This window comes from Pithys albifrons, chromosome 7 (assembly GCF_047495875.1).
Source record: "Pithys albifrons albifrons isolate INPA30051 chromosome 7, PitAlb_v1, whole genome shotgun sequence".
Classification (NCBI taxonomy): Eukaryota; Metazoa; Chordata; class Aves; order Passeriformes; family Thamnophilidae; genus Pithys; species Pithys albifrons.
Window position 1 is genome coordinate 35,590,820 of NC_092464.1, and position 135,048 is coordinate 35,725,867.

Genomic DNA, 135,048 nt, shown 5'->3' on the forward strand with positions numbered 1-135,048 from the left:
TAATTTTATCTCATTGAATGACTGAAAATAATAATGTCTCTTTGAGCAAAATGAGACAGTGATAGTATCAGTAACTGTTGCTGAGAATATTGACAGTGAATTTGATGATAGTCCTTCAAGTGCAATCTTTCCCCTTTGACAACTTGATTAAAATTCCTGTCTGCATACAGCACAACAGAGGGCACTCCCTTCTTCACATCCCTGTGAGTCTGAAGTACTATAAGTGCTCTCATAGGCTGTGAGAGATAGTAACTATATTTCAAAGAGAAAAATGCTTTTAAATATCTTTTATAAAGTTGATACCACCACTTGTAAAAAATATGTGTGAGCCTACTTGTTCCTACAGGTATTGCATGAGTATCTTTCATTTGCAGCAAACTGTAAAATTTCAGGTTTTGTTGTTAAGTGCTGAAAAGCTGATCACGCATTTACTAACAGTATATTTAAACCATAGTATCATAGAATGTCTTGGGTTGGAAGGACCTTAAAGATTATCCTGTTCCAACCCACTGTCTTGAGTAGGGGCACCTTTCACTACACCAGATTGCTCTGAGCCCCATCCAACCTGGCCTTGAACACTACCAGGAATGGGGACCCACAAATTCTCTGGGCAACTTGTTCCGGTGCCTCACCATTCTCACAGTAAAGCATTTCTTGGTTTCAAAAAAGAAATCTTAGTTTCGAACAAGGCTATACTTTTCTTCAGACACAAAGGGCCAAATTACTATTTCAAAGAAAATCGGAAGGATTTACAATAATATACCCACATGCTAAAGCTGAAAATTTGCTTATGCAAACAAATCATGAGACCTGCTGCCTGCCTGTCTGCTACTACCCAGCAATATAGACTGGCCCCTCTTTATGAGCAGGATTTTAAGGACTGTGGAGTTGAACAGTATTTCAGGTTTGACTGACAGTGAACTAGACAGAGAAGAGGAGCAGTCTAGAGGCAGAATAAAAAGAATAGGAATAATTTGCTGGGAATAGTCAGTTATGCCTGCATAACCATCAGGAGCAGTAGGGACTACCTGGGCACTTGTACTCAAGGCGGATAGATATGGACTCTCACCTCACTTTAACTATGCTATTACCTTAGCTGCACATGCTCTCTGTTCCACGATGTAGGAGAGTTTCCTTTGCTATTTAACATCATTCTAGGTAAATTCTGAGTTAAATCTTGTACTTGACATCAATGCTTAAAAATAGAAGTGTTCAGAATAATAAGCCCAGGATGTAGAAAAACACTCATGCTGCTTCTTTGCTACAGTATGACAGCTGAAGCAAAAGGAATTTTGGGGTGGGCGTGGAGGAGGGAATGGCTTGCAAAGATTACAAAGTACCTTTCTATTTCAAGAAAGTGGCAAAGGAAACCACCCTCTTTAAACACCCTATTTGTGCCTACTAATTATTATCTTCAAGTACGCTCCCCCTGGTGGGGATGAAAAGCGCACGCTCTGAAAAGCAAGAGCCCAAAATGGAATTCTGATTCTTGCCCTATTTCACTTTTCACCCTAATTGCAGACTAGCACTAGGCATGCTTTCAGCTTATTATTCTCTGCAGAGGCCTGCTAATGGTATTTCATCTACTGCCTAGTTCTACAGCTTTAACATGGAAAAATTTCTTTCCAATTCAATACTGATGGAGAACAAACAGTAAGTCTTGCCTCTCTGCTTTTTGTTTAGCTGTTCAGTAACTGGATAAACATTAACCAGCTGGATAGTGTAATTATAATTTTTTAAGGGAGTGTACATGCTTGCAACAGCATAGTATCTGGCAGCCTTACAAATATTAATGAATGCATTCTTGTTCCACTCACGCTATTAAAAGTGATTAAGTGCTTTCACAGAGGTCATGCAGAAAATGACTGGCAGAACGAAGCACTGAGGAAAATTCAAAGCTTTTTTACTAAGAGATACATCCTACAGCACCAACAGAAGTAAGTAGAAGAAATACAATTAGCAGAGGAATTGACATTGGGCACTAATTATTTACTATGAGCCTCAATGTACTTGTACACCATTTACAATGCACTCAGCAAACAGCTTGCTCAACAAGATCAGGAGTAAGGGTTTAGGATTTGGATTAAAAACACAGAAAAACGTAAATACTAATATCCCCCTCTAAGGAAATAATCTCTACTAATTATTTGTCTACAGCTTTCCTCAGTATTGTAGTCCAAACTGCATTGGTAAATGTGGCTCCATTGCTCTGTAACAAGCAACTCAGGCCCTTTTAGGAATTTCTTGCTAAAATGTATTAGAGTAAATTACAGTTTTGAGTTATTAATTCTCTACAGAATTTGTACTGATAATAAGGGAAAGATCAATATTTGGAGACAAATATATGGCGATATCTCTGTTCCTACACATGAATGTCGCTGTTAATTGTGTTAGCTCTAAAGCTAACAGTCATCAAACACAATGGCTGAGACTATTATTGTAACAGAATTTTCAAATGTTGAAAGCTACTCACAAATGTAATCAAATGGTACCTTGAAAGGAATAAACTTTTTTTAAAGTATTTTCCCTTTATCTTTTAAGTTTTATGAACTTTTATGCAAAAACTATTTTTACATTGTTCACAAATGCCTTGACCTATTGATATTTTTGTTACGTCTTGCAAATGCATGCATAAATAATGACAAATACAAACGAATTTATATTTTCTGATAATGTATTTAACCTTGATCAAAGCTTAAAGTATTTTTTTTCTGTTAAAATTATGTATTTTTGTTTGTGTTCAGTGATGACTAGAAAGCTTTTCATGTGCTTCTTATTCAAAATACAAAGGTACAAATGCTGTAAGATTATTTTCAGGTTTTTCTTATATTGTCTGGATGGCAAAAAAAGTGTAAGTACTTACGATAAGTACAAGCGCTTACTTTGGCAAGTATTTATGTTGACACATGCCAGTGAAGCTTCCTAAATCACTCTATTTAAAATCAGTAACTATGCTAAATAGTTCTGGTACTTCATCTGGTTGGGACACTTTTTATTTCCTCTTAAAAGGTTTAATTTATTTCAGGTATTTTTGTTTTTCTTTTCTGGGATTTTGAGGAGTCTTAGAGATGACAGTGACATAAACACACTTTTAGTGTAGAAAGATATTTTAAATTAAGAAGTAGTCAATGATACAGTTGCTAAGAATAATCATCATCTACTATTGAACAGGGTATGAATGGGACAAAACTCCTATGAAGTTATATGTGGGGTTTTGTTTTAAATTCCCTTTATTTGTAGCAAAAACTGAGAAATCCAAATGGAATTTCTCCTAGTGCACACCAGATACTGTGGCAGGTCACCATAGGCCATTCACATCTCTCCTGTCTTTAATCACCACAGCTTCTTAGTATAGAGAATCTTAGACTGAGATTCTGCTTTCTTCTGGTTTAGGTTAGATTTATCCTGCCATTCATTTGCACTCGTTAGACTACACATTTGTAATGTTTTAGAAATTACAAGCTGATAATAACTTTCTTTTTTCACAGAAGGTCCAGGGCCAGAAATGGAAGATTGCAAAATGTCTCATTATAGCTGTCAAGGCTGAAGATACCTTCAGCTGAGGTTCAGCCATGAAAGATGTGGCAAAGAAAGGAAATGTAGGAGAAAAACGCCAGGTGTAACAGCTGCCTGTTCTGGAATAAAAAGATGTCAGACCAGGTTGTTTTTCAGTACAACCACTCAGAAAGTACTCTCCAGATTGACCTGAGAGACATGTTCCCAACCTGTGACAAAACTCAAAATAAGCCTTACAGTTGCTTGCAGCTCGATAGTAAGGAACTACAGAGAACCAGCAGCCTGATACAGATATTCTCTGTTCTGAAGAAAATTGTATATTGTTTGATCCATGTTAAAATGTATTGATCACAAATAAAAATACAATTGTGGTACACAACAAAATTTACAATAGTTATGCAGATGGGATGTATGGAAAATAAAATTATATTTCTGGCTATGCATTGTGAAACATATAAATGTTAGCTACAAATAGGTTTGAGGTAAGTTGTCTGTATTTAAAACACTTCAAATGATCTTAAATTGGCTTATAATAAAACCCAGGGAAAGCACATTCTTTATAATAATTTAGTGTCAGTTTTGTTCCTGCTGCATTGCCCTTTCTGTGATCTTGGATGAAGCTGGGAAGAGGAGGAGGAGGATTTCATGGGAGGAACCAGAAGAAAAGGGGGCTTCGGTGCACTGGCCTTCACAAAGCCCCTTGCAGTTTGTACAGGAGTCTCTGTCTTCTTCTACCAGCATCTCTAGAAGTACCTTTATTCTGATTCAGCATTGGAAAGGGAGCACTTCTTTCCTCTTTTTCCTTTTCATCTGCATCTCCCAGAAACAAAACAGAAACACGAGACATCATTCTTAGACATGCAATCCAGTGGGCTTCTCGTAATGAAATCTAAATCACAACAGGTTTCTGTAACTAGGCAAGAGGCAAGTAATACCTACTGCAGTGTATTAGATATGTGTGAAATGTGTACCAGAGGTAAAGCTGATTGTTTCCAACTAGATCAGTGTATAAATTTTGAACTGGGTCAGTTCAGCATCATAGGTGGAAATGGTCACTACTAACTGTACAAATTCTGCAGTGATTATGTGGACCTTGTTGGGAAGTGAAAGTAAGTAAAGAAAAAGTCATAAAAACTGGACATAACCAATTATTTCCTGCACTCTTGTTCCTCTGAAGTTTCTTTTCTAGCTAATCCAAAAGGTGGACAAAGATCATTTCAGCATCAGCAATCCAAAATCAAATCTCAGCTGAGACTAATTTGCATGAAGAACAAAAGCTGTTTTCAAGTGTGGTGTTATTTATATTTTTTTTAAGTAAATGCTGACATTTTTATTTTTTCTGGGGCACTACCTATGACCCTCTTGGCTTTGTTTTGTGCTTTAAAGTTCAAACTAATGATCAGCTGGAAATGGGTTTAGAGCTCCCTGACCACTGTGGAAGCAACTGAGGCATTTACATAAGAGTGAGAATTATTTAGTCAGACAAGCAATCAGAAGGATATTTTCAGAATAATAGATCAAACACACCTCCGGACAGGCAGAACAGGGAGATCTAGAGCACTGATTTTTGTGCCCCTGACCTGAAGAGGCCAGACGTTCCACCAACCTCAGGCTGACTGCCATCATTTGGATCCAAGTGACACTGACTTGTCCAGACTGCTTTATAATCCAGCAGGACACTGAAACCCCCAATTTTTACATTTCTACAACAAAAAAAGTTTCCCAGAGAAATCCAGTGAAGATGAGTCTGCTTCTCAGTCAACACCATCCAAAGGCAACCAGGCAGACCAGAACCCACACTACAATTTTTAAGTTATCAGCAGCATCGTCATTGCTGAGGGCTTGTGCGTGACCACGCGGCGGTGCTGTGCTCCTCCAGCTGCCTGGGAGGCTCCACAGCAACTCTCTCACCCTGACAGAAACACGGGAGGCTCGTTAGGGCGAGGCCATAACGTTCCCATCTCCAAACAGCACTGAAATAAATTCAGAAGAAAACAAGATTTATTTTTTTTAAGATGATTGTAGTACACAATCTGGGGCACAAAAAACGAGGGCAACCCGGCTGGCTCCAAGCGCAGGCCCTCATGAGGCTGCTGGGCAGAAGCACTTCGGCAGGTGGATGGGGTTTGTCAGGGACACAGGGTAGTGGCGTCTTTTCCCAGTGCCATGGGGCAGCATTTTGGCATCCACGTGGACTTTTAAAATCCGCCTCGGTTCTGCCAAGGTACAAGCACGTGGAAGGGTGTGCCAGGCTGCAGCTGCAACTTCACCCTCGCGCAGAAGGGGCCGCGTTCCCGAGGGTGGGAACGGAAAGCGGGGCCCGCGGTTGGGCGGTGTGTGTGTTTTAAATTACTACTTCTAAAAGAATACATTTATTTTTACTCCCTCCTGAAGACAGGGGCGGCCTTTTCCCCCTCAAGACCTTAAGATCCCCCCACCGCCGCCCTTTCCTCCCGCCCCCAGCCGGGGGAGGCGGCGGCCGCCGCACCTGGCGCCCTCTGCCCGGGGAGGAGCCGCCCCGGCCCGACGGCCCGACCGCCGAACAGGTGCGCGCGGAGGGGGCGCAGGGGTTGCAGCTGCCGGACTCGGGGGTCCCCGGTGCCCCCGACCCGCCTCACCGCCCGAACGAGCCGGGAGCGCTGGGGCGGGGGCGCGGCGGTCTCCCCTCCCCTCTCCTCCCCTCCTCTCCTCGCCGCTGAGGCTGCGGCTCTCCACGCGCCGCGGGGGCCGAGAGGAGTCGGCGGACAAACTTCGGTGCCGCGCCCGTCCCTGTCCCCGGGCAGCGCCCCGCCGGCGGGGCAGGGAGGGCACGGGGGAGCGGCGACACCCGCGCCCCTGGGATGTGGTCACTTACTGACTGCGGCGGAGGAGGAAGCGCGGCTGCAGGTCAGGCAGAGCCTGTGCGTGGTGCTGCTCTTCTGCTTCGTAAAGCAGAGGAAAACGCGTTGTTTTCAGGCGGCGGTGGATGCGAAGAACTTTTTTTCCTAGTTTTAGCCTTTGCAGTAGATGTGCTGGAATAGGTCACCTGAGAAAGCGGGACTGAGCATTTGTCAAAGCTACCTTGCATTAAATACTTATGTACATATTGGAGGGGGGATGCTGGAGAAGTGTTAGAAAGAAGTTCTTAAAGGTTTCATAGTAAACATGGATAAAATTGAGACTAAAATCTCGTCACTTCTGCATCAGCCTATGTTGCTAATGCAGAGCGGCAAGGAGTGTGTTGCTAAAGGGTAGCAAGAGGGGATTTTGTTATTACTCTTGGGGTATGCTCGGAGTTTGCAAAGGCACAGAAGCGGTGGGTTGTGGGACAGCTTCCATCTCTGGGGTGTGGAGAGAGGGTGGGTTTGTATCGCTCAAGAAGTTCATGAGTTTCAGAACAGGAAGGACACATTAGAATAGCATGCCTTTGTTTTGTTTGTTTCTGAAAGTGGAATATTACTAAGCAAGATCATTGAAAGATACAAAAATAAGTCTGATTTAGGAGATAAGACATTTGTATATGAGATAAAAGTTGATGATTTTAGCACAGAACGGTTTTTGGACACTGAATTTATGAGCTAAAGTGACAGATTGCTGAAATTGTGGTAATTGTGTTACTGTGTATGCTGCACGAATCAAGTCGTTGAACTGCTTCCTGATACAGTCAGTGTTTTCAGTTTCTCTGTCTGTATATCCAGCACAAGTTCCTGCTTATTTAATAACATGTGTTTGTGTAATCATTGTTAACGTCTTCAGTTTTCAGTGCTTTGTACTGAAAGACAAAGCCACCAGGCAGATGATCAGGAAAATGAATATAAGTTTATTCTGTACTGCCAGTCGGAGCTGGGACACTTGTTAGGTATGTGTGCGTGGGGATGGTTCCCGTTCACTGCGTGAACCTGTGACCCAAAACAGTGTCCCAGCTGGAATGCACAGGCGCTGCCGACGCTGCTGCCACCCACGGCTCGTACGGGTTATTGCCCACAGTGCAGTGGAAAGATTGAGTCTGCTTTGCCATCAGATACCGGCTTCCATGTGCAAGATAACATATGAGAAGCTCAGTGTGGGACTCTTAAAGTGGATTGTGTAAGTGTGTTTTGTTAAATTGATAGAATGCTTTAGCTGTTTTGCTGTAGATGATGGTGACAAAACCAGGGTTTGACTCATAACCAGAAAGAATTCTGTAGGAGTTGATGCTTTTCCTGTCAAAAGTACGGGTTAGGGAACTGGGCTTAGCAGCCAGCATGCAACTGCTCTTGATATTATAGTGACATTGTTAGTAAACATTTTTAAGTGTTATTTACAACTTCCTATTAATATGGAGTCTTCAGCTGGCAAAGTAGCATACAAATTACAACAAGGTGCGGGTACCTGTACCAGCTTGCAATATAAGGAAGAAACTTCTTTTACTTTTCTTTTTTAATCAAGGGTATATACTTTCTAAAGACAGGGCTATATAAATAGTTTGATTGGCTTTGGATAAGGACGGGTTGCTTAGGGGCAGATGCAATGCTTTATTCATTAGCTGCAGTGATCAAGTTTTTGCTGATTTGGATCTACTCCTGAACAGGATTGAGACGCACTTGAAATTCACATGCTGTGATTGTACTGCACTGGAAAGAGCAACATATGACTGTATTTATCAAATAACGTAGTATAATACAAAGCAACTTCCTCTTTTTTTCCTCTCACTTCATCAACACCTTCAAGAGAAAATATAATAAAATTACTGTAACATCTCAGTCTCTGTTACTGCAATAACGGATGTACAATAAATGCTTGAACTCTATACATAGTGACTACTAAACCTGATTAAGCAGAAATTATTTAGATAGTTGTTTTTTAGCAGTAAATCAAAACATAACAGTGTCACATCTAACTAACCACAAGGTAAAAGTCAGCAGTGTTTGTTGGATGTCTTAATAGAACATAGCCAGATCCTGATGGAAGCTGTTTATACTTAGTAATTTTGTTGCTTGATGCAGTCAGTATTTGGGAAACTCATTGTCCTCTAAGCTTAAAAGGAAACCCATATCTTAGTCATAACAAATAGAAAAATATTGGCACTTTTAAAGAGGTAGATGTTAAGAGCTTCAATGAATAATACAAATATTTACTATTTTCCATTATATCTAAAATAAATACTAACTGATTTTAAGTATTAAATAATTTAATATTAATATTTAAAATATTTTAGTTCCAAAAATAAGCAAAGCAGTCAAATCTCTTTGTATGTTTGTTAGTCATAACTCATCTGTAAGAATTACTTGATTTTTCAGAAACCTCTGCATTTGTGGAAGCTTTTCTTCTCTATGCTCAGTGACTGGAACGCATTCTGTTCAGTCATCACAAGTAGGTGAGACCAGATGGATCCAGTTAGCTCCCTTACCCTTGATTTCCATAAGTTACTGATATTGGATGTGTGTGAGCATCTTCTGCATTATGTGGATATTCTATGCAGTTCATTTAAGGTCTAATAAATGAGATCACAGATGAAAAGTTGAAGCTCTAGGAAAATGATACAAGGCTCTCCTGTGTCAGAATAAATATTCCAATCTTCTTCAGATTATATGTAAAATTAATATCTAAATAAACATAATAATCAACTATAATATCCAGTGAAGTCTTTTATCTAGAAGTCTTTGGTACTCACACAGAGTTACTAGTGGCTGCTGTGCAGTTTTGAGATGCAGTTTTCTGCAATGCCTTTACTACTGTTCTTGTAGATCTTCATTAATTAGTTTGTGTTATTACACAAAATAGTTACTCTTTCTGAAAGAGTGAAACTTTCTGTAAACTGTCTTATTAGCAGCAAAACCTTACACAGTTTCTTTTTCATCTGTGGTTATTCTGCATCAAGTTTGTCCAGTGGCTTTGTAGTCAGGGTGAACAGAGGCATAAACAGTGCAAACAGAAAAATTGTCCTTGGGGCTTCCAGATCGGGTGAAAAGACTGTATTTTTAGACAAAATAATTTTGGTTTGGTTTTTTTTTTTTTTAATATGCCCACCTTAATCTGATTTCCAAGTATCGTCAAGTGGACTCATTCGGTATTACATAGAGGATAGCTGTAAAACTGCCTTTGGATTGCTTGGAAATTATTTTAAACAGCTAAAGGATTTTCATAAGGTGCAAAAAGCATATTTTCATGCCATAGTGATTGAGACAACAGCTGAAATTGATTTCACTACCAGAAATCTCCCCTTCCCTAATAAGATCACACATGGAGAGCCTGATTCTTTGCATTGCCCCTGTGTCATCTTTCACCTCTGTTACAAATAGGTATATAACCCTCTGTGATGTGAATGGTGTCATTTTGTAGTCAACCCAACAGAGGAGAGCAATGTAACAGCTATACCATAGATACAGTATAAGTGATAAAGTGAAAAATAGGAAAACTGGGCCAAAGGCCCTTACAAGATTAAGTTCACTAAACATAAGAACAGAAAATTCAGCATGAAAGCACTTGCTCAGTCTTGACCCTGCTCTTACAAGTGTCTATAAACAATCTGTGTCTGCTCTGCAGCTTCTGTGTAATGGATATGCTATATCCTTCATTTACACTGTTGGCAACTGCAGTGTCTGCCTTGATAAATGGAAGTGTTGGCTAGAAATTGCAGTGCTCCTGCTTGATTCATAAGAGGGGGGTAAAATGAACAAAGTGAATGAATAGGTTTAGAGATAGTAACCCCTTTGTGTTAGTCTCTTTCACAAGCTATACGCAGGTCTGTAAATGACTGCTGTACCATTTCACTTTTTCTGACTACTAGATCATGTTTTCCTCTCTTCATTATAAGTAACAAAAAAAGGAAAAAAAGCGGAGAGTAGAATATGGTACTGGATCACAAGGGAGGTCTTGAGGTATTTTGTTTCTCTTTCATATCCTCTTGTTTGAAACGTAAGATTTCCTAACTGTCATAGTTTTGTGCAAGGAAAAACACATATGCACCAGCGCTACTGACTGTGCACAAAATAGTCCTGACAGGTTTTGGGCTTTAGTCCAAGTCAGTTACGCTTTTTTTTATATGCTACAGAAGAAGAGAAATAACACTGTATCTGTTTTAAAACTATAGATCTGCTGTGTTAGTTGAGTAGACACTTAAAGAAAGTTATGAGGTGCATAAAAGGCAAGCCAGGCTTGCATATCAAGAAAACAGACTGTTTTTAGCAACTTATTTTCAGAGGGAATGTTTGCTCCTCTTGGGGATGCATGAATGGCTGCAAAAATATTTGTCAAATTCTGCCTGGGATTTGGACACAAAATTGCTTTGATTGGTCAGTTGTGTATGTGTGAACATCTTATCACACATTAGTAATGTTACTTCCGTTGCTGTAGCTTGTATGTCCTTGAGTATTTTCAGAGTTAAACTGTAAAGAACTTCTACAGAAAACGAGGGAAAATTTAGCATAAAAAAAAAGAGATAGATTAGTCCCTAAATTAGTAAACTGGCAGACTCTACAGACTATCTCTGTAGAGTACTATGTGAGTGACGGATGTGGGGCCTAATAGGGTGTTTAATGCAGAATGAAAGCCTTCTTTAGCCTTGAAATTACTAAATAGCAAGGAAATTATGCAAGAGCGGATTGTACAAAATATTCCTGGATCAAGTGGTCATGAGTTTACATTGACTTAGCAGTAGGATAAATGATGCAGTGCCATGTGGGGGTACTTGAACTTGCTCTGAACAAGCTGTAACAGGAGCTATAAAGACCTGGTGTAGCCGCACAATGAGTATACTGTGGTCGCTTTGCTCATTTCCTCTGCTCAGACTGTTTTACCTGATTGTTTTTCTCTAATACTTCAATCTTTTATCCAGTCTAGTTCTGCATTTCATCTCTGTTTTCTCAGTGCTAGAAATCTGTGCTGAACCTCTAATATCATGCAGAGTTACGTACTTTTGCACCATGTGCAGTGTTTCTTTCCCGGGAGCAGATGACTGCCTTTTTAATAAAATGTCTCCTTTTGCCTTGTCTTGCATCAGCAGCACTCAACAGGTGAGGTGAATGGTGAAAAGAGCAAAGACAAGTGGAGAGAAGGAATGGAGAGACTGGTAAACCACTGGAAAAGGGGAGAAACATTCACAGTGAAATAAAGAGGAGGGGCCAGATCCAGACTGATCAAAATGAAAGCTGGAGTTCAAAATCAACATAAAATTTGACATCAAAATTGATGGAAATAAATGAGTCCTCATCTTTACCCTGCTTGGTCTGACGGTAGCAGATACTGGCTGCACTGGAAGTATCATTGGGAGTGCATTCTCATATACATGTTCAGAGAAGGAGAATCGTAGAAAACCACTTTGGTCCCTTGTGTCTGTGATAGACACAAATGCAAAAAGTCCTCTATTGTAATTAATCCCTGAAATTATTTTCCTTCTTCATCAGTCAGCTAAGTTAGTTGAGGATTTTTGTATTTCTGGTGTTTATCGCTTATGCTGTGTGTAAGGGTAAGTATCAATTACGATTTCCTCTCTGAATATGATGACTCTCACAAAGAACTACAACTGAAGTCCTTTAATAAGTCATAGGACTGAATCTTCAATTTAATAAAACTCATATTGGGTTTTTTTCTGAGAACTTCATTTTATTAGCAATTCAGAACTAGGACTACAAATCAAAATATCTTTTGTCGGGGATTTTTTTGTTGTTGCAGTTGCAAATGACTGCAATTTGTTGTTCTTTGTGCAAAGTGAAATCATTGTCCTGAGTAAATAGATGTAACTTGTAACTAGACATTTTGTGCATTGCCTTTAAAAACAGGTAATGATTTTCTGTACAAGAAAGCATATTTACACCTTTATGCACATAGGAAGTTTGATATCAGCTTTGACACTTTAGGGACAATAAGAACACTTTGCATTTTATTTTTTCTGAACAGTGTATTACCAAAATACCAAAAAAAGCAGTATTACGGTAGTGTAGCGAGGTTTGCTTAATAACACAGGGGTTTATGTACCCTTTACTTGTAAGTATTGAAGGCCTACTGTGGTGTAAAGAATATGTAAGATGAAGCTATCAATGCCATGGAAATGGAAGAGTGGTTTCAAGAGGACTGATAGGTAATGGTATGTAAGCAAGAATATATAACCATGTTCAGAAGTTATAGTTTACTTTGTTAGGACATTAGGACTAACATTTTTACAACTGGAAATTGATTTTGAAGAGAAATTAAGTAATCACATCTTCACTGAAAAACAGGATAAAAGTTTCCCATTCTTTCTTTGAAGTGAGGATTTCCCTGGGAACTTATTCTTGCAGATGACCAGATTATTACATTTTACATTGCTTGTGGGAGACAATTCTCCTTATCACATACAGTGAACACAGCCTGTGCTGGTGCTGGGGCCCTGATACTTATAGTTTATTGAAGGGTAGAATGGCTCATGTTGAATTGCAGGATTCATTTTCCTTGCATTGCCAGCATAGACTGTTTCTTAAGGTGCTAGGTATCAGCCTGACACAGTATGCATACAGGTTTCTAATTTTTTTTTCAAGATGAAAAGGTGTGAAAATAGGATCTCTGATAACACATCATGGGGCTAAAAGTGAAAATTTTAGAATTATTTCAGACATGGATTTTTAAAGTCCTGTAGTCTTCTGATACCCATGTTTGCAAATTCTTTTCACTTGACTGACATTTGAAAACAGTTTTTGAGCTGCCTACAGCAAATACAGAAAAGGAAGATGCTGAATATTGCCTTGTTTGCATTTTCCATTTTAATCTAGCTACTTAATTGGAAAGCAGAGTTTTCTTTTGTTAAGGGAATTGGTTAAAAAACATTAAGATTATTTTGGGGAGAAACCATTCTGTGTAAACCTATACTTTTCATATAACTCTATATTAGACAAATTATAGTAATTGAATATATTAATAACTATAAATAAATACATCATTAATAATTATGTGAAAACATATAGGTTACTTAGCAGAGGCTGCTAAACTTGCAAGTGTTAACCTGAAACATCAAATTGCCGCTACTGAGAGAGCTCAAATGCTGTGGACACAAACTCTTGAGGAGTCTGATAATAAACAGTTGCCTTCAGAATATGGCAGTAACCTTGAACTTCCATCAGGCTGCACTTTCTTCACCTTAGGCCAATGATTAACTTTGCTAATGACTATATATCAAATTCACCATTGTTTGTATATCTGACAGTAAAACAGGCCATGCATGTGTTTGTGTGGATGATACAGAATTAATTTCAAGGAAATCCTTTGCACAAATTGTTTCCTTTTCAAAGTTATGTCTTTGTGCAAGTCCAAATTGCTTCCAATCTACCTCATTTGTCTTTGGACTCTTCAGCTTCAGGTTAATACTACAATAGGCACAATATACTTCTTCTTTGTGTGTGTTGTTCTCTTGCTCCTTATTTAGAAGAGTATGACAAATTCCCTTATTCTGCTCCCTTACAGCAATCAGTCTTCTATGACAGATCCCCATGAAGCAGAGGAAGCTACACCCTGAAATAGTCATGTATAGGAATGTGAAGTCATCTGCACAGCTTTGCCTCTCAAGAGAAGTTTATCAAGACATAGCACTTTAATTTCTGGTCTCAGCACCATAGGGAACCCAGCAGAGATCTGCCCACAGCATTCCTGGAAGCAAGGCGTCTCCAAATTCCTGTAATCTGTGCTGGGTCAGTCCTGGACAGCTTGTTGCACTGTTGTCAGGCTCCTGACAGAATAACAGTCATACTGGTTTTTTTTCAGGCAGAAAGGGGCTGCAGCCCTTAATGACATTAAGCCTGGCGGAAATAGTCCCAGATGAGATAGGCTTATGGTCCTTGGCTTAAATTCAAGATACTGTTATGGGCTGTGAGAAAATCCTACAGACCATATGTAGAAAAATGCTGCTTAAGAGTGTTTCATCAGGTGTTTAATGGAGGAGGAGCCCTCAAGGTTTGTACATGTCTGAAAAAGTCAGACTCTGCCTTCAGTTACAGTGATGTAAATGGTGACTGAGAGCAGAAATTTCTCTTAAGTTGTATACAATTCAGGTACTGTCTGTTAGGAAATGGTGAAAGGCTGGAGTTTTGTTAGTCAGCCATAGGAATGTACTTGTGAAAGTCTTAATATATATATAATAAGATGGGTATGTATATGAGTATTTGCCTTTCTTCTATAACAGAAGATTCTAACAGTTTGACTTCTGCAATGCTCTTAAATGTCTCAAATACAGCAGAGACTATCAATTGTTTTGTGAATGGGGTTATCTTTGCAGGGCAAAAAAAGAGACAGGATACTCAAGAATATAGATTCTTACTCATTCTGTTCTCTACATATAAAAAGTCACGTGCACTCTAAAAAGGAAAAAGAGTGTGCCATCCAGTGCTTAAAAATTAAATGGTTTGATACTGTTATAATTACCATCTGAACAGCTCATTCCAAAGAGAAGCTTTTTTCAAGTCACTTCCAGTTGTGTGATATGACAGCAGAAAAATTGATCTGTGTAACACACATCTATTGTTCTGCTTTTTCTCTTCTCTGTATCAGGTGTTGTACTGTTTTTAAAAGATCTGTGGAGTGGTCATAGCAGTGATTTCAACTGTTTTTCAGTGACATTTCATAGGAGCAAACAGGGACACAGGCTAATTATCTATTTTTTAGGTCATGAAAGTTGAGCAGATGCTTATTGATGCTGTTTTTCCACATGTAATTTTGAAATCATTTTAGTTTTCTGTTAAAATACAAGGGCTTAAAAGTTATAACTCAGAACAGTCTAGTTAATGAGGAAATCATATTTGATTATATAAAGGCTGGTTAATGTATAAAACCAGACTTTGCAGTCTTCTTTTTACCTTTAGTTTTTAACCAAGACAATGAGACCAATAGATAAGCTTTCCTGCACACCTTTGAAATATCTACCCTAGCCTTCACTTTGAAGGGAGAAAGTCTGTACATTTCCCCCAAGCTGATTACCTACCTCAGAGTACACAGCTGCAGTGATTGCAAATCCAGTCAATAATGAATCAAATTGATTTATCCAAATTGATTAAAAGGTTCACATTTTCAATTTCAGCTGTGTTGTTTTGTACTAATGACTATACCACCTAAGGACCTAAGGACTTTAGCCATTTAAAAATGCTACTAATTGAGTTAATTTTGCACATAAATGCATATTATGTGCATTTAAGTGACTGTGGGGTTTTTTCCCCTCTGTCCTTTCCCCTTCTAGACATTGTCCTAAATTGAAGGTACAGCTGTTTCATGCCTTCAATTGCCATGATGGGTAAAGGTATTTTAGAATAGTTTTTGCAGGTAGACCTATGATGATTCTGATGAGTGCCAGTGTGGCAGGAGATGTGTGAGCTGCAATCCAAAACCCACTGATTCTTAGTGTGGCTCTGTGCTCCCTGCAGGACTTTGTCTCAGTGGAAGCCCAGCACTGTGGCTGTGGCAGTGTCACTTTGGGAAGTGCTTGGATCAAAGCTTATGTAAATCTGATAGCTGGGCAAAGTGAGACCAAATTGACAGAAAAGCTTAGGCAGAGTTTTCAAGTTTCCCATAGGCAAATCTGACACAAGATTTGAGAGAGCAGTCCATGAAGAAAAAAGTTCTGAACCTTCTCTGTCTTATGTAACCCTACAAAATTAAAGTCTGGGTGAAGACTTTATTTGGACTTGAGTTCTACGTTGAGGACCACACTGTAGTTCTTAAACCCAACTGCTCTTCAAGCAAGAACTGTGTGAACATTTAAGGAACAAACTGTGACACTTGAAATTACCAGTTTCAGAATTATGCTTACCAATGCAACAAAAGAAGACCAATTTTGAGATCAGAGAGTAGAGAGAATGGTCATTGACTGATGAGAAGTTCACTGACTTGTGTGAAGTAAAACAACTCAAAAACTATAACAAGTCCTTGTAAATGTATTTCTGAATTCTAATATTCCACAAAGCTGATGCAGAGGGGTAGGAGAAACTATTTTACTTGGAACAAGGTAAAATCATCTGCAGTGGAAATCTTCAGAGTGCAAATTGGATCAAACTGAGAGAAGGAGAAATTAGGCTGCATGTCAGGCAATCTGAACTAAAACAGTTATTTGACTGTGAAAGAGCTTCCCAAGGGAAATAATACAAGCCACGTTATTTGGGACACCTAAAATTAGACTTCATAAGGCACTAAAAAAAATTGTACAACCTTGCTTTGGTAGGGAGGTGGACTGGAAAAGGTAGGGTTGGGAATTTTCTTCTTTTTTTGTAATAAATTCTGCAATTGTTAGGCCTGATTCTGTTCTGTTGTTTAAGTCAAGCTAAGATTTACATTGCTTGTTCCCTTAGCAAACTGAAGCTAAACACACAGGCTTCAACCTTCTGCCAACTTTTGAAACTGTATTTTTGTTGTTTCTGTCGCTCAGGGACAGTTCAGACCCCTCTCTTCCAGCTATAAATACATATATTTTGAGGAGTGGCGAAAGATTACATGGCCTATTCTGGCTCTTACCAGACACTAGAACTGATCAATATGATACTCCTTTTTTAGTTTTAATGCAGAATTTATTTAGCTTATACTGTGCAAATCCATAACCTAAGCATGTTCTGAAGATATTGTGTGAAATTGCTGACATAATGATAGGAGAGGCAAGTGAAATACAGCCTTTAACCAAGGAACAGAGGCCTCCAAGTTACATGTGTTGATATATTGAAAGTGTTGCAGCCTTCTCTGTAATTTTCTTTCCAATACTAAAACCACTTGAGATAGCTGCAGTAATACAGAAATTGTTCATAGCCAATCCTACATATTATAAAGTGTAGATCATGCAGTTATGACTAAATTCTAAGAGCCAATTGTTTTATATTGTAAGTTAGCTTGAAGATGCCTGCCTTTATGGATATACAGTGCCTGCTTCTGAGAATAGCAGTACTCCTTTCAAAGCTCACTTGAACAAATAGAACCCTTATGTGGAAAATGGTTCTTCATTGTGTAGGCATCACACTGTAATAGTAGTGGTATAAAAAGCATGAATTTGTCTGTGTGCACAAAAGCACCACCAGGTCAGGACACTGAACCTCTAAATTTGCAGTAAGAAACAAAAGAAGGCACATAGCCAGAATTTTCTGAAAGATGATTCATTTATAGAGGATTTGAAACAGCCTGAGAGGAAATCTGTATGGTGTCTCCAGTATTTAATTAAGGGGCTGTGTGTTACAGACCCCTGAAATGCATTTTTCCCTCCTGTCACTGGACAGGAGGATTCATGATATGGGAGTGGGATATATTGTGAACACTTCATCTGCACTGAATTTTGGGTAGTAGATGGTCACATAGTTTTCTAGTCCTGGAATTTAGGCTGTATCGTTTGGAGGAACAGGTGGTAGGGCAAGGACTGGTGGAGAGGCAGCTAGAAAAGTCATTCAATGGCATTTCAGATTGTGACTTCTAAATATCAAGAGCCAGTTCCCATTTCCTTTCTCACACTGCTGCTTGCCTCCAGTGTGCTTTACCTCCTGCTGCCATGCATGTGGTATGCCACAGAAGAGTGGGTTGTATTTTTTTTTCTAATTTGACTAAGATCATATTTCCCATTCTAAATCCTTAATGAAGACAAAAGGTCTGTATTGCAGGGTAGGAAGATATTAACCCGAACCATACAATTAGCTGGGAAGACTCAGTCCCCTTATGTCTGTATTTTTGAATGGCTTAACTGAGGAAAAGAGGTATCTTCTGTTAATGGGTTTTTGAACAGGGCAACAATGAGGGTGGAAGGTGAAGATGCTGTGATGCCAACTTTCTTGGAAAGCTGCATGAAGTGATTATTAAAGTGATATGATCAACTCTGTTACAGATCGGGGTGCTTTGATATGCTAGACCCCGGCACAGCAATCTCTCAAAGGAGAAAGTGAGTGTTTCGGCTCTGCATGTTTAATTTCTGACTGACCTCCCATAAAGTATTTTATATGATACAGCAGAAGGAAAATACGTATTATCTGGGTATTGTTCACATACACTAGGTAGGAAGTGAACAAAGCTGCATGTGTATTTTAACTTCATTGTCTCTTTCAAACTATCCCTCTAATAAACCAGCCACGTATTCTTCTAAGGACTGTAATGTGCCTCGTTTCTATATTGACTTTGCTTTTTAACTTTTCCAGATTTACCTTACACAGGCGATTCTGGAAAAACATGGAGTGTCTACTTTTGAAAATGAAAGGAGAAATGAGGGGAATAGGGTCTGGGAATTGTGGTCCTTTCAACTTAACATCAATTTCTAGTAAAGCATCAAAATGTGAAAAATGTTTTTAAATCCCTGGAGGAAACAGGAAAATTAATTATCATCTACAGAGATACATAAAGAGGAAATATGTCAAATCAATGTAATTTCTTGTTAAAATAAAGCCTTGCAGAAAGGGAAAATATAGCAGATGACATATCTTGCATTATTGTAGGGCTTTTGACATAGTTTCACATGACATTGTGAAGTCTCAGAAGATAGTCGTGACACAAAACTAGATGTAAAACCATGTTCGAAGCATTTATGCAAGAGTCACTAGCAAAAGAGGTTACCAACTATGGCTTTCAGAGGACTCTCTTTGGCACTGTCTAGTACTTTCACCTGCAACTTTAGAGATGAAACACAGAAGCTGCTTGTTAACTTTACAGATGACTGAGAGGGGATGCAGGCATGCCGAGGGCTAGACTAGAGAAGAAAATCAGTGAGTGATGCACTGTTATTCTGCAGGAAATTAAAAAAAAAAAAAAAAAAACAAAAAAAAACAAAAAACAAAGCACATAGCTTTTTCTGAAGATATGTGTCTATTTTATTAGTATTACCAAAGAATTGTAAAAAGTTAACATCTGAAAATGGCAAGAAAAACACAGGTGACTTTAATATTTGGCATGGCTGGTCCTTACATCATTTGGTAAAGGAAGCTTTAATTTGTAGAATTATTTCTTTGTTTGTTATTCAATTATTGGAGGGGGAGGGGGGTGTCCTTCTTTCTTTCTTTCTTTAAACATTGAAAAAGTCCACTGAACCTTACAAAGTTCCTTACTCTGTCCTTAGAGCAGAAAAACTCTGGCTTAAAGTCAACAGTCTTTATCTCAGCAGGAGGGTCTACATGTGGTCGACTGTGATTTATTCTCTCCAGGATTGCATTTCGGGGCCATAGACTAGATTAAGGCTAGACATAATAGTTAAACCTGGACGGGCTGGCATCTATGCATTTGGTACTCATGGCACTTGTCCAGATCTATGAGCTTGCTCTTTAGATGAATGTTGTCATCAGATAACTGTAATGAGGCTGTTCATACTGTAGTTTTGGAAGCAGAGCAGTATAAAAGTCTTCAGTCTGCTGAGAGCTAGGTATTTGGCTGATCTTCAGCTTGCAGTGTATAAACACATTCCTCTTTGTTTTTTTTCTTTTTATTCTTCTCACTTTTCTTTTTCCTCCCTTCCTTCTCAAGGACATAGACTTCGGCTATATTTTTCATAACTGTGTGAAGTTAGACATCTGAAGGGATGCCTGTGCCACCTCCACCACCTCCTCCACCGCCTCCTCCACCACCACCACCTTCTGGAGGGCCTCCTCCTCCACCACCACCACCTTCTGGAGGGCCTCCTCCACCACCACCACCTTCTGGAGGGCCCCCTCCACCACCGCCACTGGTAAGACTGACTTTTAATTTCTGTTAGGAAAAACTTAGTTATAGTAGCCAGCTTGGAGCCCATAAGATTTTGATGTGGACATTCACAGCAAATGTCTGGGGCAGATGCTTGTTTTGCTGGCCTTTGTTCTTCTGTTCATTACAGCAGTGGTGTCCAAAGAGGGGTGTGTGAAATGATCCATTGGTGTGCAGGAAGAAAACATCAGAACTTCAGTCACATATGTGTGGAATTTACAAATAGATGAACATACCTATATTCAGGTGCATGCTCAAATTTTTTTTACTCCTGGTGTGCAGGATCAAAAAGTTTGGAAACGATTGCATTAGAGTGCATATGGTGAGAATTTAGCATTTGTTAATACTTCTCCAGCCACAGGGATCTCATTTTTGTATTGGTAATGTGCAAGTGGTAAGTATTAATTTCATCTTCCTCTTTCTTACATCTCCAATTAAGACTCACAGTGTTCAGCTGTAGGTTTTGCTCTTTCTAGCACACACTGTCTTCCTGGGGACACAGCACAATATGCTCTTGTACATACGCAGGAACAATTACCGCTTGTAACAGATCATTACTGTGTGTGTCATGGAGTAGAACATGTGCCTTGCCAGCATGTTTGCAACAAGAGGAGGATGCTCTGAGTAGTCTTTTGGGGTATTACATTTTCATACCTTCACAATCAATTATTGTCCCTATGGTAGAACATGTTTAAGTAATTTCTTTTTTTCTGCAATCTATTGCTCATAGCCTGTTTCTGCTTTGAAACTCCTAAGACTATTTTTAAATGGTAAAATTTGGCATGGTTGTGTTCAAATCATAAAATCTTTCCCGACTTTTTTTCATGTATTTTTCTGTCACTGCTGTACTTGTGATGTATGTTAGTTTCCTGTAGCAAACAATACATGGTACCTCAAATGTACTTCGAATTTATTTTTTTAAAAAATAACTTAATTTTGCCCTTGCATTCCCTTGCACCTCTGCCTGTTTTGTTCCCAGGAAAGTCTGTTGATTTTGTTTGATAATGTTCATAATGCTCTTATGTTATCCTTTCTTCCAGAAGGAGGTTTCCTTGCATGTTTCTCTCTGCTACTTTATAGGCTGAATCATTTTGTGAAACTCTCCATGAGTTGTGGGGATGAAGAGGAGGAAATAAAGACAGCAAATGAAATAAGCAGTGTTTTATTCTTTTTAGCATTCAGTTTTAACTTTGGCACCATGAGCAGTGTTTTCAATTAGCAATTCTTCTGGGCTGGTAACAACCTATAGTTAGATGCTGAAATAAGTGGGCTGTATATTGTGAGCAGCTCAATGCTCACAACTGCAATTAAAGTCAACAGAAGCTGCAAATGTTCTTATTCTAATAAATTGAGCTTTGTAAAGTATCTAGAGACAGTTTTAGACTTCTCTAACATATGCCAATTGTAAATTACTTGAGAACACTAAGAGGATCCCTAAGGGCCACTATGAACCAGTTCTGGGTTTTTTGTTTCTCACCCCCAACCTTTTTCTGATGACTGAAACCACTACCATGATAGGAGTTTGGTACAAGAAGGCTTACTTTCATATGTTAGTTAGTTCATTCTGTTTGGGATGGGGTGGTCTGTGCATAAGATATATAGAATTTAGAGTTAGCTTTCTGTTGGTGATACAATGCAAACTAAGTGTATTTCCAAATAATGTCTGATATTAAAACCTTCCTTTTAATAAGTGTTGATACAAAAAAGATTACATGAACCAACATAAATAATTAGTAAAACAACATGGCAGAACATTGTTTTTTCTGCAACAGCAGAATTATTTTTCCCTGTCAGATCCCTGAGAGACAGGGTCTGAAGACTGCCTGGCGAGTTCAGCTGATGCCAAGTTACAGAGTAAAATCTTACAGTTGGGGAGTCCATGAAAACTTGCTACAGACCCTATTTTCTTTTCCTAGAATGCTCTTTTCTAGACATTGGCATCTGTCTTTTACAGTTGTTAAACTGCCCAACTGTTGTTACAGCTGCTAAATCTACAGCTGGGGGATGGAAGAAGGAAAAATTTTAACAGGCATGTAGCTTTAAGGAAAACCTTCAAACCAAGTAAGTATTGTTTGGCCAACAGCTGGAAAAGTTCCAGAGTAAACAGCACTGTGATTTTAATTATACTGGTATAATTAAACCAGAGTAACATTTACATGTTAGCAATTAAAAGTTAGGATTTAATTTCACTATTGATATGCGAGTGAGCCACCAGTTTAACTTATTTGATTTATGTTAAAAGAAAACTGTATGTAGGGTGGGGTTTTAGAATACTGTTGTTTTGCATGGTGCCATCGCAGGGGTACTCTAGACTTGTGTTGCTTTTCTAGTTATGGATAATAACCATACTTTCCTCTTGTTTTTATTATTAAGAGATTTTTAGCAGAAATAGTTTCTGCATGGTCTTTTTCTCTGCCTGTTTTCTTTGTGAATATTGTGAGCAATGATCCCAAATAATAATAAAATAATAAAGTCTTTACTTCATGGAAATTCTAAGCACTGATGGCACTTAACTTTTTTGTCCTGTTAACTCCTTCCTAAGGCAGAAAAAAAGTTAGGTTCTTTCCTATTGTTTTCTAAGATTTTTGGACTTGGTGGTATTCTGTAAGTACTTGTACTGAATTCTGCTCACAAAAGTTGTTGCAAGGCAATACTGAAGTGATTTGGAGATGGTATTTAAGACATGCTAGGAGCCACCTGTGCCCAACAGCTGAAAAGCTACAGGCTGTTAGAGCAAATGTAAAAGAAAATAAAGTGGATTTCTCAGGAGGCAATGGTAGGGTATCTGCCATAGCAGATGTAGGTGGCTGAGTCAAAATGTAAATATAGCTAATTGGATTAATTGAGCATGTCTTCAAATGCCTGCCTTCTGGGGGTCATAGATAAAGATGAGAGAGATGAGTAGGCAGAATAGAACTGTGCCCCAATAGGTTTTCTGGCATTGGCTTACAGAATTCATATCTTTTCTTGTTCACTTTTCCCCTCTACTTTAATAAAGGAAACTTGGAAATGAGGCATTAATGTGTTTGCTCAAAAGCTGCTTCAGTTTATGGGCATGCGTGTGTCATGTAAGGTGTTGGTTTTTTTAATAGGGATTTTGTTGTTGTTTTGGGGGAAGAGGGTGATGGGTTTAGAGTTTTTTAAAGCTTGCTGCTCATGAAAAATTTCTTTTTATTCCACCTCTGTTTCTTTTAACACTCTTGTCTTTTAGTTTGGCTTATGAGGCATTCTGGTTAGTTTTGGTTTGTCATACTTTCTGGAATAGGTGCCACCACTGAGACTGATTAAAATTTTCTGTGCTTAATTTCTCAAGAAAAGAATCAAGAGAGAATTTTGCCTTGATAAACCACATTCACTTTTTGTGTGCAGTGAAGGCTGCTCACTGCTGTGTAGCTTGTGTATGTATGAATTCCTGATGCTACGATCAGTCATCACCTATTAAAATGCTAATGCTGAAGGAAGTGTGGAAGTGTAGCAGCCCTGCTGTGCTGCGCCTTATTCAGAGATGTTTGTTTAATGATTCATATGTTTGTGGAGTTCTGCTCTCTTTAGAATTATTATTATTAAAGTCTTGGCACAGAAATTAACCCCAAAAATCACAATGGATCAGGTGATTAAAGCCAATAAAGTATCACCAGGTGTTTATTTGCTGCCTTATGACACTGAAAACTAGGATAGCAGGAGAAGAAAGGAATATGCTTACTTTGATGATAGAAATATGAAACTTGAAATAATGATAAATGTGAGACTGGAATGCAGATGCATCTTAATTATTATCCCATTCTTCTTTAGTTAAAATTTGAAAAAATTTAGAATTACTGTTGCAGATAAACATTTGTCAATGTTTACCAGGTTTGTTATTCTGGTGTTATTTTCTATTCTTGTAATTAAAAAAACTCAGAAAAGCAATTCCTCATTATATAATGCTGTGATAAATGCATAATTTACACAGAGGCAGGATTTCCAAGGCTCAGAAAAACATCACCTGATATTTTCTAGGGTGGGAGGAAGGTGGTTTTTTCCCCTCCCTCATGCAGTTGTTAAAGTGCAAACCTTGCTGAGCTGTTTCCTTCTACCTTCCCAAGAAATTCAGAGAACTACAGTGTTTATCTGAAGCTGTGTGGGTGTTGGTTTTGCTCCTATGACATTTAGCACTACTGTTCTTTGGAAAGAGAACAAACAACATATGTAAAACATCCTGGCTGAAGATAATGATGATTTATGGTATTTTGATTTGGTCTTACCAAATATAGTAAGAGAGAATGTGTGTGCATATGCATGAATGTTTGGGCATACTTGCTAATTATTTATTGTAAAAATTAAAGCAATTTCTCAAGTTTTCATTCAGATCCCTAGACACACAAGTGTAACACTGAGAGAACAGAATCATGCATGGTGCCAATTATGAAGTACATAGGAACGTGTTTATTAAAATTTTACATGAGCTGTGAGTAAGATGATATTTAGTACTTTGTCATGGAGTCCCTAGGCCAGGAGATACTAAATCATGATGTTTATTGCTGATAGGTAAAACATACTGGAGTGAGAGAGAGTGCAGGCTTGGTAATGTTGTTGATGACTGGTTGTTATACAGACCAGGCTAAGGGCTGGACAAAGCACAGCTGAAATTTTTGAGAGTGCTTTGTTCCAGGCAAAATAAAGGAAACTGATTTGTAGTGTTTTAATGGTATATCATATCTCACAGCAGTCTGCTTTCATAAAAAGTGAGAGGCAGTTATATAGAAAAAAAATGCTGTGTCTTTGTGTGGTTTTGCATAGCTATGGGATTGCATAGCTATGGCCTCTCAAAGTGTTGCTGCTGTAGTCTTCTACTCCTGTAGTCAACAGATACAGGAAGGGCAAGTGGGAGCTGTGAAAGGTGGGGACGATATAAATAAAACATAAATATTAGGTTGGCATTGCTCTGTTTCATCTGGACAGTTACAGAGACATGTACTGCATAACTTCATAGGTGCTAATCATCTTGAATGCGTCACTTGAGACGTCTTCGGTCACCACTTTTAATGTATATAGGTGGTGAGTTCTGTTTTGTAGATTTCTTCATAATGTCATGTGTTTTGCGTGTCTGAATGGAATGGAAAGCATTTTAAGAGCAACCTTTAGCTTTGTTTTTAATCTGTGTAATTTTCCACACACAAGTATGGAAATTGCAGTGTGTTGCAGGGTTACCAGCTGAAAGTTATTGAGCCCGGGCACCAGTAGCAGCCTGGCTGCAGAGAGCTAATAGGTTAATTTACCATTCTAATCACAAGGTGCCCTGAAAAATCAGTACCTCATCTGTAGTGTATACAGTGGCTACATATTACATTACATCTGTCAATTACTATTGTAACTTTTTAATTAAAAAATAACTCAAAATTATAGCAATATTGAGTAGGACTTCTCTGCGTGGCTGAAAGATGACAGTGCAAGAAATGCTAGTTTCTCATTATTCTTTCTGGGGCTGACCATAATTTTATCTGGAAGCTAAAAGGCATTTCAGAATGATCAGTAGCTTCTGCACAGTTAACTGGGTAGGAGAAATGGCCTACTGTTCTTAGAACAGAGGGAGATTAAATTATGATTTGTGTAGGTTGTCACAATTTGAATTTTTTGTTGTCACTACTCATGGTATCCCTTGTCATTCTGGGGACCCTTCTACAGTAGACAGAAGATAAACAGAGGTAGTGACTCCAACTCCCATGGTGGTGTTTTCACCCTTGTGCTGTTTAACGTTTTCATTGCAATGCCAGTGCCTCAGGATTTCTTGTTTATGTAGGAGTTTTCACTTCTCTTTTCATTGATGCAGAGACAATCATGGGAATGTTAATCTCAAAAATTTAGAAATCAAAAGGTGAAGTTCAAAATTGTTTTCTGAAGCTGGGAAACATTTTCAGAGCACTTTAAATTTTACGCTGCCTCCATTCTAGTGGCTTCTGTTACTGCCTGTTTTCTTTAATGAAAGAACAGTCAGAATTTACATTTAAAATGTGGGCGTCAGAAATTTAAACACCCACAGAAAAGCTCAATGGCTCATCAGGTATAAGCTGTCATACTGATTCTGTTGCATTTTCATATTCAGGTACAGAAATTTAGCAACCCACATTGGAAAACTTTTAAGTATGCCCTTGTTAATAAGCCCACTGCTCCATTTGAGGCAGGAGCAATAGAACCTTTCAGCATACAAGATTTTATATTGTCTGATAGAGTGGTGCTAACATAAAATGCACAGGGTTTTATTGGGTACAGTGGCATTGATTACTGGTGGTGTTTGAAATGTACTGGGAATGTAGATGTAGAAGAAAGTAACTCCTGCTATGCTATTTTTTATGTGCTGTTCCCTGCCATTGTGTGTGCTGGTAACTTTAAGCAGGTAGATGCTACCGCAGAGCCGGCACTGGGCCCTGCTAACACTGAAACACCTCTTTATTTGGGACTAATGCCAGGACTAGGCGATGGCTGTAATGCTGGAAAGAGATCTGTAACAACTTTTGCACAGTATTTCCCTTGCTAGGAGTTGAGCAACACGGTCTGTGTAGACACAGCCTATCTAAGTACACACATTGTTCGATGACCTTTTCAACCCTGCTGGTTCAGATTGCAGAACTTTGGACGATGGAGACTGAGATCATGGTTAATCAGTATTGAGCTGGGTGTAAATGAAATTGTCAAATGCTAGTTCTGTCATTCTCTTGAAACAGTGATTTCATTAGATGCCAAGAAGCTATTTGGCAGGTCCCCTTGTGTAGATTCCCTTAGAAAAGTTGGCTGGAGAGTGACCCCTCACATGGGAAGCGTTAGAAGCTCAGCTTGCTTAGGAGACGGAGAAACTGCGATGTTTAACCAGGTAGACCAAGTGCCAAGAATTAATTAGTTTCATCCTAGGCTATGCATCAGAAATACCAGAAGCATCTCTGATCTTGAGATTGATTGTGCAGGTGGAGTCTTGCATCATAGCAAGGTTTCCTGTAATTAAAGACCTTTAAAACACAGGTCAGGGGTCTATTGTGAATAGAATCAAAACACACACGTACCAGATGTCACAAGCTTCTTTAGAAACAAACAGTTTAAAGTATTTAAAATAAAAGAAGTCATCTGCTTTGTTGTTGAGTCTTGTTGGATTTTAACTTAAGCTGGAAGGGGGGTGGGAATTGTTTTGATTATTTTGTTTTGTATTTGATAGTGTGTGAATGAAACCACACCTGATACATATCAAAAATAAATGCAAGAAGAATGACAGTGTTTTTTTTCTATGGTATTCCTGTTTGTGATGTGCTGGAAACTGGCTTTATTTTACTATTTTAACAAGCTCCTTGTTTTTATTGCTATTGCTTTTCTTGGCACAGTCCTGGTGGAGACTTTAGCTGCTGCTTTGAGAATTCTTTGTAAAAGCAATACTCCTGCCTGCTGGGCAAACTGCTTCTGCTGCAAATACAAAATCATGAAATTTTGGTGTAATTCTTAACTAGTAATAGTGGATGATCTTGGGAAAATAAATTCCTCCGGGGTTTCAGATTTCATGTTGAGCTACGAATGCATAGATGACTTTTATAATCCTGTGCTATGTCAAGGAAGACATGCTGGTCAGCTTCCACATTTTACTTTATTCCAAAACATCAATTTTTTAATAAAAAGTTATGACATTGTAGTTTGTTAGAATGTTCTGGAACCTTCCTGTCAATATTCTTTTGTTTCTGCCAGTTATGGTTATAGAAGGATGAAGTCTTTTAAGAGCCGAATTCATTTAAATACATTAGTCCTGATGGATACAGGGATTTCCTTATGGAACACTTGTGGTCAGCAGTCTGTGGTTAAGTGGAAGGAAGTTATGGAGTAAGTTGATCAAAAGTAGGTTTCTCCTGTTCTTAGTCCACTCTGCTTCATCATCAGTGTTCCCAGAGGAGTATTTTAGCAGATTGCTACCCCTTGAGGCTCCTTACTCAAGGGCCTGTGCCCTTCAAGACAGTTGTGAGCACCAATCCCATGACTGGCTTTCCTTCAAAGGTGTAGGAACTTTATGGCTGAATGGGACACCAGACACTATCTCTCCCTTCATACTCTTCTACTTGGAGAGTCTTGTGGTGCCATATGGGCAGTGAGAACGCTCATCATCTTTCCTCAGATGATTTACCAACCCCAAACAAGATGTGTTTTCAGTATTCTCATCCATCTCTGTCATGATGTACATAGATTTACACAGTTAGCTTCATCTCTTTGCCCTCTTTCCTGAAGAATCTATATTTGTCTACACCAGAATTCCAGTTATTGTTAATACAGGAATAATATGTGGGGGATTTTGTCATATTTCCAGTGGCTCATGGCCTTCCTTGATGCTTTATAAGTCCCTGATTTAAGGTTGAAGTGTTTTAGTTGTCTCACGATGGATGCAGTTTCTTTGGCCAGACTTGGCACTATCACATTACTGTGTTGCCTATGCAGCTAGTGCTGGTTTTGTCCTATGTGCCGTTTTCAGTTGTTCGTTGCCATGTTTGTAAACTTTTATATTTCTTGGTTTAAGTTGGGTCTCCAAATTATGTCAGATTGGGTGCCAAAGAAGGCCAGAATTGGTCCAGGAACTCTTGCTTTCATGAATATGTGCATCTCTGATCAAATATACCTTATCCCATAGCTTTTTGCTTGTCCTTTATCTTGCTGCACTGTCTTTCCCTTCCTTAAAAGCCAAACATGAGGTATTGCATGATTTATTGGTGAAGATCATTTGCTTCAGCCCATGTCTGTGCAGGGTTGGCTGAGGATGGCAGGGAAAAATAAGAAAGCAATGGTTTGTTAAGGAGTGTCCTCAAACTCTCCTTTTACTAAAATATATGCTGCTTATGCCTTCTAGCACTATCTGTGCTTGATCTCTGTATTGCATCTTTTTTGTTGTTGTTGTCTGGGAGAGAAAAATTGGTAACATAAGAGAGGAAGGGTGATTGCCACCAGATGCATAGAAATAATGAAATTGTCAGCAAAAGAGAGCGCTCTTTCTACTCGTAATAAAATATTGATGTCAAATTGATAGATTTTTAAATTTATCATTGTACATCTCACCAAATAGATAGTTATGGATAAGTTACATGTATTTTGACCTTTTTTTTTTTTTTAGTTTTTCTCATCTAGTTCAGATAAATAAATGAATTTTCTTCATAGATGTTTCCAGTGTTTTCTATAAAATGTGACCAGGTAAGTGAAAGTACTGTGATAATACAATTTGTTACCTGTTAGCAGTATAAATATTTACTACTCTAAGTTCTCTGAATAAAAGAGTGTGTAGTGCCTTCGGATGGAATCATGCTTTATTTTGTCATATTTATGGATGCCCCTATGTTAGAGCTAGAGAACTAGATCCTCCTCTTCCATCAGCTTATGGGTTTATTCTGAAACAAAGACCCATGCTTGCTTGGCTATTGAATTGTCTAGAAGACTATAGACATATTTTTCCTGCAGCTGTTACATTTATGAAGATCTACACTGCCCCAAAGTATTTTACAATTACATTAAAGGGCATATTTAAAAATTGGAGTAAGTGTAACCCATTTATGGGACAATGTATGTGTCCATTGGGAGCTGAACTACCTGTCCGGAGTCCAAAAGATTTCCTCTTTTCTACATGCAGAAGTACTCTTTAACATCTGAAGATACTAATTAGTACTACTATAAACTTTCTCAAATGGCTGGTGCCTCCTGCATTTACATCATTTTAGTATCTGAGCACGTACATCTCTTAAATATTTTAAGTATTGTAGGAGCCCAGAGGGTAGGTCAATGTTCCCATCTGTCTTGCAAGACATTAAGTGACATTCTGGAGGTGATGCAAGTATCACAGCAGAGTGTACCCAAAAATGGAGCTCATTGCCATGGACTTCAGTCAGTTTTCCTTAAAAAGTCTCTCCATTCTTAATTTGTCTGATACAAGCCAATTTAGGGTATTAAGATTGTGATTATTCAGTGCCAAACCTTGAGGGGTCCACATACATATACAGTGTAAAAATACCGAATTGTTCTCATAAACAAAATGATCCACTTTCACAGAACTCCTAACTAGAAGCTGTTACAAACCACTGGCTGTGACACGCCCCTCACCCTCCCACTGCAGGACATTGCATGTCAGCAATACCTGTACAGGGCCCAGCGACTTGTGCTTCACAAAGAGTGCTTCTGCCAGGGAGGATCCAGCCTTGATCTGAAAACCAGGAGACTGATATTCTGCTGCCATCTGCAGCTTGTCTGGTTGCATCTCACACCAATTCACCAAATACCTGTCTCTGCTGCCTGAGTCCTCACTACCATTTCCCTGAACAGGTTGCATTGTGCAGGAAGACCACCCCTCAGATAGACTTAAGGGCTGATGAGGTTGAGCAGCTAAAATCTGAGCTGTTGCCTCCGGTGTTTTGAATACCTCTTTAACTCTTTCTTGTGTATCTCCAGACTTTCACAATGTAATTTTAAAGATCTGGAGACCAGAACTGAAATTGTAATTTTGTTTTTTGCTCACATTGCTTTTTCTGAAAGGATGAGATATACTGGAGAAGCGTGCTATCCCTCCTTGCCACACTTGTTAATGCAGGCTTGCTGCTGGAGTCACCTGCCAGGTTCAGGCTTGTAGCACTCAGGATTCAGGTTTTCATTTCGAAGATGTGAGTAAAACTTGTCATGCAGTCACTTTCAGTTTTGCATTTGACATTTTTATATTGTGTTATTGTGCATCTTCTTTTATAATTCTTTTTCTTCCCCATCCACCCCACCCATCCCAGCAGTGGGGGGCATGTTTTGGTTTGTTGTTCTTTTCAAATGACCTCAAGATGCAGTGATTTGGATCTCTCTGTACAATTGTGCTGTCCTCATTCATAATTCTGCCAGTCTGTTATCAGCTCCAAATTTTGAAATGTTTATTTCCATTATTGAAATTATGGGAAAATATTTGGAATTTATGCTCTGAAACAGCATCCTAAACATTATGATTTGATGGTATTTTCCTCTTTGTGGGTACTTTGGAGACCTGACAGATAGCCCAGACATTTACTGAATGGCATAGCTGAGTGTGTAATTTAGGACATGGAAGACAATAGTTGAGTGGAGTGAGATGAAAAGGAAGTAGTTCAGGCTATGTTCAGGGTATTTACATGAGTGGTTTATTCTGTTCCAAGTACATATTGAACATGATGTTATTTAGGTCTGAAACAGTAGCAGAATAACCTAGTTGTTGCTAAGCTAATGAGAACCCACCGTTCCCTTACCAATTCCTGTAAATAAAGTATGGAATTTAATTTCATTCTGTGTTACCTGAGGCAACTCTGGCATCTGATAAAACAAATGATCTTCACATTCTTCTCCATTTCCCTTCTGATTTTCATTGAAATACTGAGATATTTCTCTTTGTGTAAATAAATGAGGCTGTCCTGCAGATGCTGAAGTAGAAAGTAGCCTAAGAATTACATCTTTTGTCTTGCAGCTGTTTTTCCTCTGTGACTCAAAATGTATTTGTCTTCCTGCTGAAGCACTTCTATTGCATGTGATCAGGACTGAAGATTTGACAGCCATAAGAGCTGTTTTCTGTTTTTCTTTTGATGAAGAACTTACACATTTATTATCTGTTCTTGTGCTGTAGATTGTAAGCACAGCACCAGTGTGAATCCCAGATTATTGTGTTCATCAAAGGAAGGAAGGTTCTTTTCTGGCTGTGTATCAAAGGGGATTATGGTAAAACCAGAAATTTGCAAACACAGGACACCAGTAGGAGAATGGGTGAGATACCTAGTGAAATGATTCTTAACAAGGACGGTCACTGGCCATGGGAGTGCAGGCAGCAAAAAGGAAATCTGAAGGAGCTCTGCAGTGCAATCAGGCAACGCTACACCCCAGGCCATCGTGACTTTGTAATGGAAAAAGAATCCATATCGAGCTACTCAGCAGGTAACCAATCACCCGAGTCCACCGGGCTGGGCACGAAAGATTTTATCTCTTACATACATGGAGAGAAAGAAGAAACAGCTGGGGCATGGGATGGAGTTATCCTTGGAGGAAGGGGATCTATTGTAAGAGAAAAGCAGCTTGTTACACTGCAGTACAGAGCAGCAGAATAGTATTCCTGCTTTTTTATGCTACCACAATGTTTTAACCATGTTAAATAGATACCAAGTCATGGATCACTTGCAATTGTAAGTTGCCACAAGCAGGCTGTTTTAGCCTAGTAACAGTTTGGATATCAAGAGTTTATATTCCAATAGCCTATCTGCTCAAAGAAGCAGATCAGGGAGGTGAAGTGGACAGCTGGCAGAAATAAAAAGACAGCTGCTGGATCTAATTTTAAACATAGGTCTTGATCAGATCCCTTTAGATCCTGCTTGTCCTGCTACAGCAAAGTCATTAGTGGGAGTAGAGAGACGTGAAGTTGAAGATACTGATAAAGAGCTTTTGTGAGGAAGGGAATCACCCTTGTTCCAGTTATGGTATTTCCATTTTTCACAGTAAGTATTGTCAGCTTCCAGAGAATGGGAATGGAAATGGTTTCTGGCTGGTACATGGTCTAATACTGCTGACATGGTCAGCTCTTTTGGGGCATCTTTATGAGCAGTGGGACTCGCTGTCCTGAAAGTACAAAAGCAGGCGGCACTGTTTCACAGGAGAAAACTATGTAACAGAATAGGGGGTTTCCTAATATTTAAAATAACACATGGTAATTACATATTAGTCAGGTCGTAATTCCGAATTTTTACCTCACGGCTCTGGAATGCGGTTGGCGTTAGCGGCGGTCCGGAGCTCCATCTAGTGGGGTGCGGCAAATCCTGCTTGCTTGGGTTTGAGGTTTTTATTGCAAGTACAAAAATAACCACGAATAATATCGTACTGATAGAATACTTCATTTGGGATTACCAAGTTAGACACTGCATTAATTCAGTAGCTGGTTAAGTGTTTTCAAGTTTCTGTTTTCCTTTCAGAATGCCATTACAGAGCTGGGACTTTTTTGTTTGTTTGTTTTAAAGTGTGTTTGTTTTAAAGTATTGTTGTGCTTTATTATGACTATGACACTAAAATTAAGGGCTACGGAAACATTTCTGGCATTCGTTCTCTTTAGGAAGTTAGCTAACCCCTGAGAATCTTGGAAGTAAGCAGCACATTACTTGTCTGAGGTGAAGATTCCCCTGTGCTAGACCACTCTGTCAACTCCAACAGGTTTCAAAATAACAGCTTTGCTGGTTAATATTTGCTTTAAGAAAGTGAAACATTCAAATTTTTTAAATATCTGATTTTTTTTTTAGTAACAAGAAAGTGAAATAAGAATAAAGAATAAATAAATTTGTGGGTTTATTACAAAACTTTAAACTGCAACTGGACTTTACATTTGTGGAGCTTGGTTAGGGCAGAAAAGTTACTACAACTATGTTGTTCTAAAGGCAGTCAGTCTACTTAATCTGGTATGAAACTCCAATACAGAGAGACAGTCTAAATTAATTAATGATCACATGCATTTATAAATGCAGTATGTGTTCATCTATATTTTTTCCTAAAGCAAGGTGGATAAAACATATTTATTCTAATGTAGCATATTAAATTTCTGTTGTAAAGCATTATAAATAGCATAAAAAGAGATGAGAAAGGTAGTCAGGGCCCGAGTTGTGAAACAGAGGCCATGAACGACCAAGTAAGAGGTCACATTTCATTTAAGCATGCCCCCTAATTTTACCAGTATTATGCTTAAACTTTCAGTTTTCCTGCCCCCTGCACAACTGAATTCTGTTCTTGTTGATTCAGCTCAAAGACTTTGAAGTGACAGTTGCCAAGCACAGTTTATTTCAAATCTTCTATCCCATGTTTGCCTATGTATCCTTTCTAAGCATCTAAGAATTTTTGTCTATACCTTCCATCTAATGTTCTTACTGTCAACAGGCAAGTTCAGAAATACCAAAATTGCGAAAGGAAGACCAGAAAGCACGAAATGCACTCCTGGCTGATATCCAACAGGGAACTCGCTTAAGAAAAGTGACTCAGATCAATGACCGCAGTGCACCACAGCTTGAAAGTAAGTATGTGCTCCCCAACAAGGGCTGGGTGAGCTTCGCTGAAGCCCCAGGTGTGGTGCAGGTCAGCTGAACAGTTTCAAACTGAGGGGCAGGTTTGTAGTTCAGCAAAGGCCTACATCTTCTTATGGCTTTAGGACGAAGAGAGTGGACACCTTCTAAGGTTGCATCTGATGCCATGAGAGACCCCAGCAAAGCAGGACTCTGAGCCAAGTTAGTGTGGGAAAAGATAAAAAGTGAAAGTCCTTTAATATCAGGCCTAGGGCCTACAGGAATACATATTGACACGCGCCCTGAACACTGATTTCTAGGGGTTTTATCATATTCTCCACCCAATCCCCAGGTCACACATCTCTCAGTCCAGCCCGATCCTGCCCCTGGTCACACCTCCTCAGGATTTAAGTCAGGGGTCTCTCTTCATCATTTTCTCTTCCTCAGCACACATAGGGTCCTTGGAGCTTTTCCAGTATTCTTAGACTCAAGGTTGGTGGCTCATGTTTATGTCTCATTCTGCAGGCCTTTCTGATATTCTTCAGCTTTCTACCTTGGAAACAAGACTAAACAACTAAAAGAATTTGAGCTACTGATATGTGGCAGAGGTTGGCATGTATAAACATTGAACTTAAGCTGTTAGAAATATTAGCACACTAAATTTGCCTTTTACTACAGTTACAAGTACTTCTAAAATCTATAAAAATGAAAAAAAATCAAAAACTCAAAAACCCCTTAGGCATCACATCCTGCTCTAAGACCAGTAACTGTTAACATTTCGTGATAAGTCTATAACAGGATACCACCTTAACAGGCATTCATTGTCAAAAAAAAAATTAAATTCTTGAGAGTTTCTCAATAAAATAACTAAGGATTGTTGGCCCTACTGAAGGAATTTTTTTACTATATTAAAAGGACAAAAAAATGCCAAAAAGATCTGGAATCAAAAATTTAATGTTAGGCCTAGCATAACTACTTTTTCTTGGTGTCATGATTAATGTGAGATTAAAGAGCACCAAGGGTGCTGTGCTCCAAGGTACAGGTCAGAGAGTCATGGCAGTTACTGTAGTAACAGTAGAGAGAAAAGTCTAGTCTTTGCTGTTTGTTGGTGCCAAGCCTTGGCAGTCTCAGGACAAGGATGAAATGATTTTCTGATATACTCCGTTTTTTGGTTCTTTTTAACAGAACCCAAAGGAGCTAACAGAGATGGAGTTAGTCCAGCCGTTAATAAAGGCAGCTCTCAGCAGCCTCTGGGAGGTTTATTTGCTGGTGGCTTTCCTGTTCTCAGACCAGCAGGCCAGAGGGACATGACAGGTAAGGGCCTCATTTGTATGAAAACATAGCTGAGGTGAGCAGTGATTTTGGGGTTAGCTGTAGTGATTATTTTTATTGGGGTATTTTTGTGAATCTTTAGTTCATCATGTGACCATGGAGGGCTCAATTAGTAAGGTGCTTGAAGCCATCTTTTTTTAGATCTCATGTGCCTTATTTGTTAAAATGTGAACAAAAAGCTATCTCCACACTGGGTAGGAAAGAGAGTGAGTAGATCTCTTTAACTGAGCTTTTTACAATATTTTAATGAAAACTTTCAATTGTGCCTTGAATAGAGTATTGAAAACTGAGCTTATCAGTTTCAGCACAAATGGCAAAGTCATATTTCCTTCCCTCCATCAAAGCATATTTCTATAGTATTACAGTCTTGGGTGTTACTTTAAAGATTCATATTTAAGATTTTTGCCATCTGGATTTTATAAAGTACAGCTTTGATGTAGCAAGGTAATTTATTGACCTGAAAAAGGTTTGTGTTGCTTCACAATAACAGGAGGAAGGCACATGTGGTAGCATCACCATCACCAGAAAAGTGCCAGCATCAACAAGGAGTGACTTTTAGAGTCACAGAAATGACCTCTGGCACTGTTCAGTAGTGGCTTTTGCAGGGAAAGACAGAGCTTGGTTCTTACCTGCAGGGTTTTTATTCCTGGAAGGCAAGCCCAAGATGCACAGCACTGCACGTGGTAGGGCTTCCTCACATAGCTTCAACCACAGCAACTACTTTGAGTTGTTAAAACTGTGGCCATGTACCTATCAGACTATGTGAGTATAGAATGAGATGCCTTTTCTGACATCTTGCTTTGCGATAAATCCTTGACATTTACTCAGGAAAGTACATTTTGTAGAGTCAACAGTCTTTGGGCATTTGCTGCTGAAAAGGAAATATTTGAATCTGTGCCTTCTGGAAAGGCTATGAGGCATTGCTTTTAGGAACTCGGCTTTTATCCATGGGGTTGAGATCTATGTAAAGTTTGTATGAATTCTTTAATTCTAAGCAAGTCCTTAACGTCAAGGATGCAATTTGATGTGTGTCAAACTGCCTTTTCACTGGGACTCTTGATGCTCAACCAGCTGTACTAGGCAGATGAGGCCTGTGTGAAGGACCCCAGATCTCTGCAGAGAAGCACCTTCTCCTTGAACTGTTGCATACTGCAGAAACTGAGAAACAGAAAGGGAAGCAGTGTCTCTCAGCGCTTCGTCATTTGACTAAGCAGAATCCTCAGTGCCCATTGAAGTACATCACCTTCTAAGCCCCATTACACCATGAACAGCCTGTTGGATATGACATGTTTTGGGAGAATTAGTTTATTCCCTCAGGGTATCCACTGAGGACGGGAAGATGAAGAGCTTGCTCTTTGTGCTGCTTTGTCTGATGAGTGGGACGCAGTCCTGGAGTACATAACATGTGACATCTGGTTTTCAGCAGGGAGGCCTGGGCATCCTTCCGGAGTCCGAGCAGCAGCCCCCGCGCCACCGAACAGCAGCGCTGCAAAGCCAAGCAGTAACCCCCCGCACCCAGCCGAAGGTTCAAGGGCAGCTATCCCGCCGGAGCCTCCCAGCACCTCCCGAGCCGGAGCGGCAGCCGGGGCCGGCCCCGGGCGACCCAGCCTGCCCGCCCCTCCGCCACCGCCTCCCGCTTCCAGCAAACCTTCCCTCGTTTTCCCTCCTCCTCCTCCTCTGCCCCCTCCGGCCGATCGCCCTCCCAAGGGGGTAACCCCCGGCGCGGCTCCTCCGCCCCCGCTCCCTCCTCCCCATGCTGACAAACTCGCCAAGTTTCCAGCAGGCGCTTCACACCCGCCCCCACCGCCCCCACCTCCTCCTCCTCCTCCTCCTCCTCCTCCCCTGCCCCTCGTCCCCCCCTGCGGGCTGCCGGCCAGGGCCGCCGATGTCTCTGCAGCTGCTGCCCTTCCAGCTGAAGGAAGGGACTGTCCCCTTCCCACGCCGCCTCCGCCGCCTCCTCCTCCGCCGCCACACGCCCACCCGCTGCCCCCGAGCAGGCTCTCCTTTCCCCCCTCCCCAGCCTTAAGCGGTACTGACCTCCCCCCTCCGTTGCCCCCCAAGTCTCCCCACTTGCTGTCACAGTTCCATAAGCCAAGCAGCATCCAGTCGCTGCCGCTCCCACCCACCCCTGGCCACGCTCAGCCCGCAGCCGTGGCGGAGACCAGGAAGAAGAGACCCGGCCGAGGTGCAGGTGAGAGCAGCACGGCAGAAGGAAGGAGGCTTTTCGTTACCTTTGGCAAAACCGGGAGAAATCGTAGAATCATAGAATGGTTTGGGTTCAAAGGGAACCTTGAAGACAATCTAGTTCTTCAAGGTCCCCTTCTAACCCAAACCATTCTATTGCACTGGTGACTGGAGGGCTCCGAGGGGTGGGAGCGAAGTGCACGTGCATGGGAAGGAATACCTGTAGGTTGCACGGCATGTGATGAACACCCAGAACATCAGGCTTTTTGAGATGTCAGGCTGTTCTTAGCACTGGGCACACATGCCTTATAGTTTAATCTGTGACTCTTGGAAGCAATGTATTGATCAGCAGAAGCAAAGGTTTGGGATTTTAGGATCACTGAGCTGCTTCTTTCTTTTGTGTTGGCATTGATGTGTCTCCAGCAGCGCAAGGAGTGGTATCCTGACAGGTTCAGATAGGGCAGCAGAGAACACACCATGGTGTTCTGCCAGGATGGCAGTTGCTCATGTACCAGCTAACACAGGACATCCCTCTACAGCTGTACCCATGCAGGAGCAATATTGGCAATGGCTGGGAAGTATTGCAGGAGATAATGAAACAAAGATGGGGCAACTACAGCCATAGATGAGCAAAAGCAAATCTGGATGCAGCCTTCTGCTATTCAGCAAAGAGGAGCAGCCAGTGCCTCCCATGACCAAGGTGGAAGGGCCAAGGGTTTCTCTGACTACTTGGGAAGTGGAGTGTTAGCCAGTGTTTCCTTCAGTGGATGGTAGAAGGAACATTTATCATATTTTTCTGATGTAATGAAGATGATAAAAAAGATGAGCCTAGCTCTGTGTGGCTTTGAGAAATGGAGATAGCTACTTAATAAGGAATTCTGTACCCTGTATTGTAGCAGTGCCATGTCAGTGGAAAGATTACTGGTTCCATTGAGAGCCGTGGGAAAGACCGTTTAAGTACAGATCAGGCGCTTCATGATTGTGATTAATGCTGCTCAGAACTGTCTGATGAACTGTTACTTTATCAAGACACCCATTTCTCATGGTGGTTTAATTTTTGCAGTTTCCATAAAATTATCCTGCCTTTCCATTCTCTGTCTAGAAGGAGAAGCAGTTTTGAGAGGCTGTTAATTTGGAGGCCTTGGGGTCCCTCTTAAACACTTCTTGTGGGAGGTCTGCCTTGATGTAGACTTTGATGGCCCTTGTAACTCCTCAGTGAAATGCACAAGCCTAATGGAAATTGCACTGCAGAGCTGCCAAAGTGTCAGGAAATTATTTTCTTTTAGGGATGCCATCTAGTTTGGTTGTTTTGTTGATTTTCTTTTCTTAAAGAAACTGCTTGTTCTTGTGAAAGTGGAAGGATAGTCTTCCCTTCTAGACTGGGACAAAACCAAACTTCAGAATGTCATGCTTTCCCTAGGACTAGAAATGGAAAGCCCAAACCAACTCCAATATTGACTTAAATGTAATACTTAATGCTGTACATCCATGGTCAGGCTTGATAATCAGCAGCTATGAAGATGAGCATGTTTGCTCCAAGTACTGCATTCCTTCTACACTCCCTCAACTTTTGTGCAAAGTTTACTTCATGGTTAAGTCATGATGATGTTTGTGTGCTGGTCTCCTGCTCTTCTTAAGGAACCGGTGCTGGGAAGTTGGTCACACCTCCACAGCCACCAGCAAGATCCCCAACAACTGAACTTACAAGCAAGTCTGGAGTCTCAGCCTGGGCTTCAGCTCATGACCCCTGCCTACCACTCAAAAATGGAAATATGCACATCACCGGTAATATCACCTAAATTAGATCTCTTAGCCTTAGTTAACAATTTTAGTATAAAAGCCTGTGTGTGTCTCAGACCTCAAAAGCTCACTTGATACTTTCTCCTAGCAATAATAGGATCATATAATAGAAACGTTTTTGTATAACATTATACAATGATAGAAAATGAAGGCTTTTTCACAAAGCTTTTGAATCAGTAGAAAAGCACGCACTACCTGCAAAGTCATTTAAGAATATGAAAAGTTCCTGTAGTATGCTTATATTACCCTTCTTAAACCAGATCATGGACATTTAATAGCTGCAATCCTATACACGAAAGATCACTAAGAATAATTTTTGTGGTCTGATGAATTGGCCATTCATTCTTCTTTTTAGCTAAACAGCTTGAAACACCAAGGAATACCTCTATTACCACAATACCATCAATGCAGAAAACTGGAATGGCAGCCAGAAGCTTAACTTCAGTTTTAGTAGCAGGCAGTAATTGCAATTAAGGCAGAAAACTTGGATGGCTCAAAGAAGTGCTTGTCAGAATGGTTTACATGGAATGAGCCACTATAAATTCCAGGGGAAAACAAGTCAGCATTTTTAACTGTAAATACTTGTGGCAACATTGTTGTTTTGGGGTGGGTTTTTTTAAGTTTCTCTTTAATGGCAACTAATGTTTATTTCTCTGAAACTTCCCAGATGACTTTGAATCTAAATTTACTTTCCATTCTGTGGAAGATTTTCCCCCACCTGATGAATTCAAGCCATTTCAGAAAATATATCCCAGCAAGATAGCTAGAGGTAAGTGTGTAAAAATGAAAAGATCTGATCAAGAGGATTAAAAATAGGGACAGAAAATAAAGAACAGAACTAGCATTAACATAACTGGGCTGCTATCATAGGTACAGAGAGGAATAGGATTTGTTGCAGTGGCAATAGGGGCCAAAGATACAATGAAAAGCATTTATTTAATTACTTTAAAGACTTAGTAGCTAAAACTAAAATTATGTGGCTGGACACACAGCCTGTGTCTTTTAAATGGCTGAATTTGAAAAGCCCTTTATGTCAAAACCAGTGATGTTGTAAACGAGACTTGGCCAGTTACTGAGTTGGGGTTTTTATTCATTACCTTGTGAAATTACAAAAAGAAAGTGACTCGAGGCATGCCTTTCATCATATGTTTTAAATCCTATGCATGGTGTTTTACACACCTGAGTAACAAAGGGACTTAGTACATGAACTTTGTCAGAAAAGAGATAAATGGCTGAATCTTGCTTTTTCCTTCTACCTCTGTAACCCAGTAAAGTGCCACCAGGTCACTGTTGTAAGAGCAGAAGTTCACCTGTACAGCTTTGAAAATGGGTAGTTGAAAGTGTTAAAATATCTCATGCCCATATTCTGCTCTTTATAAAACCCAGTCTTCTTTATTATTAGATCAGCTATTTATTCCCAAGTTTAATTAACCTGTTTGTTTGCTTCCATGCTAAGGTACTTTGCATGACTTAGCAGCCTCAGTCAGTCTAAATTCTCTGCTGTATGATCTGATCAAAGACTTTTTACTTAAGGGCTACAGAACATGATCAGTATGTTTGTATCTGTGTGTATATATATTTATATATATGTATATGTATCAGGGGTGGCAGAAAAATGCAGTATCCTGATGTATAACTGCATCTAAAATACCTATTAAAAAAAGGTATCTTATCTCCTCTGATTAAATCTGTCCTATCTATTTACAGATCCCTCCAAAAATCCTCCATTAAGAACACATGTGAGATGAGAAGAGTCTACTGATGCTCTCTGGATTAGTATCAAAGAACATCAAGATGATATATAAAATAGAAGAGGTCCCCATTGCAGTGATAGAGATTGTATTTGAATCGCAAGTACTTTAATGTAAACATTTCTATAAACTGGAAAAATTAGGTATATGATACCTTTTGAACTGGCCTACATACTTATAGGGATGTTAGTACAGGCTTTTAAATTATTGTATATAAGTGGATTTTTTAAGCAAAGTATAAAATTTTAATTCTTTATAGTGTTGAAACAATTCTCATTCTTATCATGCTGACAATGTTACCTCAAAATGTTTTGCGTTACAGGCATGTCGTTCCTTTTTCCCCTTCCATCATAATTTTTAAGTATTTTGGAGGTTCTGCAGTTATTATTCAGACATTTTTTCAATGAACTGTCAAACTAATGTGCTATCTTTAGTCTGTTTTTATGTTTCTTCACTTCTATTCTGCCTATCCTCAGATTGCAGCAGGAGGTCATATTCATGAAGAGACGGGTCCACAATTCTTCTCTCATCAAGCATGAAGAGGAGATGACAAGGAGCTGTGGCTGCTGTTGAGTCTATCTCCTACTGATTACAGATCCTTATAGGATAGTGTCTGAAGAAGCCCAGCTGGGTAGGGTATCATGGACTTGACAAAGATGACAGAACTTCTCCAAAACAACAAAAAAGAAAGTTGCTATATTGTAAGAAAAAGAAAAAAAGAAAAAAAAAAGTGGTGTGTGGTGTGTGTGAATACACCTGCCATGATGGATGTATGTATGTAGGGGCACGTGTCCTGTCTTTTCCTGCTGGCAAAGTGAATATTTACCATTTCTGTGACAGATTGCCTTTACCCAGCAATTACAAGGCTTTTGGATGAAGGGTCCAAAACCTACATTTTAACCTGGCAATTGTAACTACTGCTGTTCATCAGCAGTGAGGATTCATTGTCCAAAACATATCATATGGAACAAGCAGTCCCCAGAGTGGTTGTCTTGAACACTTAGTTGGGAAAAGTAACAACCCAGCAGCAGACAAGACTTGAACTTCTGCTTTTAATATTCAGCCTGGGATAAGGTCTTTGGATCACAGATTTTCAGATCTGTTCCTAAGAAGCCTATTTCTCACAAGAATTACCCTTATTTTTGTGCATTTCTTTGCATTCGGAGAACTGATGCCAGGTTGAGGGAGGTGATCCTTTCCCTTTGCTCAGCACTGGTGAGACCACACCTGGAGCACTGTGTCCAACTTCTGGGTTCCCTGGTGCAAGAGACATGGCCATGCTACAGAGAGTCCTACCAAGGGCCACAAAGGTGATGAAGGGACTGGGCCATCTCTCCTGTGAGGAAAAGCTGAGAAAGCTGGGCCTGTTCAGCCTAAAAAAGAGAAGGCTCAGAGGGGATCTCTTCAATGGGTATAGATATCTGAAGGGATATGAGGGCATTGCTACAAAGGGAGGGTATAAAGATGGAGCCAGACTCTTTCCAGTGAAGCCCAGTGACAAAACCAGAGGCAATGGGCACCAACTGAACTAGAGGAGGCTTTGTCTGAACATGAGGAAACACGTTTTCACTGTGTGGGTTACTGAGCACTGGCAGAGGTTGCTCAAAGACATTGTAGAGTCTCACGCCTTAAAGATACTGAAAAGCCATCTGGACTTAGTCCTGTGTAATTGGCACTAGGTGACCCTGCAAGAGAGTTGGACCAGATGACCTCCAGCAACATGTTCCAATCTCAACCATTCTGCCCCTTTTACAGCTTTTCTGGGTTCCTACACCTGGGTCACAACAAGCCTGTGCAGTGCTACAGAAATGGGGTAGCATGGCTGAAAAGCTGCCTGGCACAAAAGGACCTGGGGGTGCTGATTGACAGCTGGCTGAACATGAGCCAGCAGTGTGTCCAGGTGGCCAAGAAGGCCAAAGGCATCCTGGCTTGAGGAGGCTGAGGGAAGACCTTATTGCTCTCTATGACCTGAAAGGAGGCTGTAGTGATGTGGGAGGTCAGTCACATCTTCCAAGTAACAAGCCACTGTACAAGAGGAAATGATCCCAACCTGTGCCAGGGGAGGTTTAGACTGGATATCAGAAAAGTTCTTGGAAAGGGTGGTCAGGCATTGAAACAGACTGCCTAAGGGAAGTGGTGGAGTCACCACTTAAATACCTGGAGGTGTTTAACAGGACATGGTTCAGTGGTGGACTTGGCAGTGCTGGGTTAACAGTTGAACTTGATGATGTCAGAGTTCTTTTCCAACCTAAATGACTCCATGATTCATCAGCTTGAGAAAGGACATTGCTATTCCAAAGTGAGTCTGGTGTTAACAGCCAGGCTATTTACAGTTATGGCAATAATTTATATAATTGCCATCAATTACCCACAGTTACAGCTGTAATAATGTTATAGATTACAGGTGACCTTTCCCCATGGTGTTGCCTTTGAACAAAACTAGTTGGAAAAGACAGGTAACTGCATCTTTATATATCTCTGCTTTTTTCTTAGTTTGTGGAGCAGCTCAGTTTTGCTGTAACTCTATTTCAACACACATTCATGTTCATGGTGTAAGATGGTGCAAGGCTAAGAAGCTCTTCACCTCTAGAACTCTTAAGAAAGCAGCATTAGTCTTTTTAGTCTGTTATGATATCTTGCTGTGCATCATGTGAAAAGTTGCTGATTCTTTGACCAATACTGTCACTGTCATTATTGTAGTTACTTGATAAATATGCATGAATATTGTAACAAGCAGGGATCTGCATATATATTGCTTCTCAAACAACTGGAAAAGTTTATACTGCTTTAAAGACTATTTTGTTATAGTACTATTAAAGGTGACATTGTTTGTTCTGGTTTGCTCTGAAATTTGTGTACTGGTCTGTAATAAGTAACTTCATAAGGATTTTAAAAGTATTTAATGCTAGACTATTTGCTAAAAGATATTTAAAGGAGAAAAAAGTTTTACTCAGTTTTTATTATGCTTCGGGTATTTTAGAAGCAAACATTTTTAAATTAGAAATCCTGTGCATATTTGCAAGCATTGGTGAAATGTCATTTCCATATATTTGTCATTCAAGATCCACTGAAGCTTCCAGAGTTGCTGTTACTTGGGAGATACAGAGAATCACACTGGCTGTCACCCTACAGCAGTTGGTCCCACAAGTTCCACTGGGCCACAGCTGTGCTCAAGACCACTGGAAATTGTAAGACTATGGGGTTTCTAGTGATTACACCCAACCCTGTTGCTGGCGGAGAGTATATTTTTTTTAAATGCACTCACAAGTGAAGCAAAATCCACATATTATTTGAAAATTACTATCTTGATCTCTGTGCTCAAAACAATTTATTAGTTCTGTCATATAAGCATTCCAAATAAGGACATAAACTCCAATGACATAATTGTAAATGGTGTTTTTTTTCTTTTCTTAAAACCCAGACAAATAAGGTATATAATGTTTTTAGCAGAAACACCTTTCATCTTGCCTCACTCCCACCTCTCAAAGGTTAGAAATCCAAGTTGCGTAAAATAGCTGTGTGAAGTGGTATATCCTAATTTTCGCCCTCTGACTGGGGCAATCATTTTATCCCTGTTCTCCTCTTGTTCACAAATATCCATCAACAGCTGGATGCAACAGCTCACAGAAGTAGAAGCAGCTTTAAAATTCACCATGGTGTGTGTTAAGTGTACTCTGATTAGGAGTTTTTTCACTAAAAGTACCCTTTAATTTCAAAAGTGATTCCATGGGAAATCCATTTACTTCAGTTATGGGCAATAGGCAAAAGCACACTTCTCTTTTGGAAGGCTTCACCCAGCACAATAGTCCCTGAAATGAAGTATGCTCCTTGCCCTCAGTCCCTATCCTGGCTACAGTAGAGAGCAGCTAAGTTTTGGAATTTAGTTGTGATTTTCTTCTTCCCTTGTCTCCACCTGCCTAGGCACAGGAGTTGGTCCTATAATAGAGATCATGGGAGGAGTGTATTGTGAATGGGAGATTACTAGGTGGACTTAAAATTTCATGCTTGTTTTCTGTAAGTGAAAAAGCCCAGTGTTTTCTTGTCCAATTGCCAGGTGTCAGATAAGGTAATACCAAAGTAATGAGTCTGAATGGAACAATTGCATCTAAAAAATCCTGAGAATGTAGGATGCCAATATGGCAATTACTATTTTCCTGATGCACAACTCTCACAGTTCAAGTTAAAGTGTTGCTGCCTTCTAAGTAGCTTTTGCTTCTTCAATACGAAAGTCAGGGATCTTCACCATCCACTTTCCTGAACAATGAAGGATTTTAACTCCATATGCTGACTTCCATTTATTAAAGGCCTGGACTTCTTGTCTGTACCTCCTGTTTAAACAAAAACCCAACCATCTTCATAAGACACAGTGTTTTACTGGTTTAATTCTCAAAGTGTTTGCCCTGTCTCACTTCCACAAGAAAATACATGAAAAGCAGGTCTGCCTGTAGGACTGTCAAGGAAGGAAAGCATGCTGCAGAATTGCACTTAATATAAGAAAGCATAAGACAGCTATTTCTAAGCAAAACCAGTTGGATTGCCACACCACCAGTAACTCACTGGTACTTAGTGAATTCATCAGCCATGTATCTCACCACAGAGATTACGAGGAACTGTTCAGCACAACAAAGGCAGAAAGACGGAGAATAGCCAGGTATTGATCAAAGTCCAGCATCTATTGCTACAAAAAATTCCAAATTTGTAGCTTGTATATAAATTTGACCTTATTAATTGCATCTTATGAGCCAATAGATTATGTGCAGATGTCTTGGCATCCAGGCTGGCTCTGCATTTCAGGTGGCAGCTGGGTGCACTGTAAGTACAAACTGCCCCAAGCTGGCTGCAGGTTAAGGCAAAACTTAACGTGGGGGACTTAATTCTGATAATTTGTATAGGTATTATGTCAGGTACTGAATTACTGTAATCAGATATGCCCATTTGAGGCAGCACAAGGTCCAGAACCAGGACTTACCCTCCTACCTGCCACAAAACTGGAATTTCAACTCCATCATTGTCTGTATGAATTAGAAAGAAGAGAAAAATGCAAGTCAGCTTTGCTGCAAGCCTAGTCCTGAGCAATGGAGGGAAAACCAGACTGCTTACAAAAATGATATGGAAGTTAGCCTGATGAAGTTAATATTTGCTTTAATTGGTTGCCCAACATACATGTTTAAACATTCTGTACTAAATTAGCCAGCATGCACACAGTAATTGGACCAGTCAGTGACTTTCTCCTTTCACTATATACATACACAAACAGAAACACCACAAGATTGGACAAAGGAAAGCAATTTGTTAACCAGATACAGCTAGCAAGTAACATTTTTCCTCTAAAAATGTTTTTTCCTGCAAATTCACAAGTGTGAAGACTTTCTTTCAAAGCTTGAAGAACATTGCAGTCTTCTAATGAAAAGGTTAACAATAGCCACCGTAGCTGAAATGAGATAAAATTTGTTGAAAATCCATTCCAAGCAAGAGTGAAATTGAAAAAACAGTTGTCTGCAATGCAGCATAGGGAAAGGGGACTTTGGAGACAATTTGAGCAGGTAGAAAGGTGGCTTTGGACCCAATTATGAACTCCTTTCACTTAATGTAAAACAGAAGGGGGAGATTCAGAATTGGATCCAATATTTCACTGGTACCAAAAAGTCAGTATCTAAAGAACTGAAGTGTTTGCTTACTTTATTTGAAGAACTTCAGTTCTGTGTCAACGCAGTCATAGAAAAGATCCACTACTTCAGCAGGATCCAGAATTTCTGTACGAGAAAGGATATCTTCCATTGCTTCTAAACCTTGTTTTTCAAGGTCTAACATAATCCTCATCAGTTTCTGACCTTTATCCTATAGGCATGAAAAAACAAACTCAATTAACCAGCAAATGGGCTCATTAAAGCATTTTATTGCTCTCTTCTGTTGCAGAGATATTTTCAAATATTTATAAAAATTAGAAAGCCTTTTTAAGTACAAACTGTTTCTGTTACTAGTTTTTTGGATGGCCAAAGTCTAAAAGGGACAGTGCTGGACACTAAGAAAAACAACAAAGAAGGATTTACTAAGTTTCAAGTAAAGGAGGAGGCTGGTGAAAGATGGATAGAGGAAAACAGTCTAAGGTTTGTACATATGATAAAGAGGTAAAACAAGTTCTTAAATCTGTAAACTCACAACCAGAACTGTATGAGAAGACTAGAAGCCCTAAGAATTGTACAGATGGTGGTATTTACATGTGTATCCCTCAAATTAACACCTGAATGATGATGAATAGATCTGAAATTATGTATCATATAACAGTATTAAGAGTTCAGATCCCAGGGGAAGGCTTTTTATGCCATACTGACTTACTGCTCTTCATGTTTCAAGAAAATTCACTCCTGGAAAAGGTATCGTTTTCTTTTACCTAAATGTTATTTAAACTATTTTTTTCCTTTTTTTTTTCTTAATTGAGAAGTGTTGTTTGTTTTGCTTGCAGCTTTCAAAATTGAATTCCAGGAAAGAAGTAATTTAGAATGAGTGATGGGTCTGAGCTTTCCAGGATTTTTTACTAGTATTTTGTCCAGAAAGAGTAGAGAGCCTCTGCCAAGGTTTAGACACTCAGGTGGGCAGCTTTAACAGCATGAAGCCTGACTAGAAACTACATTTCCTTTTCTACCACAACAATTAGTGTCATGCTGTGGAGACTTTAATAGGGAAGAGTTCACAAGATGCCTCTTCTAGATCTTCCCTAGATCAGTATCTTGCATAATGATATGAGAGTCAGCTGCACATTGAGTCAACGTTACCACAGAAGACATAAATTTTAAACTACACCATTACAAGGGATTAAAAACTACATCTAGGCAAAAGTGCATTTAAATAAAGTTTGTACTAGCAAAGGTTATCATAGTTGCCTTAATCAGTGATGGATAAATGTGGATGCTGTTATGATCTTAGTAAAACTGACCCATGCAAATACAGAGGAAAATTGCAGAGAAGCAAGTCCTCTCTGGAAGCTCAACACAACTATGTGAGAGCCTTGACAAATTGCCTGAAATACCAATAAAAGCATGAGTGGCATGCCCTGGTGATCTCTCCCTGTTTCACTTTCTTAAAAGCACTTATCCAGTTTACTGCTGTAGTTGTAATTGCAAATGTCAAAGAAGTTATTGAACAACCTGCCCAGTGACATTAAAAGTTGTATCTCAAACAATTGGAAAAGCTATATACAATAATCCCCTTCCTACCTATATTTATTCCAAAATCTATTCCAGTAAGAGATCTTCAACACTTCAACAATTTATTCCTTCAAGAAAAACACCTTTCCAAATTATATGGTTCTTATTCCAGCACATAGTTGAAATTACTACACTCCTGCCACCATCCCATCATGTAATTTTGATACCGTGTTGCACTAGTATCCAGTGCTGTAACAACTAAGACTATATGCATAGTGGGGATTGAACAGCTAATCAGCTTGTCAGTTTGACTCCTCATTTTGTAAAAGTAATGGAGCAGAGCAACACGCTCAGGATAACAAAAAAAACACTGTGCAGAATAGTTTGTCCTTCAGAGGGCATCACTATTCAAGTTAAACTTTCAAGCATTCTCAGAATATTCAGAGAATGTTTCAGTGAATGGCATTGAAGCAAATTATGGAGTTAGGAATCTACTTCAGTTCTTTAATTCCTGGTCCAACAGATCTTACCTGATCATTCTCCAGGAGAGATCGGGCCCATTCATGTGCCTTGTACAATTCATGCCTACGATCAGGTTTCTCCTGGAATCGAGGTATCTTTTTAGCAGGATCATCATTGCCAAAAGAAGGAGACTGTACTTTTGGTACTAATTTTACATCATCAACAAAAATAAAGGGTTTAAATATGGACCTGAAAGAAATGAGAATCACTGCTTGCAGTAATAAGAGAGAATTCACATAAGTTATTGAAATACTCACCAGGTTAATTTAAAAGAACACATACAGAACAGCATAGATAATTCATCTACACTAGGCAAGGATGAGATTAGAGAGTTGGTACTGGTCACAAGCAAAATATATCTATGTGCTTTAAAAAAATTGGGTTTGCCAATTATTGTAAAACCTTATTATCCTTTTTTACCTATAGGCTTCTCTGGTGTCCTTCATGCCAGTCCTGCCACTTCTTTAGAAGAGTAGCACTGATTTTCCTCTCCATTTTTTTTTATATCTCAGCATTCAGCCTCCCATCACTTTTTCCTCTCTGTTTATGTTGCCATCTCTCCTTCTAATTCCAGATTTAATTTTTATTAAAATCACAAATACACACTTGGGAAGATTACATATCTTGCTCAGTATCAGAGAGTTTGGCATATCACCAGCAGCACTTTGGAATTTTATTTCAAGAGCTGAGGGGAGATCTAGCTACCAATATTCTGACACTTCTCAAAAAACTTCAACTCTGAGTTTCGATCTAAACTCCGCACAGAGAGAGGAACAGACAACAAAGCCCCACCCATACAGGATCTTAATTCCTGAGCAGCTGAGAGTAGATATTGGCAACTGCTTGGGGAAACTGCCTTCCTTCGCTTTAGATACAGAACAAAAAAGTATTCTGCATTCTGCAGTGAAGAACCTGCCAGTACTGCAAGACTTCTGCAACACATGATTAACAACCACTGCCTGCGCACAGCCAGCAGGTTCAACGCTGCTCCCCTTCCATCGCTGTCACAAAGCTGTGCCAAGAGTTCACGTGACTCCCTAGTGCATTTAAAAATAATGCATTTTCAATGCATTTAGAGTGCAAAAACAAAGCAAGAAAAGAGTCTAAACAAAGCTTTTAAGCTAGACTATCTACATTTAAAAAGACAGAAATCCCATCAAAACAATTTGAAGTCTTGCTCCTTTTTATCACTAAGGATTTGCATCAAGTCAAAGAAAAGTTTTGGTAAGCAAGCTCAAACTTCACACTTAACCCTGAATGTTTGAGTTGCATAATGCAAGGTGGGTGGAAAGTCCCTTTGGCATGAATGACACTTCCACAGACCTCAGCAGAATCCAATGCTTACTACCATTCCTCTTACAGGAATGTCTGTCAGCTGTTCAAGGGCACCATTTTCTTCTCCCCATAACCTCTTCCTCTCAATGCAAGTGGCAGAGCTCCTGAATAACTGCAAGTGGTTTAGTTTAATTTCTGTGAATCACAGGTGGATTCTGTTTAAAACACAAGATAATTAATTATTTCTTTGATGATCAGGCCCATGAGTCCTTATGTCCTCTGCTGCTTTCAGCTAGTGAGGACACTATGTAAACCAACTGGGAATTGTTCCTCCAATAAAAAATATGGTTGGAATACAAGGAACTTGCAAATGTTTCACTGTGTTAACATTTTAATGTCAAACCCTCTTTCTTATTTAAGACACCTTATTTGTTTCAGTTTTGCACCTACCTGTTCAAAAGAGGCGACTAAAATGGTCCACACTCTCATCATCTTAACAACTTTCCTACTGGAAAGCAACTACACTGGACTAGTAAGAAATTCCTGGGTCCTCCCTAAACTGCATTTACCCTAGAAGCTCTGAATTCAGGCAATGTTCTAGATCCAGTCTTTCAACCCAGTGGTGTCCATTTAGAATGTAAACAAGATGCAGTTCAGTAACACACGACTGTCAGATGGCACACCAATAACTACTGACTGCATTTCTGGTTAGAACATGCTCTTGGAAACATGTTCCAATTGAAGTAGCAGGGTTTGTCTGTTATCTTTAAACCCATCATCTGCTCTGCACCCCAGGGACCCAAATGCTGTGGCTTACCTTGAAGGGTCTGGTGTGCCAGTGAAGTAATGAATACAGGGAAAACTAGGGTCCTGAGGCAGAACAGACACTATGCTAGCTGTAGTAAGGAAAGATTCAGAGTCCACACAGACACCACTATCCTTGTCACGCAGGACATCAATCATAGCTTGTGCAGAAACATCACCTATATGAGGGGGGGAAAAAATTCCTGAGTATTCAGTGGCTTGGACCTCAGGTAAGGATTTTAGCCTGAATGAGCTTTACCTACTACAGCTACTGACACTTGATATGATCATGTCACAAATCCCAGTTAATAGTTTCTACTTAAACAACTTACACACAGAATGAACTTGCCTGCTAGTAAAAGAGAATGGTAGGAAGAATTCATTAGGCATTACAATTGCTAGGTAGGGAGAAATGTCATTAAAAAGGTATTTTTTCAGGAAGAAGACCATCATGTCTGAAATACTGCTTTAGCAGTCACTATGAACAGTCTACTTACATAAAAGACCCATTTTCCTCTACCAAGCAGAATGGGAGCACCCTGATCTCCCAGTTCTCATCTATTTTCATTAACTCTCAGTAAAAATTTTGAAACATCTTGCATTCACAGAATGTTACAGCAGCAGACCTAGACACTGAAATTTTTCTCCAAACCACTATCTACAAGAATCTCCCATTCAGGTTCTATTTCCTGTTGGTGGCTTATCACAGCTTTCCCCCTATGGCAACTCCACATTTTCTTGCATTACCTTTTTGGCAGGTAGCGCTTCTTCCCCAGTAATTTCTCAAACCTTGGACTGACCCACTTCAATGCAAAGTGCTTCAATACACCAGGAGATGTGGAATGAATCAGCAGCCTACAAGATTTGCAGCCACAGCCATCTGTCCATAGGAGCCCTAAGGGTTTTTAATGCTATAATCCAAGTTTATTAACATCTTTTACCTATAGTCCTTCAGAGTTAGTGTCTGCCTCAGACACAAAATATGTTACCTGTAATTCTACAGCCTTAGTAGGAACTCTGCATTACAATAAATATCTCACCTCTGCACTCTTCTTGATGTTTGCTAACGTGAAAATGCCAACAATCTAGTAAATTCACATCTGTACTAAAGGGCTTTTTAGAAAAAATTATTTGTGGTATTTTTCACACATAAAAAGGCAGATATATGTCAGCCATACACTGCTGCAGGCTGGTCATTTCAAAGGTATTTATTTTGGCCAGCTGCAGTGACCTGAAGTCAGTAATAAATTTGGGTCTGGAAATAAACCCTTCCTTTGATTGCAGGGAATTGGCACATTGTCAGTTCTAGTAACTTTATTCTGTTCAACAATGAAAAAGGGACTTCAGTTTGACACTGACTAGCATTGTTCTTCTTTAAACCTAATTCTTTCCCCAAAAGCCTAAGCTAACTTCCCAAAATGTAGATTCTGTTGAGCTGTCTTTCATATGTGAAGCCTTTTCTTAATACTATAATTTTAGTTTTAGCTCACTATAATTAGAGAAAAGCACAAATGCAGTAGCGCACCATGCACATGAGAACAACAGTGAAGAAAGATATTTTACAATTGCAATCCTGTTTTGAAACCTTAAGGGCTTCATCCTAAATTGTGCCAAGTTTAGGCACAGCCTTCCTTCAGCTCTTATTTTCTTTTCCATATGGTTTACATGTAGAATTATTCTTAGTCACATGGACCTCTGGACAGAATGCCTGAAAAGGGGGCAGTAGTGACTAAAAATCCCACTGCCCACACAGAAAGATGGTTCAGTACTTACCACCTTGCTTTTCTAGGCTCTCCTTGCCAGAACAACAGGCTATATGATCATTAGCAAGAGAGAATACTTCAGAAAAATTGAAGTCTGAGTCTCCGTTCCACCAGCCTTGACTTTTCACATAATTCCTTAATTCAGGATGCTCAGCATCAATTTTTGTAGTTAATGAAAGCTGATTGCAAATGCATTTCACTCCCTCTGTAGAAAGAGCCCCATGTTAAAAGAGGGTATTAATACAATTTTTCTGGGAGAAGCTGGACGGAAAATGTCATTTCAATTAGGAAACAAATTAAAACATTGGTTAGGATGGTGCATTTGGCATGACTGCGACGACACACACACAGAATGACCAGTCAGTGCAGGCTGCAGAGCTCAATTCTCTGTGCCCTACTGAGACACTGACAGTGCCTTGTGACTAATGGTAGGATTTAGTCAGAATACGTTTCACAATCCCCACCTCACACATTCTGACCATGAAGTAATAATGGTATCTAAATGCCAAAGGCACCTGCCTAACCTTTTTTCCAATGGTGTATTCAACACTCACAACAAGGCTTGAGGTCTGACGTGATTTAAAATGTATTTCAGCAGAGCTGCATTTAATGAATCTGCCTTGTCCTTCAAAACTGAGAATTTGGAAAATGTTTTTTAAAAGCTTACCAACTGCTTTAAATGTCCCAGTAGAAAAAATAGTTTTATTGTAAGATGCACGATAGGTTTAAATTAAACTTTTATATTAAATTTTTAAATGGCATGAAGTTAAAAGAAAGTATAAATAGCCTTCGAAAAATATTAAAGAGCTTTTTAACTTCCTTTTCTCAAAAACACTGCAGTGCTTATATCCATACATCCACAGCATGACTAACAGTGGTTGCTGCAGATATTCCTCAGAATAAAGAAAATGCTTTGGAAGACAGAGAAAGAGCTGATAGAGTAAATCTATAAACTAAAGTAAAAACAATTCCGGATTTTGGCACAAACCTTTTCTTAAACAGAAGAAAAGCTCATAGTTATGACAGTTTTTTAATCCTGCCTTCCATAAAAGTAAGCTTGCTTTTGTAGTGCCTCATGCATGCAATCTAAATAATGGCTAATAACTTATGGAAGTTCTGTGCATCAGTCTGCAAAAAAGTCCCTGTCATTCAGTTCTAACTTATACTATGATCACTGACAGCTTCTTCTGATGCACACTTTCAAACAGCATTCTTTTCAGGGAATTTTCTGGACTTGAGTGATAAGAATATTTGTGTCTGTATCCAGCTAGGCAAGCTACTCTTTAAAAGCTCTTTAAATATTAGATTTAATAACTCCTGTAAAATAGTATTTCATAGGTTTGATCCTCCTAAAAAAAATACTATCAAATAACTTTTTCCACTCAGGCTAAATAACAGTAGTAGAGAGTATTTTGAAATGTTTATCCTTAAATTAGTGTCAAAGAGTTGCTTGATAAATACTCACTATAAGCTTTACTGCAGCAGTAACATAAAAACAGAATAACTCTGAGGACAGTCAGGAAAAAAAATGCCTTCACACTGGGGAATGACACATTTTCCCCATTTTAGCAGCATTTGTGCCTTCATTTGAAAGCTTAAGAGGTATATCTATGGTTGCAAAGAAGAACCCCCTGAACAAAGTAGAAAATATAGGATTCTTACATAGCCAGCAGCCTTTCCTCCTGGCAGTCTCGGCAGGCTGCAGGAGATGGAAACTACTTATCTGTGGCTCACAGGGACCTCCTGAAGATAAATGAGCTCGTAAAAATCAGAACAGTGGCTGCAGTATCATTTCAAAAAGCTGCAAGCAGCAGATGAAGGCAACAGTTTATTTATTGGGAAAAGGGACATGAAGATTATATATTGCTAATGCAGCTAAAACTGCTAAATAAAACCCACTGTTCTTCAAATATTGGTCAGGTAGGTCAACAGAAGAAGGCAGGCTGTCACTGCATAATCCCAGGAACCTCAGCAGCCCTTTGCTTTCCAGAATTGGGATTTTATCAAGACAGCATTATCAGTCTTTCTTCCTCTCTACCTCCATCTTGTAGGTATCCTTAAAATGCAAGCTTTGCTTGGGAAAACACTCTCTGCTAAAGTAAGCTGATTCATACTTGATGACATGAACTGACAACAGGCCATCACACAGCATTGCACCTCCTGTTGTTATTTCTTGGCTCCTCTCTACATCTGCTACCTCCTACCTTCCAGTGAAGGGAAACGAAGAGAGAATTGAACAGATCTGTCACAGCTCAAAGCATAGTTGATAGAAGTCCTAAATTATCTGAATTCTTAATTAATTTACATATGAGTAAATTTTAAAAAGTTCTTATGAAAATAAAAATCCCATCAGAAGTGAAACCAGTAACTGACAATAAATTAAATATAGAGCTTAGACAATCATAATACATTAAGGCAGCCCATATTTGCTGGAAAAGTGTTAAAAAGTTCAACCACTGAAATCTAGAATTTAGTTTGGCAGTTCTAGTTTCACACATACAAAAAAAGAAACCATTTACAAGTTTAAAGAGCAGCAAAGTATTGTTTTGCACTATCAGTTAAGAAACAGGTATATGAGGGAACTATATTTGTAGTAAACCAACTGGCAGCAGCACATTCAATTTACCACGTAACACAAGCCCTTTTCTGAAAACAATCAATCTCTATCCTTTCCTCATATTATTTTTTATTTATAAGTAATAATTTGGGCATAAAGTCCTCAAAAAGATACTTGACAGGTTCCAAACAGTAAACAAATCTGGCAAAATACACCTATCAAATATAAAATTTTAAGCATGATGATTATTACAGAGCTTACAGAGAAAGGCAACAATCTTCAACTTCACAGAAAATGCTAAATTACATCAACCAACTCAAATCAACATGTAAAAAAATCAGAGTAGTACAAATGTAGAAGATCGAAATTGGCAATTGTTCAAACACTTGCATTCATTAGTCACATATTTAAACTTAGTGACTTTAAGACCAATCCTTCCCAGATATCTCTTTATACTATTTATAATGAGAGGCTTGGTGTGAGTGATAAACTGACCTGTGATTTTTTCTGCTGCCCAGTACTTTCCAGAGGTCTCCAGGATCCAGGCTTCATTTCTGTCCACAATCAAAAATGCACTTTGGAAAGTATGGCATGAGCTCCCATCTTCATAATAATTTCCACCTTGTCCATGCTCTTCCAACAGAGCAACTATTACATCCAATGCTTCTTTAGCTGTTGCACCTCTTTCTAGGCCAAGTCTAAGAAAAAGGTAAAATGGAGATTCAGAGAGAAATGTAACAGTGAGGTCTCCTTAAGTTATTAATTTTAAACATCAGCACTGATCTGGTTTTAAAATAGCAAAGTGTCAGGTATGCCTAGTATAAGAATTCTTGCTTTAGTGAGTTACTAGAATTAAAGGAGGAGATACTGAATTATTTATTTTTAGTCTATACTTTCTACACTGTTTTTTTATTCTCAAGTCTATCATAGCTGGATTTCAGTTTTTTAAAAAAAGAGTCCATTTACTAACCAGTGACCTTGACTGCACTGTAAACATGCAATGCTCTATCTATCCCCACCTCAGGCTGAAAAAATGTGAGGGATAATTTCTAAACATCTTTTTAAAGTAACAGCTGCATCAAGTTTACCTTTCTGTAGAAGAGTAGTATTACAACCCCTATACAACCTCTCTTTCCCAATACTCCGGTATTAAATTGGCCATGGAAACTAGACATTATCCTTTTATGCATGCTGCATGCTGTAGACAGAAGTATTTGTGCCCAGTCATACTCCAGTGTTCTTGCAGAGGCTTCCTCAAAAAAACCATTTAAATACTAGATACAGCTTTTCTCTGAAGTAAAAGTAACCATATGTCTAAAAAACCATAATTTTAAAAGGAAGTTTGAGCAAAGCAAGGGTATTTTAGGGAAAAGCAAACTGAGACATGATAATAGGTCTTACAAAGCCATAGGGAATGACTGTATCTTGTCTTGAGTAAATGGGATTATACAATCCCTTGAGATCATTTACAGCCCTAAGTGAATCAACAATCAAAGCAGTAACCAGAAATGTCCAAATCAGACCTGCAAACGTTTCCACTGGTTCCAAAATGCAATTACTGGCAATGAGGAAATGCAGTGTTTCAAACAACAGTATATCCATGCCCTCATCCTTTGGGACAGTTACCTAGATCAGTACAAAACTTCTCTCTGTTAGTTATTTTGCATTAACATTTTACTCTGAGTTTGTCTTCTCTGATAGCTCTAAGAACAAAGTAATTTTAACAGATAGATAATTCCAATAAATTCATCTTTTTAAATGTAAGTACTGTGCTAGCTCTTTCCATTTCCCTGGAAATCCCATGACAAGAAAACTCTACTCTGTTTCTTTCCTAAAAACTACAGTACACAAATGAAATGAGGTCCCGATAACTTGAATATGGATTTATTGATCTCAATACTTTTCACCCTGATCTCTTCACTGGGTCTGCTTTGTTAAATAGTGGCTACCATTAGCCTTGTTTTAGGTTGAATTATTAAAAGCAGTGTTTTCATCTCTCTCAGCAGCTTCTATTTATCACATAGTGACAAAGAAGAGCCAAGAGTTAACTAGAATTTTAACTTACAGTGACCACTTCTCCCTATCATCTTACTTTGCACTTATAGAATCTCTCCCTCTCATCTTGTTTCTCTTGTTAGCTGAAACTTGTTTTATATTGTAGATTCCATTTTTAGTCCTTATGCATTTATGTTATTCCTTCATTCTTTTCATCACTGGTGCAACTGCTTTTTCAGACCAACACAGATATGCCAATCTTTGCACATACCACAGACATAATTTAAAAGCCAGTCCAAAAGCATGTCTTACTTATTCCCTAAGAACAATCCCAGGTCCTGTGACTGCCACAGGTAAATGAAGGGACTGAAAACTACCTTGGTGACCACATAGCCACTAGATTCAGTGATAATACGGTCCTTTTTCCCCAGTTAATGACCAGAACCACTAGGTTATAATTAGATCAAAACCTGCCAAGCAACATAACATCACACTAAAACTTTTAATAATGTCTTGCTGATTTTTTCATTTGAGATGGTTATAGCCTCTGTCAAAACTACAGCAGAGACTCAGGCTGAAGAGGTCTCCGTTAGATGCTATTTTTTTATAAATGGCTCCAATGTTACGTTTATTTCTATTTAAAAAAATTTAGGCATCGGTTTTATTTGGCTGCTCCTGTCAGTCACAAGGGAGAGAAAAACAATGAAGAAAACAAAAAAACACATCCTACACAACAACTACACAACTCATCTTCACAAAACTCTAAGTCTTGCCAGTTATCTCAGCATCAGTGTCCTGGGCAACCGCAGCATAACCCTCCCACTAACATATTTCAGGGTGCCTATCAAGGTGAGATGGAAGAAAAGTTTGAAGTAATTTCACCCCCAGATGAGAGCTTGAAATACTCATGAATAAAATTTCAGTGACTTACTACAAGTCACTGCCTCAGTGACAGTGTGCTATCACATCATCAAAACAACATTATCTTAAGCTTTTCAACTTCACCTATCAATATGCAGGCTTTCCAGACTAAGTCACTAACAAATTAAGCAACTAACATTGATGATGACACTCTACTAAATTCAGTTTTGATGTCTCTGAGGAAAGAAATTGGTAAACAAATTAATACCCTTTTAAAGAGCATTCTTGACTCCCTGCCAAGATTGGCATCTCTGTGTGGCTCTGAAAAAGTTATTGCACCTGTGATAAAAAGAGCAAATAAATAATACAAACACACAGGGATTAAAATTAAGCAAAAATGCAAAAATAAGGGTGTATTTTACAGGTTTTTTTCATATATACCTTTTGTATGATAATGCTGTCCTGTTTTAACAAGCTACAAATCTGTAGATATCTCTCTTAAAAGCAGTATACTAGATAACACACAGTTTTCAGTCACTAAACCAGCAGCCAGAGAGTAAACAAGCTAAAAACTTCATTAAGCACATCTTTTCTAATGTCCCTTGTGAACCTTATTGAAGAAAATAATTTCTCAATTTCCTATTTCAATAATAAAATACGCTGACTTCAGAATTGTGCTACCCTGCTGAAATCTGTCTCTATCCTGTTCAACACCATGTGCTCTCACAATGTCCACCTACAGCCTTTGCCCATGTTGGCTGGATTTTAAATCCAACTGAAAAGTGACAATTTCAGATGAGTTCAAAGAGAGAGGAAGTTTCTCCTATGGAAGAAGAACAATCCTCTAAGAGAATGTGGAAGGAAACTCTTAGGGGAGTCTGAGCGTTCGAGTAAACGTGATTCTACTACCTGGATGACATTCCTAGGTTGGCAACTCTTATGGGTGCTCTAAAGAACATCTTTCAGAGTATAAAGTTTTTAGTTTTCTTTTGGAAGAAGCCAGTCCTACATGCAGACACAGAATGGCAGTCTTCATGCTTCAGCTAAGATGTGACACAGATGTACAAGTCAAACAGAGACATAGGTGTGAGAAAAAACTGTCCAGTAGATGTGTGCATTGCCTATATATTTATGTTCCCAAGAAATTCTGTGCAATAGAATGAGTCTGTCCTGCAAGTAGTTAAAAAGAGGCAGAACTGGTGCCAGCTGCTTCACTGCAGCCTTTTTGAGATTGATTTTGTACTTGATGGCTCTCTGTTCTACGAGGTGACATGAAATAGATAAGCTTAATGCAGCTGGCCAAGTCTTCACAGTAAGAGAATCACTTTTGCTGAAACAAACAGCAGATGGGAGCCTGCAACACATCTTTAGTTGTCCTTGCTTGAAGCACACTCTCTCTGCATTTGAGTTATAGAGAATTTCTGCAGGTGAGAAGAGAGGGAGGGTAATACCTACAGGAGGGGGATATCTACAGATGATGATTACATATTGTTTATGACCAGTCCTCCTTATTTTGATTTGCTGGTGTGGGTAAATCTAGAACTGCTGGATAACATGTATATTTGAATATTAAAAAGTACTTTGAGACTGCAATAACTGACCAAAGTAAGCAGAATTTTACATTTAAACTGATGGTTTGTTAAAAGTTTCAAAAGAATGGTAGCAGAAGGGAAAAAACAAAAGTGGAACTTGGAAAGTCACCTAAATATATCCCTCTTCTTTATAAACCCCTGTCCTATATTTTCTTAAAAGAGCCCTTAAGTCTATTCAGTCTCTCTTGATGCAACTAAATTTACTAGTCCTCTCAGGTACAGCTTCTCCACAGACTCCTTCATTAATACAGAGCTTAGAGAAAACACCAAATTCCCTCTTGATTTTCTCATTGGTCAGATTTTATACAGCTCTGATCATATTTCCCATTTCCACTCCATTATCTACAACTGGCTCATATTCCTCTTGATTTATAGTAGCTAGAACCAGATATTGTATTTCTGCAAATACATCATTAGAGAATATTTACAGTTAAAGTTTCAGGCAGCTATACTCCTGACAACAATTTCTTCTAACTCATGCTTCCCAGCTTTTAATGGGAATAATTTCTGAGGTTTTAACATCCTCTTAGAAGTCAAGGTATCTATTTCCTGTCCTTTATCCATAAAATCTGTTAAATCATGCATAAATAAAGTGGAATGGTTTGACAGGATAATGTGTGTTTTCCAGCTCCTTGATATTTGAGTTTTTTCCCCTTCAGAAACTAAGGTTAAGCTGTTCTATAACAACTCTTTTCAACTGTTTTAAGCTTAGCCACAGCATTTAACTCTTTCCAGTCATCCAGAACCCCTCCCATTCTTCACTAGTTCTCAAGAAAAATGAGAATTCACCTGAAATTGGTTCAGCCTGCTAATTAAGTATACCAGGGCAAATTCCAGCAGGGCCATTGGGTCTAACATTGATTGACTTAAATATGCAGCTGTTGTCCTGTTCTGTCTTCAGGTAAACTGAGTCCGCTTATTTCCTTTCTCTTTCTAATAAATTCACACCATCTATTCTCTTCTTTAGTTTTCAGCTTTCTTCCCCCACTCAGGTCTCCTTTAAATTCTCTTCACTACTAGAGCAGCATGCAGGCTGAGACCTACAGTGCAGAAAAAGCCTTTCAGGCAGACAGCTTTCAATGAACAGACTCACAGGAGTTTGTTTGCCAGCATTTAAATAAGGGCAATGGTTTGCATTGGAATGCATGGGCTGAAGTAAGGCATAGTAGTTTGTTTATGCCTACAGTTGGCTATAAGCCCAGAATAAGCTTTTGAGGTTAGAGTAGGCTGTTGTAATGTGAGGAAAAATGAAGGGCACAGCAGCAATCTGATATTACAAATTGGTTAACAGTTCCTTACCAACAATGTAATCATATCTCTTAGTCTGTCAAAATAGCCACTGCTAGACTGTAGGGTAGGTAGACCAGGTAGAATGAAGTGAACCCACAACAGACTTGGTACATACTTGGTAGCTAAATTCAGATTGCAGGTGTTTTACACGTTAATTCAACTGTGTCTGGAGCTCTGCCTAGACAGGTCTCCTGCTTATACTGTTTTAAAATCTTCTCATGCCAACACCACAAAGCTGTTAGTTGGTATCATCACCATCTAAACCTCTGGTGTTTGAAAGGTTGGTCACAGCTTGACAAGCCACCCACCTGACAAGATCCATGCCAAGCAAGGCTTCGGATTCTGAAGCTGGTTCTCTGGTCACAACGGCTTCATTAGCTACACAGACTCCGTGCTCATTAGCTCCCATTTCTGCCCCCCAAAGCCAGGAGGGCCTGCTCAGCACAACAGCATGAGTCTTTGGCACCTGCTCAATCTCAATATATGTGCACTGCAGAGACAGCAGGAAGAGAAAAGGTAAAACAATTGTAAGCACTTTATCCAGGGTGGTGACTGAAATAACACAAGACTTCAAGGTACAGGCAGGACATACGTTATTTATAAAGTCCATGTTTTGTGAATGAACATGGAACTTTACATCCTTATACTGCATCAGTTTGGAAAAATACATCTATCTTCATGCTTGCAGGTTTCAAAGAGTCAAATAGAACTCAAGTGCTAGAATCAGTAGAAAGCAGCAGAAGACTGACTGTACTGCTACATTAATGAAACCCAGATCATGCTTGTACATAGTAACAACTTCAAACCATTCTACCACCTCCCCTAAATACAATCTCAATACTTAATTTAGCAGATAGTGTAACAATGGTAATAGGACAAAATACAATTAGAAGGCTTTCATCTCTCCCTTGTTGCCTCCCTTACTGCCTCCCCTGCAGCTGCCTGCATGACAGCTGGTGGAAGGGGTCAAAAAAAAGCAAGTCTTGAAAAGTGCTTTGAAAAATAGTCACAGAAATAAAACACGGGCACTGTTGTTACTTAAACTGATGTTTGTGCTAATTTAAATGGTCCACTGTAATCAGATGTCTGTGGATGTACTGTGGGAAATCAAAAAGAAAGGCTACAGAGAAGTCAATGAAACTGCACGGAAGAAATGATATGTTATCATTCAAATACATTTACTTTTCCCTTGCCCTAGGACTTCAAAACAAGCACTGTTTTCCCAGACAGGATGGATTAGAGCTTGAGCCATCATTACACTGTTGGCTTGTGCAAACAAAAGGAATGGGCTTTACATTTTATTACTGAGTTCATATTAAGTTTTCCAAGGATCAAACTTCACAGAATTTTCTTTCGAGGCAACTGAACTTGTCTGTGGAACATATCAGACAGCTTTGAAATGTCCAGCATTCCTGTTGTAACATCTTCTTTGCAGGAAATAATCTGCAACATTTTTCCAGAGGAATATGTTAACAGACATATCAAAATAAGCAGGATCATCAGAAAGGACTTGTGGACTAAAAGTTCTTAGCCTTGTTTGCCTTGCTGGCAACTTAAAGCCAAGGAAATCAGTACAAAATGTTTAGAGGTGAGAAGATATGGTTTTTTTCCTAGCCTGTCTTTGCCCTTTATGGATTAAAGCATAATTAACTTAATCCTCCAGTTTGAGCAATGATTTTTACAGGAATAGTTAGTCTAGCATGCAATTAAAATGCATAACAGAACATCTTGGATCAGAAATGGCATTTTCAGTCCTGCACTTTGACTATGCATGAGGATCACAAGAAATGACCTTGCCACCTTCATTAGGAAATGCATGCTAATAGTCAAACTGTCATTTTCTATAAACTCAGGAAAATTATATGTGAAATAAGAGGATGATTTCTCATGAAGGACACATGATGATTTAAAAAAAAAGAGAGAGAGAGAGAGGAGCAGGGAACTCTCTCATTTTGAGGAATTAAAAAAGAGAGTAGGAGCATGTTTCCATTTTCTGCTGTGCACTTAGTTTTAATTTACAGTTTAGGCAACAGGATCCTGTTGGGAACTCACCTGCTGTATTTGTTGGAGAATGCTTAATATTTGACCAAGCTGTTTGACCAAATTGCTTATACAGTAATTCACTGTGATTTTCTAGAGGCAAATTCTTCATCTATTGAAGTGCAGCAACATTTCGCACTGGCCAGGAGCTAAAATTTGACTGATGAAAACACTTTATATGGTTCACCCTTTGCTCCATTGTGTAACCAAGACATGCCAGAACAGATATTCCTCATCAAAACTCCCCCTTCCCCACTTGAGCTGTCAGTGAACAAATCTTATTTTTGACATTTTGTGCAATTTTAGTGCTTCAGGTCAGTGCTGTTTGGATTAGCACTTAATGCATGTGTGTGAACAGAGAATAACTATAGTTGCTGGATGTGCAAAGCAGAAGCCAGAAAAGATTACATGTGAGGACATGACCAGAGCAGTTGTCAAGAGACAGATCTGCAGCCAGGCCGACACCAACCCCTGTACAGTGCAAGCCTTGGCCCCCCACATCTCCTAGGGGGTCAGCTAGCTGGAGCCATCCTGTAGAGCCATCCAGTACATCAGCCTTCTCAAATCCACAGCAGAAATCAAAAACCTAGACACAGTGTGGAGGAGACTTTGGTACTCCATAAACCCACAGTTGTATAACATTCTCTGGCTGAATAGCCCTGTTATACAAGTTGCTTACACCGACTCTTTGATTCTCTAGGAGAAAAAATTATGATAGCTCTCTGAAAAGTGATAATTAGGCTAAAAGAATGCTGAATGCCTTTCCTCTGCAAAACATATTCTGGCTACCCTTGCTACCAAACACTTATTAATTGGCACCTCATTCCAAAACCAAGCATTTCCAAAGCTGCCATTCATTGCAAAGAGTTTATTGTCAATGGTAGCAGCTGAGAAAAGGGAAGGAGGAAATAGTTTGTTCTTGACTGACAAATCCAGAGCATTCTGAAAAACAAAAATGTATTTTTGCTTTGTAACTATGTAATCAGAGCCCATAAAACATACAGAGGCACCTCTACACACCTCAGCATATAGCCATCACCTTCTATATTGCTTCTTTACATCCCCCAACCCAAAAAGAAGCAAGCATGGACCATATTTTCACACTACATTCAGTTTCTATACAATAACTCAGGTATATAGACAATGTTCAAGCCTTATTTATATAAATTGCCTCAGAAGACCTAAATAACAGAAAGAAAAACAAAGAAACAAAAAACATTCCAACCTGACAGCAGCTTACAAGTCTTGTAAAACTACCACTGCCTTGATTCTTATTCATTTGCCTTGGTTATTGACATTGCTGAATAAGTCTTGATGTGTTTTTAACTTCCCATTAGAATTGTTTACTCCAGTAAGCAAAAAAAGTAGGCACTCAGTGGGACTGATGTATTAAGGCAGACACTTGGTTCATATTTGTTAATAATAGGTATGAGCTTCTCAAAAACTAGGGTTCAGATGTGCAAATAGATTATTAATTTTTAACATAAACCTCTCACTTCACAACTTCACCATCCCCCCTTAAAAAAAACACAACAGAAAACTTTTTGAGAAAACAAGAGGAACTGGGCTATCCACATAGAGACAAGACACATCAGTCATAAAGGTAGGTCAACTAGAGCCAGACACTGGATTTGCAGCACAGCAAACCACTGCCACTTTTTCCACAGGAATGAGGACGTATCCTTAAAACAGCTCACGCACAAAAGGAAATAGCAGGGAAAAGACAGCACTACACAACAAAAACACTTCACTGGCCACTAGATCTCTAGAAACAGGAGCTCAGATGATGACAGATTTCAAAAGCAAGCACAAACTCCAACCTCCCTATCCTCTCTGCTGCACCCCGGAGATCTGGCAAATCCTTCCACAGCACAACAGCAAAGCAGCCTGTTCTCTTGAGAGCTGTGCCAAACTAGGCAATGACAAATGAAACACACATAAAGTACTGCTGTGATTCTGCTTGCCACTAACCCTGTCTTTAAAATTTCTGAAGCATCCAGCCTCAGCAGTTCCTAACACTAACATTTTTCTTTGAGTATGGATGCTAAAAACAGAAGAATAATGACAAATTTGGTGGCAAAGGCTGTGGGGGAGTGGCGTCAGGCTCCAGTGATTTTCTAGAACTCCAGCCCTGAAAGCAGCATAACTGGCATCATGCCCTGTGACAGTAAATTCCCATTAGGAAATATAAAAGCAAAGAACATAGACTTGACATACAAGAGATGCACCCAACAACTTTAAAGAAAATTGAGCAGACTGGAAACTAATGATATTTCTTTTACTTCACTTATGGTATCAAGAAGAGACTCTTATCAAGGCAGTCCTAAGAATAACACAAGGCACAAATGTATCGCCCACCCCAGCTAGGGCATGCAGATAGGTTGGAGGTATTCCAAAAACAGACATGACAGCTATAAGCACAAGAGATTTCTTCTTTCATTAATGAAAAGCAGCTATTGTGCAGTTTCTACTGTACTCAGGCTGCAGAAGCCCAATTCCTTAGCACTGTCAGTCAGGTCATTATGAAATATCAGTGAAATCACATAGGCTTCAGCCCTGGATAACAAAGGCAATAGTCAGGGAATGCTTTAGAAAGAAATGTTCTTTGAAGAAAGGCTTTAAGATACCAAATTACAGAAGAGATCCTACCCCAACCCCCCTCCCCACACTATCAGATCCAGGCTCTAAGTTGGCATTAACTCTTTCCTTAACTACTTCAAGCACTGCTGTACCATAGCACATATTTGAAAATCAGCAAAATATTTGTATACCTGTAGCAACTCCATAAGTTGCACCATGGTAGCTTTTAACCCCCTCCAAAAAGGGGGATGAAAAAATGTGATGAGACAGTCTCACAGCCTGCTGCCTCCCTGGCCACCAAGACATTGAGACTGACAGCCTGGTTGGAACTGTCTAGAGAGGTGATTCCACACATAACATGGGCTACCTGGGCTCTCCCATCACGGTGAAGAGGAAATCTGGAAAACTAGGACACGGTTGTAAAAGAAAGGCCCTCAAACTATCTTGTGTGGATATGCCTGGCAATGTGCTTTACAGACAATTCTTTTGCTGTTTATTTACAGGAACAAATTTAGGAGAGCTCAAAGGAATGTTAATAACCATTCTCTGTAAAGAGAAATATGCAAGCAGTAGTACACAGTACAAAAGGTGTGGTTAGCCAGTGCTGTTACCCCTGCTTGCTTATACACTAAGCAGAATTAAGTGCAGGGTGGAAGACACCTGGATGACTTTACAACACCCTTTAAACACGGCCATGGCATCTTCTACGAGCAGCAAAACTTGTGCTGCCGTGGAGGGGACAGCCATACTGCAGGATAAATCCAGTCTGAGTCCATCTCAAGTAATCAGCCTAAGTTTTAGTGCTCTCATTAATCAACCAGAAGTGTGAATTCAAGTCTCTCCAGTGGCAGGATGAATTCTCAGGTATTTATTTTTCCAAAACACAGGCTAGTACTTGTATTCTCATGTTGTAGCTAGATATAAATAGCATTTTCTAACTGAACAAATACAGAACAAAGCCAATTTCTGCCACAGTAAAGTACTTCTTTCTTCTTCATATTAAGAGAATTTTTCCCTTTCTATGAAGACCCTAGTGCACTTTATATACACTTTTATATTTGCATATTGTTCCTCGCTGTTTGCATTCATTGTAACCAGTAACTGTAAAATTTGAATCTGTGTGCCTCTGATCTATAGCAGTGTGCAGAGTTGATAGACTTTATTCTAGAAAAAAAATCAGAGAAGCTAGAAAAAGCCAAACAGTTCCTCTGTCAAAAAGAATAATTATCTTCACCTTCTGAGCTACTCTTACCTACTCTATCAAGCCACCAAGGAGCCTCAGGCATGTGACCCACAGTATGAAATTGTGCTCAGCAAAATGAACTATACAAACCTCTAAACAAATCAAATACCACGAAGTGCAGCAAGGCGCCCAAGGCTGAGATCACTCTCTAGAGACACCGTATGTCAGAGTTGATTTAGCAGTCAAGAATTCACCTGTTTTTTAAGATACAAATGTAGCAGCCTCCTGTGTGATAAGCACAAGTAAAACTGCAATAGGGATGAGGCTTATTCATTTAATGTTTTAAAACAGTAAGAAACAGATTTCAAATGAGCCACCAAAGCATATCACAGATACATCCTTAGAAGTCTCAGATACCCTAGTCATTTGAACTACCTGCTCACACATCTGTTTTGACACAAGTAAATGGTTTGGGTCAAGATGGGAGAGTTGGCAGTTTTTGCCCCACACAAGTTGAGCTTTCTCTCCTTTTCCTCTTTGCTGCAATAAAAAAAAAAGGAGAAAAAAAAGGAGATTAAGAAAAAAAATCATAGTTCAAGCTAACCAGTTTTGCTCTGATAGAAGAAGACAGCAAATAAGCAGCACTCCTACAGTAAAAAAGGCTTTGAGAGGGCAGAAACATCCAAGAGATTATGACTTCTGAACTGCTTCCAGCTTGTGCTTGTGTTACAAAGCAAAGTCAAACACATTAGTTTAAAGGCCAGTGGCCTGCAATGGAGCAAAACAGAGAAAAAGCTCACATTAGCCAAGCAACAGACTGCTGAAGGCAGCAACCAGTTTCTTTATTAGCTGCTGTCTGCCGGCATAGTGCCTCTCTCCTCTCTCCACGCAAAGTCTAGGCGTTGGCTTACACAAGGTGGCTTGAGGTAAGCCATCTGTCTGCATGCGCATGAGCTGGGCTGCCTACCAGCCAGTTAGCAGGACTCAGCTGAGAGGCAAGAAATGCAGCTTCCTAAACTACCTCTGAAATCTAAGCCTTCAGACTGCAACCTAACCTTTATTTTATCTAATTACAGTAAACGAAAAGTTTTGTCATAGGCACAAACACCACTGAGTTTCATCAAGGTTTCCTGCCAGTCAGCACATACCCATGGATGTATCACTGGGGTGGGGGTGCCAGACTCCAATTCAAACCTGCTCAACAAGACTGTAAGTGTGGCATTGCCAGTCTAACCTGAAGGCTTCCCAGAGAGCAAATTCTCAGTAAATTCAGCTGCTCTTGGGCTTCTGTCACCAGATTCTGAACACCTTATCCCATGATATAATGCAGATAACCCAAGAAGCTGGTACAAAAGGGAATCAATGTATACCAGAACTAGACTGCAGCACTGGCATGATGCCTGGTGATTATGTTACTAACAGCAGAATTAAGACACCTTCAGGCAATACAAAGCCAACTTTGACACAGTCAAAGTCCGCTTTTTGAGCTTTTTTACCTATCTTACAACACTAGAGATCCCTCAGATACCTTTAGGTGAGTTTTTATGTCTGCAGTTCTCGACCAATGTGCAGCAAAAAATCTTACTGCTCCTTTGAAAACTCAGAAGGGGAGGTGGGATGGTCACCACAAAAAAAAAAAGGCGAGAAAACAGAAGAACTAATTCATTATGCCATGAAGTTGTAGACAACACAAAATTCCTCCTACCCCACAAAGGGTTGGCTTTAAGCCCAGAAGAGTGTTTAATACCAATATATTTGAAAAATTTTTCACATTCCTGTTTTATAGAGTTTTTGTAGACTACCCCACTTTCCCCCTTCCACTCCTCTGTAAGAAGTTGCATCCTGTTAAGATAGAAGAGCTTTTATAGCTCCTTAGTGAAGCAGAAAGTGACTATTTTCATGAATATAAGGTCAAGTCAGAAGAAAGAAAGGCAGATCTAAAAGAAGAAAATATCCATGTGGAAAATTCATCTTCAAAAAGGTCATCCAGCCAAGACTTCTACAGAAGAAAGAAAACCATAGCAAGCAGAAGGCTACTAAAGAACAAGAAAAATCTAGAGAGTAAAATCTACCTCAAAAATAAGAGAGGGGCTTGCATCTTAAGACTAAAACATGAATTCTTACTAACACATGATAAATTCTTAAAATCCACACCCAGGGGTGGGGCAGAAAGAAGGAGAACACTTACTTTTAGTAGAGAAATTCAAAACATGAACTTATTTATGCTTAAGGGAACAATATTTCACCTGCATACACAAATTCACTAGACTGATCACTCCAAGAAAGAGGGCTGATCAGCATCTGCCACTGCTAAATTACAATGCAAGACAAGAACAAACTTCTGAGAAAGTTGACACACATGCACAGTACAGGCCTTATGAAAAGCCCTATTGTTCGGGGTCTTGGGAACCTGCTGACATGGAGGAAAAGAATTATGTTGATGAGCTAGCTGCAGCGTTACTTGTCTGATAGATTGAGCCACAAAGATCAAGCTGAAACAGCTTGCAGTACCCACTGAACTCCCTTGTGGCCCTGCCACAAACCAGCTAATAGTTATTATATCGTTCGTTCCTTTATGGTAACAATCTCACTGAATGACTGTGCCATTTCTGGTTACATCTTGCATTATCACATCTGCAAACGTGAGCAGCAGAGACCATAAATAAGATACAGATTTCCTGAGAGAGTTTTATAGAAGAACCCATATTGTCAACCACCTCTTAACAGAAGTGACAGTCATGGACAAGTAATCAAAATCTGATACACACTACAAAGAATAAAAGTAAGTCCATCATCATTGTCCAGTGAAGGTAAAGAAATCAATGCAACCGTATAATATGTAATGAAGACAAAAGCTGTTAATTTGGTGGGGGAAACATGCTAGGATGGATAAGGGGAAAAATTTAGTCAGAGGTCCAAAGGATTACTGACTTTAAAAAACCATAGCATGAAATGGATCAACTATGTTTTTTCATTTGCAAACATTTGGTTTCTCAGACCTGTTTAGTTAGCTTTATAAAATGCAAGGGAAGAAAAGCTGCAGCAAAAAAAAACCACCTTCACCCAATGATAACTGAACTATCAGCAGTTTTCAGGGTTCTAAAGAACCAAGTAATAATCCTGAATAAGACATGTAGAAGCTCTGACACTCCTCTCCATGCCCCCTATGAGCTAATTACATCTGATAATTTGCTTCAAAGGTGGATATAGGGTTGTATGCTTCCTACTTAATAAACATGAAGCAGCTGAATTCAAGCCGTTCCTTAAAGCATTTCCTAACTTTTAGAATGACCACTCACCACTCATACACAAGGCCTGTGCAAAGCTACCAGAAGGCCTTTAAATCAAAGAAAACAAAAACAGTGTTGTGTTTTAACCAGCTTACTCTACTCAAAATATGCATGAATAAAAAAAAAAAGAAAAACACATTAACGATACTTAGTGCTGAGTGTGAGGAACATGCACTGATAAGCAATTGCTTGCACTACTCTCAGAGCAACTGATGATGTTTTTATTCTGTATTGGGAAGCATTTTGGTAAACATCTGGAGCCTGTATGTTTCCATACACCACTGTACTTGCAAAACCTTAGACTAGCTAACAAAGAATTATACAGTAGCACAGACTAGCAGACCAAAGTATCCATTAATTAGGACTGAGCCCCTACTTAACAAAAAAAACCAAAAACCCAAACAATTGGCCCACTCCAGTCCCTCATCTAAAAGTGCATCTTCACTGCATTGCAACTAACTTTATCTTCACTTAAAAAAAAAAATCTGCATTTATAGAAAATGCTTGCAGATACCGGTTCTTCAGACTGTGGCATGCTAGGAAAAAGAATTACACTCCCCATTCTAAAAATGTTTGGCAAAAGAGTTGAGTTTCTGACTGAATTCTGAAAAAAAAGGCATTAAACTGGTTAATCATGGTGTAAAATAGGTATTATAGATTATATATGTTTGATTATATGCTTCAGCAAATTATGACAATTTTGTCCGAGAGTAAAATATGGGGCAAAGAGATCAAAACAATCAAGTAGTCTTACACTAAGACTTGTGTTCTCATTTAAGGATACAAACACTGCAGAGCAGCTTTTCAAAGTCCTTCTTCCACAATAACAGAATACTTCTTTTTTTCATCTCCAGTTCCATGAAGAGAAGGTTTAAAACAAACTGTTCTGAAGTATTTTTCTTGTCTTATTGCCACACCTGTGTTCTGTATACTAGCACATGTCTACAAGGGGCTACCAATAGAGCACTGCAATTGACTGCACATAGTGCTCTTGCACAGGGGAAGGGGATTTCTTTATATGCCAAATGAAACCATTTAACAATCCATAAGTTATACTAGATGCTGGTAGCAACAAGAATCAAGAGAACACTAACTGTTAAAAAGAAGAGCACCATATCTTCTGAAATTTGAAAGTCATCCCACTTCAAAAACAGAATTAAAACTGGCACTGGCCTTAGGATATCTTCTGGGAAAGCAGCAACTGCAATCCATACAGAACCTGTTCAGATGAAAGACACCAGCCTGGTGCAGAACACCTTGTGTTCTCAGCCTTCTGCACAGCCACAGAGACAGGAGGAATCTGAATGCAGCAAACACACAGCTCCTGCTTCTCTTGTTGCCACTCAGAGCAAGAACCTGTGGACTCTAAAAGCTCCTGACAGTGCAGGTAAGACTCTGTGTCCTTCACTAAAACGACTACCCACACAGATCCTTGTTTTTCTTCCTGGTGCCTCAGTCTCCTCATTCCACCTTCACTTCAAACTTCCTCCTCTTCCTGTTTCATTTGTCCCCCTCTTCCACATCTACTTGTCCCTTCATTTCTACTGTCATTAAAGTGAGGCTGCAGTAACAGACTATAATTAAAATTACTTCCAGCAGGGTCTCTTTCAACCTGCGCCGGGACTCCACATCCAGCCTAGATACAGAGAGAAGCCACAGCACTGCAAACTGACCATGATGCAGGTCCCTTGGATGCAGAACATATCATCAAAGCCAACTGCATGTACAAGAGCTATGTTTGTCTTACAAATGTTATGCTCTTGTTTTCTCCTCTCACATTTTCTTATTAGAGGTCAAGTTGTTTGAGACAGAGATTTCTGGCTCCTTGTTTTGTAGCATGTCTAACGTAGTCAGACTCCACAATCTGACAAGAAAGCAAGATAGCATTCATTTCTTCCAATAACAGTAATTCCTCACAGTTTGAATGCACCACTTCATCCTTACCTCAACTTTGCTTCCTGGATCATGAGCTGCAGCAGGGAAGTAGACCACCTCCTGCACTTCATCCCTAGGCCGTGCAGAGTTCTTTCCAAATACCACCAGCCCATCTTTAGAACATGGGGGGAAGGCTACAAAACAGTAACTTGGAGGAGCTACAGCCATCCTAAAAAGGAAAGAAAGCACAAACAAACAAAACTACTGGGTTTTAATTCATAATTGTATATATTGGAGAATCATTCAGTCTACTGCTACTAGTTGTAGCTAAGAGGGAATACAATCCCTCTGTCAGTTGATTGTTCAATGATAGTGGAGGAACACGTCAGCTCAGAGAAAGCTTATCTGCATTTAATTTTAAATTTTTTTTTAAATTTCATCATTTTTCACCCAAGTCTTGTGAAGGTACAAAGAATCAGAAAAAAGGCAAGATAACTGTATCTTAATGAGTCTACTTAATCCCCACAGAAAGAAGATACTCTGCACTGGAGCTGTTAGGGAACATATGACCCAAATGTATTCTGCTGACTCAGACAAGTGCAGAGACACAGAATAATTTTAAATCATTTACTCTCTCTGCATCCATGCACTTTAATATTGTAAAAAAGGAAAGAGAAAACATGTTTGAGGCATTCCTGAGAGAGGACAATAGTGTAACTGCAAAAGGAACAAAGATAAAGAACAAATACTTCAAAAACTGTCAATTTATCTACTCAGATCAGCGAGGCTGAAGCACTAATTGAACTGTGTTTTCTCTGCAGTTAGTCTCCATTGATGCTCTTACCTTAATTGATTGCAGTTTATTTGTTTATGCTGGCTAATGTAAAATGTTTATATGATAATTTTAAGTGTTTTCATTGACAATGTATTAATAAAAAAATGTAAACTGTTTCAGGACTATAACACTGTTGTAGCTGGTCTTGTGTACACTGCCATATCTGACATTTTTTCCACCATTCAGGGAAACTCCTGGCACACATGCCTACAAAAGGAAAAGGTGAGGTGTTTATCATTTGCTAAAATAGCACTCAACACAGATGACTGAGATTTCTTCATAGTTCTTATCACTGCACTAGAAACTCGTCCCCAAAATGAAAAACACGTTGCTCTTCTTCCTCTGCAATACCCTGAAGGAGTAAAAATACTTGCAAATATTTGGACCCCTTAGAATCAATCAACACAGAGGTTTCCCCCAAAAAACTGTTAATTTATCTGAAAGACAAGGCTGCTTTTTTTACCAGTAACTTCCACATGCTTCAAACCATTCAAATTTGGATTTGGGGTGTTTTTCAAAAGCAGTGCCATTTGTGCAGGTACTTCTCACAGAATAGCAGGTTGCTGATAGTAAACCAGAGAAAGAATGCCTTTTGGATAAAGGCTATAATCTACAAAGTGGTAATTGTTTCCCTAATGAAACCATTTAGTATTTTGCTATTAATTATTCCAAGTATGTACATTTATTTTGCTGTGTTGGTGATATCAATGTAACTGCTTTCCAGCACTCTAAGAGTTCCCATCTACTTTTAGGTAAGTAATCATTTAGTGCTCCAAATCTGTCTTCTGATGCATTGCCAGACCACTCAAAATCTTTGACTTACAGACTTACTGTGGATCTCACTTTTAAAAGAAATATTCTTTTATTCTAAACACAAACTAAGCAGATTTATTTTAAATACATGAGGCAGTTGAAAGACATTAGACATGCAAGAGCCTAGAGAGAAAGGTTAAAATTATATACAGTACTAATTTTAATAAATGGATACCCAAACATACTGCCAGATAGGCTTCAAAAGATGGGAAGGAATGTTTCAGCACTGTGTTACTGAACAAACATGAAGGCATGCAAGGCAGATATTTACATATCTACAATCTGAGCAGGTAGGCAAAAGTATTAAGCTTGTAGGAATCTAATGTTCTACAGAGTTCTAAAGCCCTCCCTGAAATAAACAGGCTCAAATGTATTAGTGAGGGTTTTTTCCCCTTAAATATAGCAATAGTTACTGAATCAAAAACAAATTGCCGTTTTGGTAATACTCTTTATGTAAGAAAGTATGAGTAAGCTCCTCTATAACCAGAATCCCTTCAACATACAGTATGTAACAGGGGAGTATATGACAGTTAAACACTAAAATGAATGACAACATTATACTGAAATCATGATTGTCGTAAGAGGAGTTGGCACTGGGATCTTACATTACATTTCTAGAGAAGGAAGCCATCTAGCAATCTACTGCAGTCTAAATCTACTCAGTTCACTAGGTAGCACTTTTTCCTAGAACCTCATTTTGTTCATTTTAAATATGACAAGGATGGCCATTTCTCAGATACACCCACAACCTATATTTGTTCAGAACACTACTGTACTTTATCTTCCTCCATCGCGTAGCTAAAACAATCTGCTAGCAGACACTTAAGCAGGACATTTCTACTTGCCTACTTCGTTGGGGTTTTTTGCTTAGTTCAACTCGAGGTTGTCCTCATTCTCATTTTCAAACATTTGCCACTTCTTTGTCCTCATACAAGGCACCAGAACACTCCTCCTTCACAGTACCCCTGATAAATCAGCCTGACTTACAAATTCACCTACTGGTATAACTCCAAACTTGTTTCACAGAGTATTTGCTCCTTGAATGAAAGGCAATCCTGAAAACCTTAGAAAGTAGGGAATGATTACAAATAGACCTCAAAGGACACCTTGCCCATTCACACAGTTCTTTACCACAGAGCACGTTTATGTACAGGCCTAATTCTCCCAACAAACTATACCTCAGACCTACATTCTGGCGTAGACAGAGGTAAACCTACACCAAATGTCTTGATTGCAAACTGTTATACTCAGAGATGGGCCACCTGCAAGTTAAGTGAAACAGGGACCACACAGACTGCTATAGGCTATATCCAAAACACTTTGCATATAGAAGCCCTGGAAACAGTCAGAGCTGGAAATTATGCTATGCCACTACATAATAACTGCTGCAGTTTCAGGGAGTTAACAGGCACCATGCTTGGTTGACCGACATCACTGTAGGCATAAAGGTTGAAAAAAGAGATCTGAGCAACAGCCACAAGGTAATATACTCCACTTGCTACCATTTTATTTGACAAAACATACCACAGCAGGGATGTACTATTCCACACGGTCATATTTTTTTCCAGAGTCTCCTGTGTTTTGACACTACAAAGAAGTTTTATTTAACAAGTTCTTATATTAAGATCTTGTCTCATTGTAATAAATTGCATCTAGTAACTGACAAGCCAAATTAATTATATGAACATATCACCACTGTTGTCAATCTGAGTTCATAAGTACTTTGATGTGGAAAGAAAGGAGTAATATCCACTGGGCAATCATAGACGCAAAAAGGTTGGAAAATACCTCCATGATCAGAGTCCAACCTTTGAGTGAATATCACCACATCAGCTACACCATAGCAGTAAGTTCTGTGTCCCTTCGTTTCTTGAACACTTCCAGGAATGCTGACTCCACCACCTCCCTGGACAATCTGTTTCAATGCTTAACAACCCTTTCGGTGTAGAAATTCTTCCTGATGTCCAACCTGGACCTCCGCTGAAGCAGCTTGAGGCGATTTCCTCTTGTCCTGTCACTAGTTTCCTGGGAGAAGGGGCCAACTCCCACCTCCTTACAACCTTCTTTCAGGTAGTTTTAGAGACTAATCAGGTCTCCCCTGAGCCTCCTTTTCTCCAGGCTGAAAAGCCCCAGTTCCCTCAGCTGCTTCTCATATGACTTACTCCCTAGTCCCTTTACCAGCTTCATTGCCCTTCTCTGGACAAATGTCTAGCTCCAAACATCACAAAGTGCAACAATGGACATGACAGTTGTCAGTAAACATGTAAACATGTCTGAACAACACTAAACTCCTGAAATAGGGTGAACATGGAAGTGATATTGCCTCTCAACATGTCAGGGAAACTAATCCATAAACTCTTGATAAACATAAAATGCTAATCTTCAGATTGAAAATATTGAGGACTGAGAAACTTTACTTTGGAGTGTTTTCTGTTTCACAATATAACGATCTTACAAATGCTGACAAGTATTAAGAAGGTTCACAACTTCTAACAAGAACAATTTCTGCTATTAGAGTCAAAATTTAACCACATTCAACTTTTGGAGTGGTCAGCAAGGAATAATATTTTTATTGTTTAAGTCTGTACACACAGGTTGTGACATTGTCTAATGAAAGTTTCACTTAGATGTCATTTTTCACCTATTAAAAAAGGAGCAAACGCATAATGCTGGTATGGCAACACACAGAGGACAGATTGCAATATTCCATTCTCCCTTCATGGACGTGAGAGTCAGAGGCTGAAGCAGCACTCTTAGAATAGAGACAGGCATAAACAATTCATAATAACTGAAATAGTTATGTATCCACAACAAAGCACTCTGGGCTTAGCATGACAGAGTCCAAACTAAAGAAAGGATGATTTTCATATTCATTTACTCTAGATTTCTTGTGGTTAGCTGGGGTTTTTATCCAGAATAACACTATGTACTTCTTCTCTGAAAGGTGCAATTTGGTACTGAAATAATTTTTTATAAAGCTCAAGGATCTGAGTGCTACAATAAAATTACTTCTCAGTAAAATAACTTTATCCTCCAATACCAAACAGATACCAACTCTTTTCAAGATGCCAATTATTCTTGTTGATCAAAATATTCTGAAGGCATTAAGCATGAAGTAATTACTAGCTTTACAAATTTAGAAGTTATGTGAAAGTTGGCTTGCCAACAGTAGCTTTCACTGTTGCTGTCCTATCTGTTAGGAAAAAAAAATTATCAAAACTATTCAATATTATGAACTATTACAATCTTGAAGCTCTTATAGCAACTTAGTATTCAAACAATTCCAAAACTTAATTCTATGTCAGTAAAACTGCTTCTGCTTTTTTCTCTTTTTTTTTCAACTGAAAAACAAAACAATACATTTATAATGAAAGTGCAGCACTCACTAGGAAGCAGGAAAAGGATTAGTGTGAGAAAAAAAGGGTCAAAGTAAGGGTCTGTCTTGGAATTTCACTCAGGTTTATTGAATTGAATCAATATTTGCTCTGCACACTTCTTTTAATTGCTGCTCACTTAATGCCCTGCAACTTTTTCTCAAGAAAAGCTAAAGATGCCCCCAGCATCACATACAAAAACCCTCTGTGTTTAATACAAGTTCCTGAAATGTTAATTAGTATTTACTGCTAATAAGATTTACACCAAATTAAAAAATCCTCAAATAGCTATTCCTGTGCAGAGCTAGTCCTTTCCTAGCAACACACCATTTAAAACATTTTAAGTGATGTACATGCACAAGCAGTTCCCCTGAATACATTAAGCAGGAGTTCTGTTTTCTACACCAATATCGTCTCTTGCTCAAAAATTTAATACTATCCAGTCACTGTCACATCAAACAATGTCAGATCAGTAAAAGGTATTACCTGGGAAGTCAGCTACTGCCATTATACCTCCTCTTCACAAGAAATTGAAGCAACACTCAGGTAGATAGTAAGGATGAAAGCTTCAGTGAGACCAAGCAGTCAGCACTGACAACAGAAAAGCATTCACCTCATGTTGGGATGAATAGCATTCAGCTGTAAAATTTGCCTTGCATTGATTTGACTCAGAAGTTGGCAACAATTCAACTTGATCAAGGGAAATTTTCACCTAGGAGTGTAATTGCTGTGTTCATTACTCAGGATAGCAATGCTAGCAAGCCTTCCAGCATGGATGGAACCAGGAACAACACATCTTGCTTTCATTCACCTTAGTGATGTTGCATAAATACATCACAAACTCATCTTTCAAGCATTTTCTGTGTTTGTCTTCAAGAGTTTTGTTGGCATAGCCATTGAGCTTTCTGAAGCACAGATATAACCAAAGAACAGGGTGAAGTCTAAACCTCTCCTAACTCCCACTTTTTCAAGCACACCTGTGTTTGTCCTAGACAACCTATTGCTAATTCAGGTAATAATCAACATTATGTTTTCAAGACAACACGCGTCCACAAAAACAAGGGTAGGAGGGTTAAGACTGGGGTTTCATCTCAGACTTCCACCATAGCTTGGTCAGAACACCAGTTTTATTGATCATACAGACTATTCTTTCCACTCTCATGTCTATAGTTTCTTCAAATTAAAGCTGGTCTTTAACAGGTGCCTTAGGTACCACAAATAGAGAGGCTGCTAAACACCTTTCTGCTAAGTTCTGAGTGCATTCTTGGTGATGACAACATTTTCTTTAACATTTATCTTACCAAACAGATTTGAGCTGCTTTTAAGTCTGGAGAACACATTAAGCCTTTTATGAAGACATAATGTGTTTCTTTGTATTAAAGCATAATTTTTCCTCGCTATACTTTGTGCTTTTATAAAACAGAAACCCAGCTGTGCTAATAGTGCTGAACTGTGTTTAAACTATGTTTAAAAATTTCAATAAACCTCTTTTCATAGTGACCAGAAAGGGTCAGTGGCATAATCTGCAAGAAACACTTACAATAAAAAACAGAAAAGCAACATTTGAGCCAGGGTCTTCCTATTCTGATCAAGGCTGTCTCATTATGAAAGGAAGAATATATGGAATGGGCCATGCATCATTTATTCTCAGCTCTTCCATATTTTTAATGGGGTGGCAAAAGAAAGGTCAGTTACAATTGTAAAAATTTTGTTCAGGGCTTAGTTATTGGTTTTGAACTTCTACTTTAACTTTCAAATTAAGATGTTTCTTGTGCCTGAGACAAGCTTGTATTTCCATTTACAAATCAAGCCTAGTGTCTTATGCACACAGACACATGTGATCTCTGCATCCTGCAGAAAAGCAACGAAATGAAAACCAAAATTCATTCAGCTGCAGGCACAGAACAAAGACAGCAAACTGAAAGGCACAATAATAATACTGTTCCCATCTTAGGAAATACTGAAGGATTGGGGGGTTTTATTGACAATTTGGACAGTTTTAATGCATGACTTACTAGGAGAGATGAAGGTTGCATGTGTTAAGCAATTAGAAGGCAGAAACTGTTCCTGACTATAAAGCACAAAACTATGCCAGAACCCTATGTCCCTATGGTTTGGACATTTCATTATCAGACCTTAGTAATATTGTTTGAATCTTTCCTTACTACCAATGGATGGTGACACCAAATTACCACTGAAAGGTACCACATTCATCTTTGATTGTCTCTGCCAGTGTAAGCTGTGCCTGACAAGATATCCAAGAGGAGATTATCAGAAGCTGAAATTTAGCAAGCTATGCTCAACCTCTCTCTCTGTTTTTTGGTTGGGTTTGTTTGTTTGTTTGTTTACATTACCGACATGCTGAAATTTTCTCAAGAATTTACTCAAAATGGGCAACATTTCAAACTTTCAGTCAGAGATTTGGGATGGCTTTTTTCTCCAATGATTTTACTTTTATTTTTCACTTACAGGAAGTAGTAATTCCCTACACAGGCATAAAATCAACTTGTACTTCAAAGCTTTCCTAAGCTGTATGCTCCTTTCAGTCATTTAACTGAATAAACATATAATAGGCCTGGAAGGAATTGAAAATATTTCTCTTGCTGTATATGGGAAAATTTGGAATATTCCTGGCAACAGCCGCTGGATTGTGTCTGAAAACAGATAGTGGCCATCAAATGAGCATGCTAAAACTCTTCAGCATTCAAAGTCCTAACAAATTTCAAAAATATTTCAGCTGTCACAAAAGTTTACATTCCTTCACCAACCAGTTCTATTTTAATTCTACAATACACCCTTGTTCAAACTTCCAAAGTAGGCATCTTTCAAAATAAGACAGAATCGTATTTTTTGCCCCAAGTAATCTGAATTATGTTAACGAAAATATAGTTCTATTTAAAAACAAATTAGGGGCAGTCATCCAGAAGACAACAGGTTTCAGCTCATTTCCATCACAGGCTGTGCATACAGGGAAAATTCATTATTTACACAGACTTTTCACTAAGTGGATGTCAGTGCTTTTAATTAAGTCTCCAAGCAGTCACAGAACTCTATCTCTTTTGTAGCTGCTATTCCAACTCTCAGACTAAGGTCATATTTTTGTAACACTCCATTTTGTAAAGCAGCACCTGTTTTCCTATTTCTGCCACTGGGGCAGAGACCCGTGTTAGGAGCTGCTGGCATCTAAAGCATCTTTGCACAGCGCACAGCTTCATAATGCGAAATTGCTAACTGCTCCATAATACTTGGCCATGTAGCTTTCGCTTTTTGTAAAGAGGCAGTACAATCCCGTTTTGCGGTTCCGTCAGGTCTTGGTCCCTGCACAAGAGAGCGTCCACCTCCACACCCAGCCGGCTAATGCACAACGACTGTTAGTCGCTTCAAATTAGCAACATTGTTATGTTAACAAGGGGAAAAATAAAAAGCATCGAAGTAGCTGTTGGAAGTCTCGCTTTAGTTTTAAAAATCCAGTAAGTGTTGCAATATTGCCAATAAGATTTTGCAAACGTTAGGATGTAACACAGCACATTGTCAGAAACCAGCCATTTGGGTACCACACAGAGAAGCAGGTCTAGGTAGAAATTCTGCTGCTCAATCTGCTGAATTTACAGGAGGAGAAGGCCAATACACCACAGGGACAATGTCCAGCCTTCATAACTCTCCAAGTTCATAATTAAAGCAAGAAAGTCTTACTGGAAGCTCGAAGCATAAACTAGCACACTGTTCCACGCTCAAGCTGCATAACGCATCCATGGTTGGTGAATTCTGAAGGAGAGGACAGACAGCCAGGTTCAGTACCCTTTACCAAACATACTGAACTCAGCCAGAGTAAATAAATGGAACTTAAACCAGGAAAAAAAAAGTTACAAATTTCTTCCAAAATGGAAAGTTGCCATAAAAATCTCAAAGTCTAAGCAACAGAAATACTTTTCTGGGGAGGAAAAAAATTATACCAAAAAAGGATTTCCATCCACCACATTTGCCTCAATGTAACACCTGCCTTTTTAGACTGTGTACACTCCGGGACATAAGCTGCTTGGAAAAGTCTGCAGCACTAGGAAGGGTTTAAGTTAACTCCGATCTTGGTTCATCTCAAATCCCTGGAAGTCCTGTGTTCACAGAGATCAACTTCCTAAATATATGTGATTGAGGGTTTGTTTTGAGACTTCTTTTTGTTTGACTGGAAAATTTGGAGTGCACGCTATGAAAAAGCCAGCATGCTTGGAGGTGCCTTAAATCCCTAATTCTGAAACAGCTTTTAAGGCAATAGCTGAAACCGTAATAGCCTATAACCAAATGAGTCAGCCACTTCACTTTCTCATAAGTCCATGTATTTATTATCTTCTAAACTACTGAGTATATTTAGCATAGACAGATAGTTTGCATGACAGAATTTACCAAGTGTACTGCAGCACAACTGCATCTCTGGAATTATTAAAGTTCCATGTCTTACAGGCATGGATGGCTTTCACAGGATGGATTTATGCGTAAGTACACCCATAGGATCAAGGCCCTAACAAAGCTGTCTTCTGTTTAACATTCTGGTTTAATATGATTTATTTCCCCTTTACTTATCGGTACTGGAGAAATTACTTTTTTTAAGGTAGGTTAATCACAGCCTCTAGAATTATTATAGCAGCACAAACGGAGATGTCAGTGTTGTAGTCTCTTGCAGGAAGGTATGTCTGCCAGTCAGCCTGCTCTACTGACTGAAACCATCACAAACCCACCTGAGCCTAACAGTATGCTTAGAAAGGCCCATGAAGGCATCTAGGTTTCAAGGTGACCATATGAAAAGGCACCTTCAAGAAGAAGAGGGAGGGGAACAACCCATGCCGGGTCTTTAAAGAGGTGAAGGGAAAGCAGCAGCGAGCAGAGCAGCGAGAGAAACATGAGAGACCGGAGAGCCTTGCTTCAGACGGGAATGCAAAGGACAGCCGAGGACGGCGTTTGCTGGTGCCAGCCCCAATCACCGAGACCTCTCCACGCCCCGGACCCCGCTCCCGCACCGTCGGCCCGGGGGAGCGGCGGCGCAGCCCCGTTACGCGCTGCGGAGCCTCCGCCGCCACCGCCGCGGAGCAGGTGCCGGGAGGCGCCGGGGGACATCGCTCGCACCGACTCCGGGGAACCGGCTCTGCGCCATCCTCCCGCGCCATTCTCACCATCCCTCTCCCTCTTTCCCTCCCTCGCTGCCCATCGCCGCCGCCCGGCGCTGCCAGGGCGAGCCCTGCCGGGAAGGTCGCAGCCCCCGCCACTTTCCCCCGCGCCGAATAGTAACACACCAGCCCGGGGGCGCCGCTCCGAAGAGGAAGGGGACGGGGAGACGCCGCGGAGATGTGGGGGAGAAGCGGGGGAGATTGCCGGGGAGATGCCGGAGAGACGCCGGGGAGATTGCCACGGAGATGCCGGAGAGATGCCCGGGAGATGCCGCGGAGATGCCGCCCTGCCTCGCGGCGCTCCCGCACCGCTGCCGTACCTGAGCTCCGCCGCTCCTCCCGCTCCGCTGCCCCGGCGGCCGCGGCCCCCACCCCCTGCGCGCGCAGCCGCCGCCGATCCGCCCCGCGACGCCAGTCCCGGCCGGCGAAGGGAGTGGCCGTGGCCGTGGCCGTGGCCGTGTCGTGCCTCGCACCCGGGCCCCCGCGGGCTGCCCGGAGAGGGTGGGCAGTCTCCCACACTGGAGATACTGAAGAACCGTCTGGACGCAATCCTGTGCCATGTGCTCCAGGATGACCCTACGGGAGCAGAGAGGTTGGACTGGGTGACCCCACTGTGGTCCCTTCCAACCTCACCTATCCTGTGATTCTGTTTAGCGTGTCGTCCCTCAGCCCGTCTCGGGGACCAAGAGCAGGCACAAATGTGCCCATCGCGTGAACGAGAAGGGGTTTTTTATCCAATTTTAGTCATATAATGGGATGGTTGACTTGTGCTCCTCTGTATCACATAGAGGATAAGTCTCAAAAGTCACACAGGTGATTTTAAATATAGCTGCTACCTCATTAACCAGTCAAACTGCTGCATGAGGAGGGATTTCTTCACAGAAAGGGCTGTCAAGCATTGGAACAGGCTGCCCAGGGAGGTGGTGGAGTCACCATCCCTGGAGGTGTTCAAGGAACAACTGGACTGGCACTTAGTGCTGTGATCTAGTTGACAAGGTGGTGTTCAGTCAAAGGTTGAACTCAGTGATCTCAGAGGTCTTTTCCAAACTAAATAATTCTGTTATTCTGTGATTCATGACTGGGGACTTCTCTGCTGGCTGAACATGAAGCTCCTGCCCCTCCAGCAGCTGAACCCCCAGGGACCTCTCAGCTCTTTAGGTGCAGCAGCACCAACACCACCAGGCCCAAAGCAGGATGACTCTGACCATCACTCTGAGGCCCTGCTCAGTGCACAGCAAGCCTTGGTCATGTCACAGGGAGCAGGTGGCCCGTTCTGTTTGCCAGACATGCCTGACTGGGACTGTCCTGTGTGCTCCATCCTCAGCACAAAACCTGTACCTCCATACAGAGGTGAAAGTATTTTCACTGCTAGGTATAATCATGCAGGTCCCTGGATAAATGGTTAAACTGCTGAGCATGGTCTGCTGGTGGTGACAGCATCTTTACCTTTCTGTTTCTGTCTTTGAGGCGAGGAACCTTGCTGCACACTTCACTTCTTCCCACCTCAGACCAGACACTTAAGTGTGGAGAAGAGACTGCAAAGTATGTTTGACGGGAAGATAGGAGGGTTAAAAGGAAGCTGGGGAACAGGTCAAAGAGGAAGAGAGGAGCCAGTAGGTAGAATAAAGAGCATTAAAAACCAATGCGTTTCAGCATAAGAGCAGAAGGAGCAAGCACATTATAGTTTGGTGCAGCAGTGTGGAACTTGGAGACGTTAAAATATAGAAATCTACAAAATCTATAGAAGAGCTTTGTACCTAAGTTTTGCCTAATTTCACAGGTTTTAATTCGGTTTTTGCCAGCAGAACTAATTACCTGAAAGTACTTCATCAGCATGTCCTCTCGGTAGTGCTGTACAACTTCATGGTCAGAAATTCTTCAGGATATTTGCTTTTCCTAGTACCGCAGAATGGTTTGGGTTGGAAGGGACCTTAAAGGTCATCTCATTCTCACCCGCCTGCCATAGGCAGGGACACTTTCAATTAGACCAGGTTGCTTAAAGCCCCATCCATCCTGGTCTTGAACACTTCCAAGGATGAGACATTCACAACTTGTCTGGGCAACTTGTTCCCATGCCTCATCACCCTTCACAGTAAAGAATTTTTTCCTGATATCTAATTCTATCCCATTTCAGTTTAAAGCCATTGCCCACGATTCCCTTCCTATTTTTCTACAGGAGCTTAATATATTGACATGGGTCAAGCCAGCCTAGCATATCTGCAGAATCAATTGCCAAAACACAGGACTGATACTCCAAATTTTAATCAGTACTACACATCATGCACTCCATCAAGGCAGGAATCAAGACACTTAAATATCACCCTGCTTGTTATAACAGAAGATCTACTTTAGTAATCTGGCAAAAGATAAACAAAAACCCAGACAGAATCTGCATATGGGACCATACATACAAAGAAAATTTAGAAGTAAAAATCCTGGAACCTTACGTGTCAAAAAGAATTTCCTCTCATCACCACAAGGATCTGTGGGTCTGTGTATGTTCAGAAATTATGGATAAGGTTCATACACTGTTGCTGTCAAACTTAAATGCAGACCAGAAGTTGCAGCTTCATTACATAACTAATTGAGAAAATAATTTTCCACTCCCAATTTCAGTGAAAGTGAACTACTGTGGCATCTGCACCCTTTGAGGGAATGTCAGTAACTTGAATAGGAACTAATTTATGAGTCGTTACTTAGGCTTAATGTTTTTGATTTAAAAGCTGATTGTTAGCAATATGGAGCCCTTCATACTTTAGAATCTTTCATTATATATTTTAAGCAAGACCTTTGTTTTTCTCTGCTATTGGTTTTGCTGTCATGAGAATTACATTTCAATGCGTTCTGCAACAGAAAAATAAAGGACTGTATATCCTCAGCTTAAAATATATAACTGAAGGGTGATTAAAATCACTGAAAAGCTGAGGACTTTCTACCAATTTAATCACAACAACTTCAGTTGAACATAACAACCCATATTCTTTGCTCTGGAGTTACATCAAGGTTGAACTGCGTCGTAGGCAGCTTGCTTCTTAGAATCAGAAAGATAGCTGATGAAAAGAGCAGGTGCAATTGAAAAAAGGGTTTAAATTATATCTTATAACACACTACTTGTATTACCCATATTATGCTCACTTAGATGACTGAGTCTATTCTCTAATTACACTGGAGATGATTATGGCTGAGTATAATCTACCTAAGTATTATTAGACTGTCTACAGGATGATTACATACTGGCAACACAGAAATCTTTAATGCTTTCTTTCTGTGTAAGCTGTCATGAACTGTGTAAAGCAGCAAGGATGAGTGGTTAGAGCATGGTCTTGGGAATCAAGAGAGCCTGGGATGAATGTTGTTCTGCTTGGCTTTGGATAAATCTTGTAGCCTGACAGTAATTAAATTACCTCACACAAGAGATGAGGGGAGCATTTACTCAGAGCTACATCTTCAAAATCTCTGAATGGAGATTGCTGCATTAACAGAAAATACAAAATTATAATTAGGACAGAGCCACAATGTTTATCTATTGTTTATTTCCTCTTTGTCATTAAAAACAAAACAGCAGAATTTATGGATTTTAAATGGTTTTTTTTCTCCTGTAAAAGATTGGTTTCCAATGGGTTGCCAAATCAAGGAAGGAAAGCAGGAAGGACACATCTTTAGAAAGGAGAATTTCAGAGAGCCTTTGTTCCATGTTTTATCCATGAAAGGAAGAGAACAAAAGGCAAACACTGCAACATATAGCATAAGTTACAGTGGGGTTTTTTTTCTTCTTTAAACACTCCTTAGTTGGAGATCAAAGCTGATTCAGGAGAACCAGTACCCCAAAATCTTCAAGACACTGCAGCTCTGGTCTTTGATTCATCAGTTCCAAAATACTTTCTTTTGCAAGTTCAAGACAGCAGCCATGCAACTGGTGAAACTAGTTTTCTCAGTAAGCTGTGTTTAGAAGGAGAGAAGCTGGCTTAATGTAGGTGGGTAGAAAAGTCCCTCTAAGTGTTGAAACTATATTAAAAATGTAATATGATAGATTTTGGTGAAAGGGTAGTGCAGCCAAGAAAATGTTTTTGCTGGTGGTTTTTTTTGTTATTTCAAGCCACTGTCTTAGTCCTGTCCTCTCTGGTGGAGCACTGCTATGGAATACCTAAAAAACAGATAAACTTGGGTTGTTCAGAACATATAACTTATTGCTGCTAAGTCAGAATTCTAAGCCTATATCCATAAGGGCATCCCACTAAACTTAAATTATTCCTCTTGCTATGAGATGTAAGAACAAAAGCTTTTTATTTACAGAAAGTTAGTAAGATTGAAATGCCTGTGAGAAACCTAGTTAATAGTTACACCATAGGCCAGTAAATTCAACTGGTGTCATAGAATGAATCTAAAGATCAAGAAGTATCAACAGCACTTGGGTGTTTTGTATGTTATTTTGTTTTTTAATAACATCAGGATAGTGGACCAGAGGATAGAGAGTACTTCTCTAGCATTAAAGGTGGCTTCATCCATAACAAAGAAAGAGGGTGGCAGGTGCACTACCATGACGTGAGATAAAGATGTCACCTGCTGAGCTCTGTGAATGAAAAAGATAGGAGAAATCCTGACTGCAGTCCCTTTATCCAATTATACCATTGAAGATTAATCTATGGAAATGGCTGCAGCTGTGCATAAGATGTTTGTGTAGGCACAATGTCAGGCTTAGATGCTGAGCTCACCACAGATTGTGATTCATATCTCCATTACACAAGTGACATAACAGAACACAACTCCTCAGTGTGACAGGGACAGAAAACAGCATGCTGCATTTACTGTCAGTGTCCGGAAACCTATTAGACACAGCACTGAACCACACAACTAAGCTGCTACATTGCCCAGTCAAAAAGGTTCCCTTCTGCTGGAGTAATGATTTACCAAAATAACATCAGTCTTTTCCTTTTTTCCCCCTAAATTTTGTCATTTTCCTGGGTTTAATTCACAGAAATCAGTGACTGTGTATTTATTTTTGTAACTCTAAAAGCCAGCAGAAGATGTATTTATTATTATTGGCTTTTTAAAAATGTGTTAGAACAACATCTATAACAATGAGGCTAAAACCATTGACAATAGCTTAAGACTCATAATAATAAATAGTCAAGGCAGGTGGAAGAAGGAAATTTGTCATCCTGAGTGGCTAAGCCAGTAATGACAACAAAGCAGCAGAAAATACAGAGACAACAGCATTAAATTCTTATGCAATGATCCTGTTTAATCCTCATGTATGCTTCATTGTTGTGATGCTGCCTGTACAGAAATGCTTGTAGCAGACTGATGAACTGCAAAAGGTATCTCGCTTCCCTCTGTAATAAATGTTCTACAGTAACTATATTATTAATATTATATTCAAATTCAAGCATATTTTTTCTCATCTTAGCATTATTCATCAAATTGCAACAACTTGGGCATCAATGCATTAGACAAAAAACATTCCCAGTGTTCTGCAGGTGATAGAGGAGTTCATTAAAGTGATTGTATACCTACAGCAGCTTTATGCTTTACGTTAGTGAGTTCTGTCTGAATAATTTATGTGGAAATTGCTGCAAATTAAGTCACAGCACTTAGAGAAGATCAGACGGTAATATAAGGGACAGAAAATTCTACTATGTGATTTATCAGCCATCTGGTGTGTGCAAATAGCACTCATTCAGGGGAGGTTCTGATTAGTAACCACAGCAACAGGTCTGCTGAGTATGTGTAAAAAGTTATGTGTGTGTCAGCAACCTTTCCTTTCCTCCCATACACATCATACACTGGGGGCTGTGAGAAGTGACATGTCCTTCCTGGACTGGAGAAGTTTCTGCTGCAGCATTTTTCAATATTCTGCTTTTCAGGAGTTTTAAACTTTCAAATTCTATTTGTTGGGACTTTTTTGTGGTGTTTTTGGTATGGTTTGGTTTTAGTGCTTGGTGAGGGGTTGTTTTGTTTTGTTGGGGGGTATTCTGGGGTGTGTGGTGTGGTTTGTTCTGGGTTTTAAAATTTTTTTTATTTATTTTTTTTATCGTAAATACAACTTTAAGGAGTCCTAACTCCAAAAAGCCTTCTAGATGAGTAAGTCATCTTCCTAATTCATGGAAGTGTTAGACATCTGCAGGAGGGAAGGGATCACTGACAACAGAAATACTTCAAGCTAAAATAAAAGAATTCATTTTGGCTCCCATACTTCTAAAGGGGTTGGGAAAATGTATCTTTAAGAATGTCCACAACTGAGTGTCTTTGTCATAAAAGAGTCCATGTTCCATAAATGGCCTTGGCCACAATTTACAAGTGGAAAATAGTAGTTAGTAGGAGATGGAAAAATTACAAAACTTACACTGTATTGTGTGTTTCATGCTGATTGCATGTTATTCTCTATGTACATATTTTAACAGAGAAATGTGAAGAATAAATTAGCCAGTAGTTTTTAAACTTCCCTGAATTTGCTGTGGCTATCAGCCAAGAAAAACTGGATGGCACTGAGACATATTCCTCTGCTTCTTTTCTCTGCTATTGCCCTCTAGACCAAGGGTCCTGATCTTTTCTCCAAGCCCATCCCTAGCTTTACACCCATCAGTGGTGTGACAGCTCAAGCCTGGCTGGTGCCACTCCACACTGTCCTGAGTCACTGACACATCCCACAGCTGCCTGCTCAGGAAACAAGGTGTGAAAGTCCAAAGTCAACAGAGGTCTGGCAGAGCATACTAACTGCTGCCCCAGAGTCCACCCCACCAGACCCACCACTGTGTAAATGGCAGGTTGTGGCTGTTCCAAAGGGTGCCGTGATGAGCTGAGCTTGGCTCAGGTTGACAGTAGCAGAATCTGGTACCAAATGCATAGGAGTGTTGGCCATTTCTGCTCCATACGTGCTCCCACTGCCGCCTGTGCTCGTTTGACAGCTGCGAGATGAGCACCACGTGTCTGGGAGCTTTGCTTCAGACTGAGTTTTACAGAGGTAGTGTTGATTGTCAGTGTGCATGTGCATATTGCAATGTCCATGTGACCACAGTAAGTCCAGCTCCTAACCCAACTACTGGAAGTGACAATAGCAGTGAAGACATGATGGCACATGAGGGTGGAAATACTGGATGCAAATGTAAATTCTTACCTTCTGTTAAGAGGAACACCACCAGTCTTACCTCTCTTAAGCATTGTGGTGATCGTTGCTAAGAGTAAAATCCAGCAGGTCATAATTTTCTATAAGTTACAATTAGTCTGTTAGCTATAGACCTATAAAATCCATACCCAGAGATGGACACAGGGTCACCAAAACCATTTTGCATTGTATTTAGGGAATGAAATTCTAAAGACATATTCCAGGAGATTAGAGAGATCAGAGCTAAGATCTGCCATTTACTCCCAGAGAGAAAGCAGGCCAAGCACCCAAAAAAATAGGTATTACCTAGTTCACTTCTCAGGGAAAGGGGCAGAAGAGGAAACATAGCTTTTCAAAGAAATTTCAATGGCAATAACATGAAAAGGGACAGGGTTGATTTAATACTTCCAGTCTGACTCCCAGATGAGGAATCAATTATCCTTCATCATTTAATCTCCTTAAGCAGGTCATGACACAAAGTAGAAATTAGAAGCATCGTGTCTAAAATGACGAGCTGCTCTTAACGGTAGTTAGCATCAGCCTCAGATTTTTTAGAAGAAAATATAACTGGGATTTGGGGCACTCTGAAGAGTCGGCTCCACTGGATTTCTGAAGTCAGACCCAAATATTTTAAATGTGAGTTTGTCCTTGTTTACCTAATGGACATGCAGAAGAGTAATAAGAAAAGAGAAATAAAAGGGAAAAAAAAAAGAAAAAAAATACTAACCCTTTGGATAAACTCCAGCCCTCCACCAGGAACATGGCCTTCAGAAAATTTGCACAAAATTACTTACCTGCCATGTTTCTAACTATCCTTTCTTCATGGTAACCTTCTCAGCTAAACCAAGATTCTACCTTTTTTACAGGAGAACAGAAATACCATACGGCTCCTGACCAGGTGCAACCCCTTGCTAAACTAGCCTTCTTTTCAAACAGAAGCTCCTAGGAGGAAGAAATGTGATGCAGGAAGCTCTGTCTGAATCCCCTCCAGGCTGGAAAAGATGATAACAAAGGTCCTTGTCCCTGTATAGGCTTCCTACTGAGCTTGTGAATTACGTTTCTTGTGTGAAACTGTTGACATAATCAAGCACAGGCACGAAAACAGAAGCAGTATAGCTAAAGAAAGATCCTAATTTTGTCAGAGTTGTTTTTCCTATGAACCAGGAGAAAACTAGGACACAACATAAGCATTACGATTAACTTTCAAGAGAAGCTAAAATTATCCAGGATTACACAAATATAAGCAGGTTTGGTTTATTTCCTGTTACCAAAAATAACTCAGCATGGGGTTTGGATTGTGTCTTGGGGATTTTTGCAACATCTCTATGATAAGGCCAATGTATTTCAAGAAGTAAGCTCAACATACCTATTCTAAATATTCTTTAATAGACCTTGAAGTGTGAATTTAAATTTTGTCATAAAACTTCATGTAGAAACTGTTTGAAGCAGTGGTTTCTAATTGAAGTCAGATCAGAAACAAGCCTTAATATTTGCAGTCTCTACATCATTGACTGTTGTGTTCTTCCTTCCAAGCAAGCAGATGCCAAAAGATCTGGGAAACAAAATCTTTTGCATTCCTCACATCACTCTGCATAATTCTCTCTCTGACCACATTTCCCTAGCTTTGCATCTTCTCCCAGAATGCCCCAAAGCAATTAGCTCTCCCTATCCTGCTGGTACTCATCTGTTATGTGAAACTAGGATTTCTGGATCAAGGGATAGACCACCTTGTACCTAACAGCAGAAACAATGGGATGTGGGGAGCATGTACGAGAAAGATAATTGTAATTTAAAGGCTGGCTGGTACCACCTATTTTTACACTGAAGTACTCAGAAAACAAATTATGTATCATTTTAATTTTAAATATCACGAAGAAGAAACCATGGTAGCAGTTTGTTCCATATGTACTTAACACCACAATTTTATTACTCTGTAACATATAGTAGTCATCAAAACACCTCTGTATTGGGTATGTTCCTGGCAGCACAAGGACATGCTCTGCAGAGGTATGTGGACAGGTTGAGTTCAACTGTATGAGGTTCAACAAGACCAAGTTCCAGGTCCTGCCTTTGGGTCACAACAAGCCCATGCAGCACTACAGGCTTGGGGCAGAGTGGCTGGAAAGCTGCTTGGCTGCAAAGGACCTGGGGTGGTTTGACAGCTGGCTCAGCATGAACCAGCAGTGTGCCCAGCTGGCGAAGAAGGCCAATGGCACCTGGGCTTGTATCAGAAAGAGTGTGGCCAGCAGGACCAGGGCACTGATTGTCCACCTGTACTTGGCGCTGGTGAGGCCACACCTCGAATGCTGTGTTCAGTTTTGGGCTTCTCAGTAGAAGAGACTGAGGTGCTGAAGCGTGTCCAGAGAAGGGAACAAAGCTGGTGAAGGATCTAGAGCCTAAGTCTGATGAGGAATGGCTGAGGGAGCTGGGGGTGTTTCACCTGGAGGAAAGGAGGCTGAGACAGAAAACCTTATCACTCTCTACAACTACCTGACAAGAGGTTGTAGCGAGGTGTAGGTTGGCCTTTTTTTCCAAGTAAAACAAGGCACAGGCCAAGAGGAAATATTTTCAAGTTGTGCCAGAGGAGGTTTAGGTTGGATGTCAGGAAAAATTTCTTCACAAAAAGGGTTGTCTAGCATTGGAACAGGCTGCCCAGGGAAACCTCACTTAAATACCTGGAGGTATTTTAAAAATATGTAGACATGGCTCTTAGGGACATGGTTCAATGGTGGATTTGGCAGTGCTGGGTTAGCAGTTGGACTCAATGATCTTAAAAGTATTTTCCAACATAAATGATCTATGACATAAGGTACTGAAAAGATTTAAGACCAAATAAAGTGATTCCTTCATTTTCAACAGTTTGTCTCATCTGTTGATCTCAAAAGAGAAAGCTTTAAAAAACACTTCAGAATATAAGCAGCATCCCTGAAGCTTTGCCAAAAGCTTTCTTGTGTCATTGCATTGCATATGAAGAATTCTCAAATAAAATGTGCTCTGAAGGCTGCTTCCATACCTACAGAAGGCAACAACTCCCACTGTAATTGCTAGGTAGTGGCTGTGAATGACAGGTACCAGTTCTATAAACTACCACTATATATTTTCCTAAATAACCACAAAAGATCAATAAATGTGGGACGAGGACTATAAGATGCAAGAGGAAAATGTTATGCTTTGAACTCTCCTCTCACTCTCACTTTTTCAAGCGTTATGTTTCACAAAACAGGCAGGGACGGATTGTTTCTTCAAGGGAAACACTTGCACTTCACACACAAGGCAGCCAAAATGTTTCTGAGTGCCACTGAAGTTCCAATATTCCACTCTGGGGGACAGGCAGCTGCCTGCCTCTGGTTTCCTGCAGGTTTTTGGCTGACTCCTGCTGGCACTGCAGCAGTTTACCCTGTGGAGTTACAAGCAGATGCAACTGAGATTAGTTAAGGCAGGCAGTGCTATTTCTACCTAAGAAATCCCTTCATCTTCACAGGAGGACTTTAATGATACGAAACAGTAATAAAGTTCAAGTGACTTCTCAAATCTGCTGCTGGGTCTGAAGTTCTCAAAAAACACTTTTGTTTCAGTTTTGGAAGTTTAACACAGCTCTCAAGAAAATTACTAACAAAAACCATCCTCTCATTTGGCACAAAGCTACACTCAACACCAAATAAAGCATCTTGGTTCTGCAGCTTCTCAGCTAACATTAACAAATAACTTTATGTTCAATGAAAGTTACTTTTATGAAATGCTTTAAAAATCCAAGGAGAAGATAATATGTATTTCATAACATTCACTTACTCCAAACTCCTATATAATACAAAAATCCAAGTTGGCCCTTACTGAAGTCACATATTGGCACACCATTATTTAAGCTTAACTTTTTATATATTTGGTCAGTAATATGGCCAAGTTTTATTTCAGGCTTTCATGCTTTCATTCCCCCTCATATGTTCTGAGAACATGCTAAACAGCACAAAGGACAATGTAGAACACTGACAGACACAATGAAAGTCAGTTCTGCTGTTCCTGGCAGCACACACAAACAGTATTACCCCTGTGGTTGGCTGGGTACCTGCCAGTTCCCACATCCTAGGCAAGACTGTCTTAAGCATCAACTTCATATCCTACTAGCCCTCCTTGGCCTGAGTCCTCATATAGTCAACAGAGAAAGACTGAATACTGTATTTGCTAAGACATCTATCCCAACACAACACAAAAAACACACATGAGATGAGCTGCCCCAGGCGCCTAATGCTCCGCTGACTGCAGGGGACATCAAGAATCCAGCACAGAACATGTAAGCAACCTTGGGTAGGCTGAAGTCAGGCAAGCTTGACTTTCCTAAGTGATGAGAAAAAAATATCAATATGCAAAACCATGACCAGTAAGAGCTAAATAAGTAATGATTATTTCCTCACAATAAAAGCATCAGGGCAGGTCACAAGCCTAAAACTGAAGGGAAATATTTTCCTACACTATTCTACCGCAAAACTCACTGCCATAAAGCAAAAGTATGAATGAGTTCAAGAAAAGTAGATGGCATCATCGAGGAAAACCACTTAAAGGGTGCTGAAAACAAAATACAATGCTACAATTCCCTGTCACTTAGAACACCAGCCACAAGATACTGGAAGAAAAACAAAACAAACAGCCAGCAGGCAAGCTCACTGCATATCTTCACTGTATATCTTCAGTTATATCTTTTCCCTTCAGAAAAACAGTCACTGTTGACAGCAATCTGTAATGTCCATATGCAGCTGAACCCCACTTAATGAAGCAGTCTTCTAATCCCCAGTTGCAACACTAGATGGCAGGAAAACATCCATCTCACCTACAGCACTGAGAACCTTGAATACAGTCCCACTTGGCAGTAGTTAAGGGTTAGTGTACCACAGCAATCTGTTTCATACAACCAGATTTGCTTTGTGTCCTTAGACACCTTTCAGCAACATTTTTCAAGTACAATGCTGTGTTCGTAGACTCCTAAGTTAGTGATGTCAGAATACAGGCTCCTCCTTTCCCTGATACACCTTGCCCTCTCATTTAAGAAATCATGGACAATTGCAAAATGTCTCTTCTCTCCAAAAACAGTTCAAACAATTCCTTTTTGTGTTTGAAATTCTCATATTTGCCATCTTTGTAAAGACACAGCACCATAACATTTACTTCATGCCTCTGGTTTTCTAAAAATTCACTTTATTATTTTAAATTCACATCACTTATGTGCTATTTGTGAAAAATACTGCAAAGGGGCAATAACACAAGTTCTGCAACTCATGCAGCTGCAAAGCAGGCAAGCTGACAGAAACTGTTCTTCAGGCCATACTTATCCTCCTGTCAGTACACTTCTCCCCTTGTAATGTTCTCTTTAAGATCTCCCTCAAACTGTGAGGAGAAAAGTGTGATCTTTTTTATGAATGCAAACTCTGAGTTTCAAAACCAATGTGTCTGTACATTTAAAGGACATCACCTCCACACTGCAGCATAACTTGCTGCTTTCCAAATTACAGACACTCCCTAGAATGTTGCTGGCAGTAGAAATGAAAGTCTGACAATTAACTCCTGCCTTGTTCACAGAATTTAACAAAAAATGCAAACAATTATTAGCATGGATGGTAACACTCTCCCTTCAGATGGGCAAAATCAGCACAGAATAATCATTCTTCTCATTCAGCTTTGTATCATTTTCTCAGCTGTATAAAGAGATGCTGATGCCTTCTAGTACATCTTTTCTTATATCTGCAGGAAAAAACCCAAGGTCAGCACTGCTTTTTAAGCAGTGACACAGAAGAGAGGTCAAGTAATTAAGCCACAGACTAGAAGTTATAAAGTAGTTGCTGAAAGTGATCTGGACACACATAAATCACACAGAAAGTCATTGAACTGGATTTTTATTTTCACAATGTTTGGTAACTGGAAAGTTTGTTTCAGTTCTGAAAAATAAGTTAATACAAAATTTAAAAAATACTGATGTGCAAGTCTTCACTGTATAAAAGGAGGTACATTTTCATACTTTAAAATAGTTTAAAACAGTTCAAAACATTTGTACATAATAAACAGAAATTTCCTTTTATATAAACAAAGTTTCTTTGCCAACAGCAATTGTCAACTCTGAAACATAAAATTAGGATGACAAGAGAACCAGACAGTCTAAGTTCCTGCTATTTGTATCAAAAAAAATTATGCCACCGTTTTCTACAGCTCATCATGCTTGTATGTAAATTCCCTTGCAGATATAAACCCATCACTGTCTTCATCTTCTTTATCAAAGATGTCTTCAACCAAAGCATCATGCTGTGTGTCATTTACCACTGCTCCATGCTTTTCAAATTCTTTCTTCAAGTAAATTTTCACCTATTAGACAAAAGGTGAGAGAGACCATTTTTAGGCGTATGAAAGAATTGATGACTGTAGAGTAAGAGAAGGCCACCATGTTCAGGATGGTAGTATTAGATAACAGATAATCTTCCCTCCTGTACCACTGCCAGAATAATACTTGTCTGACTGATTCTGCAGCTCCCATCAGTTATTAGACCGTTAGTAATAGAAGTGACAGTAGCACTAGCAAATCTGCTGTCATAGCTTTATGGTATCTGACTGAAAAATGAGCCAGGACAGCTTGTCATCTGATGTCTATACAGTAAAGTATAAATAGCCAGGCAGAAGTTACTAGTTATCAGTGGGTCAGAGACCCAAGCAGCTTTTCTATGTCCTAGCACTCTTACAAACCAGTAGATGTAAACAGCTGACCCAAATATATACAGAAATCTGTCACAGTCTCAGTGTTTGCTGCTATAATGGGAAATACATTAAAAAATCCCTAGACATCTCAAAATTTTGAATGACAAAGAGTCAAGGTACCTTTTAAAGATTTCTGGAACAGTTACTTACATTAAGCTAAATACTAATGGTATGCAGTGTTCTGAAAAAGATCAGATTATTTTTACTAAGTTTCTAAGGTTTAACTGTTGAGAAACCAAGTGTTCGGAATTGCAGAGCCTTCTACAGGATAACAGTATCAACATACCCATCTGTGAAACAGATACCACTTGCATAAGAACTGCAACAGTGGACTGTTAACAGCCAGATAAATGGGCCATTTTTCAAGTCTGTTTTATTAATTTTACACTCTGGTATTTGTAAGGGCATTGCTTACAATTCCAGTACAAAGATATTAGACACGCAGTATGCACAGTACAAATGATAAGCCTTATGGGTTTAGTAAACTGTACCACACCCAAACGAAAAAGAACTCAGTTGTTTATACTGGCTTTTTATGGATCACTTTTGCACACTGGAGCAGAAAGACTGAAAATAACAGGCAAACAGAAGGTGAATACTGCTGAATACACATCCTTTACAGAGTGAATGCTATGAAACAGGACTCCCCTACAGCAGCAGAACTTCTAATTTCGGTGTATTAATAAGTCAGCAATTAACTTCAAAAAGTCCTTAAGTCTGTTTTATTTCTAAGATGTTTTCCTTCATCCAGGTTTCCCATAATTGTGGTACACACATGGGTCACATGCCCACACTTCAGTTTACCAAGGCTCCTCTTGAACCTGCAGTCCAGAATTTTCACTAGGATTCAAGGCTCAGAGCAGTGAGCACAGATGTGCATCCTTGGCTTAGTTTTACTGGAAAAGTCTATTGTTAAAGTGCAAGTAAGTATGCGAGCTGCAGGCAGGCAAGACAGCCAAACCACAGACAGGAGCTAATTCTTGAGCCAGGAATAGTAGTAGTTCAATAGCAGTCAGCAAGAAAGACACCAGCATGAAAAGGCACAAAACACAAAAGGCAAAAATACAAAGCAAAGAATTGGAAGGCAAGCAACAATTAAAGTCATCTCCAGAGAAGAAGAGAGACTCAGCCTTCCCCACATGACTACCGACCACCTGGTTACCAATGACCTTTTGGGTGTTTTACCTTTAAGGATAAGCATATCAGTACAGCACTTAAGCTAACAACTCCTTAATCTCTAGTTACCTGAACTGTCCATCACTCAATAAATAATTTCCTTAAGCACTAAGCAGTGCGCATTCTGCTTGCTGAGTTGCTCTGTGAGCAGCAGTAGCTAACATCTAACTTGGGTATAGATACTTCCCTAATAGGATCAAGTAAAGCCTATGTTTTTTTTTTCACTACCCTATCCTGTTAGATTTGCACACAAGAGAAGAGTAACACACTCACCTCTTGCTTGGACAGTTTCCAGTCATCATTAAGATCCATCTCTTGGAATGACTCATGAGACCTTGGTCCATTTCTAATTTCTAGAAGGTCAATGTTGAAAATCAGTGTGCTCTCAGGTGGAATTTTTCCTGCCCAAAGTGGAAAAAAGTTAAAAACAACTCCATATTCAGTGCCATACAAAAGCCATATGCATCAGAGCAATGTTCCAGTAATCCTACTCATCTTGAGACATCCTGCAGTTTGAACTAACAAGGGTGAGTGTTGCAACAGTGATAACCATAACCATTTCAGACTGTGGCCTGGACTCTGAGCACCCTTACAGCACATACGCAACTTTAGATGCAATTACTTTTGTTGGAGACTTGTAGGTATTGATGAGTTAGTAGGACTAATGGACACAGCAGCAAGAACAAAGAATTTAGTCCTCCTCCCGGTACACCATTACCCCGCCAGTCTCCAAATTCCTCTCCACTGCCAACTGACATTCTGTATGTGCTATTCCACCAATGGAAAACAACTCTTTTGAAGACAAAGACAGAAGGGCAGCAACGACATCAGTATCCCCCCACAGCTATCCCTGGACTGCTGCACAAAGCACTGACCCTTTTCTAAACACACAGCAGAACTAAGTATATAAACCTGATCAAATTAAATGTGTTGTCAGAATGTCATTTTTGATGCAGGTGAAGAGACCAGTAACTTCCAAACAGAGTCACAGAACAATCCCCCCTCCCCACTGACACCACCCATCAAGGATTTCAGTTTATCAGGCACTGACTTTTACAGGAATGATATATGCCCTCATGCTGATGGCTGACACTACTGTCAAAGACCTTTAAGCACACCATTTTGCCCCTTTATACAGGGAGAGGTTGAGTAGGACCAAGTATATTCCTATATTGGATGACAGAACCTCAAAAATACTCCTATGCCTTGAGAATATAGGGAAAAAACTAATCCACATGATCTACTTTGGAGATATAGTCCTAAATATACTCTGAGCTGCAGCAACAAACAAGTTTGTAGATTTCTGGGATGAACAAACATGCAGAAACTTCTGGAAATAGAGGGCACAGTCCCCTGTTAAGAGTTTGGAACACAGGTAATTTTTCTGAGTGTTACAGAGAAAAAGGCATCTGACTTGAATGATGAGTCAGAAAGCGAGAAAGGTGGGAGGGAAATTATTTGCATTCGGAATAAAGTCTGAAGAAAATGAAATAATTCTATCTTCAAGGGCATCACTGAAAACAGAAACATAATTGTGTTCAAATATTTCAAAGTCTTCCAAAAGCAAGTCGTTTCTTACAGTAGTGTTTATTCGTTTAACCTTCTTGCACTACACACAGAGGTGAGGTTCACAAGTCTTTGGAGAACAACTATGGTGCTTTACATATTAATGAAAGTAATTAGGCCTGTGATGACTGTGAGCACTGCAGCATTTCACATCTTTTTGGAGAAAAATTTACAGCTGTGCCCTGCATACAGCCAATTAGCTGACCACCTGTTCTGTCCTATAAACACGATGATTACTTCTAATACTATGTCTTGAACCCCAAATCAAGGCTTCTAGAAAAGTAGGTTTTAGAAGGGTACTTTCAAGAAGTAGGGTATGGATTATGCTGTATCTATGGAATACTAATTAGTGTGAGGTAACACAGAGTACTGCTTAGCCCCTGTTCACCCCTACTTGCCAGAAGATACAGACATGTAAATGCTTCTCATTCCTAAAATATTAATGAGAGACAACATTAGCAGGATGGACTGTATGTTCCTAGACATTTATCCATTCTGCTTTGAAACCTTGCACGACCATAGGTCATTTGTGGCAACTCTTGTCATGACAAAAAGACTCATAATAATTGCTAAACAAGTTAACTAAAACAAACCCTGTAAAGCAGAAATAGAACTCTCCCACATCATTCAAGCTGTCCCTTGCTTAACTTCACTTTCCAAATCTGGCTCTCCCATTAAAATAGGAATCTGGAAATCTTTGAAAGGAAATTCTCTAAACACCATCAGTTGTAGACAGGTTGAGAAAACTCTATCACACTTTCATCTGTCTGCACACCACTCAGTACATTTTCAGCAGGTGACATGACTGCTCATGCATCTGCACATCTGACTGTGGGCAACAGGTACCACTGCCCAGACTGAAAATAACATTAAAAGGAAAAAAATTAATGTCCCTATGTGGAAAAATAAACTGTGATTTTTCACTGTATCAGCTAAGAACTGGTTGGGCAGCAGTACAGGGAATTTCTTAGGGTTCTAAAAGAAACCTGCAAGCAAGAATGAGGCCTGCACATGCACATTCATGAAAGATTACCACAAAAACAGATGCAACAGCGAAAAAGCCAATTGTTACCTAAGCAACCACCTTCACTTGACTGTAGAAAGAAGGGAGCAAAAAAACAACAACAAAAACAAGAAAAAGCAGAGCATTGTTGAGGACAGCAGTCACAGAAAAGACTCTTACAGCACCCCAGCTACCATCAATTTGTTTTGTTTTTTTCCCCTGCACTCACCATATAACCACTTAATGGTTATTTCTGCAGAAAATAAATTTGAGAGAAAGAGCACCTGACTCCATCAATTTTTCTTATTTAATGAAATACGCCTGGAAAGCTTGAAAGCTTGCGAACCTTTTAGGCAATACCAGTAAAAAAGAGAGATTAAAAACAACTGAAGTAAGGAAAAGACTTCAGGTGTTTTACCTTTCCCTTCTTTTCCATAAGCAAGGGCAGGTGGAATAGTCAGCTTGCGCTTCTCTCCCACACACATGTCCTTCAAACCTCTGTCCCAGCCTTTGATCGCTTCCCTTATGCCCAGGGTAAACCACATAGGCTGACCGTTGTTATGCTTGTGACTGGAAAAGAAAGGAACAAAACACTTAGTATTTAAACACCTAGTCCCATAAAAGGCACATGGAACAAATGGAATATGCTCATAACATAGATATATAATCAAAACCACACCACCACGTGGCACCTTCACATTTCTTAAATGAAAGACTTTAAAGTCTTTAAAACTTATGCTTTGCATGACAAAGTTCCTTGAGAAGTGGAAAGAAATAAAGTAACATCTATATGGTGCGTTTATGACAACATTGACCAATCTGGATCCCCACCTTCACCTCCCTGATCACATTTTTCAGTTGGAAACTGATCAGACCAGAGAGGCATTTCTTAAAAACCTACAATCAAGGCCATGCACACTCCTCGGTAAATTGTACATCAAAAACCAGCTTGGTCATGACTACAATATACCTTTTAACATGCTTAGAAGAATCAGTCACATCTCTTCCAAAAAAGCCGAAAAAAACTCGAACAGCAAAACAACTACACAACAGATAGTCTAGGAAAAAAAAAAGACATAAAGGCATGCAAAATATTCAAGTTTAAATTAGGAAGACCCAATTTAAGCAGGTGGTACAACCCAGACTACTTTCACTCACTCTACTGACAGACACAGAATTTAAAAGCTCTATTTACTAGTCATGCAGGAAAGGTGCTTAACAAGAAAACAGAGCACTTACAGAAGTTAGTCAGCAGCAAAGACTTAAGAGTGTACTAAAGTCCTTTTAGAGGCAAGTTAACTACAAGAGAAAATTAGTAAGATTTTAGCTGAATCGTCTGCAAGAGCATAAACATGCAAAACTGTCTTTTTTTTTTTTTTAATACGTTCCACAAAAGTAGCCCTCAGGCACAGCCTGCAGAGACTTGAGCATTTTGCTGTCTCCCACTATTAACACTTCGTTGATGTTTTACAGGAAATCCAGCATTAGCAAGCCGTTGCAGACTCTTAGCAGACTCCCTTCAGTTTTTGGCTCTCCCTCCTATTTGCATTACTGTGGCTCTGGTATGTTGACTTGTCTGGTCAGGGGTAGCTGAAGAATACGCCGTTTCAGGAATGAAAAGCTGTCACTGTGCTGCCGGTAGCGGAAGGACACGTATAACATTCTTTTTAAACTTTAGATGTTTGCTTTAGAAACCAGATGAAAATTCATGCATAGCACAAGACATCATAAACCAAAAACTGCACCTAAATCACAGATGAAAGAATGGCTTGGGTTGGAGAGGACCTCAAAGACCATCTGCTTCCAACTCCTCTGCCATGGGCAAGGACACCTCCCACTAGACCAGGTTGCTCCAAGCCCCTCTCACCTGGTCTAGTGGAAGGTGTCCCTGGCCATGGCAGGGGTGGAAGCAGATGATCTTTAAGGTCCCTTCCAACCCAAGACTACGATTTTATGATTTGGGATACGAGATGCCCCATTCCCATCCCTGGGAATGTTCAAGGCCTGACTGGATGAAGCTCTAAACTTTAAATTCCCGTCCAACCCGAGCCATTCTAAGATTCCATTTTACACGCACACATCCCCCCCACACACACACACACACGCACAGGTATTTAAATGTATTTCCCCGTGCAGGCTCACCCACCAGCTCGCCCGGAGACGCGCCGCTTACTTACGTGGAGTGAAACATGGAGCCGTCCCTCTCCAAGTAGCCCTCGTAGTGGACCAGCATCAAGTCCCCCCACTTCGTCCTCCTATGGCAGAGGAACGGCTTGTGCAGCACCTCCACCTTCACATCGGCGGGGGGAATCAGCGCCGCGCCCGCCCGGCCCAGCGCCACGCACAGCAGGGCGGACCACAGCAGCGCCGCCGCCATCGCCGCCCACCTCCCCTCGGCTCACCGGGCCATCATCCCGCGGCCGCAGCCCCGGGTCCGGCCCGTCCGTCCGTCGGTCCGTCCGACGTGGCAGCGCCGCTCACCGCTGCCAGCCCCCAGCTCCCGACGGCCCGGCTCCGGCGGCGCGCCCTCTGATTGGCTCGCCTCAGGGCAAACCCAGGCGAACCTACCGTCCATTGGACCACATCCCTGTCCATCTCGAGGCTTGTCCAATCGACAGCCTTAGACGAGACGGGGTGGGCGGGCTCGGACGTTCCAGGAAGTCACAGCGCCGGCGAGCGGGGCAGCCCCGCGGAGCGCGCGTACAACGGAGCCCGCCGCTGCCGGCCGCTGATTGGGCAGTGCCGGACGGAGTGCGCGTTCCCATTGGCTGCGGGCGGCCACCTGCTCCGGGCCTTCCGCGCCCATTCCTGCCCCGGCCCCTTCGCTCCCGCCAGTCAGGCGGGCCGCGATTCACAGAGCAGTTTGCGCTGACGTAGCGCCGCGGGGCCGCTCCGCGGGTGCGCGGCTGCGGCGCGTCCTGCGCCGGGGGCGTGGCGGCGGCGCGGGCCGGGTGGGGCGGGGCGGGCGCGCCCCCGCGATGGCGCTGGGTGGCGGCGGCGCGGCAGGGCGAGGTCGGCGGCGGGCGGCGTGAGCCCGCCGGGGGCGGCCGAGCTGCATGGGGCCGGGGCCCGGCCGGCATGGAGGGAGTACTGTACAAGTGGACCAACTACCTGAGCGGTGAGTTGCTGCCAGTGCTCAGCCGCTGCGGGACGGGGGCCATCATCTTCTTATCTATATATATGTATGCTCTTACATATATGTATATGTATATAATCGCTGGTGTTCGCTGGGTGCGGGCCGGCGGTGCCCCCTGACCTCGCCGTGCCGGGAGCAGCCCCGGCACTCCCCGATGCCCCCGCGGCGCTGCCGCCCGGCACTCCTGCCCTGCCGGTGCCTGCCCGGGCCGGGGGCTGCGGGCGGGGGCCCCGCTTAGCCTGGAGTCGCCGGGCCACGCTCGGGCAGCGAACTCCGCCGGTCCGCACACACCCCCTGGAACTTCACTCAGGCGAGCTGGGTATTCGGGAGAATCCCAGAGCGGGGAGGAAAAGGCGCTGCCATTCAGCCCCGCTTGGGGGATTCGAATGAAAATGTATGCAGGAAAAAAAGAAAAAGAGAAGAAAGAGAAAGGGGGGTTGTCCTGCTAGCTCTAGGCCAAGAGTTTAATTTTCGGGGTGTTCCCGTGCCAGGAAGGCTTGTCTGCCACGGCAGAGCGGCAGCAGCCTGGGTGGGCAAGGTGGGGAAGGGTGGTGGGGTCAAGAGGGACCGCAGGCATGGGCAGGGTCCGGTACCACCGGTGTTCCTGTGGGATGGCCACCACTGGGATGTCCACATGGAATCAGAAGCAGAGACGTGGGATTCGGGGTTGTGGGTGCGGGTCTTGCCAGCTGCAAACCTCTATGTGTTTCCTTGGAGCCAGTATGGAAACTTTGATGGTCAGAGAAAAGTAACCGCGGCCACCTCGGCGTTGCCAGGTGCGAGTCTGGCTCCGTAGTGCGTGTCCGAGGGGCTACCGCCTTGCTTTGGCTTTTTCCAGAGAGGCTGGAACAGCTGCACCTCCCTGTTTGCCGGAGAAGTGTAAGAAATCAAACAAAGGAAAAGCTGAAGCACAGGCGAGTGTTGAGTTGATTCGACAGGGGATGGGGAGCAGAGTGCACGATCCTGGAGTTACTGGAGTGCTCTGAGATTGCTGCGACTTTCCCCTTTAGGGAATAGGTGTTGTGAGAGGACTCAAAATTTGTCAGGTCTCACTGAATAGACATGGATTTTTGTTATTGTGTCTCTTAATTATTTGTGAATGCTCTTGAGTTATGTAGTCTGTAAGAGTAGTGGCCATGCTTGGCTTTTCCATTTCAATTGTGGAACTCTGGCAGTGATATTAGTCCTTTCCCCATACTAAAAATGTCCATAGTTCAGCTGATGTCAAGTTTTACATGTTTTTCTTTGCATTGCTGAGATGCTGGTGTGTATTTGGAAGCCTTGCACTTGCTTTTGTGCCATGAGATCTGGAGAATGTGTCTGTGGGAAGCGGTGCATGTTGCAGTAACTGACTGGCATTTGACATTTTAGTATTAGTGCCTAAGTGTGCATGTGGTTGGATCAGGTGGATTTGTCTTCTGTGTTGATGAAGACTAAGAAATACTAAGTCTCCATCAAAATTAAATTTCTTTTTGCTAGCCACATTCTTAAGCACTCCCAACCAAGTGACCCCTCATGCAGAAGAGTAACACTTTGCAAACCTCAGTCTAAATGAATGCAGATGGAGAGAAGCTCTTGGATGTGTGAGATTTGCACTGTCTTAAAAGTAAAATAGGTTTTATTCTCAACTGAGAGAAAATTTGTGGTGGAGGATTGTAGCATCTTTCTGACTTTGTTGAAACTTGACTCTGCTAGTCAATGTAGTGGTCAAGGTCACTCTAGGCCTTTTCTTAGATTGCAGACTTGCATGTGCTTTCTTTTGGCATAACATGAAGACTTCCTGCCCTGAAGCCATTATGTTATAAATTTATGGGGAGATACAAAAAAACAAATTCTTTCTGAAATTTGGTGTTTATTGTAGCAATAGCAAAGAGCTGGAGAGTGAGAGACAGCAAAGCCGCCTTTTAGAGATTAAGGGAGGTAAGAAGGTACAACAATAGGTCATCCAGAACAGTATTTCTGCCAGTATTCTGCCCCCAGTGTGCTTTTCATATTGCTCAAGGTTGACTAATCTGGTGCTGCATAGTGTGAATGATGCATGCAAAAAGCAGGGAAAGTCTGTGCCATCTCTGTATATCAGTGTGTGCCTGTGCTACTAACACAGTGCTGGTGTAAACATGCACAGCAGGTGCTTATGCCCTTTCCTCCTCAGAATGAGGAACACTCCTTAGGGTCAGAGGGGAGATAGGTCATTCACCAAAGAACAAGCTAAAAACTGTAGGAAAGGAGAACTGCTTTTCCTTCTTGCTATGAGAGAGTAGCTGATGGTAGTTTGTTGGTAGTTGAGTTTTTTCTGGGAATTTTGGTTTTATAATGTCTTATGTCATCACCATCATGAGAGGTCAAGTCCACGTCAACCTATTTCCCCCCAGCTCTTGGGCCAGGAGCTAGGTCTGTACTGCAACTTGCATGGTTATTGACAGCAGGAATATTTCAGAAGTAGGAAACAAGTTTAGCTTTCTGTGGGCAAAGGGCAAAGAAAGCACAGCATGATTGCCAACTACTGAAAAACAGATCAGTTTGCCTTACTGCTTAAACTAGTTATCTTGTTTGTAATGAATGCACTTGTTTGCTTTATATAGATTAGGATAAATTGAATCAGTATTACCTGGTTGCCACTTGGAGATAAGGTTTTTCCTCTGGTGTTGATTCTGCGCTCACGCTCATGTTGTGGTTTCTATGCGTAGGATTTCCGGTGCTGCCTCTAAAATCTCTTAATTTAGAGAACTGAGATTTTAGAGTTACTCTCTCCTCTAATGCAATGGCCACCAGGTAGTGATTTCTCAATATGTTACTTCTGTTCAAGTGAAGTGTGCCTGCTTTGGATCAGATATGCATGCACACAGGTCTAGCCTATGAAAATCCACTGAGATATTACATCTGCAGTAAATAGGTCCTGTGATTGCCCTTGTCTATGCTTCACCCACTAAACTGATTTAAAACCTTAAGGGAGCAGGGAACTTTGCAAGCAGAATTATCGCTGTCATACAAAGTGTGACAGCACTTTTTCTCATGGGCAAATACATAATGCATCTGCAAACTTCAAATTATTAATCCTCAAAATCCAGAGCAAGGTGCCTTAAATCATGCAGGCATGTAATTTGGCCTCAGCTGAGCCTGCAAAGCGTGTAACATGATCTTAAAAAATTCCTGGACTTCATCCTTTGCCAAAAGTCTCTATCTAATGTTGGCATTGTTCAGTGAAGTTTGTGGAGGCTGGGGATGGGCTTTATAGCATGAGTGTGTAGCTGTTGTTTCAGCACTGCTCACAATTGGGGTGATAAAGGCGTCACCCTCTGCCTTCCCTATTGCTTCTTGGTTGGTTGTGTTGCTGCTGCCTGTAGTCCTGACTGAACATAAAGCATTCTGGTGTGGACAGCATCAAAGCCACAGCCTGGCTGCAGTGCTGTATCGTGAATGGTCTCAAACTGGGGAATACTGCTTGCAGGAAAGAGAAAGGAGAGAGCAGAGCTGAACTTCATGTGAAGGCTGCTCTTTGCTATTTGAACTCTCCAACTGAACTCAATCTGCAGTTTGTGCTCTTTGTTAAGCATATCTTCTGATTGATAAAATAAATTGATTTAGTCTTTGGAGATTGCCTTGTAAAAGTGAGTTATGATTTTGATTTTTCAAGAGGTTTATAGAATGAGTAAGCCACTGGTGGGAAACAGAGCATTGGGTTGGGGAATACATCCCTTAAGTGGTGTGTGTGAGAGCTTGTCACTTTCAAGTTAATTTTTATTTTCTGCTGAAGTTCAGTTCAGAAGTTTAGATCCTCAGTGTAGGTACACACCTTACCTGCAGTTGCTGACCCACAGGCAGGAGTGGAGGAGTTGGTGTGTATTGACTCTTGGCTTGGGGGCCCGAGGAGCTTTGTCATTAGAAAGAAAAATGATGACTGCTTCCATTGACTTGCCTGGTATTTGTTACGTGCTCTGTGAAATGGCTTTGATCGCTTTTCTTTACATAGCTAAGCTTTTCCTGATATTTAAATATTCACTTCCTTATTTGTTCTGAGTAACCCTAACTTGTCTTCCTCAAGGCATGATACACTAATGTTCATGCCATTAGTGACGCTGCATCATGCCACATACCATAGTTAGCTCTTCCCATCTTCCTATATGTAATCATCCCCTCTCAGTTTATTGTTGTGCTTTGAATTGTTTTCACTTTATCCCAAGATGCCAACAGCCAGCACCAAGCAGTAAATTTCAGCTTTCACATAAAGCTTCAAATTACTCTTGTGTCTTATGTTCAGAATTCTTTAATAAACTTGGGGGGAAAGCTCAAGAAGATGTGAAAAAGCATTAGTTGTTGTATCTTTAATCTGGATGAACATGATATTGCTTAGAGGTAAGTCTTTGGTTTGGGAGTTTGGTTTGGGAGAAATCTGACCTTCTAGGATGGGAGACATACACTTTCAGTTGATATCAAGCTCTGGAAATAAGGTCCTCAGTTTTGAGAGATGGAGGAAGTAATCAAACCCTTCACACTTTATGGAAACATTTGGTTCTAAAAAGCTTTTTATAATTTCCCCTTAATTTTAGCCTCTGAGTGTAGTCCAAGTTCTGATTATATGAAATTACAAGTATAGCTTTTATGGAGGTGGACCTAGACAGCTGAGGTTTTTGTTGCCTTTAGGTCAGTAGTCTGCCTTCTATTACTGGCTGCTCTCAGAGACCAGGTAATGATTTAGATTGGTGCCTGAGTCTCACCTGGTTCTGGCTGCACTTTTTGTGCTGGATGCATTAGAGACTGATCAGTTAAATTGTCTTTGGATTTTGCTTAATTGTGTTTATAATGGTTTGACCTTACTTCTCATGGCTTTCTTCCCTTCCCCTCTGTTTTTCTTCATGCAGCAATCTTGCTTTCGTCCAGCCTTTTTGGAATTAACGCGCTTGCAGTAGAAAAGTTTGATGAGGCTGCAGGAATAGAAATCTGTGTCCCCTCTCTCCTCTGTAAGTGTTAGAGCAGTGCTGCAGAGCCTACATGGTGCAGCATTCTCTGCCAGGTATGCTGCAGCACCGGTGCCTCTGCATTCAGTCCTTCTGCACTAAAGTAAGTGATCACAGGGAATGGCAGGGTAGGACCGAAACAAAAGGTATGATAGACTGATGGTGACGAGATACCATCATGTGGTTTCTGTATGTGCTTACATAAATTCGCTGCATTGACTCAGTCTGGCCTGATAACCACCCCAGGGGTCAGAGAGAGAAGCAGTTGTTTGCTGGGGCTGGGAGGTATAAACAGAGGAGAACAACTCCCAGGAGCTTTGCATGACTTGCATTAGAGCGTCTGAGCAGTGGCCCGAATTATTGAACTTTTGCCTCCATCACCATTATGCCCTCTCTGCCCTTCATCCTTTCACTGCATGCCCTTCAAAAATGCCTGATGGTTGGTACATTGTGCCCTCTGTGCCTTGGCTGGTCACTGGTGTAAAATTGTTTGCAAACAAACCCAGTTGCCCTGTGATGGCAGAATGCTTTTTTAATGCTGCTAGCATTGCCCTAACACTTGTGATTGAAGCAAAAGTGGACTTTAAGGAATCATTGAGAGAAAAATCCTTTGGGAGAAGGTCATTGTGTTAAAGCTGGCTTCAGCTGCTGGTTCCAGGTGTTGCTTCCTTCACTTGAACCTTTAGTATTCCTAAAACAAGTACTTTAAAAAGTGATACCATTGTTAAAGTGCTAAATCTATTACCTTCATTACCTTTAGGAACTTTTGGTATTGATTCCAGTTGTTCATATGCACACAATCATAGTAAAATCGCAATATGGATATTTTGAGAAACTGCTCTCGAGGTGAGAGTAGCTCAGAGAAGAGGCATGTATTGTCACACACTCCTATCTGCATTTCTGGTCTCCCTCGTGGATAGAGACTGGATTTTTATCCTGTCAGATTGTTTTGCTATAGAATTACAGCTGCAAAATGTGTTCCAGCACCTGGGATTGCCCTTCCTAAAATACTGGGTAGCCTTAAGAGGCTGTGTAGGAAAAGTAGGCAGTAGTTCTGGGTGCAAATTGCTTAGGTCAAGATAACCTTCTCACTGTATTACTTTTGTTTCCTGAATGAGAAAAAAAAGAGGGAAGTGTCAAATTTGACCTGTGTGAGATACTTTTTTGCTAAATGCTTTTCCTGACTAAAAACCTAGTCGTGACTGACAGCATGAAACACGTGGCCATATGAACTAAACTTAGGCAATCAGCTGTCGCAAACTGGATTGTAAGATTTAGTGTGGGTGCCCAATAGTCAAGATTTCAGGCATGCTGGGATCTTGACTACAAGTGTTTCATCCATTTGTCACATGGAGATTTCCATAGCCTTAATTCCCCTGGGAAATCCTCATCCATTGGATGTTACCGCATTAGGACCAGCAGTGGCCCTTCTGGACTTTTTGCAAGACACCAGCACTGTCTTGGTCCTATTAGAGCTGAGTTTTCAGCAGCTCCCATCCAGCTGTCAGTTGCTGACACAGTGCTGTGCAGAAGCCACAGTCCTTCTGCCCTTGGGCAGTGGGGGATAAAGCAGTGGGTGGTGGTACAATGAACACACAGCACAGATTACATTTTCTCAGAATGGGATGAAACAACGGATATTTCCTGTTCTCACTGTGAGATGTCTCTGACTATCAGGGCACCCACTCTGGGACTCTTGTGACCTAGCACAGAAAAACAGAGATCCACCTTGGCTTTACCACTTGTGGCTAAGTGTTGGATCTTGCTCTTAGTATTAGCAGAAGGAAGGCAATGAAGACTTCAACTGCTCCTATTAGATGGATGATGTTGTAACGTGCAAAGTTCATAATTATCTCCTTTCTGCACTCAGAGTCTGAATAAGGGTCGAAGAAGTCCAAGGACTATCTATTGCAGAAGTTTTATGAAAATGTATGCTGAAGCTTAAGAAATTAGTAAACATAAAGTGTTACATAATTCTAGTGGAAACAAGCAATAATAAAAACCTGGGTGTCTGGCCTTTATGTCTCTTAGAAATGCAGCTGGAACTGGCATCTCTTAATTGCAGCTTGTTTTCCAGGTCATCAGCTTGACTTCTTGAGTATGTAATTCTCCCAGATGGTTTGGCTTTGTGGATGTCTGGCATGATCTACATGTCTTCAAATGTTTTGTTTTTTCTTCAGGCTTGGCACTTTGGAAGGAATGCTGTCTGGAGCCTGAGTTGTGTAACATTAAAGTTTGAATTATGTCCACATTTCAACTGTGTTATCAAGAAATGTCAAGTTTGCTCAGTGATAGCTACATCCAAACTTCCTGAAGTGTGATGGTGGAAGTAGGCAGATCTTTGTCTGTGGAAACTACTGGAGAAATAGTGAATCCTTAGCAGGCACAGACTGTTTAAGTATCTGTTTTTTTAGTGGACAATATCAGATCTTCCAGGTACTGCAGGCAGTAACTCTTAAGTTCCACACAGCAGTGCAATATGTACCTTAATCGGTGTCTGTGAAGATGTCTGGAATCTCTTCACTCTCTTCTATGGCTGAGATCTTAAGCTACTAATCACTTTTATTGTGCTTTGCATTTTATTACGTTTTTCTTACACATATCTTTCCCCAACAAGGTCAATTTTTACTGTTAATGGTACTGTGGTTCTAAAACGAGATGTGGGAAGTATGAGCTATATTTTTTCCTGCCTGTGCACCACCTATATAAATACACTTGGTAAATTCTTCTTTGAAGTCGTGTTAGTGCTGGCACCTGTAAGTCCTTGAAGGATTCGGCTTTACCTTTCTATATGAGGTGAAGTCTGAATTGCAATATTCCTATGACAGTTTATGGGGACAAAATAACAGTGAATAAAACCAAGGCTTGTGTTCGTGGAAGTGTCTAGGTGTTGTTTGGTGCTTTGTTTTTTATTCCTTTTTGTCTGCTCGAGTCCAAAAGTGAAGCTTCAGTAACTAAAGATTGTATCCCTGTTGCAGTGCCTGTGATTTGTCAGCCACATGCTATTTTTAGCTGGTTGTTTAGGATAACCTTCCCATGGCTGTTGACTCAGTGTCACTGAATACCAGGTGGTTAGTACATCCTTTGACAGAACCTTGCTATGATTCTTTTTTTTTTAAATGGTTTCCTTTTACAAAACTATATTTTTATTGGTGCAACAATTCTGTTCTGACAACGTATTCTGTCCTAGGTAAAAGTTCTCTATCATAGTCTTCATTTTAATACATATCTAATAATTAAAGAATAGTTAGATTCTGCAAAAGAAGACAAATAGTTGCTGTGACACCCTCAACAAAACAAGACCCAGAAACAAAAAAACCAACTGAATAAAAACCTCAACAAAATATATTGACTCGTAACATACTTTTAACCGGGCTCCAAAGTGATGGAGGCAGAGTGCTTTGTATGTTGGCTAATTGATTGCGCAGCCTTTGATTGATGGGATGCAATTTGGTTGAGCATCAGCTGTAATTGTAAGCTGTAGGACCATGGCTGAAGTGATTCATGTGCAGCAGCAGGATCTCCAGACTGAATTAGAGGCTTGTATTGACTGTGGTGCTGCGCATTATTTAAAGGACTGGTTCTGTGCCACTGAGTGTCTGAAGCAATTAACTGCTTCTCTCTGCTGAACAATCACTTCCTTTTTTTGTGAGTTCCTACATATCAATAGTGACTTTTAGGATAGTTGTTTTATATAAAAATCAGTCTTGCTGTTTTCTTTTTTTTTTCTCATGGGTTTTTTTCCCTTCATATAAAGTAAAAAAGGATAGAGAATACTTTGACTTTTTACTGTTTGTGTATTCTTCTAGGAAATAATGGAAGATCTCTGGGAGGGTGTGAAAAAAATATTTATGTTTGTTTTCCAGCCACCCCACAAGGTCTAGCAGTCTATAGACTGAGTTGGCCTGGATGCAGTGGTATTGCTTGTGTAAAAAAAATGGCCAAACCATACTCCTTCTATTAGCCTGAGTCTTTAGTGCTTTCTGGCCTTAAACTGAGCTGTGCTTGGTTTCAGCAGCCTCAAGGAATCAGTCTCTAGCTGGTAAGCAGATTCCATCATTCCTCTAATATGCTATCCATCCAAGCCCAGCCTGGGCTCCTGCAGCACAGTGCTGGTTGGCAGAGCCCCAGTGCTGGGGACAGTAGAAGTATGGGCCCTCTGCAAGAATACCCAGGAGCCACGTGGTCCATGTGGTCTTGTCCAAGTGTTTTTCCCAGAGATTTTTTGCTGGCCCAGTGTGGGAGCTTCAGAATCCTGTCCTGGCCAGGGAGGCTTGTTGCAGCTCAGTAATGAAAGCTGCTTTCCTCCAGTGACGTTGTTGCTTCATTTCTTCTTAAGTTAATGAGCTTGTAGGTTTAATTAAACATAAATGGCAGCTGTCATATCTGGTTTGTTTTTAACTTTTCATACTGCTGAAGTACTTCCAAAAGTGGAAAACCAAAAGGGTAATTTCCTTCTGAAGTTGGGCAGTAGGGCGGGGAAAAGTGTACCCAGAACTACTGGTGTGGGTCTATCCTCGTGTTTTGGTTATTGTCTGAGAAGGTGTCCAGAAGTGCAAATCAGTAATTCAAGACTACTTTTTATGAGGGGAGCATGGGAGTTTCAAGAACTGTTGAAAAATGCGTCATTGAAAGATGGCATTCACAAATCAACACATCCACCTCTGTTCCCTCCTTCTGTTGATTTTTAGGAGTTTCCTACCAATTGTTTTTCAAGAGAGCTTGGGTAGCCCTTCCTTCAAGGGAGGAAAGCTTGTAATTCAAGACAGCTGGGGTGGCTTTTGTGAAGAGCAAAGAAGTGGGTTGAGGACTGGTGGAAGGACTTGGGGGGTGGTGAAGTTGGAAGAGAGAATGAGTTAGTGATGCCATGTTACCAAAACCACTGAAAATGGCATGGCATCTCAGACACTGCCATGGTCCACTGCCTGCAAAAAGGACACTTAGATGCCAGCAAGCGGGGATTATGGTGTACAGCATCCAGACCTGTCCACTAATCTTACTACTTCAAAGGGGTTAATTTTCCAGGACTGAGGATCTTTGGGGCCTTATTTGCAGTGAGTCCCAAGTGAGCGATGTGGTGGAGCTGCAGGAAGGGAAGTAACTGAGAAACGCAGTTTTGTTTTTCAGGCTGGCAGCCTCGATGGTTTCTTCTCTGTGGTGGCATCCTGTCCTATTATGACTCTCAGGAAGATGCCTGGAAGGGCTGCAAGGGAAGCATCCAAATGGCCGTTTGTGAAATTCAAGGTAAGCATACAGTAACACTCAGCTGCATGAAACTTGTCTAATGATGTTGCATTCAAGACGAGATTTCACATGACAAGCTATTTGGGACTTGATTTCTTTGGTATGTATTTGTAGTAACTCAGTAACTTGATCTATATGCCACTTTTTATTCCATAGCATTTTGAAAATGTTGAGAGAGCTGCAAGCTTCTAAAATAAATATGCTGCGTGCAGTTGTGTCACTGTTTTTCATGAGCCATGGTGAAACATCACGCAGCTTCAAATGACTCCTCATAAGCACAAAGCTAAAGCTAGAAATATGAATAATAAACTTCAGTACTAGATCTGCTCATTCATATTGGATTACTTGCCACATCTTTGAGATTCAGTTACGGGCTAGAAGCCTGAAAGAGAGGCTTGACAGAAGAGGATGCCCTTTCCATAAAAACTCCCAGATTATACTGATCACAAAATTGCCTTTCATAGCCTTTTGTAGCACAGCTGTACACACACGCCTGTCCTGTCCATTCCCTAACTCAGAAGTCAAAATGGCAGCAGGGGAGAGTGGAGCTGTAGGTTCCTCCCGTTTCTTTACTGTTTGACTTACTGCCTAATATATCTGTTGGTGTACTTGGTTGGGCTGGGAAGGGCTGAGAGACTGGTCTGAAATGTATGTTGCTTTCAGTTCATCCTGCAGATAACACACGAATGGACCTGATTATCCCGGGGCAACAATACTTCTATCTGAAGGCAAGAAATGCAGTTGAAAGGCAAAAGTGGCTGGTTGCACTAGGAACTGCCAAAGCCTGTCTGACTGATAGCAGGACACAGAAGGAAAAAGGCAAGAACACCCTTTTGCTGGCACATGCTGTTTGTTTCATATTTCCTCATCCTTGCCCATCCATACACACAGAAAGATGACATTAGCTAGAAATCTCATGTGTTAACTCTCAGGGCAGGGATTTGAAAACTTCAGCGTTTTTTTAAAATGTACTATGTACAAATCATTTGAAAACTGTCTGCTGGTGGATTCTGTAAGTACAGTGAGTAAGTAGCTCCTGGCCATGGGTCACTGGATGCAGGCTGTACAAGAATGTAAGACCACCACCATGTACTGCTGTCTAAATATGATGACCCAAGCTCTCATACCAGTGTCTCTTGAGCTTTGAAATTCCTCAAACTCTTTCCTTCCGTGTTCTGACTGGGCTGTCTTATACACTTCAAGAATCCCTTGGCAATTAGAAAAAGGTTTGCACTTGGTTCCAAATGTGCATACTAGTATTTGGAAACTTAAATCTGATCATGGTCAGAATTTTTTAATTCACTTACTTCTTCACTTTCACCAACAATCTCACTTTCACCCTAGTGAAAACCCTTGTTGCTCACAAGCATCACATTATTCGTGGTCAGTGCGACACCTCATACCTTAACCTTGTGTAACCTCAACACAATGACTATGCGGAAGATGGGAAAACAGGAAGTTATTGCTAATGTCTTGAACAAATGCAGGGGATGACAAGCAATTCCTTCCCTGAGGTGAGGAATTGCTTCTCCTCTTAGCCTTATGTGTCTTCTCAAGGCAGACTGGTTCAAACTGAATCAGAACTGAGCAGAAGATGCTACTGTAGGGTGCTACACAAAATGGGGTTCTGATGCACAGTGCCTAGAAGCAGAACAATGTTATATCTATAAGTGACGTACAGTAGCATAGAGTGTAAAGCTACTAATGTGTTTTGCAGAACCAAACCATGTCAGTCTTACTAACAGACAGTTTATTTTGTAATTCTGGGACTCGAATATCAAAAAAAATACTTCTGAAAAATCTCAGATTGACTTCTATTCCTGTCTGGATTAGTCTACTCAGTTCTGCAGTCTCCAGTGCAGGAAACATATGGATATATTGGAGTGAGTCCAGCAAAGGGCCAGTGAGATGATTAAAGGAATATCTGATGGGAGAGCATAAAAAAGATGGAGCCAGTGAATGAAGAAGAGGAAACGTGCCTAAATTTTAATACAAGCAACTCTATTGAGACATAAGCAAAAGTGCTTATATTGTGCAGATGAGGGAGCACTGAAAGGTCGCACAGAGAGGTTGTAGAGTCTCCATCCTTGCCAAAGTTCTAAACCTGACTTGACATGGCCCTGAGTAACTTGCTCTGGATGACTGCTTCGAACACTGGAGTAGGACTAGCTGGTCTCCAGAGGTCTCTTCCAACTTCTTCCATTCTGTGATTCAAGTGTGTATGTGTGCGTGTGTATATATATGTGTAAATAGATACACATATATAGATACATATATATATATATATATATATAAGATTAATGTCTTTGGGTTGGACAGGATGTGTCTTTTACCTCCAGCGTTTTCTACCTATAACCCTATCTAAAGGGTGGTATTGCTTGCATATTAAACTACTTAGTGAAAACAAAAAATATTACATGTGGGGATTTTGTCCTATTTAAAAGGCCCACTAAGGTCAAATGTTGTGAAGTTGCTTTGCATCAAATACGAGAAATTTAACTCTTCTTTTCTGTCACTTTTAGAGTTCACTGAAAACACAGAAGCCTTGAAGACTAAAATGTCTGAACTTAGACTGTACTGTAACCTCCTTGTTCAGCAAGTGCATAAAACGAAGGAAGCCAGCATTTCTGGTGTATCAGAACCAGAGGTACAGCTCTTCTTTTTGGTGTAGCCCACATCTGTAAAGTCTTGAGCGTTGTGAACTTTTCTGGTTAACCAACGTAGTATTCTCTCACAGTTACTTAATGTTGCAGCCTCTTTCTGCAAAGATCCTGTGGGCAATAACGTGCTCACACAACAGTTCTTGTTTAAATGGAGTAATACGGTGCTGTTGCAAATAAATTTGCCCTGTACTGGGATAGCAAGTAGGGAGATGAGATGTGGTATCTGTGATCAAACAATAACGTCTCTGTAGGTGATCATGTGTATAAGGGAATCAAAAAAGCAAAAGATCTTTTATAAAAAAACAACATGCAAGAAGTGTACATTTGTCTGCTGCTGAGGCATTAGTTCCTGCTCAGCAAAACATGACCAAAACCCCTAAAAGGTCATGATTCTATTCAGACCACAAAAACCCCCCAAACTGGTATAAAGAACTCCCTAGTTAGCCTCACATAACTTAGTTTCAAACCTTGAAAATCTTCCTGATCAAAGAAGCCTCATTTAAGAGGGATCTTCTAATGACAGTGATTTGCCCCTTGCTTTGAGAGGGAAATGTGTGAAAAGGGTTGCACTTCACCTGCTAGAGAAGCTGGTGTGGAGTTCCAGGACACCTCCCACTGGAGAGGTGGGTCCATGGATGCAGAACAGGCAGGCAAACACCTGAAGGTTAATCATTTGTATGTCCAAACCATCTCTGTAAAGATACCTGATAAACTGTTCATGGTGAATTAACAGACAGTGCAGAAGCATAATGTAGTGTACAAATGACTAAAAGGCACTATTAGAACTTGCAGCTCACAGGTGCTGACCCATAATGTAGTGTTTATCCATCTTGTATTTCATGCATCTGGAGGAAAACTCTGTTCCTTACTGCCATTTAATTGGAAAGATTTATTGCTAAAAGCATTTCACCATCAATAACTGCACTTCACAGAGATGAGGAGCGTTGTGGCAGTGTGATAATTCATTCTGCCTTTTTTTCAATTGCAGTAATTTTTTTGTTCGTGGGATTTTTTAAAAATTGTTATCTGCAGATCATTTTGTGTTTGTTTAATTTTTTTACTTTTCATTTTTCTGTCAGTGATGTTTCCTGGAATGCCATTGTTGATTGCTTCCAGGCTTAGTATTTCATACACTTCTAACACCTCTAAGGTACATAATTAAGAGGCATTGCTTCTAAAATGCAAGCATATTGAGCTGCTTGTACTGAGAGGCTGACAAGTGTGGTGGTGCTGCAAGCCCCAGTCATATGTGATGCCAGTTCTCTGAGCAGCTGACACATTGAATTTTAATTCACGTTAACCAGAAACCGTGACTGTAGCAGCTGTGGGCTTTGTAGACATTAGTTGCTCCAAACTGATCTTCTGTGATAAGTCTATTTCTTTCAATTGATTTCTTTCCACAGAGTGAGATTGACATGGGAGCCCTGTTAAAATCAACTTGTGACACCTTTCTGAAGACTCTTGAAGAATGTATGCAGATTGCAAATACTGCCTTCACTTCTGAGTTACTGCATCAGACCCCACCTGGATCCCCAAATTTAGCAGTTCTCAGAACGAGCAAGGTAATGGCCGGAATCATCTTCGCTCAGCCTTGGCAGGAATGCTAAGACATCCTTTTGTAAGGTAGCATTTGTAGAAGTAGGGAATGTGTTTTTACCCATATTATAGCTAGTAGTCCTACACTGGACATACTCTGCCATTTCTTATGGTTTTCAAACAAGGTAGGGACATTTTTTAGTCTGTGGTAATATGCCAACAGGAGCTGATGAGCTTATCATTTTAATTACATGGGCACTTTCTTGAATCCTGGATCCATAACTACATGCCCAAAACTGGAACATCTCTGGAAAACCAGAGGTTAAGGTGTATATAGGAAGGTAGATGCATGGCTGGATCTGAGAAATCACTATATCTGGTGTCTGGCCTCAGGTTTTTGTGTTTTTTTCACCATATCGTACTGGTGTAATAATAGAGCACCTTTTCACATTTGGCTGTATGCAGCCTCCAGGTCAGAGAATTAGTGAGGGTTTTTTTGCTGACTCAAACTCGTGTTTAATAAAATGTGAAGTTTGAGATGCATGATACAGTCTTCTTTCTTTAAAGAATATTCTCCTCCCCTCTGTATCTTTCAGATAAAGCATTCTGTGTTGTCCTGTCACACCTCAACAGAAAGGTATAATAAAAGTCTTTACTGTCAGTCTCTTTCTAATCTGTTTTTGGTAGTATCTGTTCTTTCCTTTTTTTTGGTCTACTCTTACTGGTGCTAAATGCAGGCAGAATTGTATCACATTGAGCTTTTTTGTAATTGCATTTTTTTGATTATATATCTTCAGTAAAGATCATTGTAAATATACTTGAACTCTGCAAGCTGAAGTTGAGTTATTAATCCTGCTTGCTGCAAAGAGCTGCGTGGTTCTTTTTGTTATTTTAGACAAATTCTTTTGCTCAGAGGAGCCTGTGACAGTGTATAATTTCTGTCAACTCTTTTTCTCTTATTGTTATTTGTGTGTATTTGCGGGAAGAAGCTTACCAAACAATGCTTTATACACTAACTATTATTCTTTCCCTTTCTTCAGGCAGATGGAATTCAACCCCTGTGAAAATGGCTGTGTGAAAGCAGAAATTAACCATCAACAACAAACGCTTATTAGAAGTCTGGAATGTTTAAACTTGGAAAGGAGTGAGGAGAGCAATAAAGTTTCTGTTGAAGATCATATAGCAGAAGATTTGGCAGGTAAGTATATGCACTGTCTTTTATCCAGGATCATCACTCTGTAAGTGTGAATGAAGGCATGTGTAGGCAGCCTGTTAGAATACTGATCTCTTGCTTCCCAGGAGAGGGAATATCAGTCTAATTTAGTCTGGTATCTCCCTCTGCAAGTTGTCTCAACATAGATTCTGTTGCCCTTGTTGATGGCTAACTTGGGACTGAATGGGGAAAGAAATTAAAAATTCTTTTTTTGGACAAGCTGAGGCCCTCCAGATGCTGACTGACCTGCGTAACAATACAGCCTGGCAGAGCTTGGACTCTCCTTGCATTGTGAACAGACACATTATTCTCAGAGGCCCTCTGCTGGGAATGCCGGAACCTCAGCTATTATGAAGGGCTGTAGTGTCAGAAGGAGAACATCAAAGCTTTGTGTGCCTGTCAGAGAGGGCTTGAACTTGTAGCCACTCTTGATTGCTCTGACAAATCCTTACAGAAAATTAACCCTTTTTCTGCAACTGAGAATGTACTAGAAAGTGTCTCATTTCTTCCATTACCTTAGCAATAGCATGACACTTAAATTTGTGCATTACTTCAGTAAAATATTGTTGAATTAATTCAGTAATTTGGATAAATCTATTTGAGTAACATATGATTTCTGCTCATTCTGTTGAATGGACTGTGTCATTCTTGAACAGTAACTTTCTCTACCTGCCTGTTATTCCTAAGCATATATATGCAGTCTGAATCAGCTGAAGTTTTTAAGCCCAAGTTAATGATCGTAGTAATTTTGCTTCGTGTAGGTTCTCTTTGGAGTTTTTCCCACTTTCATGGCTGGTGTTATGTAGTGTGGCAGGTCCCTGCAAAATGACATGCACATGTCACTATTTGGCATAATGTCTCAAGAAAACAGTGCTAAAGCAAGGAGTTCAAACTAATTCAAGTCAGGTACTTGGCGTTACTTAACTACTGTGGTTCGTGTGGAAAAAAGAGAAAGGGCTGTCCCCTCTTGGGTGCACTCAATTGAGTGGTGGAGTTTTGCTCGCAGTACAGGGTGGGGTTAGGTTGTGCAGAGCTGTCTCTGTGGGGTAGGCTGACCCAGCCAGCCCAGGGGCTTTGGCTTGCTGGTGGCTCTGTGTGTATCCTCCTGTTGAGCCTAGGAGCTTTGCACTGTCTCAGATGCTGTTCTCTTTCTCTCTCTCTTCCCTTTATTGAGTGGTCAGTCTTGAGACATGCTCAAGCATTTAAGTCCCGTAACTAATTTATATATGTCATTTAGGACTTACAGTGTTTGAGTTGGAGATTTCAGAAGATTCCACGTTTTTTGCATAGCACTCCTATGGAGTCACTGCAGGCTTCAGCTGTTTCACTACTCACTAGCCTGTGTGTCTTGATGAAGGACAGGTCAGTGGCATCACTCAACTCTAGTTCCTTAGGAGAGACACTTGGATTGTGAATGTCAGTGATGTCTGGGGCCATTTTTATTCTGCCTTGAGGAGAATGGCTCAAGTCTCATTGCTGTTACTGGGTGGTGTGAGTGGTTCTTATTTCACCCAGCACCAGGCTTATTCAGTGGTTCTGCAAGTAATAGGAACTGCTGCAAGCCTGCTTTCAGAGGTCACTTGGAGAAAGAGAGTTTCCTGCAGCTTGATCCCTTCAGCCAGAAGCTAAGTTCAGCTTCACATCTCTCTCTAAATATCACTGACACTTGAAAATACAGACGACAGATTCCCTTGGAAGTCTTGGGTGCTAGTTTGATGGTCTTTAAGCAAGATGTGCTGTAGCCATGGCTTGTATTCTGCAGATGCTGTGAATGTATTGTTTTTGCTTCTTGAATTGTTCTCTGAAGTTCTCCACGAGGTCAGAAGATCTTACCGCATGTGTGATGTGTAAGAAAGATTTTGCCTTCTTTGGAAGTGCCTGTGTAGTGCTGTATGTATTTGAAAGAGATGTACTTGACCCCAAAAAGGAAGTGAAATAGACCATGGTGGGGAAGAGGCACATGGATCTTTTTCTGAGAAACTTTAAATATATTCATAGAAATGGGGGAGAACATAACAGTCTTTGATATCATACCAGTGTCCACCTAAGCAGCCAGTTTGCTAACTTATCAGAAGGACCAAACACGTCAGTATTATTTTTTGCTTTTGAAAATGTGCTGTGCCACTTTGACAGTACTGGGAAAGTTACAACCACGTGAGAAGTAATCTTCCTTTCAAGGAGATGAATCTGCTCCCTGATGCACCCAATTGCTTCTTCAACTCTCTTCTCTCATCAGGCTGTCCTCTCTGAGGATGTGCTGGCTCACCTGCATTGGTGCCTTGTTCTTGGCCTGTCTGATTAAAGGAATGAAGAAGGGACTGTTTGAAATGTGGTCTTAGCACCCAACAGACCTGTGGTGGGAGTCATGGTGCTGCCAGGGAAGCTTTAAACTGAATGATCCAGAGATTTAAGTGCCTTCCTTAAAGCAGGAAGACATCTTGGTGAACAGGAATAACAATATGAGTATGTGACTGTTTTCTTTTTCTGTTTTTCTTCTGTTTCCTATAAATGCTAGGCATTAAAGAAGATGGAGAGGACAAGCTGCAAGCTGTAGAAGACTGTGATGCCCACAAGTTGCTGAAGTCGGAAACAAATTCTTTAAGTGGATTGTCTTTGTGTGAGGAAGACAGAAATGAAAATGATTTTCCGACCTTTTTCAGTGTCATGAGCAATAGGTATTACAGATTTCAATTAAAAGTGTTATTGAAACTTGTAAATCTTTAATTGACTTAGTTTTAAGACTTTTCTATCTGTAAAGCTGTAGTTACTGAGATTATTTAACAAGATTGCCTACAGCACAATAATTGGAAGAAGACATCTTTTGTAAAATTAGCTGTATAGAGTGAAGTGGGAGGTTTCTCCTTGTTTGTAATTGCCTGCCTTGCTTACACATCACCAAATGTGTATTTCCTGTGATCAGTTACTTTAACATAGTAAAACAAAAGCTATGTTGGTGGTTTAATGTCTATAAATTTTACCTCTATGGAAATTATGTGAATAGGAAATACAATTTTGGCTTTAGAAGTTACACAAAAAGATTTGTTAAAGTAACAATCTTTTCTGCTTCTCCTGGGCACCAGGTTCAGTGACATTGAACTTCGGGAGGAGGAGGGCATACCCACAGAAGAGTTTCTGGAGTCGTGTTATGCAATTGTACCCGTTCTGGGTAAGCAGCTTCTTTTCCTGACTCCTTTTGACTGCTGCCAGCTGTGAGAAAAGGTGCAACAGTTGGTTTGGGAAATTTTTTTCTTCATTAAAGTGATATAGTACAAACTGTATCAGCAGAATCAATTTGACTGGTACTAGAACATGTTTCTTAATTCTTTGCTTTAAAGAGGATCCACACTCATTTAGGTGGGACCCATGTATATGGAGTTTGGAAATCCATGGGTTTATCTGGAACATCTCAGAAAAGCAGCATTGATACCTTACACTTTCAACACAGCACACTATGAGCTGTAGTCTCTTTGATTTTTCCAAAAATTTTTCTGTCTCCAGATAGTGCAGCCCCCCACCTGCATCTAACACTGCATGTGAGGTCCCTGTGAGCATGGACCCTTTGAAGACATCCAAATTGGTGGTCAGAGTATTTTAACGCTTGTACTGACAGGGGTGGGGATTGGTTGTACACCAAAGAAAACTTGAGTTTGCATCATTCATTTAGTATTCTGATGTTTGGAAGAGTTGTTAAGAGAGTAAATGAAACTAATTGTTACTAAAACATTAGTACTGGAAAAAGACACAATTTTAAAATATGGCCTTTTTTTTCTAGATAAGCTGGGACCAACTGTTTTTGCTCCTGTTAAAATGGATTTTGTAGGCAACATCAAGGTAACAGCTTATTTCTAATTTCTATTTCAGATGATTTTTGTTTTTTAAACAAAAAGATATTTTAGACAGTAAAGCTCAAAACTATGTAGTAAGAGTAAATAGTGGAAAACTATTTTAATATTTCATAATGTCAGACCAGAGCACTGAAATGCCTCTCATTCAGTTCTTACAGTACGTTCTGTATTTAATAAATCCAGTTGTGTGCAAACTTAAAAAAATACTTGATTGACTGCTAAGTAAAGCATCTGTTACACCTAGTGCATGTGACTTGGAGCTGAATAGGTTGTAAGTCATGATGTGATGTTAGCAATGTTGACTTTAAGCTGTAAAACAAAGGGAGGGAGAAAATAACTCCTTTTCTCAACCAAGTAGGAGGAAGTTAATGCAGTAAGAAGCAGTTTCTCTGCAGGTTGGGGCGTATCCTGCAGGCTCGGTTCTTGTTCTGGAAGTTCTTCCAGCATCAAGAACTTGTGAAAAGGTTTGAAGTACTAGTTATGAGATAAAGAGGTATTCATAGCAAGACTTTTCATAGCTTTTCCTTCAAGTAAAAAAAAGAAAGAGGAAAAGCAAAACATATCTTCTGAGTATATGATAAGGAATGTTGTATGCTATCAGATTTGTTTGGCGTCGAGCGAGAAAGGTATTTGCTTATCTTACAGCTGGTAGCCACTGAAAGACTACAAATAGCAAGAGAGAAGAATCCTATTTAAAAAACTAAACCATCAAATATTTATTGTGAAGTGATAGGCAGCTGCTTCCTCAGAGTAGAAGATGAATCTGTTTATCCGCCCTTTATATATTTCTCTCTTGTTTTTGTGAGGAGTTGTGTATAAAAACTTGGGAATAAATTGAAAACATAAGCACGCCAAGGACTGCTAAATGTAATTGAGAATTTGCAGCTTAGCAGTGATCAGAAGATAATCTTACTGGTAGTTGAAGCTCAGGGCAAATGGGGCTTTGCTCAGAGAGCATATTGAGTTAACTCCTGTCCAGCAGTGTGGAGGATGTCATGTAAACCTGAAGCATTTTGTTAGACAAAGATGGTAAGTCCCATGTAAATTTTTGACTGAGATGCTTTATTTTGGTTGTGTTAGCCGTATGGCAAACCACATGTGTCTGGGGTGGTGCCCTGGGCTGTCATGCCCAGCGTGGCAGGGCAGCTGTGCTGTGGGGAGTGTGTCACATGGTTGTGGAGCAGTAGTATCTCTTAGCAGGGAAGAGTCCCAGGGAATGGGTAGAATTTATAGGACAGGCCCCTGTTTGATCTTAAAAGCCTAAAGTTTTACACTTTGTATTTTCTCCAGAAAATAAACCAGAAATTTATTACCAACAAAGAAGAGTTTGATACCCTTCAGAAGATAGTGCTCCATGAAGTGAATGCAGGTGTAGCACAAGTTAGAAACTCTGCTACAGAGGCTCTCCTGTGGCTGAAAAGGTAATGACCTCATATCTGCATACATTATGAACTGCTAGGGTACAGTGCGGGGCCTTTCACCAGTGCTGGTTTGTGTATGTGGAGCACACTGGTTAATTTCCACAGGCTCCATCAATCTAAACTGGTCAGTTTCAAGATTAGTATATTGTTTGTGTTTGTATCACTGCAGCTTTGCCAGAAGGCCTGAAAAAGCAATTGTAGGACGCTGTTTTCCCATACAAGTGAAGTTACAATGAATTACTAATCCTTTTGGACCAGAGCAGATGATTTCAGGCTGCAGCAGAAATTTTTAGCAAAATGTTTTTTTCCTTGGACTGAGAGAGAGGCTCGAGGAAGTGGCTGCATTTTTTTTTTGTTGTTCAGATTGAGAATGGCTCCTTAATTTTTAATTTTATTGCACTTTTGAGTTGTATTGCTACTTGGAGGGCTTTGTTATACTTTAGGTTACTTTGTTATAAACATGGTTTCTTTTTATTTCATGGGTCCATCCTGACAGAGGTTTAAAGTTCTTGAAAGGGTTTTTGACAGAAGTGAAGAATGGGGAAAAGAACATCCAAACAGCTCTGAGTAAGTGCCAGACGCTTTATTCTTCATGTGCTTCTGAATTTACATACTTGGCTAATTTCCTCTTTGTTTAGAACCTGTGTTTTCTTCAGTGACTAATGATGCAAGTAATCTCTAAGACCTAACATTTTGAAAACTGCAGTTTTTTAAAATGGCTGCCATAAGGTGGGTAACTGGTCAACACTGAAAGATTAGCAGATAATGATTCCTATATCTGGCATACTTTTGGCAGGGGAGACAGTCATATCTTAGGAAAACAAGAGCTTTGTCTCATTCTACTTTCTCGACTGGTTTGCAGTGAGAGTGATGACTCTCAAATTTGTGATTGCTGCCTTGTTACTTTTTTAATTGTATGAGATTGGCCATCACTCTTTGAAATCACCTCTTTGCCACCATGACTGTGAATTTTCCACATCCATTAAAAGGGAGTTTGTAACAGAGAAGACGGAATTTTTCCAAGTGCACAATTTCTGACACCAAGGCAGGCTAGTGGCCACAACAAACACACAGCAAAGTACAAACCCCTCTTAGACTTGACTTGGTTGTTCCTGTTTAAGGCACTCTCTACATGTATGCAGTCCAATGTTAAAATAATCCTTTAAAACAGCTTTGCAACAGCTTTTTAAAAGCTTTTTATTTTAGCTTCTTTTAAACAGCTAAGCAGTCACCCTATAGGATTAGTAAAAAGAACTACTATACTGGAGTATGTAGCTGCTCTAGGAAGTGGGACTGTAAATACACTGCCGCCAGATGTGGGTGTTAAACACCGTGGAAAATCAGGGCATTTATTTAACCTTTTGAGTCTGAGGGCTTCAGCACTGAATTACTCCTTGAATTGCTCAATGCCTGCAGCAGAGCCATGCTGCTGGTTTTTTCTCACTTTTTCATTCCCTTTTTTCCCCTGTAAAGTTCTTCCATGTCAGTATGACCAGTGCAGCTTTGGTTTACTGTTCAAGTTTCATCCTGTGTGGTATTTTCTCAGACTTCACATTTGCCTTTCTGTCTGTTAGAACACTTTTGCCATGGATGGGTTGGAAGGAGACTGTACAGCAGAGCTGAGACCCCAGTGCAGAAATACTAAATCTGTCATCTCTTTTCAGTCATAATTCAGTATTCAGAACTAGCCATTATTTACATCCAGTGGCAAGAATGTAGCTTTAAATACTTATTTCTGGGCTCTGAGTTCTCTTTGTGATGCAGACTTAAAACTGCCGTACATCTATCTCATGATCTTTTTTTTTTCCCCCTTTAAGACAATGCTTATGGAAAGACATTACGGCAGCACCACGGCTGGGTTGTCCGAGGGGTCTTTGCAGTAAGTATTTATCTTGGTAGCTGACAGAGCTCAGGGTCTTAGTCATGTGATCATATGTTGTGTGTAATTCATAAACTATGTTAAAATTCTGAGCATTAAAGTGAATAGATTCCTTTACCAGACCTTATTTTCAAGGTGGGTATTGTAGGTATCACTGTGTTTAGTATTGGACTTCCAGGGTGAAGCTGCTTTCTGGAGACAGACCAGACAGATTGCACTTGCGTGCACAATTTTTTCATGATGTGTTTTTGAGCACAGTCTTGAAGGGCTGAAATGAAGATTTGAGGTTGCTTTTTTGAAGATTGATCTACCTTTGAATATGACCATTCAAGAAGGGTTAGTGCAGAATGTGTGGGGAGTTGAAGTAGAATATATTGGCTAGAGAAAATTTTTTGTCCAGTCTGGCAGCTCCCCCTCGTGTTTGTCACTGGAAAATTATCACTGAAATTGCAGAAGAAAAAAGGAAAGCCCTGTCCAGGCAATCATGACTTGGACTGGGAGAAACAGAAATGTTGCAGAAAACTTTCTAAAGGGCATTTTGAGAATTCAGTGCTGAAGTGTATGGCACTGGGTTGGGAGCTCCCTTAACAAACTGTACTTTATTTAGGGTTTGTATTTAATTAATTTCTAATGTATGCTATTTGTTTGTACAAAATATGATATACAGATGCTTCATAAAAATCAGGCCTCTCTGAATATGTCTTAAACTGGGGATCTACACAAAAGTAATAACAAAAATAAAAAATTGTTAGTCTCCCTTCCAATTAAAATTCTTAACAGATATGTATACACATAATTAAATTAAAGCTAGGCAGTCTAAATGCAAAGAGGGAGGTCTTAGAAGTTTCTCACGGCTTTAGTTGTGTTTCTATTCCTGTTCTATTTTGAAAAATCTAAATTCTTTGGTTCCTCTCCCAGTTAGCTTTAAGGGCAGCTCCAACATATGAAGATTTTGTGGCAGCTCTCTCTGTGGAGGAGTGTGATCCTCAGGAAGAAACATTTTACAAAGGAATGCAGAGGGACCTCAACATTTACTTACCAGCCATGGAAAAGCAGCTAAATATCTTGGACACTCTCTATGAAGTACATGGTTTGGAGTCAGATGAGGTGGTATGACTACAGCAAGACCACATCTTAAAATTTCAGGGACTGTGTCTATTAACAAAGATTTTTTCCATTTTGGCTTTTTTTTGACATCATTTCTGTTCATTGTATCTTTTCAGGTGGGAAGGGTGTTGTGAGTGTTTTTGGGAAAGGTTATATGTGATGTTTTGGGTTTTTTTTCATTACGCCTGTTTTGCATATAAATGCAGAGGTACTGTTTCTCTTTGAGTCATAACTATGTCTGTGATGAATGTTTTTGCCTGTTTCTCTTCTGCCTGTGCACTTCCTCTTCACCTCATAAAAGTAACAGAGCAGAATTTGGCCTTTGCTTCTGTACCTTGGGAGGGACCTGCGTGTGCAGCAGAGCTCTTGGCTTGCCAGCACGACACCCAGGCAGGTGCTGCTGGCTCTTCCTCTCCCATTCCCTGTGCCCACTCCCTGCCATGCTGTAGGAGGACAGAGGTAGTGAGAGTTACTGTTTCCCTGGTAGCAGAAGAGAAGGGCAGCTGAACACCAGTTTGTAATGCCGTGAGTTTGTCCCTTAATTTGGGTTAAAGCTTTTTAATGAAAAATTATTAAATAAATATTTTAATCCAAATACTACAGAAATCTTCACCACAGGTGTTTGTGGCTGGTGATCAGAGCAGCCCCAGAAACCAGCCTTTGAAATGGTGGTGTGTTCCCTGACCAGCTCCCAGAATGTGGCATGGTTTCCCCATCAGCTGCTGCCAGTAGACCACAAGAAGTTTGCTGCACAGACTGACAGAGCCCAGCCAATTTCAGTGATTCACATAAGCATTTGAAGATCATATCCATCATCCTGTCTTATTAAGGTTTTGTGGTTGTTTCTCTTTGGGGTTTAAGGGGTTTCTTAAATCAAATTTGCTCAAAACCAAAATACTTGCTTTTAAATTTATTACAGCTAGCAGTTTAAAAAGCAGATCTCATTAAAATCCTTCATAGGCTGCTGTTATGGGCAGAAACCTCATTAAAGTGGGTGTGAAATAAAGTGTAAGGGAAGCTGGAATTTGTGATGGAGCTATTACACATTGGACCAATTACAAATCTTGAATTTTGCAATTATTTAGAAGTGACTGAAAATTTAAAAATTTACAGATAAAAACATACTCCGTAGCTTTGCTGCTATTAAAAGTAATAAAGAAGTCCTTTTAGCTAGTAGTATGGTTAAGGACCAAAGTCCTGTTTTGCTGATGGCCAGAAGGCTGCCTGTGAATTACTGACTGCACATTCAAGGCATGAGCTTGTAGGTGACTTTGTTCAAAGAGTCGAATTGAACTCCTGCAGGAGGAGAGATGACTGTGCTAATGAGCTACTTAGAATTAGTAAGTCTTCATAAACACAGAAGTCAGTGCTGACATACTCACAGTAGTAGTACTGGCTTTTGTCAGTAAAATGAATGTATTGCAGACCTGCTGCCCTGCATTGATCTGTGGCAGGAGCCTCTCCACACCAAATACTTGATCTTTTTTAAAGAGCCTATGTGTTCGTCAGGAGAAATGAACAAAACACGAAAGAGATTATAAGTCAGAGTTACAATTTAATAAAAAATATTACAATAAATGCAATGAACAAAGAAAAATTGGTTTTAACCCACAAAATCCAGAAGTATAACCCAGCCCACAGTGGTGTTCATTAGCCCTTGTGCTGAGCCCCACGTGGTTCCCCCTGAGTCCAAAGTAAAAAGAAGTAAGAAACCTGTTGGTGCAGATGACAGTCAGTCTGGTCGAGAGTGGTGATCACAGTCCTGGTGAGGTTCTGGTCCCCCTCTGGATCCGACAACTGGTTTTTCAAGTCCCAAAATCCCCAAGATTATACCCTCTCAGGTTCAGCCCTCCTGGCTGCCAGGGCACTGCTGACTCATATTCAACTTGCCATTGACCAAGATCCCCCAGGTTCCTTTCCTCAGCACTTCTTTCCAGCGTCTCATTCTCCAGTCTGTACACACAACCAGGGTTGCCTCATCCCAGGTGCAGAATCCAGCCCTTTCCCTTGTTCAGCTTCATACAGTTGGAGATTGCCCATCTCCGTAATTTGTCAAGGTGTCTCTCTGCCCTCAAGAAAGTCAACAGCTCATCCCTATTTAGTGTCATTGGCAAACTTACTTAGTATTCCTTCCAGTCCTGTGTCCACATCGTTAATGAAGATGTTGAAAAGAGCTGGGTGAAGAATGGAGCCCTGCAGAACCCCACTGGTGACCAGATGCCAGTCTGATGTCACCCCATTCACTCTTACCCTCTGTGCTTGACCTGTGAGCCAGTTGCTTACCCATCATGTAACATGATTATCCACCTGTGGGCTGGACGTTTTGTCCAGAAGGATATTGTGAGAGCGTATCAAAAGCTTTGCTGAAGTCCAAAAAGATTACATCTACTGACTTTCCTAGATCAACTAGGTGGGTTACCCTGTCAGAGAAGGAAATCAGATTTGACAAGCGAGACTTCCCCCTCATGAAACCATGCTGGCTATGGTCAATGACTATGTTGTCTTCCTGGTGTTTTTCAATATGTCCATAATTTTACCAGGCACTGAAGTGAGACTGACAGGCCTGTAGTTTCCAGGGTTCTCCTTCTTCCCCACCTTGAAAACTGGGACAACATTTGCCAGCTTCCAGTCAGCTGGATCCTCTCTGGATTCCCAAGACTGCTCAAAAATCACTGAGACTATTTCAGTAATGTGACTTTGTTCTGTCATCTTCTCTGAGTTGTACCTATGTGTAGTTCTTATGTAATCCAAGAGAGATCAGAAGGAATTAGGTTTTAGTTTTCTGGATTCTCAGTTTAAGTAGTGAATATTTTGAGTACAAAGTCAAAACTTTTGACCAAAGCTTTATTCAATTATTTCACTATGTGCAGTGCTAAAAATGAAGCAGAGGGCCTTTGGTATTCAGCTGCCTGCTTCTTCTAAGCATGAATGCAAAGAAACCATCCCTGCAGTAAAACAACTAACTCTCCACCCCGTGTGGTTGTGTCAAGGTTTTCAGCTGTTCTGTGGGAAACTTTGCTTTGGCAGTTTTTAGCTTAATGCTCTGGAAAGGTATTGGAGACCACATTTCCACCCATCAGCTGGGTTATGGGGAGGCCAGGAAGAGATCCCTCTTCTCTAGCAATTAACTGTCAGATCATAATGAAAACTGACTTTCCTTTTTGCTTTAAAGTTTTCCGGTAGCAGGAAAGTGTATTCAGCACTTAAAACATTTGGAGGTATTTTTAGGTTTTCTGTTTGTTTTGTTTGTTTTGGTTCTTAACTATCAGGAGAACTACTAGTTTGTTAGGTGTGCATCAGACCCAATATTTGTTGCAAAAAATCAGGAGGCTTTATTTCATAGGAAAGAATAGCTTTGTTGGACCACTAACTTCAGCAATTGCTCACTTCTACCATTCTTCTGTCTTCTGGTAAGTAAAGAGAGCACTCTACATTGTGTATCTTTTAATCAGCATGGCATCCTGCCTCAGAGCAGGCTTTCTCCTCTTGCTGTTCTATGTAAAATTGGTCTTTCTGAACTCTGGAGTTGGTGCTTAAGAATATTCTTAGGAGACCATGGCTTCAGGAGACCCCTGTGTGCTTGTTATTAACCAGGGGACTTGTAGAGAAGGAATTGAGCAAGGTCTCCTTGCCTTCAAAACTTGCACTTCATCATGTACTGCTCTTGCAGGGCATTGAGCACTTCAAGACTTATGAATGCTATCTTTGCAGTCAAAAAACCACTGAGAAAGAAACCCATGCAGCGTGTTGCAGAGCTGAACTCCAAGGTGTATGTTTAAGGATGCAATAGACCAGATGGCCAAGTGGAAGCAAAGACATCGCTAGACAACTCACCTTCATTTCCTGTGATGTCAGTTTGGCAAGCAGAGAGGATGGCTCTGGATTTTAATAATTGTAGAGAACAGGCAGCTAATTTCTGACCTTCAAATTTAGAATTGGAGAGAAGGCCAATGTTTTCTGTTTGATTTTTTTGGTTTGTTGATTAGTTAGAACTGTTTTCTTTGTTGTTTTGGTATTTTTAATGGGCGACATTTAGGAACAACTGCCCTACATTTTGGTAAAGATCCACATGACTCTCAGAGAACAGCACCCTTGCTCTGTGTGCTTTATGTGAACTGCTTCAGTTTCTTGAGTTGCGCTGGTCTAAAAGTTTTGCATCCCTTTCCTTTAGAAATGCTTTCGGCTCTTTCCTGCAATGTCTAACAGTTGCATATTCTCAGGGATTTTACTTATCCATGGTGAAATAAGAGTAATCACAGCCTTGCCCTAGGGGAGAGTGAGGCTGCTTTTTGTGAAGTTACTGTAGCTGAGCGTAGAACTCTGATACAGCATAGGACATGAGCAGTGTCCATCCAGTGTGCATCCTTGCTGAGACATGGTAAATCCCAGAGCAATCTGATACAAGTGCTGTCTTGTACTGAATAATTGCAGTCAGCATATTTGAACGGAGATCATGAACACATCTTTTTTATGTAGCGTCATTGACATTAGAGCAGAGCTCTCAAATCATTACATTTGAGTTCTGCTTAGCAATGGGACACATTTATTTAATTTATTTACTTGTTTTTTTAAAACAAACTGTTCTGGAGCCCCCTCTGCTATTTTGAGGCACCATACTCAGTTCCATATTGAAGTTCTGTGGCATTACAATTGTAGAACATGAACTGCATACTCAAGTGCTTTAGTGTAAACTTGAGGAGTCATTGAAACATCCCATCTAGACACTGTTGTACTATGGGTCTCCCTTTAACAGATGCACTTAAAATTAAGGGCCATATACCTTCACTTAAAAGCTTTTTGTAAAGGATCATCAGGATTTAGGCTACAACTATTTGCTTTTTAAATGTTTCATAGTTTGAAAAGTGTCCCTTCATTGTCTGGATGTATAAAAAGTATGCCCAAAATATGCTTCAGTTGTTTGCAGTGTGCCTTGGCAAGGGATGTGGACTGTTATTAGAACACAGTGTTATATATGTCCATATGCTGGACCTTCTTTTGTTTTCATTATCACTTCAACTTTTGTGCAAAATGTTAGGGAACCTTTAACTGCCTTTCAGACACCTGTAAAGATGATTAGCATGTTCCTACCTGGCTGTCTTTCCCTCTTCCCCAGCCTGGTCTTTTCTTTCCATCCATTGTCATCTGCCTTGCTGTCAGAGCTGTTGCTGTCAGACTCTCTCCATAAGAATGCAAAGCAGGGAGTTTTGTAAGAGATACAAATATAAACTTGGAAAGTCAGACCTGAATTCTTTGGCAGGCAACAAGACATACAGATGGAAATGTGCTACTTTTTTCACAAGTTTCACCCTGGCTTGACATATTTTACCAGGAAAACCACACTACTTTAAACTTTTGATGTCACCAATGAAATTTAAACTGGGACACTTCAGATTTAGAAGTTCTGCCTCATAGGAGTGAAAGCACAGTGGGTTTTGGGTCTGCTGGTTTTGGGTTTTTTTTTAGAATTTTAATTTATTTCTCTTCTCTGGCTTGTATAGTGCAGATAACAAAAGAAAAAGGGGGGAGTGGTGGGGTGGGAATGGCTGAATTGATGCCTTGATGCTACCTTCTGTAGCCCCTTGGTGAACAACCCTGCAAACTACTGAATGCTCCAAGCAAAATAAAATCTGCCTTATGCAGAAGAGGTATCATAGCACACTTAGGCTCAGAGCAAACCCAGGCTGTAGCTGATTGTGCTCACAGTTTGTACAAGGACGCTTCACTTAAATAAATGTGGACCATCCATCTGGCATGCAGTTCTTCAAAATGTAGTCCTTGAATGTTATTTTTAATATCCCTTTCTTGGTATAGGATTTCTCCCCCTCCATACTCTGGATGTTAAAGGTTTCATGGTTTTGAATATGAAACTTCCTTGTTTTCATTTCATGATTTCTGCTTAACACTGTGTTAACTTTCTTTTGCTTTGCAGTATTCAAGGTCTCCAAAACTTGATTCCTTTATTTAAAGCCATCTTGAAAGATTGAGATTTATGTCTACTTGAAACTAAATAAGTAAATTGCATTCCAGAATGCAGTAATCAAACTGAAAACCAAGGCCACTTACTTTTATGGTTTCCTTTCCTATTTCTTTTTTCAAGCAAATTTTGGGCATACATTTTATTAATGTCAAACTGAGCTTAGTACAAGCCTTAATTTACATACTAAAATAGTTTATATACATACTGAAATACATTTAAAGATGAAGAGAAGGTATATTGCCTTGCACTTTAAATTTACTGGGCTCATTTGTGCCCTCCCAAAATCACCTCTCAGTGTAAGTATTTTACACAAATTGTGCTGTCATAATCAGTTCAGACTGAAATACTCTGAATTTTGCAACCTGCATCATCTCTCAAATCATACAGCATTTGTCCCTTCTTTTGGAGCATTGTTAAGACTTCTGTGAGATTTTTATATTATTTCATTATAATAAACTTATTTTAAATAAGCATGTTTTTAAAATCTCATTTTCTCCTTGCATGGATTTTGTTTCTTTTATTACAATACAGAGCCTAAAGTGCTCTTCAGGACTGCATCTGTTCTGGTTCCTGTGTGGACAGCCAAAAGCAGTATGTTTCTGGTTCACAGAAAATACTTGTATGTATCTTTGTATGAAAAATGTTAACACGTGGAGGCTGTTTAGATTATGGGAATAAAAGCTGTGTCTGGCATATGGCTGTGGGTCCCTGGCCAGTGTAAATATGTGAGGACTGTAGTTAACAAAACCCAGCCTGGCAGTGTGAGAGGAATTTCTGTTTTCAAACTGTATGTATTATTTGTCCTTCTTTTGCCTGGACTTTAATCTCTTCCATAGATATTTCAAAAACTTCAGAAACTTCTGTATGGTCATCCTGAGATGCAGATGAAGACTAGTGCACTTTAATGCAGGTGTAATGTCTCCCTTTCTTCCCTCTTTTCTTTCTTTTTCTCCCTATAAACACAGCGTGGACCTGACGGCAGACCTCTGATACCCAGTTGTGTCTGTCTAGCAAGGTCAAGTACCTGTTAAATAGCAACAGTGAGCTGGAGATCTGTGTCCTAGTTCAGCACAATCTGGTATGTGACAGAGGCATTTTCTCAACCACAGAAGGTCCCAGCTCTGTGGAGGGGAAGGATCCATATATCCTGTTGCAGCAGCACTGCCCAGCTAGAGCTCGCTGTCTCCCATGGGATACCAGAGACCCTGACCCCTTTAATTGCAGTAGGCCCCAGAGCATCATCCCTGCAAAGGCCATGAGTTTCTTTTGCTTCAGCTAGGACTGAGCTCTGGCAGGAGCCCCAAACTCATCATCCCTCTGTCTCACCTGCTGGGGCTAAGCTGATGGGTAGTTGGCACCTCAGTCTAGCAGTCAGAAAGCCTTCCAGGGCAGAGGTCACATTCCTCTTTTACCACTCCAGGATTTCTCTCATCTCCTTACTAAGGAAGTCAGCAGGTTGTTAGTCATGAGACCGTCAGTTCCTGCTAAATAACAGTTGTGTTATTGACGCTTTTATATGTCTCTCTAAGACACTGTCTTGACCCTATTCCATGGGCATGTGGAAATGACTTGTCATGTTCATTGCTGCCATGGCACAGGTTGCTTTGGTAGCTCTCCTGAAGTGTCAGATATGCCACAATCACTGAGCCCATTTGACTGTCTGACCTGGCAGCCCCTCCAAAGCCAGGCTGTTACCTGTCACAGTTTGATGGGGCTGCTGTGGAGCAGAGCTCTGTCCTACACAGAGTCAGCACTTCTGGTGTTGGTATCCACACTGTCTTACACTGTGCTAGACAACTGTAGCTCTTTACACCAAAACAAAGAGGATGTACAGAAAAACACTGAAAGCAGTACAGACTTTATTAAAACTTCCCTCACATGAAACATTATAATGAACTGTTTTGTTTTCTCATTTGAAATCACAGGGTGATGTTCTAGGAGAAAGGTGAGGTTTCAGCTTTCCATATAGGTGTGAAAGAAACAAATTGAACAAATGTCTGCTTTCCTCAGAAAAGTGATTTGCAACTTGCTGCAGCCATGCAGACAGCTTCTTTCCATTGGCATTTCTGGACTGGAAGAGGAGGAATGTGATTGGGGTCCACCACATGTCACAGTGTCCAGAGACGTGCCCCGTGACTGTCAGTACCTTGACAATGCCCACAAGCTAATGCCTCAAAGCCCACCCAGCTTCTACCCATGAGCTGCAATACTGATTTGCCAACCAGCACTGTAGTGCTCTGTTTTATAGCTGAAATGCACCCATGAGCAGAGGAAGCAGAACATGTTGGCTGTGTCGAGGAGGTCTGCAGTTGTGCAGAGGGACTGGACTGCTGGCACAATTGTTGGTCTCCT

General features: G+C 40.3%; 4 protein-coding genes across 16 annotated transcripts; 2 read left to right on the top strand and 2 right to left on the bottom strand.

Annotated features, from left to right (window-relative positions):
- The first annotated feature begins 1,620 nt into the window (after positions 1-1,620).
- Positions 1,621-48,246, top strand: WIPF3 (WAS/WASL interacting protein family member 3). Of its 9 annotated transcripts, none has more exons than XR_011698316.1 (9): positions 7,422-7,581; positions 19,900-20,101; positions 34,003-34,135; positions 35,310-35,438; positions 36,880-37,647; positions 39,279-39,425; positions 40,108-40,209; positions 41,148-41,334; positions 41,668-48,246. XR_011698316.1 is itself a non-coding variant. In XM_071561016.1 (8 exons), exons 2-8 carry the CDS (start codon positions 19,955-19,957, stop codon positions 41,186-41,188), a joined length of 1,467 nt encoding a protein of 488 aa, XP_071417117.1. In that variant the 5' UTR covers positions 1,621-1,653; positions 19,900-19,954; the 3' UTR covers positions 41,189-48,246. The 9 variants fall into 9 exon arrangements, 7 of the variants coding, with proteins under 7 accessions (XP_071417117.1, XP_071417114.1, XP_071417113.1 ...); XR_011698317.1 differs by having other exon boundaries at positions 41,148-41,304; XM_071561016.1 differs by lacking the exon at positions 7,422-7,581 and adding an exon at positions 1,621-1,653 and having other exon boundaries at positions 41,148-48,246.
- SCRN1 (secernin 1) lies at positions 43,403-82,544 on the bottom strand. Of its 5 annotated transcripts, none has more exons than XM_071561019.1 (9): positions 82,268-82,517; positions 72,033-72,192; positions 61,304-61,485; positions 55,753-55,955; positions 52,711-52,905; positions 50,951-51,116; positions 48,867-49,047; positions 46,870-47,029; positions 43,412-46,622 (listed from the first exon to the last, which is right to left on the bottom strand). In XM_071561019.1, the coding sequence occupies exons 2-8, from the start codon at positions 72,189-72,191 to the stop codon at positions 46,871-46,873; spliced, it is 1,245 nt and encodes a 414-aa protein (XP_071417120.1). In that variant the 5' UTR covers position 72,192; positions 82,268-82,517; the 3' UTR covers positions 43,412-46,622; position 46,870. The 5 variants fall into 5 exon arrangements, with proteins under 5 accessions (XP_071417121.1, XP_071417122.1, XP_071417123.1 ...); XM_071561018.1 differs by having other exon boundaries at positions 43,413-46,622; positions 82,462-82,538; XM_071561020.1 differs by lacking the exon at positions 61,304-61,485 and having other exon boundaries at positions 43,403-46,622; positions 82,462-82,544.
- Positions 82,545-95,109: 12,565 nt separating this feature from the next.
- On the bottom strand, positions 95,110-102,231 carry FKBP14 (FKBP prolyl isomerase 14). Its single transcript, XM_071561023.1, has 4 exons — positions 101,898-102,231; positions 100,139-100,290; positions 97,425-97,552; positions 95,110-95,588 (listed from the first exon to the last, which is right to left on the bottom strand). Exons 1-4 carry the CDS (start codon positions 102,095-102,097, stop codon positions 95,430-95,432), a joined length of 639 nt encoding a protein of 212 aa, XP_071417124.1. The 5' UTR covers positions 102,098-102,231; the 3' UTR covers positions 95,110-95,429.
- Positions 102,232-102,685: 454 nt separating this feature from the next.
- Positions 102,686-133,167, top strand: PLEKHA8 (pleckstrin homology domain containing A8). Its single transcript, XM_071561025.1, has 14 exons — positions 102,686-102,838; positions 112,939-113,055; positions 113,719-113,874; positions 115,578-115,702; positions 117,122-117,280; positions 117,851-117,891; positions 118,295-118,452; positions 120,983-121,142; positions 121,548-121,633; positions 122,240-122,298; positions 123,603-123,733; positions 124,230-124,300; positions 125,551-125,612; positions 126,531-133,167. The coding sequence occupies exons 1-14, from the start codon at positions 102,799-102,801 to the stop codon at positions 126,726-126,728; spliced, it is 1,563 nt and encodes a 520-aa protein (XP_071417126.1). The 5' UTR covers positions 102,686-102,798; the 3' UTR covers positions 126,729-133,167.
- Positions 133,168-135,048: the final 1,881 nt, after the last annotated feature.

What these genes read in the sequence shown, in the direction of transcription:
- WIPF3 (XM_071561016.1), top strand. Translation starts at nt 19,955, where the DNA reads ATGCCTGTGCCACCTCCACCACCTCCTCCACCGCCTCCTCCACCACCA. An exon ending in CAGTGCACCACAGCTTGAAA is followed by an intron (nt 34,136 to 35,309) that starts GTAAGTATGTGC and finishes TCTTTTTAACAG; the next exon opens with AACCCAAAGGAGCTAACAGA. An exon ending in TCCCAGCAAGATAGCTAGAG is followed by an intron (nt 40,210 to 41,147) that starts GTAAGTGTGTAA and finishes ATCTATTTACAG; the next exon opens with ATCCCTCCAAAAATCCTCCA.
- SCRN1 (XM_071561019.1), bottom strand. Translation starts at nt 72,191, where the DNA reads ATGGCTGTAGCTCCTCCAAGTTACTGTTTTGTAGCCTTCCCCCCATGT. An exon ending in ATCCAGGAAGCAAAGTTGAG is followed by an intron (nt 61,486 to 72,032) that starts GTAAGGATGAAG and finishes CTGTCTCTGCAG; the next exon opens with TGCACATATATTGAGATTGA. An exon ending in GGCAGCAGAAAAAATCACAG is followed by an intron (nt 52,906 to 55,752) that starts GTCAGTTTATCA and finishes CTCTTTCTACAG; the next exon opens with AGGGAGTGAAATGCATTTGC.
- FKBP14 (XM_071561023.1), bottom strand. Translation starts at nt 102,097, where the DNA reads ATGGCGGCGGCGCTGCTGTGGTCCGCCCTGCTGTGCGTGGCGCTGGGC. An exon ending in TTATGGAAAAGAAGGGAAAG is followed by an intron (nt 97,553 to 100,138) that starts GTAAAACACCTG and finishes CACTTTGGGCAG; the next exon opens with GAAAAATTCCACCTGAGAGC. An exon ending in GGAAACTGTCCAAGCAAGAG is followed by an intron (nt 95,589 to 97,424) that starts GTGAGTGTGTTA and finishes TTTGTCTAATAG; the next exon opens with GTGAAAATTTACTTGAAGAA.
- PLEKHA8 (XM_071561025.1), top strand. Translation starts at nt 102,799, where the DNA reads ATGGAGGGAGTACTGTACAAGTGGACCAACTACCTGAGCG. An exon ending in GTGGACCAACTACCTGAGCG is followed by an intron (nt 102,839 to 112,938) that starts GTGAGTTGCTGC and finishes TTTGTTTTTCAG; the next exon opens with GCTGGCAGCCTCGATGGTTT. An exon ending in CTGGTGTATCAGAACCAGAG is followed by an intron (nt 115,703 to 117,121) that starts GTACAGCTCTTC and finishes TTCTTTCCACAG; the next exon opens with AGTGAGATTGACATGGGAGC.